The 141335-nt window shown below is 47.3% G+C and overlaps 3 protein-coding genes across 6 annotated transcripts; 2 read left to right on the top strand and 1 right to left on the bottom strand.

The window, feature by feature from the left end:
- The first annotated feature begins 25675 nt into the window (after nt 1-25675).
- On the top strand, nt 25676-52239 carry MRPL45 (mitochondrial ribosomal protein L45). 2 transcript variants are annotated; one of them, XM_030800006.1, is made up of 8 exons: nt 25710-25902; nt 27108-27285; nt 28019-28136; nt 35518-35616; nt 47739-47787; nt 49647-49796; nt 51149-51322; nt 51530-52239. In XM_030800006.1, exons 1-8 carry the CDS (start codon nt 25768-25770, stop codon nt 51614-51616), a joined length of 990 nt encoding a protein of 329 aa, XP_030655866.1. In that variant the 5' UTR covers nt 25710-25767; the 3' UTR covers nt 51617-52239. The 2 variants fall into 2 exon arrangements, with proteins under 2 accessions (XP_030655867.1, XP_030655866.1); XM_030800007.1 differs by lacking the exon at nt 49647-49796 and having other exon boundaries at nt 25676-25902.
- Nucleotides 52240-54230: 1991 nt separating this feature from the next.
- On the bottom strand, nt 54231-72234 carry GPR179 (G protein-coupled receptor 179). Its single transcript, XM_030800005.1, has 11 exons — nt 71273-72234; nt 69018-69126; nt 67247-67334; nt 66592-66827; nt 65690-65758; nt 65203-65312; nt 64645-64883; nt 64316-64454; nt 63550-63655; nt 62868-63014; nt 54231-61163 (listed from the first exon to the last, which is right to left on the bottom strand). The coding sequence occupies exons 1-11, from the start codon at nt 72064-72066 to the stop codon at nt 56115-56117; spliced, it is 7086 nt and encodes a 2361-aa protein (XP_030655865.1). The 5' UTR covers nt 72067-72234; the 3' UTR covers nt 54231-56114.
- A 7817-nt stretch (nt 72235-80051) lies between these two features.
- Nucleotides 80052-134291, top strand: SOCS7 (suppressor of cytokine signaling 7). 3 transcript variants are annotated; one of them, XM_030799829.1, is made up of 10 exons: nt 80052-81228; nt 90707-90771; nt 93751-93855; nt 94307-94408; nt 95286-95416; nt 96876-97044; nt 107737-107865; nt 123719-123854; nt 124262-124412; nt 128225-131464. In XM_030799829.1, exons 1-9 carry the CDS (start codon nt 80255-80257, stop codon nt 124380-124382), a joined length of 1932 nt encoding a protein of 643 aa, XP_030655689.1. In that variant the 5' UTR covers nt 80052-80254; the 3' UTR covers nt 124383-124412; nt 128225-131464. The 3 variants fall into 3 exon arrangements, with proteins under 3 accessions (XP_030655689.1, XP_030655690.1, XP_030655691.1); XM_030799830.1 differs by lacking the exon at nt 94307-94408 and having other exon boundaries at nt 80078-81228; nt 128225-134291; XM_030799831.1 differs by lacking the exons at nt 93751-93855; nt 94307-94408 and having other exon boundaries at nt 80078-81228; nt 128225-134291.
- The last annotated feature ends 7044 nt before the right edge of the window (nt 134292-141335 follow it).

Raw genomic sequence — 141335 nt, 5'->3', positions numbered from 1 at the left:
CAGCCTCCCAAAATGCTAGGATTACAGCTGTGAGCCACCATGCCCGGCCTTTCAGCTAATTTTTGTATTTTCTTTTTTTTAGAGACGGGACTTTGCCATGTTGGCCAGACTCATCTCAAACTCTGGGCTCAAATGATCTGCCTACCTCAGCCTCTCAAAGTGCTGGAATTACAAGTGTAAGCCACTGAGCCTGGCCCGAAATTCAAATGCAATTGGGCATGCTGTATTTTTATTTGCTAAATATAGTAACCCTACCAGTACTCTGCTTTCAGATTTTTTTTTTTTTTTTTTTTTTTTGAGATGGAGTTTTGCTCATTTCCCAGGCTGGATTGCAATGGCGTGATCTCGGCTCACTGCAACCTCCACCTCCTGGGTTCAAGTGACTCTCCTGCCTCAGCCTCCTGAGTAGCTGAGAGTACAGGCGCCCGCTACCACGCCCAGCTATATATATATTTTTTTTTTGTATTTTTCGTAGAGACGGGGTTTCACCATGTTGGCCAGACTGGTCGTGAACTCCTGACCTCAGGTGATCCACCCACCTCAGCCTCCCAAAGTGCTGAGATTACAGGCGTGAGCCACCTTCGCCCAGCCTGCTTTCAGGGTTTTTTTTTTTTTTTTTTTTTTTTTGAGACGGAGTCTTGCTCTGTCACCAGGCTGGAGTACAGTGGCACGATCTCGGCTCACTGCAAGCTCTGCCTCCCAGGTTCACGCCACTCTCCTGCCTCAGCCTCCTGAGTAGCTGGGATTACAGGCACGTGCCACCATACCTGGCTAGTTTTTTTTTTTTTTTTGAGATGGAGTCTCACTCTGTCGCCCAGGCAGGAGTGCAGTGGTGCAATCTTGGCTCACTGCAAGCTCCGCCTCCTGGGTTCACGCCATTCTCCTGCCTCAGCCTCCCCAGTAGTTGGGACTACAGGTACCGGCCACCACTTACGGCTAATTTTGTGGGGTTTTATTTTTTTTATTTTTACTAGAGATGGGGTTTCACTATGTTAGCCAGGATGGTCTCGATCTCCTGACCTCCTGATCCGCCCAGCTCGGCCTCCCAAAGTGCGGGGATTACAGGCATGAGCCACTGCACCAGGCCCATACCTGGCTAGTTTTTGTATTTTTAGTAGAGATGGGGTTTCACCATGTTGTCTAGGCTGGTCTCGAACTCCTAACCTCAGGTGATCCACCTGCCTTGGCCTCCCAAAGTGCTGGGATTACAGGCATGAGCCGTCATAACCGGGGTAAATAGGGATTTTAAAATAGCTTTGTGTGCTGGCAAATATCTTTTTCTGGAGAGTTGAATGACATTCTGTCATGTTTAATTTTTTAGGCTATGAGACTGCTAAAAGGGTTATCTAACTCTCTTCTCCTTTTCTTATTCCCTAGGGTATTCACTTTAGTGGAAAACAGCATAGGTTAACATCAACTGGCTCCATAAAAATCAACTTGTCCCTTTAAATATGTCAAATACTTTAAATACTTTTTCAAATATTAAATATCCATGTTCAGAATATGGTGGTGATTATGCCATATTTAATAAGAGAAATTACTTTGAGAGTGATGTTGGCAAGATTATGTCAAGTAGCAGCCAAGGGCTGATATACCACACTGTCAAACCAATGATTTTTTTTCTTTCTTTCTTTTGCCACTGTTACTATATTAATATACTTTAGTATTTCCACTCACCTGAAAATGATGCAGGCAGATATTATAAACCTGATTCTGCCACTCCTGCAAATATCAAAGCTTAAACATTTTAATGGGGAGGAAAAAAACACAGTGAAGAATAAATATTCATAGGATTTTAATCTAGAAGTATCCCAACAGGCGCAGTGGCTCATGCCTGTAATCCCAGCACTTTGGGAGGCCGAGGCGGGCAGTTCACCTGAGGTCAGGAGTTTGAGACCAGCCTGGCCAACATGGTGAAACCCCCGCCTCTACTAAAAATATAAAAATTAGCTGGGCGTTGGCTGGGCACAGTGGCTCATGCCTGTAATCCCAGCACTTTGGGAGGCCGAGGTGGGCAGATCACGAGGTCAGGAGATCGAGACCATTCTGGCTAACACGGTGAAACCCCGCCTCTACTAAAAATACAAAAATTAGTCAGGCGTGGTGGCGGGTGCCTGTAATCCCAGCTACTTGGGAGGCTGAAGCAAGAGAATGGCAAACCTGGGAGGTGGAGCTTGCAGTGAGCTGAGATCGTGCCACTGCACTCCAGCCTGGGCAACAGAGCAAGACACCATCTCAAAAAAAAAAAATTAGCTGGACGTGGTGGCAGGCGCCTATAATCTCAGCTACTGGGGAAGCTGAGGCAGGAGAATCGCTTGAACCCAGGAGGTGGAGGTTGCAGTGAGCCAAGATTGCGCCACAGCACTCTATCCTGGGTGACAGAGTGAAACTCTGTCTCAAAAAAAAAAAAAAAGTATCCCGCCAGGCGCAGTGGCTCGCGTTTGTAATCTTAGCACTTTGGGAGGCCAAGGCAGGCGGATCACGAGGTCAGGAGTTCAAGACCAGCCTGACCAACATGGTGAAACCCCGTCTCTACTAAAAATACAAAAATTAGTCGGGCGTGGTGGCGCGTGCCTATAATCCCAGCTATTCAGGAAGCTGAGGCTGAGGCAGGAGAATGGCTTGAAACTGCTAGGCAGAGGTTGCAGTGAGCCGAGATTGCACTGAGCCGAGATTGCACCATTGCACTACACTCCAGCCTGGGTGACAGATCAAGACTCTGTCTAAAAAAAAAAGTATCCCAACAGAGTTTCACATTTTACCATAACCCACAGGAGGGAAATCTTTTCCATAATCATTAATAATTTGGTTCTTTAGAAAAATCATTTCCTATTCATGTGATTTTTCTTGTTTTAGACGTGGTCTCATGATGTTGGCCAGGCTGGCCTCAAACTCCTGGGCTCAAGTGATCCTCCTACCTCAGCCTCCTGAGTAGTTGGGACTACAGGGATGTGCCATGATGCCCAGCCTTCACTTGTTTATCAAGCAATTATTGAGTACCTAGTGTGTGCCACTCAGTGGCTTGTAAGTGGCGGAGCCAGTGGCAGAAGGCAGGTTACCTTGACTCAGAACAGGCACTCTTTCCTAATAGTTGGTCTTCCCATGATCTCTTTCTGGAACCCCCAGGGCTGATGTAATATATTCCAAATAATAAACTGGAACAAGACAAAGAGAAATAAAGCTTGAGTTTCCATTTAGCTCTTCACTAACAGGTGGTACATAACTTAGCCCATTCAAGAGCAGATGAGTTTCCATCACCTGTTTTGTTTAAATATTAAGAATATTAAAATACATTATTTTCCCTTGATGGTTATCAGAATCTTCTGGCTTTCCAACAGTGCCACCCAAATCCTTTATCTGTCTAGAACCCCTTGGTGTTTCAGTTTCTTCATCTGTAAAATTAGGTAATGGATTAGATCATCTTCAAAGTTCTTTCTAGCTCTTAAATTATTTTATTCTACTAATTTTCTGTGGAAAAAAATTATTATGCTCAGATCCATCAGCTTTGTCTAATGAGGGCTGCACTCCACAGTTTGGAAGGTTTAGGAAATTCCCGGCCTGGTGTGGTGGCTCATGCTTGTAATCCCAGTACTTCCAGAGGCCAAGGCAGGCAGATTACTTTTGCCCTCAAGTTCGAGACCAGCCTGGGCAACGTGGCAAGACCCTGTTTCTAATAAAAAGGTAAAAATGGCATATCATCCATGGCCTTTTTACTTTTCCAACACAGCCTGGGAAATTATTAATAACAATAAAATCTCTACAGAGTACTCTTTCCTAATTACTTTGAATGTTTTCCTTTCTCACAATGTCATTGAGAGACAAGAATGTATTATTCATCCTCCAAAAATGAGAAACCGGACATACAGATAGGTCGTGCACTTTTTTTTTGAAATGGAGTCTTGCTCTGTCACCTAGGCAGCAGTACAATGGCGCGGATGTCCGCTCACTGCATCCTCCGCCTCCTGGGTTCAAGCGACTCTCCTGCCTCAGTCTCCTGAGTAGCTGGGACTACAGGTGCATGCCACCACACCCGGCTAATTTTTTGTATTTTTAGTAGAGACGGGGTTTCACAAGTTGGCCAGGCTGGTCTCAAACTCCTGACCTCGTGATCCGCCCACCTCGGCCTCCCAAAGTGCTGGGATTACAGGCGTGAGCCACCGCGCCCGGCCCTGTCCAGGATTTTTATCCACAATAAGCTTTCTGGTTAATGTAGAGAATGTGGAATGCTCACTAATTGCTCTTGGAAAATGAACCTGTCTCTTCCTCCCTTCCTACTTCAAAAAAACACACACAAAAAAACACAGAAAAACAATACCCTCATTTTACTAAATGAACAAGAGGAAAAAAAAATGAATCCGGCCAGGTGCGGTGGCTCATGCCTGTAATCCCAGTACTTTGGAGGCCAAGGCAGGCGGATCACTTGAGGTCAGGGGTTCAAGACAAGCCTGGCCAACTGGTGAAACTCTGTCTCTACTAAAAATGCAAAAATTAGCTGAGCGTGGTGGCACACACCTGTAATCCCAGGTATTCGGGAGGCTGAGGCAGGAGGATCACTTGAACCTGGGAGGCGGAGGCTGCAGTGAGCCGAGACTGCACCACTGCACTCCAGCCTGGGCAACAGAGCAAGACCCTGTTTCAAAAAAAAAAAAAAATCCACAGTAGGCGCCATCTGGAATGGCTCAGGTGATAGCCAGTCAGCTGGAGCAGAGAAAAAGCTGTGGTCACTAGTAATTTCAGTATTTCAGTGATTTTTCCCACCACCAGCTGTCATCACAATTTCCAGAAAAGCTGCCAAGAAAAAGCAGGAATTCGCATTTCACACAACCCTAAACACACACACAGACACACACACACACACACACACTGTGGATCTTGGAATGGAACGTTTCCTGACTGCTCTTTGCCCTCATATCTTCCTTCCCTCAAGCATTCCAGATAAACAGGTAAGGTACTTGACTCACCTGCAGCTGAATAACTCAGTACTCTTGAAGGCGCCTCCCTTCTGCCAGCAATCCTTACTCAGTTATTCTTTCCTTCCCTAATCTGGATTGTTTCCTTGAAACCAAAAACCCCAGTAATAGGCACCTTATCCCTACTTCCCCTTTTTCCTTTCTCCTCTTGCCATCCCTCATTCCAAACAATACACTCAGGTCTGTAGCGATCCAGGCTCTTATCACACTTAGGAGGTAACTGGCCATTGAAGAGCTTATCTTTACTTTTACAACATGTGACATGTTTATGTTCTATTCCAATCCAGCACAGTGTCTGCACCATTGTTGGGACTCAACAAATGTTTGTTGAATAGAACTTGCCTAAATTGGCCTCAGGCACCTCCTAAATTTCACAGTATGCTGAGCTCCAGGGAAAACTAGACCGACTAAGCCAACTGCTCCCTTCCTGTCTGGGAGGACCCACCCACAGAGCAGAAAGGGGAAGCTGCACCTCTGCAGACCGAGAGGGTTTGACTGATGTCCCTCCTCCGCCTGTGATCCCACCCCATTCTTTCTCCTCTGTCACAGGCTAAGGCAGTCCTGGAACGCCTCCCCCCACCCCAACCCCCCAGACTGATCCAGGCCATTTTAAGTGGCAGAGCTGCTAATAGAACAGGCTGTGTATTAGATAGGGTTCAGGGTAGCGATCAGAGCCTGAATTTTATCGTAGGGATCACTAAGAAAGTTAGATTAGTTTGTGCTTCTGTTTTGTTTTGTTTTGTTTTTTTTTGAGACGGAATCTCGCTCTGTCCCCAGGCTGGAGTGCAGTGGCGCGATCTCGGCTCACTGCAACCTCCACCTCCCAGGTTCAAGTGATTCTCCTGCCTCAGCCTCCCAAGTAGCTGAGACTACAGGTGTGTGCCACCACACCTGGCTAATTTTTGTATTTTTAGTAGAGGCGGGGTTTCACCATGTTGACCAGGCTGGTCTTGAACTCCTGACTTCAGGTGATCTGCCCACCTCAGCCTCCCAAAGTGTTGGGATTACAGGCATAAGCTACTGTGCCTGGCGTTAGATTAGAATTTGATATGAACCTAAGTAGACTAATCTGAGAGGTGTCTGTAGGGATTGAGAGTGTGAGTTCTAGAGACCTAATGTCTAGGTTCAAATAGTGTTGGTGCAACTTTTTAACCATTTGACCTTACACAAGTTACTTAACTGCCCTATACCTCAGTTTCTTCACTCGTGAAATAGGGATAATAGGCTGGACGTGGTGGCTCACACCTGTAATCCCAACACTTTGGGAGGCCAAGGTGGGTGGATCGCCTGAGGTCAGGAGTTCGAGACCAGCCTGGCCAACATGGTGAAACCCCATCTCTACTAAAAATACAAAAATTAGCTGGGCATGGTCAGGGTTGGGGGGCACCTGTAATCCCAGCTACTTGAGAGGCTGAGGCAGGAGAATAGCATGACCCCGGGAGGCGGAGGTTGCAATGAGCCAAGATCACGCCATTACACTCCAGCCTGGGCAACAGGAGCGAAACTCCGTCTCAAAAAAAAGAAAAAGAAATAGGGATAATAACAGTACCTGTATCACAAGGTTGTCCAAAGGATTAAATGAGTTAAAACATGTTAGTGCTAGGGCTGGGTATTGTGGCTCACGCCTACAATCCCAGCGATTTGGGATGCCGAGGGAGGAGGTTTCCTTGAGTCCAGGAGTTCCAGACCAGCCTGGGCAACATGGTGAGACTCTGTATCCACAAAAAATTTTTACAAAATTAACTGGTCATGGTGGCATGGGTCTGTAGTCCCAGCTACTCAGGGGGTTGAAGTGGGAGGATTGCTTGGGCCCAGGTGGTCAAGGCTGCAGTAAGCCATGATTGCACCACTGCACTCCAGCCTGGGTGACAAAGTAAGACTTTGTCGGCCAGGTGCAGTGGCTCACACCTGTAATGCCAGTACTTTGGGAGGCCAAGGAGGGCAGATCACAAGGTCAGGAGATCGAGACCATCCTGGCTAACATGGTGGAACCCTGTCTCTACTAAAAATACAAAAAATTAGCCGGGCGTGGTGGCGGGAGCTTGTAGTCCCAGATGCTTAGGAGGCTGAGGCAGGAGAATGGCGTGAACCCGGGAGGCAGAGCTTGCAGTGAGCTGAGATGGCGCCACTGCACTCCATCCTGGGCGACAGAGTGAGACTGCATCTCAACAACAACAACAACAACAACAACAAAAGACTGTCTCAAAAATAAAATAAAATACACTAAAAATAATTTAATTTAAAAATAAGGATAAAACCATGTTAGTGCTCAATATTATTACTGAGGAGAATGGCTCTTGAATTGCAAGAGCAAGTTTACTATGTTGAAGTTTGTATTTCTTTTTTTTTTTTTGAGACAGAGTCTCACTCTGTCGCCTAGGCTGGAGTGCAGTGGCGGGATCTCGGCTCACTGCAAACTCCGCCTCCCAGATTCAACTGATTCTCCTGCGTCAGCCTCCAAGTAGCTGGGATTACAGGCGCACGCCACCACGCCCAGCTAATTTGTTTGTATTTTTAGTAGAGATGGGGTTTCACCATGTTGACCAGGATGGTCTCTATCTCTTAACCTTGTGATCCACCCACCTCAGTGTCCCAAAGTGCTGAAATTACAGACATGAGCCACCGTGCCTGGCTCTTTTATTTTATTTTATTATTATTATTATTATTATTATTATTATTATTATTATTATTTTGAGATGGAGTCTTGCTCTGTTGCCAGGCTGGAGTGCAGTGGCACGATCTCGGCTCACTGCAACCTCCACCTCCTGGGTTCAAGCAATTCTCCTGCCTCAGCCTCCCAAGTAGCTGGGATTACAGGCTCCTCCCCCCACCATGCCCAGCTAATTTTTGTATTTTTAGTAGAGATGGGGTTTCACCATGTTGGCCGGGCTGGTCTCGAACTCCTGACCTAAGGTGATCCACCCACCTTGGCCTCCCAAAGTGCTGGGATTACAGGCATGAGCCACCGCGCCCAGCCCCTTATTTTATTTTTTGAGATGCAGTCTTGCTCTATTACCCAGGCTGGAGTGCAGTGGCGTGATCTTGGCTCACTGCAACCTCCGCCCCTCAGGTTCAAGCAATTCTCCTGCCTCTGCCTTCTGAGTAGCTGGGATTACAGGCGCACACCACCATGCCCAGCTACTTTTTTTGTATTTTTAGTAGAGATGGGGTTTCAGCATGTTGGCTAGGATGGTCTCTATCTATTGACCTTGGGATCAGCCCGCCTCGGTGTCCCAAAGTGCTGAAATTACAGACCTGAGCCACCGTGCCTGGCTCTTTTTTTTTTTTTTTTTTTTTTTTTTCCGAGATGGACTCCTGCTCTGTCGCCCAGGCTGAAGTGCAGTGGTGTGATCTTGGCTCACTGCAACCTCCACCTCTGGGGTTGAAGCGATTCTCCTGCCTCAGCCTTCCCGAGTAGCTGGGATTACAGGCGCCTGCCACCAGGCCTAGCTAATTTTTGTATTTTTTCAGTGGAGACAGGGTTTTGCCATGTTGGCCCGGCTGGTCTTGAACTCCTGACCTCAGGTGATCTGCCCACCTCGGCCTCCCAAAGTGGTGGGATTACAAGCGTGAACCACCACACCCGGCCTAATTTTTGTGTTTTTAGTAGAGGTGGGGTTTCCCCATGTTGGCCAGGCTGGTCTTGAACTCCTGACCTCAGGTGATGCACCTGCCTCGGCCTCTCAAAGTAGTGGGATTACAGACGTAAACCACTGTACCTGGCTGAGGTTTGTATTTCTTTTTCTTTTCTTTTCTTTTTCTTTGAGATGGAGTCTTGCTCTGTCGCCCAGGCTGGAATGCAGTGGCACAATCTCAGCTCACTGCAACCTCCACCTCCTGGGTTCAAGTGATTCTCCTGCCTCAGCCTCCTAAGTAGCTGGGATTACAGGCGGGCGCCACCACACCCAGATGCTTTTTGTATTTTTAGTAGAGACCAGGTTTCACCATGTTAGTCAGGCGGGTCTCAAACTCCCAACCTCAGGTGATCTGCCCACCTCGGCCTCCCAAAGTGCTGGGATTACAGGTGTGAGTCACTGTGCCCGGCGCAGTTGATTAAAAAAAAAAAAAACTAAATGGGCTGGGCATGGTGGCTCACCCCTGTAATCCCAGCACTTTGGGAGGCCGAGGTGGGCACACTTGAGGTCGGGAGTTCGAGACCAGCCTGACCAACATGGAGAGACCCCATCTCTACTAAAAAAAAAAAAAAAAAAATTAATTGCACAGGTAGGCGTAGGACTGGTTTGACAATATCTTGTGTGAAAAAGGTTCAGGTCTCACGAAACCCAATGCAGTCAGAGTTTCATGAAAAGACACACTGTCAGATCCAGAGAGACAATAGTCTCCCTGCATTTTAAACTGACTGGTTCTGACTGTCCCATATTAAGAAAGATATTGAGGGCTGGGTGCGGCCTATAATCCTAGCACTTTGAGAGGTTGAGGTGGGTGGATCACCTGAGGTCAGGAGTTTCAGACCAGCCTAGCCAACATGGCGAAACCCCATCTCTACTAAAACTACAAAATTTAGCCGGGTGTGGTGGCATACACCTGTAATCCGAGCTACTCGAGAGGCTGAGGCACAAGAATCACTTGAACCCAAAAAGCAGAGATTGCAGTGAGCCGCGATTGCGCCACTCCAGCCTTTGTGACATAATGAGGCACCATCTAAAAAAAAACAGGCCAGGCGTGGTGGCTCACATCTGTAATCCCAGCACTTTGGGAGATTAAGGCGGGTGGATCGCTTGGGGTCAGGAGTTCGAGACCAGCCTGACCAGCGTGCTGAAACCCCGTCTCTACTAAAAGTACAAAAATTAGCTGGGTCTGGTGGTGGGTGCCTATAATCCCAGCTATGCGAGAGGCTGAGGCAGGAGAATCACTTGAACCCAGGAGGCAGAGGTTGCAGTGAGCCGAGATTGCACCAGTGCACTCCAGCCTGGGCGACAGAGTGAGACTCCCCATCTGAAAACAAACAAACAAACAAAAATCAAACATAAAAAAAAAAGAAAGAAAAATATTGAGGAACCAGAATATGCCTAATGAGAGATCATATTTGAAAAAGACCTCATAACTTTACCAGGTGAGAAAGAATTTGATGGAGTTTGGAGATATTATTGATGGGGAAGAGAAGACTAATGTCCTCAAACAGGTATAATAAGGCTGACAATATAAAACTGTCAATGTTCAACTGTTTTGATCTATAAAAATAGCAATTTCATGCGGTTCAACCTAATAGAAGAGGATGTAGACTTTTAATGCTGCAGAGGGCAAACCAGAATCATCGGGTGAAAGAGGGAAGCAAATGTTACATCAATATAGGAAGGAATTTGTCACAATCGGATGCTCAGGAACAGAATTAAGTACTTTACAAAGATCTAGGTTCTTTGTCTGAGATAGCCCAGGCAGAGCTGGGTGACAATGTGTTGGGGATATTTAAAATATTCTGCATTCAGTGGGAGACTCTCCATGATCCAGCCTGCATTTGCACCCTGGCCAACTGGACCCCACAGTACAGGGACAACATACCAGACCACTTAGGGCACCCTGGCCATCCCGAGTTCCCAAGTTGTTTTACACTGCTGTGTCTTCATACCTGTCAATCCCTTTGCCTAGAATATTTATTTTTATATATTTTTTATTTTTTTTTTGAGACGGAATCTCGCTCTGTCGCTAGGCTGGAGTGCAGTGGCACGATCTTGGCTCCCTGCAACCTCTGCCTCCTGGGTTCAAGAGATTCTCCTGCCTGGCCGGGCGCGGTGGCTCACGCTTGTAATCCCAGCACTTTGGGAGGCCGAGGCGGGTGGATCACGAGGTCAGGAGATCGAGACCACGGTGAAACCCCGTCTCTACTAAAAACACACACACACAAAAAATTAGCCGGGCATGGTGGTGGGCGCCTGTAGTCCCAGCTACTCGGAGAGGCTCAGGCAGGAGAATGGCGTGAACCCGGGAGGCGGAGTTTGCAGTGAGCCGAGATTGCGCCACTGCACTCCAGCCTGGGTGACACGACAGAGCAAGACTCCGTCTCAATTAAAAAAAAAAAAAAAAGAGAGATTCTCCTGCCTTAGCCTCGTGAGTAGCTGAGACTACAGGTGCATGCCACCACACCCCACTAATTTTTGTATTTTTAGTAGAGACGATGTTTCACCATGTTGGCCAGGATGGTCTCGATCTCTTGACCTTGTGATCCGCCTGCCTTGGCCTCCCAAAGTGCTGGGATTACAGGAGTGAGCTATCGCACGTGGCCAAATTTTTATTTTTATTTATTTTATTTATTTATTTATTTTTGAGACAGAGTCTCGCCCTGTTGCCCAGGCTGGAGTGCAATGGCGCCATCTCTGCTCACTGCAACCTCCGCCTCCTGGGTTCAAGCGATTCTCCTGCCTCAGCCTCCCAAGTAGCTGGGATTACAGGCACGTGCCACCATGCCCTGCTAATTTTTCTATTTTTAGTAGAGATGGGGTTTCACATGTTGGCCAGGGTGGTCTCGATCTCTTGACCTCGTGATCCGCCCACCTCGGCCTCCCAAAGTGCTGGGATTACAGGTGTGAGCCACCGTGCCCAGCCAAATTTTTATCTTTATTTTTTGAGACAGGGTCTAGCTCTGTCACCCAGACTGGAGTGCAGTGGCATGATCTTGGCTCATTGCAACCTCTACCTCTCAAGCTCAAGCCATTCTTTCCCCTCAGCCTCCAGAGTAGCTGAGACTACAGGCATGTGCCACCATGCCTGGCTAATTTTTGTATTTTTTGTAGAGATGGGATTTTGCCATGCTGCCCAAGTTGGTCTTGAACTCCTGGACTCAAGTGACCCACCTGCCTCAGCCTCCCAAAGTGCTGGGATTACAGGCTCAAGCCACCATGCCCAGCCCCTTGGCTAGAATTTTATGTCTCCCTGCAAATTCCTGCTCATTTCAAGTGTGACTCAACTCCAGTGTGGCCCCACCTGAATTCTCAAAACGGTCTTTCATGCTCTCCTCTGCACCACCTTGTACCTTGTGCTTACTTCTGTAGTGGCTGTTATGGTTCTTTTGTTATTTTTGGTGTATTTTTCTCTTTCCTACCAAATATAAGCTGCTTGTGGACCAGAAACATTTCTTTCATTCCTATATTCCCCAGTGATTTCAGCAATATCTGCTGCATGGCAAATACTCAATTAAAAATTCATTAAATGAATGAGGTTCGATATTTTGATTTTATATATATGTAAAATCAAAAAGTTATAAATATGAATTTTGAATCAAATATTAGTTAATAAAAATGTCTTTACTATGTGTGATGCACAATGATATTTTCTATTCTACATTATTCATTTTTTTAAAATGTAAGTCATGACCTAGATTCCAAAATTAACTTGGGTTCCCAGCCTTATTCTGAAAAACACTGAACTGTATGGTCCACAGCAGGGATTTGAATGGAAGGTATGATCATGGAACGCTTTGAGAACCCAATGGAAGCTATGGGCCTTCTTGCCAGAAAGATGCATATGTGTACTAAAATTGACATTCAATTTCAGGGGCTCCTTGGACCCACCAAACTCCTTCTGAGAATCACAGGTTATGAGAAAGTTCCTTCTAACTCTATGATCCTGTTTTTCTGAGAAGTATTAAAAAGTAGTTGGGCCTGCCTGGACAACCTAGTGAGACCCTGCCTCTACAAAAAATAAAAGATTAGCCAGGCGTGGTGGCATGTGCCTGGGGTTCCAGCTACTTGGGAGGATGAGGCAGGAGAATTGCTTGAGCTCGAGGTCAAGGCTGCAGTGAGACAGTGTGCTATGATTGTGCCACTGCACTTCAGCTTGGGAAACAGAGCAAGATCCTGTCTCAAAAAAAAAAACAAAAAAAAATTAGGTAGCTGGGAGGTGGGCATGGTGGTGAGTACCCGTAGTTCCAGCTACTCGGGAGGCTGAGGTAGGAAGATCTTTTGAACCCCAGGAATATGAGACCAGCCTGGGCCATATAGCAAGACTTTGTCTCTAAAACAAAACAAAACAAAAAGTATTAAGAAGTAGTCTTGGGGCTGGGTGCGGCAGTTCACACCTGTAATCCCTGCACTTTGGGAGGCCAAGGTGGGTGGATCACTTGAGGTCAGGAGTTTGAGAGCAGCCTGACCAACATGCTGAAACCCCACCTCTACTAAAAATATACAATTACCGCTGTTAAAAATACAAAAATTAGCTGGGCGTGGTAACATGTCTGTAATCCCAGCTACTCGGGAGGCTGAAGCAGGAGAATTGCATGAACCCAGGAGGTGGAGGTTGCAGTGAGCCAAGATCACTCCACTGCACTCCAGCCTGGGCGACAGAGCGAAAGTCCATCTCAAAAAAACCCCAAAAAAGACCTAGTCTTGGAACCTCAAACCTCTATTAATCATCTATAGGGAGAGCACAAATTTGGAGGGGAGCTACATAAAGAACAAAGAATGGAAAGAAAATTTTGAGGTGAGACAGGTAGGATAGATAAGTACATGTGAAAAATCGAAGAGTGAAGAACAAAAGAAATCCCGACTAAGGGTTATGTAAAGGACAGAGGTGTGGCAATGCTGACCCAGGTTTTCAGGCCTGCTGTATCTGATTTTCTTTTCAGACTATTAGGCTTGGGATTGCAGCCCTGTAACTTTCTTCTTCCCTCCCTATGGCTTCCTCTCTCTTCCTCCCCTTTAGGCAGCCCTTATGGAAACTCTGAAACTCTTTCTCTTTTCTTCCAGATGGGGAGCTCTGGCAGAAAGAATGTTCTGGCCTGTGTGCAATGACTCTGTTTTCTCTGCCAAGGGATAAAGCTAAAATCTGCTTTCTTGGAAACCAGCTAATGTCTTTAGGAAGCATGACCCTAGTTAAGGAGAGACTGGGACCTTTTCTTTTTTTTTTTTTGAGATGGAGTCTCACTGTGTCGCCCAGGCTGGAGTGTAGTGGCGCGATCTCGGTTCACTGCAACCTCCGCCTCCCATGTTCAAGCAATTCTCCTGCCTCAGCCTCCCATGTAGCTGGGACTACAGGTGCCAGCCACCACACACGGCTAATTTTTGTACTTTTAGTAGAGACGGGGTTTCACCATGTTGGTCAGGCTGGTTTCGAACTCCCGACTTTAGGTGATCTGCCCGCCTCAGACTCCCAAAGTGCTGAGATCATAGGCGTGAGCCACCGTGCCCAGCTGAGACTGGGACCTTTGTTTTGAGACAGAGTCTCTATTACACAGAGTGCAGTGGCATGATCTCGGTTTACTGCAACCTCCAACTCCCAAATTCAAGTGATTCTCATGCTTCAGCTTCCTGAGTAGCTGGAATTACAGGCGTTTGACATCATGCCTGGCTAATTTTTGTATTGTTAGTAAAGACAGGGTTTCACCATGTTGGCCAGGCCAGTCTCGAACTCCTGGCCTCAAGCAATCCACCTGCCTTGGCCTCCCAAAGCCCTGGGATTACAGGTGCGAGCCACTACACCCAGCCCAGATGGGGACCTCCGAATAAAGGGAGGTTAAGAAAATAATTTTCGGCATCTACTGGTACAGTGACTCATAAAGATATGAGGATCTTGAACAGCAACAAATGATTTAAAAATGGAATATTCTGTCTCTGAGATCTAACCTTAGGATCACATACTACATTGGTCTTCTTTGAATCTAAGAATAACATCTAAAGTGTTTTTGGCGACCTGTCTAGGAGGCAACAAATATATATCTCACGTTTTCTACAGGACAAACTGTGAAAGAGATACATGTGAAGCCCAGAAGCATCACAGAATCGGTTTCCTATCCAACCCTCAGGAATTTGACAATTACAAGAACTTTGGTAAAGTCCAGAAAGCCCAGGACATTACTGTAGTCCATAAGTAACTAAACTAAGGGAAAGAATGGAATTTGGGGTGGGGTTAAGAAACCTGAGTTATGTCCCTAGATAGGCCCCTGATTCACTGTGTGATAATCACTAGTCACTTCCCTGCTCAGTGTTTCAGTCCCTTCCCCTGCCCAAGTAAAATAAAATAATGATTTTTTTTTTTTTTTGAGAAAGTTAAGCATGATTGTTTCTATAGAGAAATCTGGAAAGTAGCCAGTCTCTTAGTGTAGCTCTATGAGATGATTTTGGTCATTTTATAAGCAATGTAATCTGTAAACCTTCTGGTTGTTGTTGGGACCCTCAGAAGGGAATGAGATAAATAGGTAGTCCGCTTTCCTCCTGTGTCTTCTGTCTAGGATGATACTGTTGTGTTGCTAACAGAGGGCCGTGGAGAGAGATTTAGGAGATAACTGGGTAACACCCAACTAGGTCAGGGAATGAGTCAGGGCTCAAGGACTCGATACCAACCTCTCCCACTCCTGCCAGGAAACCTCTGGGTGAGACAGATGAGAGAGAAGCCGAGGGGCGGGCCTCACGGCTGCCTGCCCTGGGTCCTCTGGCTTGTGGTTTCACCCTGGTTTGCCCTGCAGCAGCTGTAACGTGTCTGCTGACACGCAAGCCCTGGACACGGCTGTCCCTCCCCCTTTCCCAAACTTCTGCTCAGTTTCAGAAACAGATGGCACATTCCACCCCAGAAGTGACTGTTGGAGAGATGAGAGGAAAGGGGCAGAGCAGAGCTAGGTGGAGATGTGACACTTCAGAAAGCACAGGGCAAAACACCATACATAAGACTTTCATCCAGGAGGCGAGTAGGAAGTAGAAACTAAACTCACCTCCAGAGAAATCAGGATGGGAAAAGGGCAGAACAACATGGCTGGGCTGCTGCAGATGATAGAACACAGCTGAAGGATAAGGCTGGGGCGTGCCCTGCAGCGCTAGCCTGGAAACCTTCAAGCCTTAAGAGCAAAATGACAAAAGGTCACGTCTCTTGTTTGGAGGTACTCAGTGCCTGCAAATCCATCTTTCTCTCCTCAACATCTCAATTCCCAGTTTATAATAGGCCAGTGCAAAAACGGTTTTAGGCACCTACAATCTACCGAGTTACATGTTTCCATATGTGATTTCACTTACGTTCACAACCCCTCTATGCGGTAAGTTCTCTGCATTTCAGTGTACCCATCTGTGAAATTATCTCCATTCCACAGATGGGTTTGCACTGAAATGCAGATGACTTAAGTAGTTGGCTAATAAAGTTTGGAAATAGTGGAGCAAGATCTACATCAGTTGCCAGAGCCCCCACGAATTTCATTATGCCGAGCTTTCTTTGATTTGAAGTAATCAAAATGAAGAAAGCAAAATGATGTCCAAATAGTAGAGACTTCTTAAAAGCTTTTCAAGGGGCTGGGTGAGGTGGCTCACGCCTGTAATCCCAGCACTTAGGGAGGCTGATGCGGGCGGATCACCTGAGGTCAGGAGTTCGAGACCAGCCTCAACATGGGGAAACCCCGTCTCTACTAAAAATACAAAATTAGCCGGGCGTAGTGGTGCATGCCTGTAATCTCAGCTACTCAGGAGGCTGAGGCAGGAGAATTGCTTGAGCCTGGGAGGCAGAGCTTGCAGTGAGCCGAGATCGAGCCATTGCACTCCAGCCTGGGCAACAAGAGCGAAACTCCATCTTAAAAAAAAAAAAAAAAAAAAAAGCCTTTTTTGAGACGATGTCTCGCTCTGTCGCCCAGGCTGGAGTGCAGTGGCGTGATCTCGGCTCACTGCAAGCTCCGCCTCCCAGGTTCACGCCATTCTCTCGCCTCAGCTTCCCAAGTAGCTGGGACTACAGGCGCCCACCTCCATGCCCGGCTAATTTTTTGTTTTTGTATTTTTAGTAGAGACGGGGATTCACCATATTAGCCAGGATGGTCTCTATCTCCTGACCTCGTGATCCTCCCGCCTTGGCCTCCTAAAGTGCTGGGATTACAGGCGTGAGCCACCGCACCTGGCTGAGCAATTTTTTTAAATTAATTTTTTTTATTTCAATAGCTTTTGGGGTACAAGTGGTTTTGGTTACATGGATGATTTGTACAGTGATAAAGTCTGTGATTTTAATACACCAGTCACTCAAGTAGTGTACATTGTACCCAATATATAGTTTTTATCTCTCGCCTACCTCCCACCGGTAGTGAGGAATTAATGGATATCCCTGAATCTCTCAACATAGGTATTTAAATATCCAGGAATTGTTGGGTTTACACAGGCCTCCCTGCAGTCTGAGATCCGGTGCAGCCTTGGTACCCTCTAGTGGAAGTTTCCTGCATTTGCACAGCTTCCCTGTTTCCAATCCCAAAGAGCTAAGAAGGAAGCCTTCACCCAGCCACAGGATAGCATCCCAAAAGAATGGTCAGCTGGAAGATAGACTTTTTTTTTTTTTTTTTGAGATGGAGTCTTGCTCTGTTGCCCAGGCTGTGCAGTGGCACGATCTTGGCTCACTGCAACCTCTGCCTCCCGGGTTCAAGCAATTCTCCTGCCTCAACCTTCCAAATAGCTGGGACTACAGACGCACGCCGCCATGCCTGGCTAATTTTTTGTATTTTAGTAGAGATACGGTTTCACCATGTTGCCCAGGCTGGTCTTGAACTCCTGAGCTCAGGCAATCCACCTGCCTCGGCCTCCCAAAGTGCTGGGATTACAGGCGTGAGCCACTGCGCCCGCCCGGAACGTAGATTTTTGTATAGCAGGGTCATGCAGGGTAGAGGAAGGAATACAGACTAGAGAAAATGTGTGCCAAGCACTTGGTTCACAAGGGACCCCCAAAATGAGTCACTGTCAGTATATAAATGAGCTTAGGCCTTTGTACATTATTAATAGGGGCTCAATATACATAACACAGGACTGTAGGCCTTTAGGGCTCTAGAGGGAGACTTTTTTTGAGACGGAGTATCACTCTGTCGCCCAGGTTGGAGTGCAGTGGCGTGATCTCGGCTCACTGCAACCTCCACCTCCCGGGTTCAAGTGATTCTCCTGCCTCAGCCTCCTGAGTAGCTGGGACTACAGGCACACGCCACCACGCCCAGCTGTATTTTTAGTAGAGACGGGGTTTCACCATCTTTGCCAGGCTGGTCTCAAACTCCTGACCTCGTGATCCGCCCGCCTTGGCCTCCCAAAGTGCTGGGATTACAGGCGTGAGCCACTGTGCCCTGCTAAGACTTTTTTTTTTTTTTTAATGGAGAAAATTAGTGATCAGAGAACAAAGTGACTTTGGGCAAAACGATTTGCCAAAGGCCAAAGGGCAAATCAGTGTCGGCAATGGTGGTACTAGAATCCATGTCTCCTGTCTCCCAATCCAGAGGTCTTTCCACTCTATCACCCTTCCTTATTTGTTGGTTGATTGATTTTAGCCATAAATTGGTGTGCATACAAGGACATAAAGGTTGTAGGTATAACCAGGAAATTATTTCTGCCTTCATCTGCCCACAATCCATACATTTTTCATTCTTTCATCCAATAGGCACATTTATAGAGTGCCTATTTTTGCCACACTAGGCATTGCTTTTCAAGTTTGTGGACCCTGTTACAGGGTACTCCAGCATATGAGAAGAAGTTCCCAGGCTACTGGAACCCCATGCCTACAGCCCTCTAAGGCACCCCTGGAGCTTCTTTCCCAAGTTTCTAGCACTAAATTGTTAGGTTTATTTCTGTCTCCCTCCCCCTGGAGAGGTAATCCCTGGGAATGGAAGTGGGTTAGAAACAGATTACTCTGATCCAGGGGCTTTGCTCTCTCCTCCCTAAACATGGTGTGGGAGGTGGTGGATGTGGGGAGTTGAAAATAGCCTGAAATTCCCTTTTAGGATTATTGCTTGATTTAGCCCTCTGGGGTGAAAGTGGAGCAAGAAGAGGTGAGGGATTAATTCTAGACCTAGCTTGAGCAATGGGATGCATGGGCTTCTTTTCTGGCTCAGCCAAGGTGAGTAAGCAACATCTCTTCTGAAACCTGTCTTTAGAATAAGGAATCTAGGGCAAGCAAGCACAAAGAGGTAAAGGAAAAGGATTCGTCCCCAGCAGCAGGGGTGAGTGGAAGGATAGATGGGAAAGAACAGCAGCTAAGAGAAGAAAGACCTTCAGCACAGGAATAAGGAATGACTTTTGGGCTTGGAAGCTACCTGCATTTCAGTGGTCTTAGCTTCAACAAAGGTGAGAACTGCTCACTAGGGGAAGAGAGCTAACGCTCAGGGCTTCCTGTGGACTTCTTGTTCATCCATCCAACAGGAACTCTCTTGCTTTAGGCACACTGCACTGGGGTGGACTCTGGGGGCAGGGATGTTATCTGTGTCCAGCACAAAGGGCAGTTACACTTACCAGGTTTCTGCTAGGCTCCTTATATCCCTTTCAGGGCTATGATGGGGCTCGGAAGCAGTAATTATAACTAACCAGAGTGGGACCATATATGAATTCACTTTATGAGTTAATAATGATTCTACTTAATAACCCCCTTCCTTTCTTACTTTTTTTTTCTTTGATACAGACTCTTGCTCGGTCGCCCAGACTAGAGCGCAATGGTGCAATCTCGGCTCACTGCAACCTCTGCCTCCTGGGTTCAAGGGATTCTCCTGCCTCAACCTCCCGAGTAGCTGGGACTACAGGCACACGCCACCACACCTGGCTAATTTTTGTATTCTTAGTAGAGATGGGATTTCACCATGTTGGCCAGGCTGTTCTTGAACTCTTGACCTTGTGACCCGCCCGCCTCAGCCTCCCAAAATGCTGGGATTACAGGAGTGAGCCACCGGCCCAGCACCCCCACCTTTTTTTTGAGTCGGAGGCTTGCTCTGTCGCCCAGGCTGGAGTGCAGTGGCGCGATCTCAGCTCACTGCAACCTCCAACTCCAGGTTCAAGCGATTCTCCTGCCTCAGCCTCCTGAGTAGCTGGGGCTACAAGCATGCACCACCACGCCCAGCTAATTTTTGTATTTTTAGTAGAGACAGGGTTTCACCATGTTGTCCAGGATAGTCTCAATCTCTTGACCTCGTGATCTGCCCACCTTGGACTCCCAAAGTGCTGGGATTACAGGCGTGAGCCACCGCGCCCGGGCAATAACCCCCTTTCTATAGGTGAGGAAAAAAGGTGAAGCTAAGATGTAAACTCAGGCACTATAGCATTCTTAACCACTTTCACTATGTGAAAGCCATATACAGTCAACTCGAGTGACAAACAAGCTCTACTAATATTGCTAGCTAAAGATCAGCTGAAGCCGAGTGTGGTGGCTCACGCCTGTAATCCCAACACTTTGGGATACTGAGAGGTGAGGATTGCTTGAGCCCAGGAGTTTAAGACCAGCCTGGGCAAAATGGCAAGACCTTGTCTCTACAAAAAAAAAAAAAAAAAAAAAAAAAAAAAAAAAAAAAAGCTGGATATGGTGGCATGCTCTTGTAGTCCCAGCTACTAGGGAGACTGAAGCAAGAGGATCCCTTGAGCCCAGGAATTTGAGGCAGCAGTGAGCTATGATGGTACCACTGCATCCCACTGCACCCCAGCCTGGGTGACAAAGCGAGACCCCATCTCTAACTAACTAATTAACTAAAGCTCAGTTGAGAATATTTCTTAGAAAGTCAGGATCCTTGTTTCTTCTACGGCACCTTATTTTGGACAATTCACTTATTTTGCTCTCCATAGTCTCACTTTAGGGAAGGGAAGTACAATATAAATACATGGCAAGCCTAGTACTTGCTTCAATTCTAGTATCATATTGTTTAGAATTGGATTCTTCCCAATTCTCCAGAAGAATTTTCCTGGTTCAAATCAGCTGTGCTTCTCCTAGAAAGTAGGTCACTATGCAGAATTTCAGAAGTTTCCATCTCTGATGTCATCTGCCACTGGGAGGGGAAAAAATGTAAGTGTGTGCTCCACTGCTTACATAGGAAGAGTCTCATTCTCTTTGGGCTCCATCTATTTTATTTATTTATTTTTTGAGACAGAGTCTCACTCTGTCACCCAGGCTGGAATGCAGGGGCACAATCTTGGCTCACTGCAGCCTCTGCCTCCCAGGTTCAAATTATTCTCATGCCTCTGCCTCCCAAGAAGCTGGGACTACAGGCTCATGCCACCACGCCTGGCTAATTTTTGTAATTTTACTAGAGATGGGGTTTCACCATGTTGGCTAGGCTGGTCTCGAACTCCTGGCCTCAAGCAATCCACCTGCCTGAGCCTCCAAAAATGCTGGGATTAGAGGCGTGAGCCACCACACCCAGCCCTCTTTGGACTCCATTTAGAAATTTCAGTAGGACAACAAGGGATTCCAGTAACCCACTTTACCAGGAAAAAGAGGAAATCAACTTTTCCTTCTGCCTCATCGCATTTCTGGGTTTTTTTTTTTTTTTTTTTTTTGAGATGGAGTCTCGCTTTGTCGCCCAGGCTGGAGTGCAGTGGCCGGATCTCCGCTCACTGCAAGCTCTGCCTCCTGGGTTCACGACATTCTCCTGCCTCAGCCTCCCGAGTAGCTGGGACTACAGGTGCCCACCACCGCGCCCGGCTAATTTTTTGTATTTTCAGTAGAGATGGGGTTTCACCGTGTTAGCCAAGATGGTCTCGATCTCCTGACCTTGTGATCCACCCACCTTGGCCTCCCAAAGTGCTGGGATTACAGGCGTGAGCCACCGTGCCCAGCCTGCCTCATCATATTTCAACTGGGATTCTTCACATCTACTTATTGTATAAATAAATATTGGAGTGTCTACTATGTGCAAGACTGTTCTTTGCAAGACTGAGCCCCTAACAATTGATTCCTTCCTCTACTTGTACAATGAGTTCTCTTCTCTTGCTCCCATCATCATGACAAGATCTTTTTATCTTGCTTTTTCTGAAATGTGAACTACTAAGATTGTAGGATTAAGAAATACCCTTTTTGGCTGGGCACAGTGGCTCACGCCTGTAATCCCAGCACTTTAGGAAGACGAGGCAGGTGGATCACCTGAGGTCAGGAGTTCGAGACCAGCCTGACCAACATGGTGAAACCCCATCTTTACTAAAAATAGAAAAAATTAGCCAGGCTTGGTGGCGGGCACCTGTAATCCCAGCTACTTTGGAGGCTGAGGTAGGAGAATCACTTGAACCTGGAGGCCGACGTGGCAGTGAGCCGAGATCGTCCCACTGTACGCCAGCCTGGGCAACAAAATGAAACTTCATCTCAAAAAAAAAAAAAAAGAAAAGAAAAAAGAAATATCCTTTTGGTGTTACTTCTCTAGCAGACAGCTCCCAATTTTCTTCTCTTTCTTGCTTTTTTTTTTTTTTTGAGACAGAGTTTTGCTCTTGTTGCCCAGGCTAGAGTGCAATGGCATGATCTCGGCTCACCGCAACCTCCACCTCCTGGGTTCAAGCAATTCTCTTGCCTCAGCCTCCCGAGGAGCTGGGACTACAGGCATCCACCACCACGCCCGGCTAATTTCTTGTATTTTTAGTAGAGACGGGGTTTCTCCATGTTGGTCAGGTTGGTCGTGAGCTCCTCACCTCAGGTGATCTGCCTGCCTCAGCCTCTCAAAGTGCTGGGGTTACACGCGTGAGCCACTGTGCCTGGCCAGCTCCCAATTTTCCATGAAGCTGATGAGGTAGGAAGATATGAATTTTCCAAAACAGTAGCTCATCAAACAACAACAAAACTCACTTATAGCTCATCTCTAAGCAATTAAATGATATTGACTCCCCTATCATTATTTCATCCAGACTGATATGGAACAAGTTTGTATTAACTGAGAAACTGATCAGAGGGTGGGCAGAGATGATCTGGCATGTGCTGGCTACCGTGTGAGGCTAACATAAAACTCAATGGTGGAGGAAGTAATCTAAGATAAATTATATTAATGTTCTGCATTAATCAATAATCTCGGCCAGGCGCGGTGGCTCATGCCTGTAATCCCAGAACTCTGGGAGGCCGAGGCGGATGGATCACCTGAGGTCAGGAATTAGAGATCAGCCTGGCGATGTGGTGAAACCCCATCTCTACTAAAAATACAAAAATTAGCCAGGCATAGTGGCAGGTACCTGTAATCCCAGCTACTCGGGAGACTGAGGCAGGAGAATCGCTTGAACCCAGGGGGCAGAGGTCGCAGTGAGCCAAGATCAAGCTATTGCACTCCAGCCTGGATGACAAGAGTGAAACTCCATCTAAAAAAAAAAAGAAAAAACAAAACAAAAAAAAAACCTCTCATCCATGGAGTAAGGTTTCCTCACTTTGGTTGGGAATACCAGTAAAAATAATTCATGTTTTGGCCGGGCACGGTGGCTCACCCCTGTAATCCCAGCAATTTAAGAGGCCAAGGCAGGCGGATCACCTGAGGTCAGGAGTTTGAGACCATCCAGGCCAACATGGTGAAACCCCATCTCTACTAAAAATACAAAAAATTAGCCAGGCATGGTGGCGGGCACCTGTAATCCCAGTTACTTGGGAGGCTGAGGCAGGAGAATTGCTTGAAGCCGAGAGGTGGAGGTTGCAGCAAGCCAAGATTGTGCTACTGCACTCCATCCTGGGCAATGAGTGAAACTGTGTCTCAAAAGAAAAAAAAAATTCATGTTTTATTTTCTAGGGATTAGAGTAGATGGACAGGAGTCTGTTAAATAATCAGACATAGCTTATTTAAATGCTTAATAATATATATTCTATTTTTTTCTTTTTTCTTGTTTCCCTATGCTTCTATAGGCACTGAATAGCTCTGTTGCCCAGGCTGGAGTGCAGTGGTGGGATCTTGGCTTACTGCAACCTCTGCCTCCTAGACTTAAGCCATCCTACCACCTCAGCCTCCCCAGTAGCTGGGGCCACCATGCCCAGCTATTTTTTTTTTGGTTTTTTTTTGAGACGGAGTCTTGCTCTGTCGCTCAGGCTGGAGTTGAGTGGCACGATCTCGGCTCACTGCAAGCTCTGCCTCCAGGGTTCACTCCATTCTCCTGTCTCAGCCTCCCGAGTAGCTGGGACTACAGGCGCCTGCCACCACGCCCGGCTAATTTTTTTTGTATTTTTAGTACAGACGGGGTTTCACCGTGTTAGCCAGGATGGTCTCAATCTCCTGACCTTGTGATTAGCCCGCCTCGGCCTCCCAAAGTACTGGGATTACAGGTGTGAGCCACCGCACCCGGCCTAATTTTTTTATTTTTTGTAGAGATGGGGTTTTGCCATGTTGGGCAGGCTGGTCTCGAACTCCTGGGCTCAAGGGATCTAACCCACTTCCGCCTCTCCAAGTGCTGGGATTACAAGTGTGAGCCACCCCACACGGCCCCACATACTCTTCAACACATACATACAGCACCTAATTTCATGTCACTATTAATGTGTTGTGCTATAGGTTCAATACTGTGGCTAGAACTTGTAGGGAAATTCTTACCATGGAAGAATGTACAACATAGCTGAGAAGTCAAGCTTTAAAAAACGCCTGTAATCCCTGCACTTTGGGAGGCCGAGGTGGGCGGATTGCCTGAGCTCAGGAGTTGGAGACCAGCCTGGGCAACCGGTGAAACCTCGTCTCTACTAAAATAGAAAAAATTAGCCGGGCATGGCAGCGTGCACCTGTAATCTCAGTTACTCTGGAGGCTGAGGCAGGAGAATCGCTTGAACCTGGGAGGCGGAGGTTGCAGTGAGCCGAGATTGTGCCACTGCACTCCAGCCTGGGTGACAGAGCGAGACTCCGTCTCCGAAAACAACAACAACAACACGTGACCTCCAAACCTAAAAGTAATCTTTCATTTCCTCTGATAGTCCCCAGCACTTTGCTTCGACCTTTGTAGCAATTCTACTTCAGCCTGAAATTTCTTGTATGTACAGCCTGTAGCTCCTAACTTATTGCAAAATATTGTAGATAAGAGCTCTGTAAGCTGTAATTGACAGAATAATAACCAACGGCTAAGTGTGGAAAGTGTCTGCCTTTCAGCAACGTTTCCACTACTGAATTTGCCAGGGTGATCCCAACATCACGAATCCTTTAACAACTTAACGTGAAGCAGCACGTAGCAGTTACCTGCATGGGTTCTGGAATTAGGCTGCTTAGATTCGAATCTCGGTTCTACCAGTTATTATCTATCTAACCTTAAGTAAATTACGTAATTGCTCTGTGACTCTTTTCCGAAATGACAAATCACAAATATTTTTGTCAATTCACGTGTCTTCTGCTTTAGTAAACATAGTAGAACATAGTAGTCAATCTCTTTTTTTTTGAGACAAAGTCTTTCTCTGAGACCCAGGCTGGAGTGCAGTGGCGGGATCTCAGATCACTGCAGCCTCCGCCTCCTGTGTTCGAAGGATTCTCCTGCCTTAGCCTCCCAAGTAGCTCAGACTACAGCCGCCTGCCACCAAGCCCGGCGCTCTCTTGCTGGCGCATGACAACCGTGCGTTCCACTCTACGCCCAATTTTTTTTTGTTTTTTAGAGGAGTCTAGCTCTGGCTGGAGTCAGTGGCGCGATCTCGGCTCACTGCAACCTCTACCTCCTGGGTTCAAGCGATTCTCCTGCCTCAGCAGCTGCGACTACAGGCAGCTGCGACTACAGGCGCGTGCCACCACGCCCGGCTAATTTTTGTATTTTTAGTAGAGACGGGGTTTCGTCATGTTGGCCAGGCTGGTCTCGAACTCCTGACTTCAGGTGATCCACCGGTCTCGGCCTCCCAAAGTGCTGGGATTACAGGCGTGAGCCACCGCGTACGGCCTACTTCTCCTTTTTTAACTAACGGAATAAACGGCAATGTGCCAAGCATACAGCAATGCCCATTCCCCGGCCTTCAGAAAGCCTCGCGCGCAGGCGCAGCTCGCGTTCAGGCGCTCTCGCTGGCGCGTGACAACAGTGCGTTCCACCCTACGCCAAACGTTGTCTCCCTGCGCACGCGCGGCCGTACGCCGCCCTCCCTACTCCACCCTCCCCCAGTCCCGCGAGCACGTGCGCGTCCTCGCTGCTCACATTTCGGCGGAGGGCGCGCTCCCTGGAAAATTCCACTCCTGTGCTAGCTCCACCCTATGCGGCTTTTCTCCAACCCGACGCTCTTCACTCTCAGCTCCCTTCCCGGCGGCCTTTGCGGGAACAAGATGGCAGCCCCCATGCCTCAAGTGTTGTCTCTTTTATCGAGGGTTTTGGGCTGGTGGTCTCGGCAGGTGGGTAGGGACGGGGCCGATAGGACCCTAGGGCCTAGAGGAGGAAGACAGAGTCGAGGGAAATACTCTCTGTGCAATTGTCCTTGGTGAGCTGGGACAATACGAGTCATACCTAGGCCGGGGAAGAGGCTTAGGTGGACAGGACCCAGCTACTGAGCTCAGTGGTCGAATGGGGATAGCCTAGACAGGGCCGTGAGAGCGAGTGAATTAGCGGGGATTACGTTTTTCTGAATTGGTTTGGGTCTGTCTGGCGAGGAGATATTAAAGGGGAGACAAGTAATGGGTTGGAAGGTGGACTCCCTAATCTTCGATTCTTATAAATGAACTACGTTGAAGAGTAGCCGAAAATGAGGGCGTCCCATACTGTCACTGCCCTTGTCTGAGCAAACTTCATGATCAGAGAGAAAAGGTTTCCTGGTCTTTCGAGAGTTTATTGGTCAGTTGGGTGCTAAAACGACAGAATAAAGTTTACAGCGAGACTCCGGATAGAATGAGCAAAATGTCACGAGTAAATATGGAGCAGATGCCTACAAGAGGACTTTGCTTATGCTTTAAGAATAGCATTCAGGGCCAGACGCGGTGGTTCACACTTGTAATCCCAGCACTTTGGAAGTCCGAGGCGGAAGGATGGCTTGAGCTCAGGAGTTCGAAATGAGCCTGGGCAACATGTAAGACCTGGTCTTTACAAAAAAAATTTAAAATTAGCCGGGTGTGATGGCGCACTCCTTAGTCCCAGCTACTTGGGAGGCTGCGGTGGGAGGATAGCTAGAGCCCAGGAGGTCAAGGCTGCAGTGAGCCGTGATCGTGCCACCGCACTCCAGGCTAGCGATCTGCCTCAAAAAATAAAATAATAAAGAATAGTATTCTGCCCATTTCAGTGTTGAGTTGGCGTTTCCCCATCACCATCAGTTTTTGAAACTTGCTTTAATCAACTCAGTATCCGTAGGAGTTAGCATAGTCCTGTACTGTGGAAAGTTCTAAAGGAAAGCCTTTAGTAAATGTGATGTTAATAAAGGTTGCTAACTGTCTTGTATTTAGAGACACCCGTAAGTATTAAGGTCCTAATGCATTTTTCCCTGTGATATTGTTTTATAATTGTTCCTGAAGCATTCTTTGGATATTCCCTCTCTATAGTGCTTTGCTTAGAGTTTGTAAAAGATAGTAGATCTTTTTTCTAGGTTCCTAACCTTTCCTCTACCTTCCAGCCAGTTCTGGTGACTCAGTCCGCAGCTATAGTTCCAGTAAGAACTAAAAAACGTTTCACACCTCCTATTTATCAACCTAAATTTAAAACAGAAAAGGAGTTTATGCAACATGCCCGGAAAGCAGGATTGGTTATTCCTCCAGAAAAACCGGACCGTTCCATACATCTGGCCTGTACAGGTGAGGTATTTCTGGGACCCCGACCTGGGATCCTTCTGTCAGAGATCTTTTGGAACTTGGGATGACTTAGACTATGATTGATAATATTTAATTAAGCACGAAGTCAGTTCAACCTCAATAATGATTAACCTTATACACACTGTATGTCATGAAGCTGTTCTTTGAACTTACTTTCACACTGTCCCTAGAAGGCAAGAGTGAAATTTCTCCATTTTGTGGAAGTAGAAACTGAGGCTCTGAGAGAAGACTTAAATCTTTCTGGCTTTTTTGGTTTTGTTTTTTGTTTTTTGGTTTTTTTTTTGAGACAGAGTCTCGTTCTGTCACCCAGTGGCATGATCTCGGTTCACTGCAACCTCTGCCTCCCTGGGTTCAAGCGATTCTCCTACCTCAGCATTCCAAGTAGCTGGGATTACAGGCACCTGCCACTGTGTCCAGCTAATTTTTGTATTTTTAGTAGAGATGGGGTTTCACCATCTTGGGCAGGCTGGTCTTGAATTCCTGACCTTGTGATCCGCCCGCCTCGGCCTCCCAAAGTGCTGGGATTACAGGCATGAGCCACCGTGCCCGGCCTTGTTCTGTTTTTTTCTAGTGTAACATAGTTCTCTCTACATGGAAGTCTGTTTCATTAGTCTACTTCATATCCACAATCCTTCCCAATTTTACATTACTTCAATTTTATGAGTTTTTCTCAGTTTTTCAACACTTTCTTAATTTTTTTCTTCCCTTATTGCAGCTGGTATATTTGATGCCTATGTTCCTCCTGAGGGTGATGCACGCATATCATCTCTTTCAAAGGAGGGACTGATAGAGAGAACTGAACGAATGAAGAAGACTATGGCATCACAAGTGTCGTAGGTGTCTGAGACAATTGGATGTTGGTATTAGAATAACAATTTCTTGTTGCTACTTTATCCCAAAGAGACCTTTTTGGGTTAATTGGGTTGGATATCATTCTCTTAATAACATGATGGTATTTTCTCCTTTCTACTAGAGTTTGTATTTAATGCAAAATAATGTGAGCTTTCTGATTCTCAGCATCCCTGCCTTTATTGGTAATTTTTGTCACATCAGTTAGGTAGTTGACTTTGGAGTGTATAGGATCCTTTTTTAATCATATATTTAATTTCTTTTTTTTTTTTTGAGATGGAGTTTCGCTCTTGTTGCCCAGACTAGAGTGCAATGGCGTGATCTTGGCTCACCGCAACCTCCGCCTCCCAGGTTCAAGTGATTCTCCTGCCTCAGCCTCCTGAGTAGCTAGGATTACAGGCATATGCCACCACGCCCGGCTAATTTTGTATTTTTAGTAGAGACACGGTTTCTCCATGTTGGTCAGGCTGGTCTTGAACTCCTGACCTCAGGAGGCTCGCCTCGGCCTCCCAAAGTGCTGGGATCACAGGCGAAAGCCACCACGCCTGGCCCCTTTTTTTTTTTTTTTTTTTTGAGACGGAGTTTCACTCTTGTTGCCCAGGTTGGAGAGCAGTGGCGTGATATCTTAGCTCACCACAACCTCTGCCTCCTGGGTTCAAGCAATTCTCCTGCCTCAGCCTCCCGAGTAGCTGGACTGCAGACGCATGCCACCACGCCCAGCTAATTTTTGTATTTTTAGTAGAGACGGGGTTTTGCCATGTTGGCCAAGATGGTCTCGATCTCTTGACCTCGTGATCCACCCACTTCGGCCTCCCAAAGTGCTGGGATTACAGGCGTGAGCCACTGCACCCAGCCGACCTGGCTAATTTTTAAAAGAAATTTTTTTTGTAGAGACGGGGGTCTCACTATGTTGCCCAGGCTGGTCTCGAACTCCTGGGCTCAAGCAGTCCTGCCACCTCAGCCTCCCAAAATTCTGGGATTACAGGTGTGACCCATCACACCCGGCCAGTCTAGCTCTGACTGTATTTATTCTTTTTTTAAAATTCGTACTGTTCATTGCAGAGCAGGGCCACCCCATAGGACAGTGTGCCCAGAGTAGCCGTTCTGACTATATCTAAATCATGTATAGGTTTACGTGCATAAGTATGTTGAGTCAGTATGAATTCTTCACATGGCCATGACTTATTTCTCTACATATAGATTTTATTGGCTGGGTACGGTGGCTCTCGCCTGTAATCTCAGCACTTTGGGAGGCTGAGGTGGGCAGATCACCTGAGGTCGGGAATTGAAAACCAGCCTGACCAACATGGAGAAACCTCGTCTCTACTAAAAATGCAAAATTAGCCGGGCGTGGTGGCACATGCCTGTAATCCCAGCTACTCAGGAGGCTGAGGCAGGAGAATCGCTTGAACCCGGGAGGCGGAGGTTGCGGTGAGCTGAGAGCGTGCCATTGCACTCCAGCCTGGGCAACAAGGGCGAAACTCTGTCTCAAAAAAAAATAATAGTAAAAAAGATTTTATCATATCACCTCCCTGCTTAGAACTCTTTTATGGCTTCCTGTTAACCAAAGAATAAAATCCAGATATCTTCAGTGGTATACAAAGCTTTTATAATCTGGTCCTTGCCTTTTTCTCCACCATCATTCTTTGTCCTTATTCCATTTTCCTCATCCTAAATTTTAGCATTTCCAAACTAATTGCCAGTTCCTTGCCAGTACTGTACCATTCCTCTTTGTCTTTGCACATCCTTTCCTTTGCCTTAAATGTCTTTTTCCCCTCCTACTTTTTTTTTTCTTCTTTTTTTGAGATGGAGTTTCACTCTTGTTGCCGAGGCTGGAGTGCAGTGGTGGATCTCGGCTCACCCCAACCTCTGCCTTCTGGGTTCAAGCAATTCTCCTGCCTCAGCTCCCGAGTAGCTGGGATTACAGGCATGTGCCACCACGTCCGGCTAATTTTGTATTTTTAATAGAGACGGGGTTTCTCCATGTTGGTCAGGCTGGTCTTGAACACCCGACATCAGGTGATCCACCAGCCTCAGGCCTCCCAAAGTGCTGGGATTACAGGCGTGAGCCACCACGCCTGGCTATCACGTTTGTTTCTAAGGCCTCCATGACTATTTTTGGTGCTGCCTTTGCTGTGATCATAATTGCACACTTGTATTTATTTCTCCTAATAACTCTGTACTGCAATGTTTCCTCTTACGTGTTTCTCTCCTGGACTGTGAGCAGGGTCCATGGTGATGATGAACAAAGCACATACGGTTTTACCATGCAGTTCTCTTCTAGGGGAGGAAAACAGTCATTAAATACTGATCGCACACAATTAAATAATTATAGGTGTAGTGAAGTAGGAGTGCCGTGGAGCATATGACAGGGAAAGATAATGGCCGGGCACGGTGGCTCATGCCTGTAATCCCAGCACTTTGGGATGCCGAGGCAGGTGGATCACGGGGTCAGGAGATAGAGACCATCGTGGCTAACAGGGAAACCCCGTTTCTACTAAAAATACAAAAAATTAGCCAGGCGTGGTGGCAGGCGCCTGTAGTCCCAGCTACTCAGGAGGCTGAGGCAGGAGAATGGCATGAACTCAGGAGGCAGAGCTTGCAGTGAGCCGAGATTGCGCCACTGCACTCCAGCCTGGGCGACAGAGCAAGACTCTGTCTCAAAAAAAAAAAAAGATAACTTGGTCTGGGAGATCAGAGAAGACTTGCCTGAGGAAATGATATTTAAAGTTGGGATTGTGGCTGGATGCGGTGGCTCACAACTGTAATCCTAGCACTTTGAGAAGCCAAGGCTGGCGGATCACCTGAGGTCGGGAGTTCGAGACCAGCCTGGCCAACATGGTGAGATCCCATCTCTACTAAAGATACAAAATTTAGCCAAGCATGGTGGCACATACCTGTAATCTCAGCTACTCAGAAGGCTGAGGCAGGAGAATCGCTTGAACCCAGGAGGTGGAGGTTGCAGTGAGCCCAGATTGCACCACTGTGCTCCAGCCTGGGCAACAGAGTGAGACTCTATCTCAAAAAAAAAAAAAAAAAAGTTGGTGTTTTTTTTAGAGTTAGCCAGATTGAGAAGTGTGGTGAGGAATAGCATTCTAGGGAAACAGAACAGTACAAGCAAGGCTTTGAGGTTAAAAGAGTATAAAGGGGTGTCAGATTTTGTCAAATGCTTTTTTGTGTCTATTGAGATGATCATGTGATATTTGTTCTTTATTCTGTTGATATGATGACATATTAGTTGATTTTCTTTTCTTTCTTTCTTTTTTTTTTTTTTTTTTTGAGATGGAGTCTTGCTCTGTTGCCCAGGCTGGAGTGCAGTGGCTCCATCTCAGCCCACTGCAGCCTCTGCAAGTGATTGTCCTGCCTCAGCCTCCTGAGTAGCTGAGACTACAGGTGCACGCCACCATGCCCCACTGATTTTTGTATTTTTAGTAGAGACAGGGTTTCACCATGTTAGGCAGCCTGGACTCCTGACCTCAGGTCATCCACCTCCCTGACCTCCCAAAGTGCTGGCATTACAGGCGTGAGGCACTGTGCCCAGCCTTATTAATTGATTTTCAAATATTAAACCAACCTCACATCCCTGGGATAAATTCCTTTAACACACTTAAATTAACACTTTGATTAAATCAAATTCTCTATTTATATTGTTATAACTTGGAAAATGCTGTTGACAGCTGAGTTATATAGTACATTATGAATACTTTTTCTTTCCTGCATAATATATTTTTTTTTCTGAAGTGAAGTGTCTTAATTTGCTCATTTGCTTATGGAACTATGGGTTATGTAATTTCCTCTCTGTGCATTCAAAACATTAATTTTTTTTTTTTTTTGAGACTGGAGTCTCGCTTTGTTGCCCAGGCTGGAGTGCAGTGGCGCAATCTCGGCTCACTGCAAGCTCCGCCTCCCAGGTTCACGCCATTCTCCTGCCTCAGCCTCTCCGAGTAGCTGGGACTACAGGCGCCCGCCACCACGCCCGGCTAATTTTTTGTATTTTTTTAGTAGAGATGGGGTTTCACCATGGTCTCGATCTCCTGACCTCGTGATCCGCCCGCCTCGGCCTCCCAAAGTGCTAGGATTACAAGCGTGAGCCACCGCGCCCGGCCAATTTTTTTTTTTTTTTTTTTTTGAGAGGGAGTCTCACTCTATTGCCCAGGCTGGAGTGCAATGGTGTGATCTTGGCTCACTGCAACCTCTGCCTCCCAGATTCAAGCAATTCTTCTGCGTTAGCCTCCCCAGTAGGTGGGACTACAGGTGTGCACCACCACACCTGGCTAATTGTTTTGTATTTTTAGTACAGACGGGGTTTCACCATATTGGCCAGGCTGGTCTCGAACTCCTGACCTCATTATCTACCCGCCTCAGCCTCCCAAAGTGCTGGGATTACAGGCGTGAGCCACCACGCCCTGCAACATTAAATATTTTATTTCATTTTTTTCAAGAAATCCCTCCTGGAGTCTTCTTACCTGTTTTAATCTGGACTAGTTTCTTAAGGCCAACTGTACCTCTTAGGATCTAATATTCCTCTTACCTCCCTCTTTTTTCTTTTCTTTTTTTTTTCGAGACTGAATCTCACTCTGTTGCCCAGGCTGGAGTGCAGTGGCGCGATCTCAGCTCACTGCAACCCCCGCCTCCCGGGTTCAAGTGATTCTCCTGCCTCAGCCTCCTGAGTAGCTGGGATTATAGGCGCGCGCCACCACACCCAGCTCATTTTTGTATTTTTAGTAGAAACGGGGTCTCACCATGTTGGTCAGACTGATTGCCTCCCTCTTACATTGTATTCCCTGTTGCTTGGATCCTATGTCTTTATGGTTTCATAGTTTATTTCATTACTTTGGTGGAGCACATTTTCTAGCAGCTTCCTGAGAAAGGCTGCATGGTGGATAAATAAGATCTTGCAAGTCTAAAAAGAAGTCTTTCTTTTTTTCTCCCACTTCATTTATAATTTGCACAGGTATTTAATTCTGCGATAGAAATAATTTTTTCCTCAATTAAAAGTACTGCTTGAAGTCTGGGTGTGGTGGGTCATGCCTGTAATCTCAACACTTTGGGAGGCTGAGGCAGGAGGATCACTTGAGCAGGAGTTGAATACCAGCTGGGCAACACAGTGAGACCTTGTCTCTACAAAAACTAAAAAAAAGTGAAAATTAGCCAAGCGTGGTAGTGCACACCTGTAGTTCCAGTTATTTGGGAGTCTGAAGTGGGAGGATTGCTTGAGTCCTAGAGGTCAAGGCTGCAGTGAGCCCTGATGGCATCACTGTACTCTAGCCTGGGTGACAGAGTGAGACCCTGTCTCAGTGAATGAATGAATGAATGAATGAATGAGTGAATGAATAATAAAAGCACTGCTCTGTTGTCTTTGTAATTTATTTTTATTTTTTATTTTTTTGAGATGGAGTCTCACTCTTTCGCCCAGGCTGGAGTGCAGTGGCGCAATCTTGACTCACTACAACCTCTGCCTCTTGGGTTCAAGCAATTCTCCTGCCTCAGTCTCCTGAGTAGCTGGGACTACAGGTGCTCGCCACCATGCCCGGCTAATTTTTGTATTTTTAGTAGAGACAGGGTTTCACCATATTGGCCAGGCTGGTCTCGAACTCCTGACCTTGTGATCTGCCCACCTTGGCCTCCCAAAGTGCTGGGATTACCGACCTGAGTCACCGTGCCCAGCCATAACTTCTTTTTTTTTTTTTTTTGAGACGAAGTCTCACTCTTTCTCCCAGGCTGGAGTGCAGTGGCTGGATCTCAGCTCACTGCAACCTCTGCCTCCTGGGTTCAAGCGATTCTTCTGCCTCAGTCTCCCGAGTAGCTGGAACTACAGGTGCATGCCATCACGCCTGGCTAATTTTTTGTATTTTAGTGGAGACGGGGTTTCACCATGTTGGCCAGGATGGTCTCGATCTCCTGACCTCATGATTTGCCTGCTTCGGCCTCCCAAAGTGCTGGGATTACAGGCGTGAGCCACCGCACCCAGCCTGTCTTTGTAACTTCTAATGTTGCTGTTAGGAAGCCCAGTGTTGCCAGGTGCCATGGCTCAGGCCTATAATCCCAGCACTTTGGGAGGCTGAGGCAGGTGGATCACAAGGTCAGGAGTTCGAGACCAGCCTGGTCAGCATGGTGAAACCCCATCTCTACTAAAAATACAAAAATTAGTGGGGCGGGGTGATGTGTGCCTGTGGTCCCAGCTACTCGGGGAGGATGAGGCAGGAGAATCGCTTGAACCCAGGAGGCGGAGGTTACAGTGAGCCGAGATTGTGCCACTGTACTCTAGCCTGTGCGACGGAGTGTGAGACTGTCTCAAAAAAAAAAAAAAAAAGAAGCCCAGTGTTATTCTGACTCTTTTTTTTGAGATGGAGTCTCTCTCTGTTGCCCAGGCTGGAGTGCAGTGGTGTGATCACTACAACCTCTGCCTCCTAAGTTCAAGTATTCTCCTGCCTCAGCCTCCTGAGTAGCTGGGATTACAGACAGCACCACCATGCCCAGCTAATTTTTTTTTTTTTTTTTTTTTTGAGATGGAGTCTCGCTCTGTGACCCAGACTGGAATGCAGTGGTGCGATCTCTGCTCACTGCAACCTCTGCCTCCTGGGTTCAAGTGATTCTTGTGCCTCAGCCTCCAAAGTAGCTGGGATTACAGGTGCACACCACCACGCCCAGCTTATTTTTGGATTTTTAGTAGAGATGGGGTTTCCCCGTGTTGGCTAGGCTGGTCTCAAACTCCTGACCTCAAGTCATCTACCTGCCTCGGCCTCCCAAAGTGCTGGGATTACAGGCATGAGCCACTGCGCCTGGCCTATTTTGACTCTTGAGCATTTGTATGAAACCCGTTTTTTCTGTTTTTAGTGCATGTGTTATCTTTGATTCTAGAATTCTGAAATTTCACTATGAGAAGTCTTAGTCTTTCTTTAGAGTGCTTAATTTAAGAGGGAGAAGGTTGAATTTCCAGGACTTGACACATTAAAAAATCAATTATTGGCTGGGCATGGTAGCTCATGCCTGTAATCCCAGGACTTTGGGAGGCTGAGGTGGGTGGATCCTGAGGTCAGGAGATCGAGACCATCCTGGCTAACACGGTGAAACCCCGTCTCTACTGAAAATACAAAAATTTAGCTGCGTGTGGTCGCTGGCGCCTGTAGTCCCAGCTACTCAGGAGGCTGAGGCAGAATGGCGTGAACCCAGGAGGCGGAGCTTGCAGTGAGCCGAGATCATGCCACTGCACTCCAGCCTGGGTGACAGAGCGAGACTCAAAAAAAGAAAAAAAAAAAAAGAAAAACAATTATTAAGTGGATGGACATGAATGGAGGTCAGTGTAGGCTGTGAATTATTGAATTGTAAGACCTTTAGAAGTAATACTCAGGCTTAATTTTACAGAATCCGGAGGATAAAAGACTATGATGCCAACTTTAAAATAAAGGACTTCCCTGAAAAAGCTAAGGATATCTTTATTGAAGCTCACCTTTGTCTAAACAAGTAAGTGAACTCACTATCTTTACCCATTCTGTTCTCAGCAGTTAGCTATTATTTTAGGCATAGTGTTTTTGTTTGTTTGTTTTTGCTTTGCACGAATTTGTTTTCTGCCTTCAGGTAAGAGATCTAGAGTGAGAGAACTTCCTATATTGGAAGTAATTAGTGACTGAAGCTGTCTTTCACTCCCCTCTCTGCTTCTGGGAATTTCTACCATTTGGTCTGTCTCAGTTCCACCTGCAAGTGTTGGGACCTTGTGCGAATAGCTGCCTTTTTCACCCCTGAATTCATCCTGATCTTTTTTGTGTGTTTGTCTTACGTATCTTCATTTCCCTTTCCTTGGTTATTTTGAATATATTTCTTGTGAAAATTTCCAGCTCTCCCTCCACTTTTATTTTTTTTTTTATTTTTTATTTTGAGATGGAGTCTCACTCTGTCGCCCAGGCTGGAGTGCAATGGCACAATCTTGGCTCTCTGCAACCTCCACCTCCCTGGTTCAAGCAACTCCCCTGCCTCAGCCTCCCAAGTAGCTGGGATTACAGGCACACGCCACCACATCCAGCTAATTTTTTTGTATTTTTAGTAGAGACGGGGTTTCATCATGTTAGCCAGACTGGTCCCGAACTCCTGACCTCAGGCAATCCGCCTGCCTCGGCCTCCCAAAGTGCTAGGATTACAGGCGTGAGCCACCACTCCCGGCCCCATTTGTTTTTTGAGATGGAGTCTCACTGTTGCACAGTCTGGAATGCAGTGGCATGATCATGGCTCACTGCAGCCTTGACCTCCTGGACTCAAGTGGTTCTCTCAAGGACTCTACTTAGTCCTTCAAGTAGAGCTGGGGCCACCAGCATCTGCCACCACACCGAGCTAATTAAAATAAACTTTTTTTTGTAGAGACAAGGTTTTGCTATGTTGCCTAGACTGGTCTCAAATTCCTGGGCTCAAGCAATCCTCCTGCCTTGGCCTCCCAAAGTGAAGAAATTATAGGCATGAGCCACCATACCTGGCCACCCAGCTTTTTCTTGATTCATCCAAGTTAGGGCTGCTAGGAAGATGAAGAATCAACATTAGGAGGCTAGAATATCTTAAGTACTAGCCGTGGACTGTTGCTGGCATTCTTTGATCTGTGGCTGCTATGGCTAGGCTTCAGGTGGGACCAAAAACCTGTAGTCTAAAATCCATTAATTATTTAATTTTACTTTTATTTCTTTAAAAAAAATTTATTTATTTTGAATAGAGATGGGATGTCGCGATGTTGCCCAGGCTGTTCTTGTTTTTGTTTTTTGTTTTGAGACGGTCTCGTTCTGTTGCCCAGGCTGGAGTGCAGTGGTGCAATCACAGCTCATCGCAGCCTCAGCTTCGGGGCTCAAGCGATCCTCCCATCTCAGCCCCTTGAGTAGCTGGAACTCTAGGGGTGTACTACCACACCCTGCTAGTTTTCATATTTTTGTAGAGATGGGATTTCACCATGTTGCCCAGGCTACGTAAGCCGGTCATTTTTTTTTTCCCCCTTTTTGAGATGGAGTCTAGCTCTGTCACCCAGGCTGGAGTGCAGTGGTGCAATCTTGGCTCACTGCAGCCTCTGCCTCCTGGGTTCAAGCAATTCTCCTGCCTTAGCCTCCCAAGTAACTGGGATTTCAGGCACATGACACCACACCCAGCTAATTTTTGTATGTTTAGTACAGATGGGGTTTTACCATGTTGGCCAGGTGGTCTGAAACTCCTGACCTCAGGTGATCTGATCTGCCTGCCTCGGCCTCCCAAAGTGCTGGGATTACAGATGTGAGCCACTATGCCCAGCCTTGTTTTATTTCTCAAAACATTGGTTTTTTTTTGTTGTTTGTTTTTTTTGAGATGGACTCTTGCTCTGTTGCCCAGGATGGAGTGCGGTGACGTGATCTTGGCTCACTGCAACCTCTGCCTCCCAGATTCAAGCAATTCTCCTGCCTTAACCTCCCAAGTAACTGGGATTACAGGCATGCACCACCACACCTGACTATTTTCTGTATTTTTAATAGAGACGGATTTCACCATGTTGGCCAGGCTGGTCTTGAACTCCTGACCTCAAGTGATCCGCCCACCTCGGCTTCCCAAAGTGCTGGGATTACAGGCGTGAGCCACCTAATTTTTGTATTTTTAGTAGAGACGGGGTTTTGCCATGTTGGCTAGGCTGGTCTCAAACTCCTGACCTCAGGTGATCCGCCCTCCTCAGCGTTACTGTTGTTTCTGTTGAAAAATTAACTTTTTTTTTCATTTTGTTAAAATTTATTTTTACTTTGTGTGCTTTTATTTATCTTTTTTTTTGAGACAGAGTCTCGCTCTGTCGCCCAGGCTGGACTGCAGTAGCACAATCTTGACTCACTGCAACCTCCACCTCCCAGTTTGAAACGATTCTTCTTCCTCAGCCTCTTGAGTGGCTGGAACTACAGGTGCCTGCCACCACACCCAGCTAATTTCTGTATTTTTAGTAGAGACAGGGTTTCGCCATATTGGCCAGACTGGTCTCGAACTCCTGACCTTGTGATCTGCCCACCTTGGCCTCCCAAAGTGCTGGGATTACAGGTGTGAGCCACCATGCCCAGCTGACTTTGTGTGCTTTGAAGATTTTCTCTCGGGTTGGGCGTGGTGGCTCTCGCCTGTAATCCCAGCGCTTTGAGAGGCCGAGCCCGGCGGATCACAAGGTCAGGAGTTCGAAACCAGCCTGGCCAATATGGTGAAACCCTGTCTCTACTAAAAATACAAAAAAAAAAATTAGCCAGGTGTGGTGGCGCATGCATGTAATCTCAGCTACTTGGGAGGGGCTGAAGCAGGAGACTCGCTTGAACCCGGGGGTGAGAAGTTGCTTTGAGCCGAGATCGTGCCGCTGCACTCCATCCTCAGCAACAGAGCAAAACGCCGTCTCAGAAAAAAAAAAAAAAAGATTTTTTTTCTTTCTCTTTAGTATTCAGTAATTTACTGTGATTTATCTATGGGTATCTCTGTCTTCTTAAATTTTTATTTATTTATTTATTTATTTTTGAGACGGAGTCTCGCTCTGTCACCCAAGCTGGAGTGCAGTGGCACAATTTCGGCTCACTGCAAGCTCTGCCTCCCGGGTTCATGCCATTCTCCTGCCTCAGCCTCCTGAGTAGCTGGGACTACAGGCGCCTGCCACCATGCCCGGCTAATTTTTTGTATTTTTAGTAGAGACAGGGTTTCACCATGTTAGCCAGGATGGTCTCGATCTCCTGACCTCATGATCCGCCCGCCTTGGCCTCCCAAAGTGCTGGGATTACAGGCGTGAGCCACCGCGCCCGGCCCTTTTAGTTTTTTTGTAGAGACAGGGTCTGGCCTTGTTGCTCAGGCTGGTCTTGAATCCCTGGCTTCAAGCGATCCTTCCACCTCAAACTCCCAAAATGCTGGGATTATAGGCATGTGCCGCCACACTGGGCCATGTGTGTGTCTTTTATCCTGCTCTGGGTTCATATTGCTTCTTAAATCTTTAGGTGCTTTTTTTGTCAGTGTTGGAAAATTCTCAGTCAGAACTCATCTCTTCAGATGTTGCTTCTGCTCCACTTTCTCGTCTCCTTGTGTAGTTCTGAATACACATATGTTAGATCTTTCACTGTGTGCCAAATGTGTCTTCAGCTCTTTTCTATATTTTTCCAACCTTTTTTTCCCCCTCCAGCTTTAGTATGGATATTCTCTGATCTATCTTCCTGTCCTCTTTTCAGTTGTAGCTAATCTGCTGTTAACCTACCTATCGAGTTCTTAATTTTATATTTATTTTATTTTCTGTTTTTCACTTTTAGAATTTTCTTTTTTTTTTTTTAGTGTGTCCAGATCTCTGGTAAAATTCTCCATTCTGTCATCTAATTTCTTGAACATACTAATCACAATTATTTTAAAACCTGTGTCTGATAACTTCAAAATCTATGTCTTCAATAGGTCCATTTTCTCTTGTCTTATTTGTTTCTTTTGGGTTTTGGTTAGTTCTTGTCATTTTTGTTTTCGTTTTTGTTTTTTTTTTTTTGAGATGGAGTCTTGCTCTGTCGCCTTGGCTGGAGTGCAGTGGTGCGATCTCCGCTCACTGCATCTTCCGCCTCCCGGGTTCAAGGAGTTCTCCCTTCTCAGCCCCCGGAGTAGCTGAGACTACAGGTGCATGCCATGATGTCCAGCTAATTTTTGTATTTTTAGTAGAGACGGCATTTCACCATATTGGTCAGGCTGGTCTTGAACTCCTGACTTCAGGTGATTCACCTGCCTCAGCCTCCCAGAGTGCTGGGATTACAGGCATGAGCCACTGCACCTGGCCTTGTTTTTGGTTTTTGAGACAGGCTCTTGTGCTGTCACTCAGGCTAGAGTACAGTGGCTCGATCACGGCTCACTGCTGCCCTGACCTCCCAGGCTCAAGTGATCCTCCCACTTCAGCCTCCCAAGTAGCTGGGACTTAGTACATGCCACCACACCTGGCTAATTTTTAAATTTTTTGTAGAGACAGGGTCTTGCTATGTTGCCCAGGCTGGTCTCAAACTCTGGCCTCAAGCAGTCCTCTCACCTCAGCCTCCCAAAGTGTTGGTACAGTTTTCTTGTCATTTTGTATTCCTGCATTTTTTTTAACAAATAGATATTTTAGAAAAATCTAAGACAATCATTTATCTTAAAAATTATAAGATTAATAATAGCTTTTATATATTTATGGTAAAATACACATAATATACAATTTACCGTTTTAATCATTTTGAAGTATATAATTCAGTGGCATTAAGTACATTCACAATGTTGTACAATTCTTACCACTATCCATTTCCAGATTTTGTTCATCCCAGACAGAAATTTTATACCCGTTAAGCAGTAATTCCCCATTGCCCTCTTCCCTTATCACCTGATAACCTCCATTCTACTTTATTTCTCTGTGAATTTACCCATCCTGATACTACGGTCTGAATGTTAGTGTCTCCTGAAAATTCATTTGTCGAAATCCTAACCCCCAAGGTGATGGTATAGGCTGTGGGGGGACCTCTGGGAGGTGATGAGGTCATGAGAGTGGAGCCCTCATGAATGGGAATAGTGCCCTTATAAAAGAGACCCGGGGGGTCCGGGTGTGGTGGTTCACGCCTATAATCCCAGCACTTTGGGAGGCTGAGGCAGGTGGATCACGAGGTCGAGAGATCAAGACCATCCTGGCGAACATGGTGAAACCCCGTCTCTACTAAAAATACAAAAATTAGCTGGGCATGGTGGCATGCACTTGTAGTCCCGGTTACTTGGGAGGCTGAGGCAAGAGAGTTGCTTGAACCCAGGAGGTGGAGGTTGCAGTGAGCTGAGATCGTGCCACTGCACTCCAGCCTGGCGACAGAGTGAGACTCCATCTCAAAAAAAAAAAAAAAAAAGAGACCTGAGGGAGCTTGTGCACCCCTTCCGCCCATTGAGGACACAGCAAGAAGTCAACATCTATGAGGAATGGGCTCTCACCAGACACCAAATTTGCCAGTGTCTTGATCTTGGACTTCCCAGCCTCTAGAACTGTGAGAAATAAATGTTGTTTATAAGCCACCTGGTTTATGGTATTTTCGTTATAGCATCCTGAACAGATGAAGGCATCTAGGTACCTCACATAAGTGGAATCTTACAGTTTTTGATCTTTTGTGATTGGCTTAGTTCACTTAGCATGATGTCTTCAATGTTCATATATATTGTAGCATGTGTCTTCTTATTTTTATTTTAATTTTTTTAATTTTTTTTTTTTTTTGAGATGGAGTTTCGCTCTTGTCACCCAGGCTGGAGTGTGATGGCTTGATCTCCAGTCACTGCAACCTCTGCCTCCTGGGTTCAAGTGATTCTCCAGCCTCAGCCTCCCAAGTAGCTGGGATTACAAACGCCCGCCATCACACCTGGTTAATTTTTGTATTTTTAGTGGAGACAGGGTTCACCATGTTGGCCAGGCTAGTCTCGAACTCCTGACCTCAGGTGATCTGCCTGCCTCAGCCTCCATAAGTGCAGGGATTACAGGTGTGAGCCACCGTGCCTGGCCACATATGTCTCCTTATTAAGGCTGAATAATACTTCATTGTATGTATATACACCACATTTTGTTTATCCATTCATCTAGTGACGGACATTCAGGTTGTTTCCACCTTTTATTGTGGCATAATGCTCCTGTGATTGTTGGTGTACGTGTATCTGTTTGAGTTCATGCTTTCAATTCATTTGGGTATATACTCAGAACTGAAGTTGTTGGATCACATGATAACTCTGTGTTTAACTTTTTGAGGGGCTGGGTGGTAGCTTATACCTGTAATCCAGCACTTTTGGAGGCCGAAGTGGGAGGATTGTTCTGGGCAACAGAGTGAGGCCTCATCTCTATAAAAAATTTAAAAAATCATCCAGGCATGGTGGTGCATGCCTGTAGTCCCAGCTGTTCAAGGTGCTAAGGCAGAAGGATTGCTTGAGCTCAGGGATTTTTGAGGCTGTGGTGAGCTATGATTGTGTCACTACACTCCAGCCTCAGTGACAGAGTGAGACTCTGTCTCCAAAAAAACCCCAAACTTTTTGAGGAACCACCATATGGTTTTCCTTAGCAGCTACACTGTTTTACATTCCTACGACCAATGCACAGGGATTCCAGTTTCTCTACATCCTCACTGATACCTATTGCTTTCCTTTATATATACATATATATATATATATATTTTTTTTTTTTTTTTTTTTTTTTTTGAGATGGAGTCTCGCTCTATTGCCCAGGCTGGAGTGCAGTGGCACGATCTTGGCTCACTGCAAGCTCTGCCTGCCGGGTTCAAGCCATTCTCCTGCCTCAGCCTCCCGGGTAGCTGGAACTACAGGCACCTGCCACCACGTCCGGCTAATTTTTTGTATTTTTAGTAGAGATGGGGTTTCATATGTTAGCCAGAATGGTCTCAATCTCCTGACCTCGTGATCCACCTGCCTTGGCCTCCCAAAGTGCTCGGATTACAGGCGTGAGCCATCACGCCCGGCCACTTTCCTTTTTATTTAAAAAAAAAATATATATATATATGTGTATATATATGTATATATATATGAGATGGGGTCTCACTGTATTGCCCAAGCTGGTCTCAAACTCCTGGGCTTAAGCAATTCTCTTGCCTTGGCCTCCCAAAATGCTAGGACTACAGGTGTGAGCCACCACGCCCAACCTTTTTCTTTTCATAATAGGCATCCTCATGGGTGTGAAGTGTGGTATCTCATGGTTTTGCTTTGTATTTCCCTAATAGCTAGTGACATTGAGCATCTTTTCATGTGCTATTGGCCTTTTGTACATCTTCTTTGAAGAAAGGTCTTTTTTTTTTTTTTTGAGATGAAGTCTTGCTCTGTCGCCCAGGCAGGACTGCAGTGGCACGATCTCAGCTCATAGCAACCTCCGCCTCCTGGGTTCAAGTGATTCTCCTGCCTCAGCCTCCCTAGTAGCTGGGATTACAGGCATGCACCACCATGCCCAGCTAATTTTTGTATTTTTAGTAGAGACGGGGTTTCACCATGTTGGCCAGGCTGGTCTCGAACTCCTGACCTCAGATGATCCACCCGCCTCAGCCTTCCAGAGTGCTGGGATTACAGGCATGAGCCACTGCACCCAGCCCAGAAAGGTCTATTTTTAAATTAGGCTGTTATTTTGTTGTTGAGTTATAGGAGTTCTTTATATATTTTGGATATTAATCCCTTATCAGATATATGCTGTGCTAATATTTCCCCCCATTTTATGGTTTGTCTTTTCACTCTTTTATTATTATTATTTTTTGAGATGGAGTTTTGCTCTTGAAGCCCAGGCTGGAGTGCAATGGCGTGATCTCGGCTCACTGCAACCTCTGCCTCCTGAGTTCAAGCAATTCTCCTGCCTCAGCCTCCTGAGTAGCTGGGATTACAGGCATGCGCCACCATGCCTGGCTAATTTTGTATTTTTAGTAGAGACAGGGTTTCACCATGTTGGCCAGGCTGGTCTTGAACTCCCAACCTTGGGTGATCCACCTGCCTTGGCCTCCCAAAGTGCTGGGATTACAGGCGTGAGCCACTGTGCCCGCTGTCTTTTCACTCTTGATAGTATCCTTTGATGCAAAAAAGTTTTAAATTTTGATGAAATCCAGTTTTTCAAGTTTTTTTCTTTTGTTACCACATCGGGTTTTCTTTTTTGGTGTCATATTCAAGAAATCATTGCCAAATCCAGTGTCATGAAGTATTTCCCCTTCCTTTTTCTCTAAGATTTTTATAGTTTTAACTCTCACATTTAGGTCTTTGCTCCATTTTGAGTTAGTTTTTGTATATAGTGAAAAATATGTGATGTTTTTGCTTTTTTTTGTATGAGAATATTCATTTTTCTAGCACCATTTATTGAAGAGATTGTCCTTTCCCATTAAGTGGCCAGGCTGGTCTCAAACTCCAGACCTCAGATGATCCACCCGCCTCGACCTCCCAAAGTGTTGGGATTACAGGCATGAGCCACCGCCCATCCTCAACAGTGGTTTTTGCAGAAATAGAGAAACACAGCCAGGTGCGGTGGCTAGTTCAACCTAGTTTGAATAATATCAACTTAGTTTCAATAATATGCAAACACTCTGCTCCTATATGTCTCTCTCTCCCACTTTATTATGTCTCTCCTGCTTCATTGTCACAGATTACAGTTTTATACTTTGGGTGCCCATTACATTAATTCATAATTATTGTTTTATGCATTTGCCTTTTAAATCATATAGGATGAAAAATGAGGAATTATAAACCAAAAGTACAGTAATACAGGCTTTTATATTTACCTATGTAGTTACTTTTACTAGAGTTTTTTGTTTTGTTCTTGTGGTTTTGAGTTACTTTCTGGTGTCCTTTCATTTTAGCCTGAAGGATCCCCTTTAGCCTGTGTTTCTTTCTTTCCTTCTTTCTTTCTTTCTTTCTTTTTTTTTTTTAAGAGTCAGGGTCTCACTTTTTCAGCCAGGCTGGAGTGAGCACAGTGGTGCAATGATAGCTGCACTGCAGCCTCAACCTGCTGGGCTCAAGTGATCTTCCCACCTCAGCCCCTGAGTAGCTGGGACTACAGGTGTGTGCCACAGCGCACCTGGCTAATTTTTTTTTTTTTTTTCTAATTTTTTGTAGAGACAGGGGTCTCGCTTTGTTGCCCAGGCTGGTCTCGAACTCCTGGCCTCAAGTGATCCTCTTGCCTCTGCCTCCCAATGTGTTGGGATTATAGGCATGAGCTGCTGTGCCCAGCCTGTTGCCACTTTCAAGATTCATTCTTTGGGTTTTGACACTTTGGTTTTTTGTTTTTTGTTTTTTGTTTTTTTTTTTGAGATGGAGTCTCGCTCTGTCACCCAGGCTGGAGTGCAGTGGCACGATCTCAGCTCACTGCAAGCTCCGCTTCCCGGGTTCACGCCATTCTCCTGCCTCAGCCTCTCTGAGTAGCTGGGACTACAGGTGCCTGCCACCACGCCCGGCTAATTTTTTTGTATTTTTAGTAGAGACGGGGTTTCACCGTGGTCTCGATCTCCTGACCTCGTGATCTGCCCGCCTCAGCCTCCCAAAGTGCTGGGATTACAAGCGTGAGCCACCGCGCCCGGCGACACTTTGGTTTTAATGTTTCTTGGTATGGATTTCTTTCAGTTTATCTTACTCTTGCTAGGAGGTTTTTGAGCTTCCTGAATGTACACATTAATGTCTTTCATCAGATTTGGGATGTCTGCAGCCATTATTTCTTTTTCTCTTTTTTTTTGCATGCTATTTTTATTTTATTTTATTTTTTGAGATGGAGCTTTACTCTTATTGCCCAGGCTGGAGTGCAGTGGCCCGATCTCGGCTCATTGCAGCCTCCGCCTCCCAGGTTCAAGTGATTCTCCTGCCTCAGTCTCCCAAGTAGCTGAGATTACAGGCACTTGCCACCACACCTGGCTAATTTTTGTATTTTTTAGTAGAGATAGGGTTTTACCCTGTTGGCCAGGCTGGTCTCGAACTCCTCACCTCAGGTGATTCACCCACCTTGGCCTCCCAAAGTGCTGGGATTACAGGTATGAGCCACTGTGCCTGGCCGCATTATTTCTTCAAATTTTTTTTCTATCCATTTCTTTCTTCTTTTTCTGGGACTCCTATGATGTGTATTTGGTATACCTGATGATATCCCACAGGTCCCTCAAGGTTCTGTTCATTTTTCTTCATTATTTTTTCTCTTTGCATTTTAGACTATGTAATTTTAATTACCTTATCCTCAAGTTCACTGATCCTTTGCCTGCTCAAATCTGCTGTGGAACCCCCCCTAGTGAATTTTAAAATTTATTGTACTTTTTAGCTCCAGAATTTCTGTTTGGTTCCCTTGTTTAATTTCTGTCTCTTTAGCGACATTCTCAATGTGTTCACACATTGTTTTTCTGATTTCATTACTTCTTTGTCCATGGTTTCCTTTGCTCATTGGGCATATTTAGGACAATTGATTTGTGTCTTTACTAATAATTACAATGTCTGGGTTTCCTTAGGGGTGGTTTCTGTCAAATTATTTTTTGGTCAGGTGTGGTGGCTCATGCCTATAATTCCAGTACTTTGGGAGGCCGAGGCGGGCAGATCAGTTGAGTCCAGGAGTTCGAGACCAGCCTGGCCAACATGGTGAAACTCCAACTCTACTAAAAATACAAAAATAAGCTGGGTATGGTGGCACACACCTGTAGTCCCAGAGTCTCACTCTGTAGCCCAGGCTGGAGGGCAGTGGTGCAGTCCAAAAAAAAGTGTATTTGTCTGTTTTACATTTTATCCAACGTTTCCTTTTTTTTTTTGAGACGGAATCTCGCTCTGTTGCCAGGCTGGAGTGCAGTGGCGCGATCTTGGCCCACTGCAACCTCCACCTCCCAGGTTCAAGCGATTCTCCTGCCTCAGCCTCCTGAATAGCTGAGACTACAGGCGCGTGCCACTGTACCCGGCTAATTTTTGTATTTTTAGTAGAGACAGGGTTTCACCATGTTGGCCAGGATGGTCTTGATCTCCTGACCTCATGATCCGCCCGCCTCAGCCTCCCAAAGTGCTGGGATTACAGGCATGAGCCACCGCACTAGGCCCATTTTATCCAACATTTCTAAATGTTTATAGTAGAAGTAGTTTTACATTAACTCAATCTGTTATCTTGCAGAAGCAGATGTCTACCTTTTCAGAGTAAATTCTCTTGCAAAATAGTAAGTGAACTCATGGAAAATGGAGTTTATTTCCACTGAAGACTTCTATGCCAGGATAGTGAGGAGGAAGAGTTCACTCAGAGGTGCCAGTGGTGGTCATCATGGTAGTTGTCACCACAGCTCAGTCTAGTCTGGTCTGTTCCTACAGTAGAGAAAATGACTTGGAATCTTTCCTATTAGGAATAGAGATGAAAGGGAAGCAGATAGACATGTTAGAACTAATCCCTTACCCATTCTGGGCTTAGAGAGCAAGATTTTTCAAAGGGGACAAAGAGTTAAACTGCTCATAGTAAACTGGAAAAGTCACTTGTGTATCTGAAAGAAGCTAATCTATGACCTTAGGTTTGAGACTCATCAGCTATCAACCCTCCTAAAATCTTGTATCTATAGGAGCTAGGGTTTGTTGTCTGTTTTGTGTTTTGTTTTGTTTTGTTTTTGAGACGGAGTCTCGCTCTGTCACCCAGGCTAGAGTGCAGTGGCGTGATCTCAGCTCACCGCAACCTCTGCCTCCCAGGTTCATGCCATTCTCCTGCCTCAGCCTCCCGAGTAGCTGGGACTACAGGCGCCCGCCACTATTCTCAGCTAATTTTTTTTGTATTTTTAGTAGCAATGGGGTTTCACCTTGTTAGCCATGATGGTCTCGATCTCCTGACCTCGTGATCCGCCCGCCTCAGCCTCCCAAAGTGCTGGGATTACAGGCATGAGCCACCACGCCCGGCTTAAACATAATTTTTTTAAAATTTATTTTTTATTTGTAATATAATTTTATTCTGCTACTAGATCTCAGGGTTTTCTGGTAAATCACGTTATTGTTCGTCTTTGTGCCCCTAGAATTTAGCATATTTTATACCTGGCTTATACTAGATGTGCCGAAAACATTTGTAAAAATGAATTGTTTTCCATTTTCAGGGCCATTTTCAATCTTCATACAGAGTATTATAAGAGCAGTAGTCAAATGATATTTATTGCTTTGTTTTCTAGCTCAGACCATGACCGACTTCATACCTTGGTAACTGAACACTGTTTTCCAGTAAGTTCTCATCCTCCTTAGAACTGTGGGGTGACTGAGTGGGCAGATTCTAGATGTCATCTCTGGTTTTTCTTTTCTTTTCTTTTCTTTCTTTCTTTCTTTCTTTTTTTTTTTTTTGAGACAGAGTTTCACTCTTGTTGCCCAGGCTGGAGTGCAATGGTGTGATCTTGGCTCACCGCAACCTCCACCTCTCAGGTTCAAGCAATTCTCCTGCCTGAGCCTCCCAAGTAGCTGGGATTACAGGCATGCACCACCGTGCCCGGCTAATTTTTTATTTATGTATTTATTTATTTATTTATTTTATATTTATTTATTTATTTTGAGATGGAGTCCAGTGGCGCTATCTCGGCTCACTGCAAGCTCCGCCTCCCGGGTTCACGCCATTCTCCTGCCTTAGCCTCTTGAGTAGCTGGGACTACAGGCACCCGCCAGCACACCCGGCTAATTTTTTGTATTTTTAGTAGAGACCGGGTTTCACAGTGTTAGCCAGGATGGTCTCGATCTTCTGACCTCGTGATCCGCCCACCTTGGCCTCCCAAAGTGCTGGGATTACAGGTGTGAGCTACCGCACCCGGCCTAATTTTGTATTTTTAGTAGAGATGGGTTTTCTCCCGTTGGTCAGGCTGGTCTCAAACTCCCGACATCAGGTGATCCACCTGCCTCGGCCTCCCAAAGTGCTGGGATTACAGGCATGAGCCCCACCGCACCCTGCCTGGTTTTTTCTTAAGAAGGATCAGTTTTAAGAGTGTAGGAAGTTTAAGGCACAGGCTGAAGGTTCATTGCTTGTAGCTGAATGATAATGTCTTCACACGGACTCTGGTAAGGGCCCTGGCAAATGAAACAAGTCCTTCAACAAGCAGTAATGACACGGCAGGAGCATAGGTCCTGAGGCTTGGATATGGGCCATACTAGGCCACATCTCCATATGCCTGCACTATCATGAGGGATTTAACAAGAGTTCATGAGGCTTATATTGAGTGGTTACAGGAGTGTGAGGCACTTGGAGGGACCCCCAAGGATAAGAACTTTGTGGTTCAGTTAGAGATCCAAGAATAAGAACTTAGAGCTGGGTGCGGTGGCTCACGCCTGTAATCCCAGCACTTTGGGAGGCCGAGGCGGGCGGATCACGAGGTCAGGAGATCAAGACCATCCTGGCTAACATGGTGAAACCCCGTCTCTACTGAAAATCCAGAAAAATTAGCCGGGCGTGGTGGCGGGCGCCTGTAGTCCCAGCTACTCGGGAGGCTGAGGCAAGAGAATGGCGTGAACCTGGGAGGCGGAGCTTGCAGTGAGCCGAGACTGCGCCACTGTGCTCTAGCCTGGGCAACAGAGCAAGATTCCCATCTCAAAAATAAAAATAAATAAAAAAAGAACTTGGGTTTCTATCAGTAGAACTTCAGTTTCTATCAGTCTTCCCAAGTCCTAGCAGTTTAGCCCTTATAGCCCTGTAAAATTCCCACTTTTCATTGTTAATAGGTGAGTGGGAAAAATATATATATGCATCAATACAAGTACATGCAATAATTGCCACATTATGAAAGTGTATGGGAGGGATGATGGTGTATTGGGCATGCTGGCAGTTTGGAATGTGGTTCTCATTGATTTGGAGAAGGGTCCTCGAAGAGGAAGGTGGGTCTGAAGTTGTGATTTAGATGAAGAGAGAGTTGTCAGGTGAGCTTGACCAATAGCTTAATCGAAACTTGGGAAGATGGTGAGAGAAAATAGGCACAAGAGAGCATGTGGTGGGAAACGTGCTGCCTGTTGGCTGTAGTCTTGCAGGAAGTGAGAGCAGTGTGGCAGCACCAGCTTCCTTAAAGGGAGGGAAAAATGCAGTTGAACTTGTTCTCCTCTGCCCTTAGGACATGACCTGGGACATCAAATATAAGACTGTCCGCTGGAGCTTCGTGGAATCTTTAGAGCCCTCCCATGTTGTTCAAGTTCGCTGTTCAAGTATGATGAACCAGGGCAACATGTATGGCCAGGTCACCGTACGCATGCACACCCGGCAGGTAGAGGCACTAGTCTGCCTTCCTCCCAGCTTTTTTTCACTCTGAGCTTGGGCACCTCCCTCTGGAGTGCTGGGTATGGTTGCCCAGGACTGTAGACAGTAACAAAAGGTACACTGTGATCTGTCTTCCTTGCTGTGCCGCTGTCCCCTTCCCACTGTTACATGTAGGCTCTACTAAGACATGTGTGAGGATATTCTCTCCCACTCTTCCTGATTTTTTTTCCCCCCAAGAAAGGGTTTCATTCTGTCACCCAGGCTGGAGTGCAGTGATGTGATTATGGCTCACTGCAGCCTCAACCACCTGGGCTCAAGCAATCCTCCCACCTCAGCCTCCACGTAGCTGGGACTACAGGGTCACGCAACCATGCCTGGCTAATTTTAGTATTTTTTGTAGAGACCGGTCTTGTCATTTTGCCCAAGCTGGTCTCAGACTCCTGGGCTCAAGTGATCTGCCCACCTCAGCCTCCCAAAGTGCTGGGACTATAGGCATGAGCCATTGTGCCCCACTCCTTGGTCTTGACTTCCCCCTCTCTCTGCCCCCTGTCAAAGAACTTGTAAGAATAAAGTGTCAGTAGTTGATCAGATAATCCGAGATTCAGAATTCTGAGATAATTTTTTTTCTACCCATTAAGATTTTTTCTGGCTGGGCACAATAACTCATGCCTGTAATCCCAGCACTTTGGGAGGCCACGGCGGGCAGATCACAAGGTCAGGAGTTTAAGACCAACCTGGCCAACATGGCAAAACACTGTGTATACTAAAAATAGAAAAATTGGCCGGGCATGATGGTGTGTGCCTGTAGTCCCACCTACTCAGGAGGCTGAGGCAGGAGAATCACTTGAACCTGGGAGGCAGAGGTTGCAGTGAGACGATACTGCACTCCAGCCTGGGCAACAGAGCAAGACTCTGTTTCCAAAAAAAAAAATTAAAAAAAAAAGATTTTTCTTATGGTGGTTTCAAAAATGGTTGTGTGGCAGGCTGGGCATGGTGGCTTATGCCTGTAATCCCAGCACTTTGAGAGGCCAAAGCGGGCGGATCACCTGAGGTCAGGAGTTGGAAACCAACCTGGTCAACATGGTGACACCTCGTCTCTACTAAAAAGTACAAAAAAAAATCATCCAGGAGTGGTGACACGTGCCTGTAATCCCAGCTACTTGGGAGGCTGAGGCAGGAGAATTGCTTGAACCCGGGAGGTGGAGGTTGCAGTGAGCTGAGATCATGCCACTGCACTCCAGCCAGGGCAACAGAGTGAAACTCTGTCTCAAAAAAAGAAGGTTGTGTGGCAATAAAACAAACAACTCACGCTCACACACCAAAAAATCTAAGAGGCCAGATTTGCTTTTATCCTTGCAGACTCTGGCCATCTATGACCGGTTTGGCCGGTTGATGTATGGACAGGAAGATGTACCCAAGGATGTCCTGGAGTATGTTGTATTTGAAAAGCAGTTGACAAACCCCTATGGAAGCTGGAGAATGCATACCAAGATCGTTCCCCCATGGGCACCCCCTAAGCAGCCCATCCTTAAGGTAAGGTGGCTTGCATGATTTAAGGGAGCTGAGGCACTCATGGTCTCCTAAGCCACTCTGTCGGGCTCCACCTAGTGGCGAGAGGGGGTGATGCACCACCCGGGAAGGGAAGGCTGGGTGGGTTGGGTGGGTGGGAGCAAGGCGTGAAGCTCTTCTGGGTTAGCCATGGCCTTGGTTGGTGGGTAACTTGGCATCCTACTCTTTCAGACGGTAATGATCCCTGGCCCTCAGCTGAAACCAGAAGAAGAATATGAAGAGGCACAAGGAGAGGCCCAGAAGCCTCAGCTAGCCTAATGACAAAAATGACTTCTAGGGTGAAGCCTGGGTGATGAGGCTGCTGGAAGCTTTGAAGTCTCCCATTCCCATCATGCTATAGAAAGAACTACTTTTGTTCTCTCCCATCCTGCTCAGGTCTTTTCAGCAGTCTCATCCTCAGCAACCACGACTGATGACTGGGCCCTAGCAGGTGGTAGGTATAACATGGCCATGGACACTCTTCTTTTTTAAATTTTATGTCTAGCTTCTGAGTCTAGATGAAAGACAGTATGTTTCAGAGAACATTGGATATCAGTTTTTCCCACAGCAGGGACTGTGAGAGACAACCAGCAACATCCTCTTTGTAATCACAAGGCAGGGATCAGAGTTTGAAATAAAATGCTGTCATTGTGTTGGAAAAATTTTGGTGAGTTCTGTACATTTCCCCTGGTTCAGGCTGGGCATAGACCAGCCTTCAGATGGCAGAAGTGGAAGATGAGCCTACTTGTGAGTGATGTGACTTTAAGGAAATCCAGACTGGGAAAGAATAATTAGTGTTTATAAGATATTTAAGGGACCCTTTTTCATATACTGACTCACTGATGAATCAGCATTTGCATTTTATGGAAAAATGTAAATCCAAAGAAATAATTTATCCCTTAGCCTTTGATTGTGTTCTTAATTATTGGCTGTATCAGGAACTGTTAGGGGAGGCAGGGGCCATGGAGAGGTTGTTACACTTGGAAAATTCATCTGCAGTACTTGGTTCCCTGATTTCTAGCACCACTTGGAGATGGGGACTGTTCTTTCCAGCCCAGTATTGAAGGTGAGTGTACAAAAGTATGAACCTATGCAGAGGAAAATAGGCCAGCCCCTCCTTGTTCCTTAGCTCCAGATGGGCTGTTAAAAGGTTGTGGGACCTCACATGCCCATGTATCCTAGTTCATCTGAGTGTGACAAGAGAAATCACTTTGTTTTTGTTTTATTTTGTTTTTTAGAGATGGAGTCTTGCTCTGTCGCCCAGGCTGGAATGCAGTGGCATGATCTCGGCTCACTGCAAGCTCCACCTCCCGGATTCAAGCTATTCTCCTGCCTCAGCTTCCCACGTAGCTGGGACTACAGGCATGCGCCACCATGCCTGGCTAATTTTTTAATTTTTTTTTTAGTAGAGATGAGGTTTCACTATGTGTTGGCCAGTCTGGTCTTGAACTCTTGACCTCAGGTGATCTGTCTGCCTCATCCTCCCAAAGTGCTGGGATTATAGGCATGAGCCACTATACCGCCCGACCAGATAAATTACTTTGTACCAGCAATAAACTTAGCTTATAGTACTGTTGCTTTTATCAGTCCAGTGTGGGCTCCTCTTGAAAAATAGGACCTAAATTCTCATACTTCTCTTTCTCAAGCTTAAAATTTTCTTTGAAGAAATCTGTCACTTAAAGTAAAGATTAATCTATACTGACCTTGTCCTGAGAGTAGAGTCCAAAGAAACTGGAATCTGGTCAAGGATAAATAACCTAACTCTCCAGTCTCTATAAAGCTACTACCTCAGCAAAGCAGCAAACCAGGCTTCACTAGGGAAGACTGATGTTTTTACAGCAGCTGTTAAGTGGTTTTTTTTTTGTTTTTTGTTTTTTTTTGAGACAGAGTTTTGCTCTTGTTGCCCAGGCTGGAGTGCAATGGTGCGATCTCAGCTCACTGCAGCCTCTGCCTCCCAGGTTCAAGCACTTCTCCTGCCTCAGCCTCCCAAGTAGCTGGGATTACAGGCAGCGCCATCACACCCAGCTAATTTTGTATTTTTAGTAGAGACGGGGTTTCACCTTGTTGGCCAGGGTAGTCACGAACTCCTGACCTCAGGTGATCCACCTGCCTTGGCCTCCCAAAGTGCTGGGATTACAGGTGTGAGTCACCATGCCCGGCCTGTTAAGTGTTAACTATGGAAACAAAGATATATATGCTTAGGGAAGAGACAGCCCTGGTGTCTCTCATCAACCACTCTCATCATGCTACTTAGTCCCAACCTTTTTGGCTTAAAGTGTACATCACTTTAATTACTGCCCAAGCGAGGTTTGGTCACATCCTATTTGCCTGAGCCGTGGATTAAGGCAAAATGAGAAGGGACGTGCTTTGAGCAGGACCCCGCTGCCAGGGACTATGGAGGAAGGGGAAATAATCCTTGCAGGGTAAGGAAGCAAAGAAATGAAAAAAAAAAAAAAACAAAAAAACACTTAGTGGGCAAATGATACATTGATTCCTTTGAATATGTAAAAATAGTGCTTCAAATAAGCTGTTTCATCCCACTCTCCTGGATGTGTCGGGTTTCTCTAGATAATCCTAAATAGGAGCTAAGCAGTAGCTGCCACCAGAGAGCCACAGGATGAGTGCAATTTCCATTTCCCTTTGGGATTAAATCCAGCTGAGCAAATGGCCTCCAGATGTGAGGGGCTGGCTAGAAGGACCAGGCAGAGACCATCTGCAGTGTCAGCACTGACCTGGGCACTAGCAGAGCATTAGCCAGATAACCCAAAGTCCCAAGACTGCAGTGCACTGTGAGCTTTGGAGCAGGCATTGTTCTTTCCTTATCTACTGTTACTGTTTAAAAATGCTAAAAAAGATAATCATCATTATGAATAAGCTAGAGCCAAATGCAGTGTCAAGAAAAAGCATTATTTATTTCCGTCCCCCCATGGTTTATTTCACAAGAGTGTGTTTGGTGGCAGCTTTGCTGTTTCCAGCTAGACCAGACCCAATGGGATTGTTTGGGGGTGCACAGCGAAATCCACTTTAGCTCAGAAGCTGTAAGGCTAACTAGCCAGAGCCCAGAACAACAACACACTTCAATTACTGCTCCAAAAGCCCAGAAGAAGGGCCCTAGGTAAGAGAATGAGGACATCTGGTCCTCAAAGGAGAGTGGATTACTCCATTCCATTGTTCTCTTATGGAAATGGAGTACTTTGTTACTTCTCTGTGAAGTCCCATAACCGCCCAGCATATTTACATGCAGACTAGATGTTAACAGCTCTTTTTCCCTTTGGGTATTTGGTCTCCCTGTTTCATCTTTTTCTCCCCATGAATGACGTCAATGTCTGTACTGTTGTACTGTTAGAAGGTGTGACTTACTGCCATCTTTAGTGCCCCTGTCCAGCTCTGCCTTCTCTAGCTGCCCCTTCCCCCCCTCTCCCACCTCCCTTTGCCAATCATGGAACTTCTTTGTATGTTTTTCTCCTTCTTCCTTTCCCTCTGGTATTATCATCTAATCCCAGCAATTTGTAATCTAGTACTGCTTAAGCAAGTGTAGCCTGAACTGATGAGAGAAGGGAGTCGAGCCAAGAAAGAGAGAGCTCCCTAAGAAAGAAGGCTTTGTCTTCACACAGTACCCTTTTCCCGGCCCTCAGCCTTCTAACCTGCCCCGTAGCACTCCTCTTTCAGAGGGCAGAAGAAGTAGAGTGCTGGCTGTGTACAGGACCGCCTTTCTTGAGCTCTGGAAGGAGATTGATGTGGCCTCTTGTTACTGAGCAAGTGATTCGCTGGCAGGGAGGGGTGGGGGACGGTGGGTGGGTCTTGCATCAGAACCAGAGATTCCCCTTGACTCCAGTTGCGTTGACAAAAGAGAGAGGTCCTGTTGATGGCAGCGTTGAAAAGCTAGGGGGAAGGAAATGAGCCAGTGAGACGAGCTCTGGAGACTGGTGAGAGCTAGGGCAGGAAGAGGGGGAGACCCCCTAAAAAACTAGCAAGAGGCACACAAGGATGTCTGGAAGGAAGAGCTCCCTTGACTGGGGAGGACCTGGGGAAATTGCTTTTCTTCTGTGTTCTCTCTCTCTCATGTTGCTTTGGATGCCAGATGCTAATAAGGGTGTCAGTGTGCCTGATTGTTTCTGCTTCAGCAGTCAAGCAGGGCAGGTATGAGAAGCAATAAAGCAGAAACAGGAGATTCAAAGTCAAAATGACAAGGTCCTTAAAGCATTTTCAGGCCCCTATTTTGAGTCATTTTAGCTTTTCCCCCAATTTATCTTTCAGCTTCAATTAAATGGCTCTTCAGCTTCCTATGGTGGCCTTTATAGCCTTCTACGGTCCACCATCCCTTGTTGCCAACACTTTGTATGGTTTAGTTTCTTCTCAAAAAATGCTCCATCGTAGACTTCAGAGAATTGGGTCTCCCTGTGAGAGAAGGTAGGCTGGGCACAACTGACTTTTTTCATCCCTAACACTGGCTTTGTGGGTGAGTGTCCAGACTTGGGTGGTTTGTGTTGTGAATACTGTAGGTGGATGGGAGGAGTCCTTAGAAGCAGAATGTCCAGTCTTTGTTTCCTCGAACAGGAAGAAAAGTTAGAAGTAAAGAGAGGGTGGGCCTTCCCACTGGGGTCCAAGCTGTACCCTTTTCATACAATTTGTCTTTGGGATGAGTTGACTTCTGGTCTTCTCAAGGAGGGGAAGTGGCCAAGCTGTCTTTGATCCAGCTCTTTGGGAACACTTGGACTTGGAAAGGGCCTTGGCTCCTGAAAGCTAGGTCTGTGTTTGACCTCACCTAATAAGGCTGTTACTCCCAATCCCAAGGATAGACAGTTGGAGGGGTGAATTCTTCATACTGAGCTTCAAAAGCCACTTGGCCTGAGTCTTCAGTTAAGGACGAAGACTGAGCCTCAGCTTCCTGGAGACTTGGCTCTGGGGCTAAGCTGGTCCTTGGCTCAAGCCCTGAAGGTCCTTGTAGTTCTCTGACACCTTCTAGAGTGAAAGTACTGGCTGGCCTGCTTACCTTGGGGCAGGGCATTTTGCTTTCTGGCAAGAAGTGATCCAGAGGCCCATGGACTAAAAGGCATAGTGGTTTTTCAGGAGCTGTGGGGAAAAATTCTCTCCGAGTTGCTGTTAAAGCCAGGAGGCCAGATTCCTCAGATGGGACTCCAGTTTCCTCTCCAGGACAGATGTCTGCCATGGTACCCTTTATTTTATTTCCTTCTGGATCTGTGATTTCCCATTGGCACAGCTCTGCCATCCTGCTCCCCATGCTGCCTGCTTCCTCGGGGCTGACTTTGAGTTCTGGGTCCAGGGCACCTGACTGGGGCAAGAGCCCTCCTGAGCCTGTGCCTTCCCCAGGGCAGACTGCCTCCTGCTCTCTGGGCTTTGCTGCTGCTTTTGAGAAGTGTTCTTCCATCCCTCCAGGTCCTGCCTTCTGAAGGAACATCTCTCCTTGCTGTTGTGATTCTCGTTCCAGTTCCCCTTCCTCTGCTGCTCCTCCACCCGCCTCCCAAGAGCAGATCTCTGCTTTCTTGGCAGAGGAAGCCTCTACCACTTCCCATGGACACACTTCCGCTACCCTGGTCTCCACACTGCCTGCTGCCTCAGAACTGCCTCTGCTTCTGTCAGAAGCATCTGGGGCTGGCTGTGGGGACAGACCCTTCCCATCTTGACTCTCCCAGGGACACACAGCCTCCTGCTGCCTGAAGTCTGCCATCTCTGGCTTTTTCTGAACTGGCACACCTTTGGGCTCTGATTTTTCTGGGGCTCTGCCTTTCTCTTCTTGAGAGTCCCCTTTTCCATCCTGCCTTGACACCCCTTTGACAGGGATTCTTTCAGTCACTTCCCAAGGACAGGTCTTGGCCTTGGCACTGCTGTCAGGTTTATACACACCTGCATCAGGAACATCCCAGGGGCACATGTCAGTGGCCTTGCCCCCAGTGCTGACCAGTCTCTGGGAGCTGGCTTTAGGTTGGTCAGGGCGCTGTCTGTCTAGGTGAGAGAAGGAACCTGCTGGGGCAGTGGTCTCCCATGGACAGACGGATTGTAGCTCATGGTTTGTTTTTTCCCCATCTTCAGTAGTAAATTCTTCTGTGTCTGCAGCTGGAGCTTTTTCTTGGGTTATGTGTTCTGGGAAGGAACCTGTCTTTGGGTCTTGCCTCAGGTCCCCCTTCTCTGTTGCTTCCAAGGAATGTCCCTCTGCCACTTCACTACTCATGCTGCTGGGCAAGTCTGAGATCTTCAGGACCTGAGCAGGGGATTCCCTCAAGTCCTTGTTCTTCCAAATACAAATAGCTTCCTGTTCTTGACACAGTTTTGCCATCCCTTTTGATACATCTTCTCCCAGGGAAGTGAGTCTCCCCTTTTCTAGAGCTTTCTCCCTCTGCTCTGCTGATTGACTCCCTGTCTCTTGGTCCAATCCCTTCCCAGTAGTTCCTTCATTTACCTCCCAGGGACAGATCTTGGCTTTTTCACTGGTAGCAGCTTCCTGTGCTTCCCAGGGACACACTTCACCTGGCCTGCACCCCATATGATCCAGTTCCTGGAACCCAGCTTTTGGTCCATCAGCATCTAGAGTACCTGAACGCTGAGAACAGGCCCCTGGACCCACACTCCCCCAGTGACAAGCCACCTCCCACTCTGGGGTTGGCTTCTCTGGAGCAGTAACAGCTGTCTCCCTGGGTCTAAGATCTGCAGAAGCCTTTCCTGTATCATTTGGAGATTTCCTAATGGCCTCAGCTCCCAAAGCCCTTTCCTCCCCTGCTCCAGCACCCACCTCCCAGGGACAGATTTCTGCCTTCCCAGCCGTCAGAGTTTCCTCCACATCCAAAGGGCAAATGTCGGCAGCTTTGCTTCCCACACTGCCTGACATCTGGAGAAGGGTTTGGGGTCTCTCTGTGTCTTGAGGACGTGGTTGTGGGGAGAAGCTGCCAGGGTCCACACTCTCCCAGGGGCCGACCACTTCTTGCTTTTGGATCTGCGCCTCACACTTTTCCCAAGCTGTGACATCTTTGATTTCTGATTTTCCAGGCATTTTCTCCTTGTCCTTTTGAGATTCTCCTCCTCTTGGCGCCTGTGCGGATGTCCATTCCTCTCTTGTTCTTTTATTTACCTCCCAGGGACAGATTTCTGTTTTGGCAGGTGTTGCTTCCTGTGCCTCCGGCCTGAGATCTTCCTGTGGACACACCTGCATTGCTCTGCTTCCTCCATTGCGTAGGAATTGGCCACCAGCTTTGGATGAGGAATTATCTAGACATGGGCTGGAGTGCCCAGGGACCGTGCTGTCCCTGGGACTAACTGACTCCTGCTGTTGACTTAATTTCTGCACTGCTTTCACAGTTTGTTCCCCCATCTCTCCAAAGCTTCCTTTTCTGGAGGCTTTTTCCTTTTCTTGAAGAGATTCTCCACCTGTCCGCAGACTCACCATTTCCTGCCCCATCATCTTATCATCCAGCTCCCAGGGACAGATCTCTGCTTTCTGGATAGCAGGAGCATCTCCTGCCTCCCACGGACACACTTCAGCAATGCCACTGCCCAAACTCCCTGAACACTCTGAGCTTCCTGGGGCCTGAATTGAGACTGCTGAGGGGCCCCGGAAATCTGTACTCTCCCATGGACAAGGAGACTCCAAGTCTCTTCCCGGTTTTTGTTCTTTCCAAAAGGTTGCTTTCCTGGTTTTCTGCTTTTCCTGAGGGAGATCCTTCACTACCTCTTGGGCTGGTTTCCCATCTTTGCCTCCTTCACTTGCCTCCCAGGGACACAGCTCTGCCTTGGTGATGTCAGGGGTATGAGCTTCTGGGCCAGCAGCTTCCCACCGAGGCTTCTCCACCTTCCTGGCCTCCACACTGCCCCCTGCCTCAGATTTGTCTCTGATTCTGCCAGGGTCCTGAGGAGCTGACCCAGGGGACAGACCTCCTCGATCGGCACTCTCCCAGGGACACACTGCTTCCTGCTCCCTCACTGGCTTTTTCCACATCGTGGGAACCACATCTGTGGGCTCCGATTTTCCCCGGGCCTTCCCCCTCTTTTCTTGGGAGTCACTTGGGTCTTGTCTTAGTGCCCTCGACTCAGGGGCTCCTTCACTCGTCTCCCAGGGGCAGATTTCGGCCTTGTTGCCACTGTCTGGCTGACGCATTTCTGATTCAGTGAACTCCCAGGGGCATACCTCTGCCACCCTGTGGTCAGCACTGCCCAGGGACTGGAGGCCAGCTTTGGGCAGTTCCTGCCACCCGACAGGGGCTTCTTTTGATTGCTCAATATTTTTGTCCCTGGAAGCTTGCCTCAGCGTGGCAAGCCCTGTTTTACCTGCTCTCTCAGCTTTCCGCTCCCCTAGACCCTGGGTCGTCCTCCTGCCTCTGTCTTCTTGTTCCCTGCTGCCCTCCCGTTGACAGACTTGGAGCATCCTGCTGGTGTGAGCATTCTGTTGGTTCTGGAGGGACTCCTCGTCATCGGAGGGGACAAGAGCGGCCTGCTTACTCACCACCTTGGGCCGGCCTAGCCTGGGCGATCGGGAGGGTGCCCCCACACTGTCTCCCGCGGTCCTGCTGTTCTGCCCCTCAGGACTCTCCTCCACACTCTCCTTCTCTCTGTAGGTGCTCCGAGAACGGGTCAGAGCTTTAATCGCCAGCCCCAGGCTGCGCATGGAACCCTGCTGAACAGGGGTCTTGAGGCTGTGGGATTTAGGGAAGATCTTGGGCCTGTCTTCGTCCACATTGTTAGCTTCCCTCTGGTGATGTGCATCCTCTGCGTCTATCTCATTCTCCCCAGCCCTGCTTTTCTCTACTGCAACAGAGAGGGCCCTCCAGAGCCTGGCTCGAGCTGGGGCAGGGGAGTAGTGGCCTTGCTCTGGCCCTGAGGGGCCTTCCTGGGGCACATTTTCTTGCTTGACTGGCAGTTCTGCGTTCTCCCAGGGACAGATGTAGGTGAGTAAGTTGGGGCTTTGGGGGGATACTGGGACTGGTGCCAGGGCAGGGGCTGGGGTTGGAGCTAGAGCTGGCAGCAGAGCTGGAGCCAAGGTGGAGGTGGGAGATAGCATCCTTGGGTCTCCCAGGCCCCCAGACAGGGCCAAGATGGGGGTAGAGACCTGGTGCCGGATGGGTGGATGAGGCAGCCTTCTCCCAGCCTCCTCATGAAGCCTCCCAGAGGTGTGAGAGCTGTCCATGCTGCTGCTCTTGGCAGGGGAAGGTGGAGCTGACAGGGGGGGCCCTCGAGGCCGCTCCAGCCTCCTGGCTGATGGCCTCCGCACCAGGCTGGCCATGGCCGCCTCGGCCTTCTTCCGCTCCTCCCGCTCCTTTGCTTGCCGGTAGGTCTCCTCCAGGTAGGCCTGGCTGGCCATGAGCAAGGCCTTTTCCCTGGAGCCGGCCACACTGAGCGACTTCTGCAGAGAGGTGGGCCGGGCTCTGGGTAGCCTCTCTCCCACCGTCAGGTTGTGGGCGCTGGCTGACCTGAAGCCCAGGGCAGGGGGCCCCTCCACCGACTCCCGGCTCTCTGTTCGAGAGGCCTTCTTGGCCAGCTTCCTCCTCAGCAGTGAGTCAAGAAGAGGCGGGTCCTGCTCCCTGCGCTGGTCATAGGTGCTGCGGGACTTGCGTAGAGCCGGTGTCCCCTCGGGTTCCTGGAGGCTGGAGCTGAGGAGCCGGCGGCGGGAGGAGCCGGGCAGGCTGCCGTGGCCCGGGGAGCCTGAGTCCCGGGAGTGCTGCCTGACCAGGGCCTCGGGGAATTCTGCCAGGTACCTCATGAAGGAGCGTCCCAGCCCCTGGCGTGAGCTGCCCCGCTTCTTGGGCAGGTGGGGGTTGTTCGCAGCCATTTCCTTGGTTTTGTGGACCTCTAGCTGGGCATAGAGCTTCTTCAGCTCGTCCTGTGGGGCAGCAGGAAGGAAAGCAGGGCTGCAGGTGAGCTCTCTCCATCCCCTGGCCGTCTGTTCCTCCACCCTTGCTTAGACCTTTTTCCCTTAGGGATCTCTTTCCATCAAGCTGTATCTCTTCCCTACTTCTAAAACTCTCAGAATTCACCTCTTTGTTCCTGTGAGACCAGTTGCCAACCTGAGTCCCAGCCAGATCCAGTCAGCTTGGAGGACTCAGGTGTACCCCCTTCTCTGGGGCATTGTGGTCTAGTGGGAAGTTAGTAGCTTGGGGACACTCAATGTGCTGTGTCCCTGGGGGCTGTTTTCATGACCCCTCCCTCTGAGCCTCTGGATCTTCTGTAAAGCAATGTTACCTGGGTGACCAGTGTTAACTTTCTTAAGAGCATTATATGAGATTGATGAGACTAGTGGATATGAAATGTGCAGTGTTCAGGTGTAAATGATCGAACGGGGCTTTAAAAGTCTTCTGTTCTGGGTTTCTCCCCAGACCCAGCATAGGGGCCGCAGATTGGCTTGTGTTCCAGAAAGTGGAGGGTCGGGGTGGAGCTGCCCCTCCATACTCCCTGGCCCTTCAGCTGGGTTAGGGTCTCAGGAGGCAGGGCAGGCAGAGCTCAGAGGGTGAGGACACAAGGGAGAAACAGGCAGAGGCAGTTGGGACAAGGAAGGACTCGGGAGATGCGGAGGACTCTGCTTTGTGAGACTGTAAACAAGTCAGGTGTGAAGAGGGCCCCAGTAGAGGTGGAGGGGGTGGACAGAATGGCTTCCCACGATGGTTCCTAGACTCTGGATTGTATGAAACAATGGTCTTAGATTATCAGCTCTCCTTGTATCTTACCCACTGAGCCTCTTGTTAGGGTTCTGGTGACTATAATGATACCCTTGAGCACAGAAATGAGAATAAGCATGCTCTTCCAGTATAGACCCAGGAAGAACTTCCTCTCTCTAAGACCTGCCAGGTCCAGGGAAAGGGGATCCTGGTGGCTACTCACTGCCTGAACTACCCAACCCCACAGCTGGCCCTAGGCACCAACCATCCTGCTTTGCTGGGGGCTGAGGTTTATTTTGTGTGTGTGTGACACAATCTTACTCTTTCACCCAGGCTGGAGTGCAGTGGTGCGATCTCAGCTCACTGCAACCTCAACTTACCAGGCTCCAGTGATCCTCCTCCCACCTCAGCCTCCTGAGTAGCTGGGACCACAGACATGTACCACCATGCCTGGCTAATTTTTGTATTTCTAGTAGAGGCGAGATTTCACCATTTGGCAAGGCTGGTCAAACTCCTGGCCTCAAGTAATCCGCCTGCCTCAGCCTCCCCAAATGCTGGGATTACAGGCATGAACCACTGTGCCCGGCCAGCTGAGGGGTTTCTTAGTCTGCCCCCGACCTGATGCCCCTGCTGAGTGAGAGTGGAGGATGCGAAAGAGTAGGGCTCCACTCTCGGCCCTGCCTCTAGCTTGCCACATGGCCTGAGCCTCCAGGATCTGGTTCTGGGGCTTCGGGGTCTTCCCACTTGGGTGTGTGTGGCCTCCTTTGAACAGAGTCAGGGGAATCAGTTTAGGCCAGTGGAGAAGGGAGAGGGCAGGTCTTGGAGGGAAGAGGACTTGCAGTGGCACATAGCCCAGGTGGCAGGGCCCAGTCCTCCCTCTGCCCAGTTCCTAAAAGCTAGCATTGAAAGGAGGCAGGGAGGGTGGCACATACCCGAATGTCTCCAGGGTCCAGGCTGTGCTCACTCCAGGCTGAGGCGATGCTGCTGCCAAGGTAGGAGCCTGAGTGCTGCAGGTCCAGCTCATCCTCACACACCTCATCCACCATCTCCTCCCGGGGAGGAGCCCCCAGCTTCCAGAACTGGCAGGGGCACATATGAGTGGGAAAAAGACTCGCCCTGGCTCCCTGTCCACTCCTGCACTCACCTGCCCTGTGGAATGCGTCCTTACTTTGTGACACTTCACCCCCTTCTCTGATTTGGAATTCTGGGGATCTTTAGAGTTTTACTCCCCTCATCCTCCCTGACCTTCTCTAGCTCAGAGAGCAGGGTGGTTCCAAGCCCCTGACCCTGCAATTCCTAGCCGGGTCCTTCAGCTCTCCCACCTCTCCCTGTATACCTGCTTCTGAGTAGATTTTCAGAGTGTGCCAACCTTCCAGCTGCAGGAGGGAGCCCCTCCAGCCCTGGCTTTTCTTTCCCTTGCCCAGGAACTGGAAGCAGAGAGTGTCCCCACTCAAGTCAGCTCCTAGCTTAGGGCCCCTGGCACTGTGCTCACTCACCCAGCACCTTCTGTCGTCCTCACCCTGGCCTGCAGAGGGCGCTGCGGGACAACAGCTCCACAGTGCCCCTGACAGAGGGGCTGGGGTCCACCTCACAGGCAGGAGGGGAGGGCCTCACCTTAGGGATGAAGATCAGAGCCAGCGTGGCGGTGACTGTGCTGTGGGTGTGGAAGAAGAAGAGGAGCAGGGTCCAGTCCGGGTGCAGGGAGGGAACCAGCACAAACCTGGGGCGGGATGGGGGCACAGGTCATTACTGCAGGCAGGAGTTGCCTCTTCTGCTTTGCCTTCTCACTAGCGTTTCACCGCAGCCCCAACCCTGATACCCTTAGGACGAGGGGGCATTCTGCCCTCTCCTGCCCTCCAGGATTTAGGTACCACTGCAATCCTGTTAATCCGGACCTCCAAGAAGCCCTCCCAGAGTACTCCAGCTCACTTTCTTTGGCTGTGTATAGCACAGACCTGTGCTCCAGACTCTTAGGCCCACTCTATGGGTTAACTCTGCCTCCACCACAGGGCCTGGTCCTTATGGACAAACAGCAGCCTGCTGCTCTTATGGCTGAGGAGTGAGGGGAGAAGGCAGGGAGGACTGAGCATGTGTGGAAAGGGGTATGTTGGGGTGCTGGAGAGGTGCTTTGGGAGGGGTGAGGAGTTAGGAGGAAGGTCCTCTTCCTCTTGTGTGTTGGGGGCCTCCTCACCTGGGCCAGGCATGGAGTACAGAAGGGGCATCTGGGGGGTAGGGAGAGAGCCAGAAGTGGGGGCCTTCCTCAATGTGCTGAGGCATAGCAGTGTTGCCAGGATGGCATGGGATGGGGGCACCTCACCTGGGAGAGGTGAGGAGTGGTGTTAGAGTGGAAGGGGGTATGGGTAGGTGAGTCCGTCCTCACCTGGCCGTGTGGAAGGCAGTGGAAAGCAGCAGCTCATTGTGCAGGGCGATGCCCATGTAGCGTGGCTCGTGGAAGGCCGAGAGCACAGCCCGCGTGGCGTAGCAGAGGAAGCTGCCCCAGCACAGCAGCAGCAGCTCAGCTGCGGGGAGGCGGGGAGGGAGAGAGCCGGCACCACCTCAGCAGCCGTCCCACCCCTTTCTCTGAAGGAGGTGCTGGGGGGAGCCTGGGCTAGGGGTCTGGGGACAAGACAGGAGAACCAGAACAAGAGGACCCCTGGAGGCACAGAGTCAGGGACCAGCATAAGGCTGGGCTCAGCAGAAGCAGCTCACCCACAACCATGATGTAGTCCCAGCGGTCGTGGTGACAGAGGTAGAAATGGTGGCCACTGGGAGTGTGGCCTCGGATCACCAGAGGTGCATGCTGGATGCCTCGCTCCAGGGCGCCCACGGTCCACACAGCCAGGAAGCCCAGCACAGGTAGCAGGAGCAGCCCCAGGTGCCGCAGCAGCCGCCTGCTGCTCAGAAGGGCGCTCCGCTGGGCCGTTCGAGACAGAAACAGCTGCAGCACTCTGCGAGAGTTAGAATACACAGGGTGGATGGCAGGGACCTGGGTGGATCACAAAGAGGGTGCCAGCGCCCTGGTCTCTGTCCATTGCTGCCCTCTCCTCCACCCAGGTACTTGTGCTTCCATCCTTTTTGTGATTTGCTGCCTCTTGCTACCCCCCCACAAAGTAACATGGAGGACAAGGCTATGGTGATGGGGGTTGGCCTTGGGGGTACAGGGGAGTGGGGCTGGCAAGGGTCTGGCTTTGAGAAACACCATTCCATGAGTGAGCTAGGGTGGTCTGGGATGAGCAGCATGAGAGCAAAGTCTGCCCCAGGCCGTACCTGTAAAGCTTGAGTATGATGGTGCCATAGACGATGGCAAAACCCAGCAGCCGCACCCAACGAAGAGCGATGCAGCGGAATACACTGGGCTTGAAGTATAGGATGAAGACCTGGTGGAAAGGGGCAAAAATCTCTGCTTTCCACTGTGCTTCTGCTGTGGGCCAGGCCTATGCTAAGCACACTGGATCCTCCCACAGCCCTGCAACAGAGCCATCACCACCTTCATTCTGCAGAGGAGCAGCTGAAGTGTCAAAGAGGTTAGGTAACTTGCTCTAAATCACACTGCAAGTCACAGAGCTCCTTTAAGCCTGGGGCTCCAGAGCTCACAGACCAGCTTGCCATTTGTGGGTAAGAGTAGGGGAAATCTGTGGTCTCTGAATCCCCTCCAGAGGGCAGAGAAGAAGAAAGGTTCTGGGGCTTGGAGGGTGCCAGGTTTTGGCTGTGGGGGATGCTGGAAGGTGGGGCCAGCCTCTGGCCACAGACTCACAGGAAAGTAAAGCAGCAGGAATCCAAAAAGGACAGTTTCCAGCAGGACCACCCCAGATGCCCAGATCCTCTGTGAAGCAAGGAGAGAGGCATGTGAGCAGAGTCTGGACGATGGTTCTAGAGGCTCTCAGGCCTATGTGAAGGGTCACTCAGTGACCCTGAGCTAAGGCTTCACCCTTTAACACTGGCTCTGCCCTCGCTGCCCGCAGCCATGCCCCCTGTTACCCCAGGCTTAATTCAACTGGCACTAAACATGGCTAAGGCCAAGGCTTCACATCATTCCCACACACACATCCCTGTGTTCCTCCCAGTCTCGCTCAGGGCCTTGCTGCAGACCTAGGCTCAAATCAGAGGCTGCTGGAGCTGGAAGGGATCTCATGCATTCCTCAAGCGTTGGGTCAGGCTGCTCCCTTGTCTAGAATAGGGTACCCCTTCTTGGCCCAGTAAGTGTCCAGTTAACCTTCAAGCCTGGCTCATGTCACATCCAGAAAATCTTTCCCATGCCATCTCAGGCAGGATGACTTTCTATAAGCTCCCACAGCACCTGACAGACACCTCCATCCTTGCCGCCATCTCACTGTGCTGTCATTTTATTTACATGTCTGCTTCCTCCATTAAACTGGGAGCTCCATGCAGGCCCAGATCACTTCCACTCAAGCCTAGGCAGTGTTTTGCTTAGAGTAGATACTCAACTAGCATTTATTGAATCAAGTTCAATGCCCTTATTTTACAGATGAGGAAGCAGGTCCAAGGCGGAGAAATCACTTGCATCATGCTACATAGTGAGTTAGATTTAGAATCAAGATTAGAACCAATTTCTCCTAAATTCTGGTCTTAGGTAGTCTCAGGCCTCCAGCTGAGATGGGTCGGACATGTGTGTAGGAGATGTGGGGCCTTCCTTGCCTTGTTCCGGCGGCAGCGGTAGGAGACCAGCATGCTCAGGAAGATGGCCAGCATGCAGCAGGCCTGGCAGGCCAGCACAGCGGTCCGCAGCGCCACGGCCTCTTCCACCAGGCACGGTGTGGCATCCATGCAGCTGGTGCAGCCCTCAGGACATGGCAGGCACTGCAGCAGTCTCCCAGATCTGCCTTCTGGGGACCCAAATTGCCCGGTAGTCTGGAAGTCACTCTCCTCTAACCCTATAAAGAACAAGATGGGTGCATGGAGAGGGGCCCAGCTAGAGCATCCTGACATCCCAGGCTTTTCCCTGATAGTCACCACAGCTCTCTCCCTGTTCTCCTGTGATCTGGGACTCCAGGGACAAGTGGGAATGGGTACTTCCTCGGGAGGGCAGAGTACCAGGAAGAGGTGACACCAGGCTAGGGCTCCTTGAGAGGCCAACTTGCATCATATTTACATGTTATAGGCTCATACTCAGAAGGTGTAGACACCCCCACACTGCAACCTGCTTGCCTCTCCTGCCTCTCTCAACCTTCTGCCCTTGCCCCACAAGTTCCCTCCCAGTGTCTCACCCCAATCTGGCTTTCTTCCCCAGATGTACCCTCCCAACCAGCCTCTCCTGTAAAACGCATGCCTGGCCCCCACCACACTTACATACCCCCAGAGGGGCTTGCCCCGTAGAATCCAGGTCGGCAGCGGCAGAGGTAGCGGCCAAGAACAAAGCCCTGACTCTCCAGGGGGACACACTATGGGGACGACAAACACAGTATGTGTTTATGTGGAGCTTTCTCTGGAAGAACTTCCCTCCTGGGAGAGATGGAGGGTCCATCTACCTCCCTATCCATGTGACTTGGGTCCACATTAGGGAATCCCTCCAGAAGCCCTCTCTAGTCCTTGGGAAGCCTTCCCTCTGTGGAAACCCTACCTGACCCCTGCTGTTGCCTCTCTTCCCAAAGAGACCCTAAGCAAAGAAATCACCCTTTAGTTCAGACTGGCAGTGACAGGAGCCTCATAGGACCCATTTCCTAGTGGCCAGCTCTTGCTAGGGCAAGGTACTGGGGGAGATGGAAGTAGGGAAAGTTCTGAGCCCAGCCATACCTTGTGTGCCTACATCCTACTTCAAAGGGTCCCCATCAGCTTCCATCTTTGACACACAAATGGACTGGAAAGGCCCCCCAGGGAGGAGCAGCTTCCTTCATCAGGGACCATCTGGCTTTGGCACAGGACTGTTTTTCCCAGCCTTAATGCCAGGCTAATGCCAGGCTGGTGGGATGCCAAGGCCAGCCTTTATTCCACCTCCTCCTATTGATATTTGCACGGCAGGGGACAGAGCAGACCTCAGAGCCAGGCAGGGAATATGAGCAAATGAGGTCAGATCTATTGTGGGGAGTGGCTGGGAACAGACATCAGTGATGCAAATGAAGGGGTTAACCTTGGAAGATTCTATATCGAGCCCCTGTCCTCACCTAGTAGGGTTAGTGTGTGGTGCTTGTGAAGCTGTGGCCCAACTTCCACTCTTGCTTGGGCCACTGGACTACACTCTGTTCCTGCCATAGTCTGCACAATTAGACAAACACGCACCCAGAGAAGTGAATGTGTCTGGGTTAAACAGTGACCTGGGTGGTGGGAGCCCTTTTCCATCCCTCCACCTCTAGCCCTGAAGAGCAGTAGGACCACCTGTGCACACAGAACAATATGCCCACCAGCCCCAGCAGGCCACAGGGCTCTCCCTGGCTTTGGCTCAGCTCGGGAACAAGCATGCAGTGATTGTAACCATGGAGCAGGTGAATTCACTGGCCTCCCAGTTTCCCAGTACTGGGTTTGCATGATTACCAGCCAGTGCTCTCCATCATTGTGAGTCACCTGCACCCGTAGCTTTGAATCTACCTGCATCTGGCCCAGGTTCCATCACATTCACTGGTCCCAGGCCTCTTCGAGCTCCTTGGTTGGTTAGATTCCTCCCATACCCCAATCAGCAATTCCATTTATTTCAGCAATATGGAATATCCTTTTGTAGATAGACCAGTGGAACATCCTTTGTGGGCCAAGAGGAGCCCAGAGCTGTGTTACATGAAGAATGTGTTCCCGGGGGAAGGAAAGGAGATAAGTAACTGAGGCTCAGGAAGTCGCCCTGGGGAGGGGTCCTGGAGCACTGAGTACCAGAAAGGAGAGCAGACAGGAAGAACACTAAACTTTCAAAAGAATGAGGGCAGGAGTAGTGGGAATAGCGGGTGGGAGGGCAGGCTGTAGGTGACCTGACTTTTTAAAAGCCTGGTATCTTACCTCTGCCAATCACTAGGAACTCCCCTGAAGCCCTGAGATGCTGGGGTAGCTTTGTCTGCTGCTCCTGGGAGGTGCGTGGTGGCAGTGATGGGAAAAGGGGAGGGAGGCAGGACTCTAGTAGCGCCCCCCATCCTCCTCATCCTTACCTGGGTGCTGTTGAGATCACACAGGTGTGTATTAGAGTACCAGCCTGGGCCACTTGCACACTGATTGATGTCCACACTCTGGAGATCTACGTCCATCTGCACCTGCCCCCTGCGGCAGTGAATTGGCAATTAGGGGCACAGTGATGGATGCCAAAGTGGACGTGTGTCCCTGGGCGTTCTTGGGGCCCAGAAAATGATGCTCCGAATTATGGCACTTTGGCATGCTGAGGACTTTGAACTAAAGGAGATTAAAAGGGCTCAGAAGTAAGGTCTCTCTGACCTTCTCCTTCTCTCTTGTCTCCTGCCCCTCTTCCCCCACGCTGAAGTGAGTTCTAGAAACCAGAATTCCCCTTCCCCAAAGCAGGTCATAGAAACTAGAATTCTCCTCCCCCAGAGCAAGATATAAAACCAAGAACTATTACTCTCATCTTCCCCTGCCTGTCTGTGTAGGAGCTGGTCATAAAGAAATTCTCTGACCTGCCTTGACTGATAGTAAGTAGGTCATATGATCCTCATTCCAGAGGGATCCTGCCCTGTACCTGGGAGGAAGGATGCTACATAGACAGGCCAAGAGGAAGCTGAACAGAGGCCTGGCTGAGTTTCCCTACTTGGTCTACTACCATTAGATCATAGCCTTTTTTGTCCAATCACAGTTCTACAGGGCTGACCATGCTTCATAGAATCTAAGCATAACAATGAACAGTTTTCCCTGAGTCTATTTTTTCTTTTTTTTTCTTAGACACACGGTCTTGCTCTGTTGCCCAGGCTGGAGTGCAGTGGCATGATCATAGCTCACTGCCACCTCCACCTCCTTGGCTCAAGTGATTCTCCCATCTCAGTCTCCCAAGTAGCTGGGACTACAAACATATGCCACCATGCCTGGCTAGTTTTTAAAAATTATTTTTAGTGGAGACGAGCTTTGATTATATTGTTCAGGCTGGTCTTGAACTCCTGGACTCAAGCCATCCTCCCACCTGGGCCTCCTAAAGTGCTGGGATTATATGTGTAAGCCACTGAGCCTCTGCCACTGGGTCTTCATTTCCGAAGGCTCCTGTGTCATGTAAAACTTTGGCTAAATAGGTGGGGTGCAGTGGCTCACGCCTGTAATCCCAGCACTTTGGGAGGCCGAGGTGGGCAGATCACTTAAGGTCAGGAGTTCGAGAGCAGCCTGGCCAACATGGTGAAACCATGTCTCTACTAAAAATACAAAAAGTAGCCAGGTGTGATGGTGCGCACCTGTAATCCCAGCTACTCAGGAGGCTGAGGCAGGAGAATCATCTGAACCTGGGAGGCTGCGGCTGCTGTGAGCCGAGGTTGCACCACTGTACTGTAGCCTGGGTGACAGAGCGAGACTCTGTCTCAAAAAAAAAAAAAAGTTTTCCTTCTCCTGGGAAGCCTCATTTTACAGCTCTCAATTGCTAGAGAGCAGCAGGCTGAACCCCTGGAGTGCCCACCCAGCTCTCCACTGACAAGCCTGGTGCATAGATTGTCACTGTCATCCACACCAAGACCTCTCCTGCCTCTTGTACTCCCTCCTCAGGCCTGGGGGCCAAGATCTCTGCCTGTCTATACTGACACATCTTTTTTTTTTTTTTTTTTTTTTTTTTTCAGACAGAGCTTTGCTCTTGTTGCCCAGGCTGGAGTGCAATGGCATGATCTCAGGTCACCACAACGTCTGCCTCTGGGGTTCAGGTTCAAGCGATTCTCCTGCCTCAGCCTCCTGAGTAGCTGGGTTTACAGGTACGTGCCACCACATCCAGCTAATTTTGTAGCTAATTTTGTAGAGACGGGGTTTCTCCATGTTGGTCAGTCTGGTCTCGAACTCCTGACCTCAGGTGATCCACCTGCCTCGGCCTCCCAAAGTGTTGGGATTACAGGCATAAGCCACCGCACCCGGCTATACTGACATATCTCTACACACGTGTATACCTGCATATAGATGTATGCTACGTATGTATACCTATTTGTATATGCACAGGCTCACAGACATTCCTGCATGTGCTCAAGCACATAAACCCAGATAAATATGGATTGATTTATACACATGTACACTCACACCTGTTATGTGTTAACAGATAGTTACAGATTCCCAGAGCCGACTGTGAGTACACACAGCTGAGTACAAATACCCACATCTGTGTGCCCCCCAGGCATGCACATGTTCATGCCAAATGGCCCAGGCACAGCTGAGGGGACCTGTACTTCCTTCCCCTACATCCCCACAAACGCATCAAATTCTGCACAAACCCACTTACCTGACTTCTGGGCTGAGGTCTGGCTTGAGTCCATAGAAGGTGGCAGAGAGTGTGATCAGCCATCCAGGTCGGAGCCGTCCCTCCTGGCATTCCAGGAAAGGAGGAGACAGCCTCACCTGCTGCGTGTCCCCCACATATCCATCTGCCTGTGGCCACTTGGGGCTGCCGAGGCTCCCTAGGTCATTGGTCAACACCCGCTTCTTCAGGGCAGGGGTGTCCAGGTCCCCAGGTGGGTTCTCCTCCTGCACCCAGTTCCCAGACAAGTCCTGAAGGATGGTTTCCTCCCCAATCCGTGTGGCCTGCAGGGCCAGCTGCAGGTGGCTGGCCCCTGGTGGAGGGTTAAAGGTCAGCAAAGCCCTGTACACTCTTGGGTCCCCCTCGGCCACACTGCGGACCAGTGCCTGGTACCATTCCACATCCTCCTCCACACTGGACTCACGGATGTCGTTGGCTTGCAGCAGCATGTTGAGAAAATTGGCGGCTTGGGCAAGGGTGCCCGCTGCCCCCTGTAGGCTTGAGGGGAGCCCTGGCATGGCTCCTGCCCCACGCACTTCATAGCGCTCACTGCAATTCACCTGCAATAGCTGCTGGGCATCTCCAGAGTAGAGATAAGCAAGGGCAGCCTCGGCCCCCTCTGGGAGCACCTGCATGGACACAGATCCTGGCTTGACTTGGGAAGACAGAGGGGGCAGAGAGCGGATGGGCCGCGGACCCCCCAGAGCCCAGCCACAGACAAAACAGCAGCCCAGCAGCCCCCACATAGGAGGGGGCATGACCGCTCCCCTGGTGCCCATCCTTGGGGGCAGCTCTCAGGACCCTGGGGTCCAGGCTCAGGAGAGCCCAGGCAGAGGCTGGCTGCAATCTGGGGGCTGTCTGTCTCCACGCCTCCTATGCTGGCGTTCCTTCTTCCTCTTTCCCTCTCCCTCTCATGCTGGTGCCAGCTCGCCTGCTTTTTTCTTTTCTCTAACGTCACCAGCTGGCTTCTGGATGTAGGTATGAGGGCCTTGCCCCCTCCTCTCTCAGTGCAGCCCCCTATCTCAAACCTCTTAATCCCGGCACCCCACTCTTTCCTCCCCTCCTATCCAGTATCCAGGCTCCCTCCATCCCCCACCCACATCTGCTCCCGAGAGAGACAGATGGGAGGGAAGGGGAGACGAAGGCACCAGTTGTGCTCTTTCTCCCTCCCTCCCTCTGCCTGCCCTTTGCTCCAATAGGAGAGATGGGCAAATCCAGGATGGGGCACCATAGCAACCGCAGATGAGCTTGTGCCCCTCTCTCCACCCCTCTGCTCCACTCAGGCTCCTGGCAGCAATTGCAGCAGGCACACTAAGGGGCCAAGCTGCATCTCCTGGCAGTCTACTCTGGCTGCGTGCACCCCCCTGACCCCGTGCTGCTGAGCTGGGATTTGAGAATGGGGATGTCGAGGGTAGGAAAGCCAGCCTAATAGTACCGTAATCGGTCTTTGTACAGACTGAGGCAGATTATAAAGTGATCTTCATGTGCCTTATCTGAATGAATCTTCCCCACAGCCATGTATAGTGAATGTTCTTATCCCCATTTCACAGATGCAGACACTGAGACTCACCCAAGGTCACAAAGCAGCTCACTCAGAGATTTACATCCAGAGCTCTGACTCCCCTACATTGCCCACCCAAACCACCACCATCACCGTTACTCAGCCTCAGGGACTATAACAAAGCCTCCTCGCAGAGGGGTCAAGGGACTTCCCTAGAACCACAGTGTTGTTTGTGACAGGTGTCCGTCCCCACCACCCAGGCCTCCTTCTGAACCACAAAGTCGACAAGCACAGCGGCAATGCTGGCGGGAGAGAGGTGGGCAAGGAGAAGACAGTGAACACAGTTTTGCCTCCACTTTTTACACCTTCATTTTGTCATCCTAAGTTCTATACCTTCTTTTTTTTTTTTTTGAGATAGATTCTTTCTTTGTCCACCCAGCTGGAGTGCAGCGGCGTGATCTCGGCTCACTGCAACCTCTGCCTTCTGGGTTCAAGCGATTCTCCTGCTTCAGCTTCCTGAGTAGCTGGGACTACAGGCGTGTGCCACCATGCTCAGCACTTTTTTTTTTTTTTTTTTTTGTATTTTTTAGTAGAGACGGGGGTTTCACCATGTTGGCCAGGCTGGTCTCGAACTCCTGACAAGTGGTCTACCTGCCTCAGCCTCCCAAAGTGCTGGGATTACAGGTGTGAGCCACCGCACCTGGCCCCTTCTCCTTTTCTTCATGAAAACTGTGGCTACTCTCTCTTGCTTTTCCCAGTTTTCTTACCCCTCACCTCCTTCCTGCTGCTAGGCACAGTAACTGGGGGGCCCTGAGTCAGTGCTGTCTGAGCCGGCCTCCTTGGATCTGGAAGGGCATGGATTCTTGGGGAAGCCACAGAACAAAGCTCCTGCCTGCCCACCCATCACTTTTCCCTCGATGATGGGCTTCCTGCTTCACCAGGCAATCTGGCCCTGCAAGCGCAGGCTGTCTTTTGGCTTCTTCCCTTCAAACCCCCTCCAAACCCCCAATGTCTGGAACCTTTGATGTCCAAGATCATTGAGTGTATGTAGGAAGGGATGGGTGGTGGTTGCTAAACATGTCCCTTGCTTTCCAGTTGACCTCTGCAAACAACAATTCTTTTTTTTTAGACAGAGTCTTGTTGCCCAGGCTGGAGTGCCGTGGCACAATCTCGGCTCACTGAAACCTCTGCCTCCCGGGTTCAAGTGATTCTCCTGCCTCAGCCTCCCAAGTAGCTGGGAGTACAGGCGTGTGCCACCATGCCTGGCTACTTTTTGTATTTTTGGTAGAGATGGTGTTTCACCATGTTGGCTAGGCTGATCTTGAAACCTTGACCTCAGGTGATCTGCCTGCCTTGACCTCCCAAAGTGCGGGGATTACAAGCGTGAGCCACCATGCCCGGCCTTGCAAAGAACAATTGTGCTGTGCAACCTAAGTGGGAGTGCCCAGGCTGTGGGGATAGGGGGGATAGAGGACAAGCCCCCAGGGGAATCTCTATGATGGCAAAACTAGCAGGGCCCATAGCCCAGACTTTTTTTTTTTTTTTTAACAAATTAGGAAACTAAAACACTGTAAGGAAAGTGACATTCACGAGGTCACCCAGCCAGTTAGTGGTACTGCTGGGAGCAGAAACCTGTATTGCACATCCATGGCTCTTTCCTTGGCCTTTCTGAGTGACTTATTCAATTTCTTGTTATTTATTACTGGTTACTGTTAGTTGAGGGTCAACAAAACACACTGGGTGAAGACAACAGTAACTTATTATCATGAAAAGCCTCTTGGGAAAAAATGTATTAACTAACATTTGTATAGCACTGTAGAATTTATTAAGTACCTTTACATGTAAGTTTTCATTTAATTCCCCACAATAGCCATGTCAAGGGGGGATTATTACTGACCCATTTTTACAAATGAAACACAGGTTCGGAGATGTTTAATTATTTGCATTTGCTCATATATTCAGAAAGTGGCATGATTAAGACTAACTAGATCAACCACAAAGTCCAGAGGGGCAGGGATTGTGTCTGTCTCATTTATCACTGCATCCCCAAACCTAGCCCATTGTTGAATGACCAAATGAATCTCAGAAATTCTTTAGATTCTTTAGCATTTTTTTGTTTTGAGGCAAGGTCTCGCTCTATTGCCAGGCTGGAGTGCAGTGGTGAGATCATGGCTTCCTACAGCCTCGGCCTCCCAGGCTCAAGTGAGCCTCCCACCTCAGCCTCCTGAGTAGCTGGGACTACAGGCATGTGCCACCATACCTGGCTAATTAAAAAAAAAAAAAAAAAAAAAAGCCGAGCATGGTGGCCCACGCCTATAATCCCAGCACTTTGGGAGGCCAAGGTGGGTGGATCACGAGGTCAGGAGTTCAACATCAGCCTGGCTGGCCAGGCGCAGTGGCTCACGCCTGTAATCCCAGCACTTTGGGAGGCCGAGGTGGGCGGATCACAAGGTCAGGAGATGGAGACCATCCTGGCTAACACGGTGAAATCCCATCTCTACTAAAAATACAAAAAAATTAGCCGAGTGTGTGGCAGGTGCCTGTAGTCCCAGCGACTCAGGAGGCTGAGGCAGGAGAATGGCGTGAACCTGGGAGGTGGAGCTTGCAGTGAGCGGAGATCGCGCCACTGCACTCCAGCCTGGATGACACAGCGAGACTCTGACTCAAAAAAAAAAAAAAAATCAGCCTGGCCAATATGGTGAAACCCGGCCTCTACTAAAATACAAAATAATTAGCCAGGCGTGTTGTTGGGCACCTGTAATCCCAGCTACTCGGGAGGCTGAGGCAGAGAACTGCTTGAACCCAGGAGGCGGAGGTTGCAGTGAGCCGAGATCGCGCCACTGCACTCCAGTCTGGGCAACAGAGAGAGACAACGTCCCCCGCAAAAAAAAAAATTGTGGAGATGAGGTCTCACTATGTTGTCTACGGTGGTCTCAAACTCCTGGGCTCAAGTGATCCTTCTACCTTGGTCTCCCAAAGTGCGAGGATTACAGGTGTGAGCCACTGTGCCAGACCTTAAATTCTTTAAGTCATCCTTCATAAAAGTTTTTAACTAGGACTCTATCTCTGTAGGGACCTTTTTTTTTTTTTTTTTTGAGACAGGGTCTCGCTCAGTCACCCAAGCTGGAGCGTCTATCGCCCAGACTAAAGTGCAGTGGCACAATCACGGCTCACTGCAGCCTCCGCCTCCAGGGCTTGCTTGATGGATCCTCCCACCTCAGCCTCCCAAGTAGCTGAGACTACAGGTGTGTGCCATCATGCCCAGGTAAATAAATAAATAAATATATATATATATATATATATATATAATTTTTTTTTTTTTTGGCGGTGGGTATAGAGATGGGGTTTTGCCTTACTGCCCTGGCTGGTCTCAAACTCCTGGGCTCAAGTGATCCACCCACTTCAACCTCCCAAAGTGTTGTGATTATAGGCGTGAGCCACTGTGCCCACCTTATTTTCTATTTTACTTTTTTGAGACAGAGTCTCTCACTCTGTCACCCAGGCAGGGGTGCAGTGGCATGAACACAGCTCACTCCACCTCTGCCTCCTGGGCTCAAGTGATTCTCCTGCCTTGGCCTCCCGAGTAGGTGGGATTACAGGTGCATGTCACCATGCCCAACTAATTTTTTTTATTTTTCGTAGAGATGAGGTCTCACAACATCCTCACAACATTGGGTCTCTTTGTTGCCCGACCTGGTCACAAACTCCCAGGCTCAAGTGATCCGCCTACCTTGGCCTCCCAAAGTGCTGGGATTATAGGCTTGAGCCACCACGCTCGGCTGAGGACCACTTTTATAGTGCTCAGTGAAAGAGGTGTATTTAGACATACAATCAGCTCAATAAACATAAATTTGGCAGGGCGCAGTGGCTCACGCCTGTAATCCCAACACTTTGGGAAGCTGAGGCAGGTGGATCACTTGAGGTCAGGAGTTTGAGACCAGCCTGGCCAACATGGCAGAACGCTGTTTCTACTAAAAACAAAAAAATTATCTGGGCCTGGTGGCATGCGCCTGGAATCTCAGCTACTCAGGAGGCTGAGGCAGGAGAATCGCTTGAACCCAGGAGGCAGAGGTTGCAGTGAGCCGAGATCATACCAATGCACTCTAGCCTGGGAAACAAGAATGAAACTCTAAGCCGGGCGTTGTGGCTCACGCCTGTAATCCCAGCACTTCGGGAGGCTGAGGCAGGCGGATCAATGAGGTTGGGAGTTCGAGATGAGCCTGACCAACATGGAGAAACCCTGTCTCTACTAAAAATACAAAATTAGCTAGGCGTGGTGGCGCATGCCTGTAATCCCAGCTACCCGGGAGGCTGAGGCAGGAGAATCGCTTGAACCCGGGAGGCAGAGGTTGCAGTGAGCCAAGATAGCGCCATTGCACTCCAGCCTGGGCAACAAGAGCAAAATTCTATCTAAAAAAAACAAAACAAAACAAAAACAAAAGAATGAAATGCTGTCTCAAAACAAACAAAAAACCCAACACAAATTCAAGTCATACAAATGCAAAGATACACCCTCTTTGCTTGGAATTTAACTTTCAATGTTTTTTCCAGGATCTGGGCTACGGAAATTGACAATTATGGAAACGGGAAAAGTCTACCCCATGGCTTGCCCTGCCTTAGAAAGAGCTCGCATGTGTTCCCCTGTACCTCTGTGCACTCCGTGCAAGTAGAGATACTCCAGATAATCGACACAGTCCTCTTCTCCCGTGGCCAGGAAAGCAGCTGGACAGCAGAGGGCGATGAAGAGCCAGGGACCTTGCCTGTAATTAGCTTGTAATGGGCTCTGAGGCCAGAGAATTTCTCAGAGAGAAAGCTAGGGATCTTGGGTAGTCGTCTTAGGCCTCAGGTGTTGTGTGATTCTATAGCAATTTCTCTTCTTTTATTCATTTATCTATATAGAGACAGGGTCTTGCTCTGTCACCCAGGCCAGAGTACAGTGGTGTGATCACAGCTCACTGCAGTCTCCACCTCCTGGGCTCAAGCAATCCTCCTGCCTCAGCCTCCTGAGTATCTGAGACCACATCTGGCCACACCACCATGCCTGGCTAATTTTAACATTTGTTGTAGAGACAGTGTTGCTATGTTGCCCTGGCTGGCCTTAAACTCCTGGCCTCAAGTGATCCAAGACCTGCCTTGGCCTCCCAAAGTGCTGGAATTACAGACGTGGGTAAACATGCCCCTCCCAATCGCTCTTCTTTTCTTCGGAAACCTGAGTGACACCTGAGAGGCAGCCAGGGGAAGAGAATGAACTATCTGGAGTCAGAGCTGGTTTTGATTTTCACTGCATCCTTTTGAATTGAGTGACTTTAGCTAAATAACTCACTGAGGTTTACTTTGTCTCTTTATGTGTGAGGAAAGACAATTAATTCTGTTGTGCAGAATTTGTCTCAGGAGACTCTTACAGGGCTTAAGGTTGAACAACAATTCCAGGCACTGTCCTTGGCACTGGAGAGTCCACAAGGGGCAAAAAGCAAACACAGCTTCTGCTCTCATAGAATTTACAGTTTAGTAGGGAGGACAGCTTTTAATCAACTGACCCCACAGACAGATTGCAAATTACACCTGCGCAAGTAAGTGCAACAAAGGAATGATCTCAGCCTGGGGAGGAGGAATGGCCCAGGCAGGGAGATTTCCCTAAGGTAGTGAGGAGTGAGTTCAATCTGAAGGATGAGTAGGAGTTTACTAGCAAAAAGAGAAAAGTCTTGCAAGCAAAGGGAATAGCTTTTCTTGCCCACATGTGTGGAAGCCTGCCGCAAGGCTGATGGGAATGCAGGGAACAGAGAACAAGGTGGAGCTTAGCGGGGGATGTGGCTAGAGAGGCAGGGGTTAGATCACACAGGGGTCAGATCACAAGATCATACGTTAGCCTAAGAACAATGGGAAACCATGAACAATTTTAATCACAGGCTATGAACACATTTCCATTCTGAAAAGGTCCCTCTGGTTGCAGGACTCAACCCTCCACCCTCTTCCCCTCAATGCACCCTCAGGTATTAGAAGTCACTGAGTTCTGCGGCTGATCCTTCCTCCTTTTCCCTTGCATCTCTCAATATCTCCCACTGGGACTATTTCAATGGGCTCCCTCCCTCCAGTTTCACCTCCTTCACACGAAAAGCTTGATCTTATTTGATCCTCACAACATGCCTGCAAGCAAGCAAAATTGCAATCCTTATCCCTATATAAAGATAAGAAGGCCAGGCGCAGTGGCTCACGCCTATAATCCTAGCATTTTGGGAGGCCAAGGCGGGTGGATCACCTGAGGTCAGGAGTTCAAAACTGGCCTGGCCAACATCGTGAAACCCTGTCTCTACTAAGAATACAAAAAATTTCCTGGAGCGAGGCAGGAGAATTGCCTGAACCCGGGAGGCAGAGGTTGCAGTGAGCCAAGATCGCGCCACTGCACTCCAGCCTGGGCAATAGAGCAAGACTCCATCTCAACAACAACAACAATAAAAACTTAATGTGTTGTCTGTAGCCGTTACATTATGAATAGCACAAAAATTGAGTAAATATTCTTCCAGTATTTTAAACCGTTTTCTGACTCAGCAAAGAAGTTGCTCCCATCATTGACAATCCAGTTAAGTTTTGTCTTTTTCACTTTTATCAACCAACATTCACGTTTACAATTACACTCCTTGGTCAACTGCAATCAGTTTGGCTACCCATATAAGAGTTTGGCAAAAATCAATGAAAGCATTCTGTGAGAAACAGTTATATGGAATTTGCCAATTTACTATTAATTGTAAATTGTGAACTACACATCCTTTATGTCAGTAAAACTTAACGACAAATTTATGTGCCTATGTAAGTTCATACATTCCCTTTCTCCCCCCAGAGAGCTGGTTGTTACACATTTATCAGTACAGCACTGGGTCTAGAACACGATTCATGTAGTGATTCTACAAACATTCACTGGGTGCCAGGAGGGAGATACAGATTAATGATGAAATGACTCAGCCAAGGTCACACATCGCAAGCGGCGCAGGTGGGAGAACCATATGTGCTCCCAAGGCCAGCGGCGCGCTCCCAGGACCAGACCATGGTTTCCAAGGCCTCTCCGCTCTACCGAATGGGATGGCCTGGGCCTGGGTGCCCAGGAAGTGAAAAGCAAGGACCGGGAAAGGAGACCAACGCTAGCCAACAGACAGCTCACCGCCAATAGCGGCCCCGGGCGCGCGCGACGTCACTCGCCGTGGAGGCCAGCGCGAGCACGCCCTGGGGAAAGTGGCGTGGCTAAGCCCTTCCGGAAGTGACGTCGGCTTGGGGGCGGTGCTCGGCGGTGGCGGAGCGCGGCCCGGGCTCGCGCTGGGCTCCGCGCGCCCCCCGCCCCCCTCTATGAGGCAGAGGCCGCGGCGGCCGTTAGCGCTGTCGCTCCGGGGGCCGCGGCGGGCGGGGCTCCGGCGGGGCCCAGCCTAGTCCCCACCCCAGCCCGGCTCCCAGCCGCCCGCCCTCCCTCCCTCTCCCCGATGCAGGGGGCCGAGCTCCGGGATGGCGAGGCGGCGGCGGCGGCCGCTTCGTACCGCGTCCTGAGCCGCCTCCTCGGCTATGGAGAGGCGGCCCCCGAGCCAGGCCCGCCGCCACCGCCCCCGGGCCATGGCACCCCGCCGCCACCCTTCCTCGCGCGGCCCGGCCCGCGGGGCTCCCGGCCGCCGCAGCTGATGGTGTTCCGCAACGTGGGTCGGCCGCCGGAGGAGGAGGACGTGGAGGCGGCCCCGGAGCCGGGACCCTCGGAACTGCTGTGTCCCCGGCACCGCTGTGCCCTGGACCCCAAGGCCCTGCCGCCGGGATTGGCGCTGGAGCGGACCTGGGGCCCGGCGGCTGGACTAGAAGCTCAGTTGGCGGCTCTGGGGCTCGGGCAGCCGGCAGGGCCGGGGGTCAAGACAGTCGGTGGGGGTTGCTGCCCGTGTCCGTGTCCCCCTCAGCCGCCCCCTCCGCAGCCCCAGCCGCCTGCTGCCGCCCCGCAGGCCGGGGAGGACCCCACGGAAACGAGCGACGCGCTGCTGGTCCTGGAGGGCTTGGAATCGGAGGCCGAGAGCCTGGAGACTAACAGCTGCTCGGAAGAGGAGCTCAGCAGCCCGGGTCGCGGAGGAGGAGGGGGCGGCCGGCTTCTGCTGCAGCCCCCAGGCCCTGAATTACCTCCGGTGCCCTTCCCGCTGCAGGACTTGGTCCCTCTGGGGCGCCTGAGTAGAGGGGAGCAGCAGCAGCAGCAGCAACCTCCCCCGCCCCCGCCTCCTCCCGGGCCCCTCCGGCCACTCGCGGGTCCTTCTCGGAAGGGCTCCTTCAAAATCCGCCTCAGTCGCCTCTTTCGCACCAAGAGCTGCAACGGTGGCTCCGGCGCTGGGGATGGGACCGGCAAGAGGCCTTCTGGAGAGCTGGCTGCTTCAGCTGCGAGCCTGACAGACATGGGAGGCCCTGCGGGCCGGGAGCTGGACGCGGGGAGGTGAGACCGGCCGGGGGCTGGCCGACAAACTTCCTTTTCTTGTTTGGTTTCCCTTTTTATCTATTGCTACCGCGATCCTGACAGTTCTTAAGATAGGGTCTTCAGGAGGAGGCAGAGACTTGGGACCAAAGGTGGTAACATTTCGCATAAGGTCAGCGCTAATTGTGGAAACAGCTTTCACTCTTAAAGAGTGCACACTCCGTGACACTTCTCAGCTGGTTTGCATCTCTCTTGTTGGAAGATGGTTTCAGACCATCCTCCCATCCCCACCCTGCCATGGCTTTTAAGTTTTTCCAAGGCGGCTGTGTGCCATTATCCCTGGAAGGGAGATTGCTGGAAATGTTTGGCCTTTGGGGCAAAAAGCTGGTATTGCATCTTGACCGCCATGCTTATTCTGTGTACCAGCACCGCACCTCCCTTCACACTCATGCATGCAAATGACAGGAGAATCTTCAAATGCAGTTGCAGGCCAGCAATCAATTGGACACCGCTATTCAAAGTTTTAATGTTTTCCTGGTTGTTCCCTTAGATGAACTTGGCATATCAAACTTAGGTGCTGACCACTGTCTCTGAGAATAGAAAATAGCAGACCGGGCACGGTGGCGCACACCTGTAATCCCAGCACTTTGGGAGGCCGAGGACGGCGGATCGCCTGAGCTCAGGAGTTTGAGACCAGCCTGGGCAACATGCGAAACCCCATCTCTACAAAACAAACAGACGAACAAAAAGTAGCCCCCATCTCTACAAAAAAAAAAAAAAAAAGCCGGGAGTGGTCCCAGCTACTCGGGAGGCTGAGGCAGGAGGATCACTTGAGCCCAGGAGGCAGAGGTTGCAGTGAATAGTGATCGTGCCACTGCACTCCAGCTTGCGTGACAGAGTGAGAGCCTGTCTCGAGAAAATAGCTTTGCGCTCTCTCAAAGCCATTTGAGAATTCTAAGTACCAGTAAGATATAGACAAGGTACAGACAGGTACATGAGTTCTAGGCCAATTGATGAAAATTCCAAACGTAGACGTTGAGTTTTTTTCCTGCATTTCTGAGGGGTGGACTGATCTTTGGCAACGAGTGTTACATCTGTAGCGTTGGTTTACAAAGCTGTCAACTTTGGTGTCAGTGAAATGAGTTACCTTGTGGTAACTGCCATTGTGGTTTGTACTTCTTTGAGCGGGTTCTCAGAAAGATTGGAATGGGTTTTGTTGTGGTTTACGTGATGGATTCTTGAGACATACTGGCAGCCATAAACCAAAGCTAAAGAACAGGTATAAATTGATAACCTTACTGTGAACTAAGATCACTTGGGGAGCTTTTTGAAAAGCCTAAAAGTTTGAATTTTTTAAAAGCTCCCCAGTTGATCCTGAACTGGGAACCAGTCATCCATAGACTTCTGTTTTCAAGGGAACTTGGGTACTCCAACAAGAAAATGTTGGGTGGATTTGGCTTTCTTGCCCTTTCTGAACAGCTGTGCCATGGGCTTATCTTGGGGATCAGGCCAAATCCAAACTTTCTAAAGAAATCAGTGTGTTGCCCCTTTAGGTAGGCCGGTGTTTCTGCTTTGCCTCCCAGTGAATTCATGCTGGGAGTTCAGATCTTGAAAAGTGGGTGGCTGCTGAAACAGCTTTTTTTGTGGTAGGCTCTGTATTCGATGCTCCACTTACCAGCACAGATGAAATTTTCATCAGATGCAGGGAAGGGCGGGATTAAAGCTATGGGTAATGACATGGGATAGATTGCTAATTTTCTTGTGGTTTGTCTTGCCTTTGTTCCATATTGACCAGGAGTTCGTCTGAGATTCCAGAGACGCCAAATACGAGGTGTGGCGTGAAATTAGCTGCTACGTCTAATAGATTAGGAAGAGGAAAAGGCATATAACATTATACGGTTTTTTGCCTTTGGAAGCAGAATTTAATGGTCATTGGCTGCTCTGTCACCAACCCTCACACTAAGCACAATACAGATTTCTGCTGCAGAGCAAATTGGGCTGTAGCTTTGCAAAGAAGCTTAGTTCAGGGCACTGGAGAATTACATTTTTTGGTCCAAGGGCTTTTTTTGATGAATTGGAGAAGAGCTAGTTATTTGTGTATAAACGTTTGGTTGACTGCTGTTTGGAGGCAGCATGCTGTATAGAGAATGTTAAAGTCTAGATTCCATGTAAATTCCAACATCAGCTGGGAGATGACCAAATTTGTCATCTTCGTGCTTCCCTTTTTCCCCATCTGTAAAATGGGTGAGCATTGACTGTCTTGTTCCTGTCCTTATAAGAGTAGATTTTCGAGAAGAGAAATCTAGATGGAATATTTTGTGCTTTTTAGAAGATAAGTAATAGGACTGAGCTGGTAAATTTTTTAATGCTTAGGATTTGGTGCTGCTTGTGAGCTTTTCAACAGCTTACTATGTGCCAGTCTTGCTGGCAGCCTCGCAGCTGTGAGAAACTTGGTGAGTCTGGCCAGGGTAGTTGTGATTTCTGTGGATCTGCACCTCCTAAGTCCGCAATAGTGGGAAGATGAGTTTGGATTTTTAGCTTGTTCTCTTGTTTTGATTGGTAGGACCTGGAAATGGTGAGAAATTTCAGTCTTTTGCCAAAGGGTATATGCCTTTGTCCTCATTGTTGATTGGAGTTAATTATGGGCTTCTGTAGTCTTTGCTGTATAATTTGGGGCATTTACAGTAACCTCTGGGCATAATTCCCTTTGCTATTCCCAACATCTGCCTTCCTACAATCATTTTAGAAGGTTTAACAATTCCCACATTTTAGCACTAAGCAAAACTTCCTTTTAGTTGCTTTTGAGTCTGGTAAGTGGACCTACCTGGATATATTGTCTTTAGTGTAGTATGAGTTAGCTTAGAGAACTCTTTTTGTTTTGTTTTTTGTTTTGAGGTGGAGTCTTGCTCTGTCGCCCAGGCTGGAGTGCAGTGGTGCGATCTTGGCTTACTGCAACCTCTGCTTCCCGGGTTCAAGCGATTCTCCTGTGCCCAGGCTGGAGTGCAGTGGTGCGGTCTTGGCTTACTGCAACCTCTGCTTCCTGGGTTCAAGCGATTCTACTGTGTCAGTCTCCCCAGTAACTGGGATTACAGGGGCCCACCACCACACCCGGCTCATTTTTTTTATTTTTTATTTTTAGTAGAGCTGGGGTTTTGCCATGTTGGCCAGGTTGGTCCTGAGCTCCTGACCTCAGGTGATCAGCCTGCCTTGGCCTCCCAAAGTGCTGGGATTACAGGCATGAGCCACCACGTCTGACGAACTTAGATAACTCCTTTTAATTGAGGTAAGAAATGGGTCCACCAGTTGGGTGTGGTAGCGCGCACCTGTAGTCCCAATACTCGGAAGGCAGAGGCAGGAGGATTACTTGAGCCCAGGAAGTTCAAGGGCACAGTAAGCTATGATGTGCCACTGCACTCCAGCCTGGGCAACAGAGCCAGACTCCATCTTTTTTTTGGGGGGTGGGCAGGGATGGAGTCACGCTCTGTTGCCCAGGCTGGAGTGCAGTGGCCCAATCTTGGCTCACTACAACCTCCGCCTCCCGGGTTCAAGCCATTCTCCTGCCTCATCCTCCCGAGTAGCTGGGACTGCAGGTACACGCCACCACGCCTGGCTAATTTTTTGTATTTTAGTAGAGATAGCGTTTCACTGTGTTGCCCAGGCTGGTCTCGAACTCCTGAGCTCAGGCAGTCCGCCCACCGCAGTCTCCCAAAGTGCTGGGATTACAGGCGTGAGCCACCACGCCCAGCTGACTCCATCTCTTTAAAAAGAAAGAGAGAGAGAGAGAGAGAGAGAAAGAGAGAAAGAAAGAAAAGAAAAGAAAAGAAAAGAAGGAAAGAAAGAAAGAAAGAAAGAAAGAAAGAAAGAAAGAAAGAAAGAAAGAAAGAAAGAAAGAAAGAAAGAAATGGGCCCAGCAACTAATCAGGTTTCTGTTCTGGGGAACTGGGCTAGGGCTTATAACACACATATGTTGGAATTCAAAGAGCTGGGCTTGATGCCTGTGGTCCTCAGTGTAATCTAGCATTGCTATTTCAGGAAAACCAGTGGAGTTCCCATGTCTGTTTCTCATATGTTGAGCTGATTGCCTTCCTTTGGATTTGGTGAGAGATCTAATTTGATCTGACCATTTTGAATCATCACGTAATACACACTTGGTTGGAAATAGGTACCTTGTTCACTTTTCAAGATTTGTTTTTTACCAAGTTAACAGATGAGGCTATTACTGGCTGTCTTCATGGTAGTGAGGTGGAGAAATGGAGGATGGTTCTGTAGTGGTTTCCTATCTATTTATTTGGGGGAAAAAAAACAAAATATAGAATTCTGGAAAGAGAGGCAGACTTCTTTGGCATCCATTTGGGGCCCTGCTGTCGTGGACAGACCTGGCCGATGTGGGAAATCTTTTTCACTGTATCCTTGGGTCTTCAGGTCTGAAGGGATCTTTTTGAGTAATAGCATGACATGCTGAGAGCAAAATGATTTTATGGTGTGATGAGGAAGTTCTGATTTTATGTTTGGGTTTTGGGTCCACACACTGTTGATCTTTTTAACTATTTTTTCCATGAAGTGGTTGTGGTTGGCAGCTCTCCTTTAGAACGAACTCCTGGGCTTAAAAAAAAAATCTCTGTCCATTTGAGTCCTGTGCCGTGCTTCTCACTCCTTAACATTCTGTCTGCCAACATCGTTTCTAAGGTTTTAGACCTTGAACCATGCCTCTTGGCTTTTTCCCTGGAAGTTCCCTCTGTAGGTTCTTTAGTTGGTTTATGATGGAGTTTTGGATCTGACCTTGCTGCACAGATGTCTGTGTATTGGAACTAAAAATGAACACATGGTTTTTGTGCCTGTAGCACATGAACAGACACTGGCTTATGACGTGTTGGAAATGGCACAGGCTGGCTGACTTGGCACTGTGTGCTTTAGCAGGGGCAGAGGTACATTGGAGCCATAAAATCTGGTGTTTGGACATCCTAGTTTGGAAGTTACTTTAGAAAAGGACATGTGTAAATCTTAGGGCATCAGTACAGGGGATTTATGGGCAAGATAGGTTATTATTATTTCATTGTTTTTATTTTAGGTTTCAAGGAATTTTAAAACCGGCCAATGGTTACATCTATATGTTGTTGTTCTGTCTAGTCTAATGCTTTTAACTCCTTTATCCCATAAATCTGTTGCAGTACAGTTAATAATTTGCAGGGTAAAAGTGGACAGAGGCATCCTGTTTTTTTGTTACCTACAGCATAGGCAGTAATTTAGCTGACACAAAGGACTGCTGGCTAAGGCCTTCTGCCCTGTCCTTTTCTGTCACCTGAAGCACAGCCCACCAAATGCTATTCTGTCCCACCCTACTCCTCCAGTCTTTGTTGCTGCTAAGATGAAAGTGGCCTACTGTCAAAGATAGAGGGGTATTATAACTTTGCACCCTAATGCTTGTTGAGGTGATCTGAGGAAGAATAAGTAACACGGGAATGTAGTATAGAGGGTTAGTTTAAAATGTTATCTGAAATTCCATTGTTCATATTGCTCTCCAAAATATAGTGTGTCAGCTTAGAATGGCCTTTTATCATTCCAAATGGTTCATGTATACAAAAGGGGATATATAAAGTGTATGTCTTTGAATAATAATAAAATACAAACATAGGTACCCATCACTAAACTTAACAAATAGAATGTTATCAGTACCTTTGAAGAGTGTTGCTTTCTAATTACATCTTACCCCTCCCCCAGGTAACCACCATCCTCAATTTTATGTTAATCAGTACCTTGCTTTGTTGTTGTTGTTGTTTTTTTATAGTCATCTAGGTTGGTTTTTTCATGAATGACTGCCATTAGAATGCTGTCAGGATCCTTGAGACAGATACTGCTTTGGGTTTGTAGTTAGGCTTGTCTCCCCAAAGAGAGAAAGAAGCATGCATATTTATTAGTAGCCTTTTGGCCTCCTAGACTTTAGACCTTTTACCTTTCCAAGCATCCAGCCATGAGGCCCCCTTATTTGCCAGGAAAAACCATTCTGGCACTCTCGAACAGCTCTCCCTGGATTCAGATGTTTTTCTTTTTCTAGATCCTAGAAACTATGATTTTTCTTCTTCAAAATGCCGGGGGTGGGGGAGAAGATGAGCTGAAGTGAGAAGGCCTCCGCAAGATGTGTGCATTTGGGTCCTGCCGTTCTTCAGTGCTTGGCACTGAAGAGACTCGTCCCCAGCATGGGCAGATGGCAGAGTAATGCAGCTTCCTTTGAAAAGAGGCAAACGGCCAAATGGCTGAGGTGTGAACCTTTTGAAAGGCCAGTGCTTTAGGTTTCTATTTGCTGGGTTTAATGTTGTACCCACAAGTTATCAAATAAAAATCAGCTTGGAAGCTCTTCAGCAGTCTTAAAGTTCATGTCCAGTGGAATTAACATTGCGTTTCAGTCCTCTGGATTTTTGGAACTAAGCTGCAGTCATGAGCCACTTTTATGAGCAGAGAAACTGTGTGGCCATATCTTATTTTTATGTAGCCACCTCTCCTGTGGGTGCTGTGGGTGGAATATTCATAGTGAGCATGATCATCAGACCCCTCAAGTATGGAAGAGGTTGCCAAGGGAATGTAAAGCTAGGTCAGGAGAAAGACAGACCAGGGTTTCAGCTCTTTCTGAATAAGATCTTCATGGTATGGTTTTAGAATTTTGTTTGAGGTGAATTCTGAGAAGCTCAGATATCAGTGTTAAAACATAAATACGGCCGGGCGCGGTGGCTCACGCTTGTAATCCCAGCACTTTGGGAGGCCGAGGCGGGCGGATCACAAGTTCAGGAGATCGAGACCACGGTGAAACCCCGACTCTAATAAAAATACAAAAAAATTAGCCGGGCGTGGTGGCGGGTGCCTGTAGTCCCAGCTACTCGGAGAGGCTGAGGCGGGAGAATGGCGTGAACCCGGGAGGCGGAGCTTGCAGTGAGCCAAGATCGCGCCACTGCACTCCAGCCTGGGCGACAGAGCGAGACTCCATCTCAAAAAAAAAAAAAAAAAAAAAAAAAAAAAACAAACATAAATGCATAAATATCTTCTGAAGTCAAATAATTTAAAATAGAATTTCATTTTGGATTTTCTTTGCTTTTGCCCCTCTCTATTGGTGCAGTTTATAGTTGAAAAGAGTTTAAGTTCTATTTAGACCTTTGGGTAAGAGTATTTTTGGAAGGAGAGCCAGCTACAATGCTAGGAGACAGGCACTCAATTCTGGGGTAGGATTTTAAGTCTGTTCTGTTATTTTATATATATATATTTTTTAATTTTTAATTTTTTAATTTTTTTTTTTGAGACAGTGTCTCACTCTGTCACCCAGGCTGGAATGCAGCGGCTCAATCATGGCTCACTGCAGCCTTGACCTTCCCAGGTTCAGGTGACCCTCCCACCTCACACTCCTGAGTAACTGGGACTAGAGGTGTGCACCACCACGCCCAGCTAATTTTTATATTTTTTGCAGAGACGAGGTTTCACCATGTTGCCCAGGCTGGTCATGAACTCCTGGGCTCAAGCAATCTGCCCACCTCAGTCTCTCAAAGTGTTGGGATTACAGGTGTGAGCCATTGCACCGGGCCTGAGGTATAATGTATATACCGCAAAATTTACCGTTTTAAGTGTCCAGCTCTATTAATTTTGACAAATTTATATATAGTCATCATAACCTCTACCATAATCAGCATATAACATATTTCTTTTTCTTTTTTCTTTCTTTTTTTTTTTTTTTTTGAGATGGAGTCTTACTCTGTCATCCAGGCTGGAGTGCAGTGATGTGATCTTGGTTCACTGCAACCTTCACCTCCCGGGCTCAGGCAATTCTCTTACCTCAGCCTCCTGAGTAGCTGGGATTACAGGTGCATGCCACCATGCCCAGCTAATTTTTGTATTTTTAGTAGAGATGGGGTTTCATCATGTTCGCCAGGCTGGTCTCGAGCTCCTGACCTTGTGATCCGCCCACCTCGGCCTCCCAAAGTGCTGGGATTACAGGAGTGAGCCACCTGCCCAGCCAGCATATGGCATATTTCCTTTTTTATTTTTATTTTATTTTACTTTATTTTGAGATGGAGTCTCACTCTGTCGCCCGGGCTGGAGTGCAATAGCATGATCTCGGCTCACTGCAAGCTCCGTCTCCTGGGTTCACGCCATTCTCCTGCCTTAGCCTCCCAAGTAGCTGGGACTACAGGTGCCCGCCACCACGCCCGGCTAATTTTTTGTATTTTTAGTAGAGACAGGGTTTCACTGTGTTAGCCAGGATGGTCTTGATCTCCTGACCTTGTGATCCGCCTGCCTTGGCCTCCCAAAGTGCTGGGATTACAGGCGTGTGCCACCGCACCCAGCCAGCATATAGCATTTTTCTATCACCTCGACAAGTTCAGTCATTCTGAGGTGAGTTTTTTTAGTTTAACACACTTCTGGCCATAATGTCTTTGTTGGAGTCTTTTGAGTTTCTTTCATTTCTTGCTGAAAAGCCACTTGAAAGTGTGGTAAGAAGTGAAGTTATCTAGGCCGGGCGCTGTGGCTCACGCTTGTAATCCCAGCACTTTGGGAGGCCAAGGTGGGCGGATCACAAGGTCAGGAGATCGAGACCACGGTGAAACCCCGTCTCTACTAAAAATACAAAAAATTAGCCGGGCATGGTGGCGGGCGCCTGTAGTCCCAGCTACTCGGAGAGGCTGAGGCAGGAGAATGGCGTGAACCCGGGAGGCGGAGCTTGCAGTGAGCCGAGATTGCGCCACTGCACTCCAGCCTGGGTGACAGCGCAAGACTCCGTTGCAAAAAAAAAAAGAAGTGAAGTTATCTTTGGTATATTAACCAAAAGATCTGGGTTTTCAGACTGGTTCCCTGAAACAGCATCAAGAAGTCATGGGGAGGGCTGTCTGAGTGGCAGCTCAGAGAGAGGAATGGGCCCTCTTGTATGCTAGGCAGAGCCCCTAATCTGAGGAGGCCCACTTAGTAGCTGATGGCTTTGACCCATGCCTTGGGGCAATTGTGCAGAAATCAGAGGTCTTCAAGGTTGAGGACTGCATGTGCATCCTGCAGTGCTATTCTCAGGTCAGAATCTGTTCCTTGGTTCACTTTGGGATGACCTATCCTATAGGCAAGCCCAGAGGGAAAATTTGCTCTGAGCTGGTGCCTGTTCAGGTCAGGAGCCCTTTTCTTGGCTCCCAGATGGAAATTAGCTCTGCATCAGACTTCCTTCCTCTTGAAATGGACTTGCTAATTACCACTCAAGGTGTTTTACTCTTTTAATGTACTGGGTATGGTGAGCTCCAAAGAGATTTCTCTCATTGCTTTGTAGGCTGGTGAATTCTTTAGCCAAATCTATTTAAGGAATTGCCTTAATTATTTTAAATTCTCCCCCTTTATTTTATGCTTTATTACAAGAGTGTTGCTGACAACGACTAGGGTTTGCTTTATTTTTCGGTGCATCTGGAACTGAGTGTTGTGGTGACTTAAATGCGTATGTGTTCATTTCTCCCCTCTATTCTCTCTCTCCTTTCTCACTCCCTAGGAAACCCAAGTTGACAAGAACTCAAAGTGCCTTTTCTCCGGTCTCCTTCAGCCCCCTGTTCACAGGTAAGGGTAATATCTTTCTCTCTTCTGACATCTGAAAACAGGGGCGTTCTGAGACCTGTTGGGAAACACAGATGCATCACAGGGAGCTGTAGGCATGTCTGCAGTTATTTCCTTCATTCCATGCTTAGTGGGTTTGGGATGAGGCTATTTTTATGGTATGGAATGTGTTCTTGACTTTGGATGCTTTATAGTTGGAGGTAAAGGCTGCTTGTTGGTAATTAGGTGGCCTGGGTGGCCCTAGCAGTTACGCAGTGCTTAGTTCAGGGTCATCACATATAAATTAAAACTAGAAATTACAAATTTATGGGCTCACAGTGCATAAAAGACTCTCTAGAAGTCATACAATTTCTGTCTCCGCTTCCAAGGGAGTTCATGGGTTATCTCATAAAAATGATCCATGATTATCTGGTCTATTTTTAAAGACTTTTTTGGGCAAAGGGGATTACTTGAGCTCTTGTCTTTTTAGGGGCTTGCAGTTCCTGCAGCTGTTAGAGTTCTTTATTGAATCTAATTTAAGTCTGCCCTCTTGCAGCAGGGAACACAGTTGCTAAACTAGGAAGGCTGTAGAGTCTCCTTTGGATGATGGGTAACTGCCTTCTCATTTTGTAGGGAGCTTTTTCAGAGAGGGAGACCTTCTGTTATACCAGTCACAGGTGAAGCTCCTGCATGAATAAGCTGTAGAAAAGTGGGGCTTTGCCCATGTCTCAGAAACTGAGTACTTCTCATTGGTTGTGACTAAGAAGCCTTTAAAAAAAATCCCAATCTCAAACTCCTTTGGATATCATGTCCCTCAAAAAGGTGATTGGAAGACTTATGATTTGGGAATGGATGCTTCCAGGAAAATGTTAAGCAGGCCAATGAGACTTGCAGCTGGGTAGATTGTGGTGAACTGTCAAAACAAGTGAATTGGTACCTGTATAGACATCTACTGTAGTGGAGAAGGAGGTTTCTGTTCTTATCCAAGCCCAGAATTAAAAAATCTTATTTTGTGATACCATGTCTTTCTAGTTAATAGTTGTTTCCTCATTAAAGTAAGGAACATGGCTGGTCACGGTCACGGTGGCTCATGCCTGTAATCCCAGCACTTTGGGAGGTCGAAGTGAGCAGATCATCTGAGGTCAGGTGTTTCAGACCAGCCTGGCTAACATGGTGTGAAACCCCGTCTCTACTAAAAATACAAAAAATTAGCGGGGGCATGGTGCCGCATGCCTGTAGTCCAGCTACTCGGGAGGCTGAGGCAGGAGAATTGCTTGAACCTGAGAGGCTGAGGTTGCAGTAAGCAGAGACTTTGCCACTGCACTCCAGCCTGAGTGACTGAGCCTCTGTCTCAAAAGAAAAAGGAACACCACCTACATTTGTAGTTTGAGGTTCAGGTCAGCCTCAGCCCGCTTGAATGACATCCTTTATGTTAAGTGCCCTACCAATAGCCTAGACTGCTCTGGCCTGTCAGAGCAAACACACTTGTCTGGCTCCATTGCATTGCTCTGGGCAGCCAGGCTCTCAGTTACCAAGCTATATGGTGAGTCTGGTACCAGCTTTCTAGAACTTCCACTGATGACTTTTGTTTGTTTATTTTTGACACAGGGCCTCACTTTGTCTCCCAGGCTGGAGTGCAATGGTGCAGCCTCAGCTTACTGCAGCCTCGACCTCCTAGGCCCAAATGATCCTCCCACCTCAGCCTCCAGAATAGCTGGGACTATAGGCATGCACCACCATACCTGACTAATTTTTTTTATTTTTGTAGAGACAGGGTCTTAACAGGTTGCCCAGGCTGGTCTTGAACTCCTGAGTGCAAGTGATTCGCCTATCTTGGCCTCCCAAAGTGTTGGAATTACAGGTGTGACCCACTGCACCTGGTCTCACTGATGACTTTTAGAAGAGCTTTTCTGTTTATCTTAATTAGTATTCAAGACCTTTATAAAAAAACTGTGTATTTAGGTTCTGAAAACCCAGTTCCCTTTTGTTAGATATTGGTCACCTCATTTTCTTAACAGGGAATCATTAAAATACTAGCTGAGGGGCTCATTCAGCCCTGAATAATAAAAAAAAGGTGTTGGAAGGAACACCCTAAGGGCTAAATTAGAGAAATCCTGAGTTCTGACCTGGGAATCAGGCCTGCCAAAATAACCCTATTCCTGGCTATCAGCTTGTGTTCATATTAATAAAATACCTTTCATCCTCTCGTGACTCAAGTGGAGAGGGAATAGACAGAGTTGGGTGGCAAGGAGTACTGTATATGGCAGGGAACAGAACTGCATGACATGCTGGGAAGAAGAGAGGCCATGTGCCGCCTCCCACCAAGTTCCTATGGAGAAGCTGCCTCTTAGATTACCTGACTTTTGTCTGACTGTGAAAGTAGTTAATTTTTAGGACTATAAATTGTACTTTCAGCCTTTGTGGCCTCAGCTATTAAGAACAGATATCATATTCAGGTGGATTCTCTTATGTGTGAATACTCTGGAAAATCAAGATACGGCATGCCCTCTAGGAAGAAGTTAGGACTAACATTGGGAACTTTTATCTGCATTCAGCTTACTGTACAGTTCTTAGGTTTTCTGGCCCTTGCTTTCCATGTCTGCTTGGGCATATAACAAGCCACTTGGCTTGCTTCCTAAGGCAGAAATTGATACACAATTCTGAAAAAATAAATGGTATGGGTTCCATTGGATAAAGAAGACCCCTTGTTTGAGGGTATGTTGTAAGTCAGTGGCAGAGCCAGAATTAGATGGTTTTTCCACTGTCAGTCCCATGGTTTTGTCCTAAAGAATCCTTGACCCTTAACAGGGCAAAGGAATGATAGAATTTAAAAATTGACTTCCTGGTGTTGGGGTGATTTCAGCCCTGGGGGCATTAGGTTTTGAGCTTTCTGAGAGCAGCAGACCCCCCAGCCTCGCCTGCTTGCCCTTTGCTTCCCTTTGCCTTCTGCATCAGCTTTGGGCAAGGCGCTTCTGTAACTTGCTTGCTCCATGAATCCCTCAGGTGAAACTGTGTCGCTTGTGGATGTGGACATTTCTCAGCGGGGCCTGACCTCTCCACACCCTCCAACTCCCCCTCCTCCTCCGAGAAGAAGCCTCAGCCTCCTAGGTATAGTTTCTTCCCCTCTCCGCCTTCTTGCCTAGTGGAAGGGTGAGCTCCAGGGACTTGTTCTTTGCTGGGGGCCGACCACGCTTCTGGGTTTCCGATGATGACTCAATTATTTCCCAGCTCTTTCTCAGCACCCCGTCATCTCCCTAAGCAATTAAATGGGTCTCACCCGCATGCTGTAATACTTACTATGCATATATTAATTCTATTTACATTTATCTTGCCTTGAACCCACTGCTGTTGGGCTGCATTAGGAATATCCTTACTACCCTGCTTTCCAAAAGCAAACCAGAGTAAGATGATTGTTGCCCTCTGTGCAAAAAGACTGGGTGAAGGTTGGGCCATCCTGCCCCAGAGGGCAGCCTGATAGTCCTTCTCCCTCTCCTCTGCCTTCAGCGTGCTCATTCTGTGCTCACATTTCTGAACCTCTTGCTTTTGTTCTCTCTTCTAGATGATATCAGTGGGACGCTGCCTACATCTGTCCTTGTGGCTCCGATGGGGTCTTCCTTGCAGTCTTTCCCCCTACCTCCGCCTCCTCCACCCCATGCCCCAGGTTAGCTTAGTTTAGAGGCAAAACTTGTAAGAGTTGGGAGTACAAAGTGATACTTTGTACCATAGAAGGATGGGAGAAATCTATTTATGGAAATAACAGCTTAGTAGAAAGTTTAAATCTTTTCCCCTTGGCTGGACCAGACTCCTTGGAAATGAGGCCAAGAACTGGTTTTCCTAACCCGTTTTCTTTATGGAGGTCAATCTGATTTTTGTTAGGGATAAAAGACTATTGAATTTTTCATCAGTCTTTGCTGCTGAGACTGTTTTGCAATCCTAGAGTAGATATCACTTAAGAAACTGCCTTAATTTCAGGATAGTGAGGTTTAATATGTTGGTGGTTTTCAACATTCTGTGGTTTTTCTAAGCTTTTAGTATTTACTGCAGCCTTGTAAATAAGTACCAAGCATTTAGCAGCCCATACTTGCTTTGCCAGCTTACAGTACCCAAGGAATAAAATGAATGAAATCAGCATTCTTTTCTACTTGCCTGGCAAAATCGTTACTCTTCCTGGGCAAGTAAGCGAGTCACTATTTCCAAGGCTGCCTTATCAGCACTTCACTTCGAGGTGGGAGAAGTTGGAATCGCTCTAGGCTGGTGAAGCCCCTAAAGTAGTCACCTTAGTCAGGTTAGTGAGCAGCTCCCCTCCCCCTTTCCTGGGGTTAAGTGCCCCCACCCATCCTTCACAGCTTACACAAGCCCACACAGCTTTTTGTTCCAGCCCATCCAGCTCTTTCCCACTGCTTTGGCTTCTACCCTTTCCAGCTTAGCTTCTAATGCCTTGCCCTCTTCAGTTAGCATCCTCTGTTTTTGGGGGAGGGTCTATTTGTGGTTGGGAGCAGTGAGGGTAAACAAGTGACCACCATTGTCTTGCCCTGCAGATGCATTTCCCCGGATTGCTCCCATCCGAGCAGCTGAATCCCTGCACAGCCAACCCCCACAGCACTTCCAGTGTCCCCTCTACCGGCCTGACTCGAGCAGCTTTGCAGCCAGCCTTCGAGAGTTGGAGAAGGTAGGTGGTACCTAAGGACTGGCAGGTCACTTCTCCCTCCTCCCGTTAGCTAAATTCTGTACTCGGACACACCTTTATTTATTTGTTTATTTATTTTTAGAGACAGGGTCTGGCTCTGTTGCCCAGGCTAGGGTGTGGTGGCGTAATCATAGCTCACTGTAGCCTCGAACTCCTGGGCCAAAGGATCCTTCTGCCTCAGCCTCCCAAGTAGCTAGGACTGCAGGCATGCGTGACCAAGCCCAGCTAAAATTTATTTATATTCTTTGTAGAGACTGATCTTGCTGTTTCCCAGGCTGGTCTTGAACTCCTGGGCTCAACGTGATCCTCTTGCCTCTGCCTCCCAAAGCTCTAGGATTATAGGCCTAAGCCACCACACCCAGCCCCTGTTTATTGTTTTTAGAGGAAGAATAGTTTACTTGCTTCCATATTTACAGTGACAAAAACAGTGTGCTCCTGCTATTAGTTCCATGAGATGTAATAAAATTGAATTTGGGGAAAAAATTTGGACATGATAAAGGTTGTTGGAGAAATATTTACGTAGTCCAAGCTGATTTTGATAGATTAACTGACCCAATTCCCTCTTCTTTTCTTGGTAGGGTCTTTGGTAACGGAATTGTAGAATTATTATTCTTTGTTTTTTGTTGTTGTTGTTGTCTTGTTTTGTTTTTGAGACTGAGTTTCACTCTTGTTGCCCAGGCTGGAGTGCAGTGGTGCAATCACAGCTTACTACAACCTCCACCTCCTGGGTTCAAGCAACTCTCCTGCCTCAGCCTCCCGAGTAGCTGGGATTACAGGCGCCCACCACCATGCCCAGCTAATTACTGTATTTTTAGTAGACATGGGGTTTCACCATGTTGGCCAGGCTGGTCTTGAACTCCTGACCTCACGTGAGCCACCTGCCTTGGCCTCCCAAAGTGCTGGGATTACAGGTGTGAACCACTGCGCCCAGCCATTTTTTTTGTTTGTTTGACACAGAGTCTCACTGTGTAACCCAGGCTGGAGTACAGTGGCGCAATACCAGCTCACTGCAACCTCCACCTCCCGGGTTCAAGTGATTCTTCTGCCTCAGCCTCCTGAATAGCTGGGATTTTACAGGCATGTGCCACCAAACCCAGCTAATTTTTGTATTTTTAGTAGAGATGGGTTTTCACCATGTTGGCCAGGCTGGTCTCGAACTCTTGAACTCAAGTGATCCTCCCGCCCCAGCCTCCCAAAGTGTTAGGATTATAGGCATGAGCCACAGCTCACGGCCAGAATTGTTATTCTGTTACTTTGGAGGGCTAAAAGTATAGTGAGCCTGATGTTCATTGCTAATGGTTGAGACACTTGTAAGTGGCTTTTACGTATTGAAATATTTTGGAGAGAATGCAGAGGGTTCTCCCATGTTAAGATAGATTGCGCTGAAAACTTGGCATTTCTCTGTCCTGATAACTGGTGGACTGCTTCTTGTCTTTGATAGTGTGGTTGGTATTGGGGGCCAATGAATTGGGAAGATGCAGAGATGAAGCTGAAAGGGAAACCAGATGGTTCTTTCCTGGTACGAGATAGTTCTGATCCTCGTTACATCCTGAGCCTCAGTTTCCGATCACAGGGTATCACCCACCACACTAGAATGGAGCACTACAGAGGTAAGAGATGCTGGTAAGAGAGCCTTCTTCCCCCCTTGACTTGCTGTACCTTTGCTGTCTGACTTTTTTGTGGAAGAGATTCATAGGAATGGAACCACAAATAGGGGAAAAATTATCTTAAACTCAGTTGAATATTGATATGAGCACTGATTTCCGTCACTAGAAGAAATGGAGAGGGTAGGGAAGGGAGAGTAAGGGTTCCATTTAAAAGTCTTGTCAGCAGCATCTTGTTTCCTAAATAGGAGGGCCTGAACAAAACTGTTGGAGCGGCTCCCAAGAATTGAGCCAGTAAAACTCTTTAGGTAAAAGGAAGAAAGAACCTAGGACCATTAGGCAAATTCTCACAAGCATTGTTTGTAATTAAACTTATCATCTAGAGATATTTTGTTAAATCACATATACAAAGAGGGTGAATTTAGTGTTGATCCTATAACTGTTCTGTTCTGAATTTTTCTTTTTTTTTTTTTTTTTTTTGAGGCAGAGTCTCGCTCTGTCGCCCAGGCTGGAGTGCAGTGGTGTAATCTCAGCTCACTGCCTCCTGGGTTGAAGTGATTCTTCTGCCTCAGCCTCCCATGTAGCTGGGATTACAGGCATGTGCCACCATGCCTGGCTAATTTTTGTATTTTTAGTAGAAACAGCGTTTTACTGTGTTGGCCAGGCTGGTCTCGAACTCCTGACCTCAGGTGATCCACCTGCCTCGGCCTCCCAAAGGGCTTGGATTACAGGTGTGTCTGAATTTCTTTGTCTGATAGTCACTTTCTCCCAGGCAGCATGGTGATAATTTCCTCTTTTTGTCAGTGTTGTAGTCTCTTAGGAAATAATTTATTAAAATGTTTAGAGTTTGTGGGATCAGCGTGCTTTAGACTATCTGCCATCCTCCTAGTGGTACCTCTTCCTTTGTAATCAGGTGGTACTTCATGTGCCAGTCATGCCTAGAAGCCGACTTGTTAAACACAGCTCTCTGGATTGACTGTGTATCGAGACATTCTGTATTTAACTTGGGCCAGAAACTTGTGATGGTCATTGGTTCTGAGGCTGGGTAATACATCCTTTGTCAAAATACCTGTGTATGCTACAAATTGAAAAAGCGTAGAGAACTTTGGTGTGTTTCAGGGACTTGCTTCCCATCCCTCACAGTCTTCCTATGGTGGTCAACCTTAAGTGAATGCTCTGAGACATTGCATCTGAGGTAAGAGCTTCTGTCCTGCCTCTTCCCAGGCCCCACAGCATCTTCCCCACTCAGCCCACACTGCATCGGGTTCTCTTGTGAGGCAGGAAGTAGCCGTTAAGGTCAGCATAGCTTTGTACATGGTTTCCTCTGTACTCACTTCTACCTTAGAGATAACACGAAGAGAAAGGAACTTCAATCCAATGATCTGGGAATGAATTAGATAACTAGGTGGGATAGGTGAGGGGGACTGCCTCCTGTTCTGCTGTTTGTGAAAATGAAAACACACAAGCAAAAAAACAAAATATGAAGCAGAGCATTTCAGAGTGAAGTATTTTGTTAAACCTATTCAAATGACTAGGCCCTGGGAATTATAAATAAATACTTGACTTTTAAGTTCTTGATAGATGAGATGCCAGGAATAAGAGGTCTTTCAAATAGTTTTCCGATTACTTTTTTTTTTTTTTTTTTTTTTTGAGATGGAGTCTAACTTTGTCACCCAGGTAGGAGTACAGTGGCGTAATCTCGGCTCATTGCAGCCTCCACTGCCTTGGTTCAAGCAATTCTTTTTTTGTTTTGTTTTGTTTTTTGAGACAGAGTCTCGCTCTGTCGCCAGGCTGGAGTGCAGTGGCGTGATCTCGGCTCACTGCAACCTCCGCCTCCTGGGTTCAAGCGATTCTCCTGCCTCAGCCTCCCACGTAGCTGGGATTACAGGTGCCCGCCACTATGCTCAGCTAATTTTTTGTATTTTTAGTAGGGACAGGGTTTCACCATGTTGGTCAGGCTGGTCTTGAACTCCTGACCTTGTGATTCGCCCGCCTTGGCCTCCCAAAGTGCTAGGATTACAGGCGTGAGCCACCATGCCTGGCCGGGTTCAAGCAATTCTTGTAACTCAACCTCCCAAGTAGCTGAGATTACAGGTGTGCACCACCACGCCCAGCTAATTTTTGTATTTTTAGTAGAGGCAGGGTTTCGCCACGTTGGGCAGGCTGGTCGCGAACTCCTAGCCTCACGTGATCTGCCTGCCTCGACTTCCCAAAGTGCTGAGATGACACACGTGAGCCACCTCACCTGGCCACCAGTTACTTTTTGTTAAAGGGACTTTGCTTCCTTGAATAAGTAGAATTTCTTTTTTTTGAGATGGGGTCTCACCCTGCTGCCCAGGTTGGAGTGTAGTGGTGAGATCACGCCTCATCGTAGCCTCAACCTCCCAGGCTCAAGCGATCCTCCTATCTCAGCCTTGCTAGTAGGTGGGACTAGTGTGCATCACCATGCCCAGCTAATTTAAAAAAATTTTTTTAGTAGAGACAGGGTCTCATTATGTTGCCCAGGCTGGTCTTGAACTCCTGGACAGGAGCAATTCTACTGCCTTGGCCTCCCAAAGTGCTGGGTTGATAGACATAAGCCACTGTGCCTCGCCTATAACTGGAATTTTTTTTTTTTTGAGATGGAGTCTTGCTCCATCGCCCAGGCTAGAGTGCAATGGCGCGATCTCAGCTCAGTGTCAACCTCTGCCTTCCAGGTTCAAGCAATTCTCCTGCCTCAGCCTCCCAAGTTGCTGGGACTACAGGCACCCACCACCATGCCCAGCTAATTTTTGTATTTTTAGTAGAGACGGGGTTTTACCATATTGGCCAGGCTTGTCTCGAACTCCTGACCTTGTGATCTGCCTGCCGCGGCCTCCCAAAGTGCTGGGATTACGGGCGTGAGCCACGGCGCCCAGCCTTATAGCTGGAATTTTTAATGGAAACCTTGCGGGCCTTTCAGTTACCAGTTTGCAGTGGAGCATTTGTCTTTGTCTTTTTTAAGTGATACTGTAAGAGGAGGTAGAGAGACTCAAATCTGCAGTTCTCTTGACTAGTTAGTATCCCTTTTTTGTGTTTTTTTGTTTGTTTGTATTGTTTTATTTTTTAAAGACAGGGTCTGCCTCTGTGCCCAGATTGGAGTGCAGTGCCACGATCTCAGCTCACTGCAGTCTCCACTTCCTGAGTTCAAGCGATTCTCCTGCCTCAGCCTCCTGAGTAGCTGGGATTACAGATGGGTGCCACCATGCCCAACTAATTATTTTTTTTCTTTTTGAGACGGAGTCTTGCTCTGTTGCCCAGGCTGGAGTGCATTGGCGCGATCTCAGCTCACTGCAAACTCCGCCTCCTGGGTTCAGGCGATTCTCCTGCCTCAGCCTCCTGAGTAGTTCCTGGGTGCGCGCCACCACGCCCGGCTAATTTTTGTATTTTTAGTAGAGATGGGGTTTCACCATGTTGGCCAGGCTGGCCTCGAACTCCTAACCTCAGGGGATCTGCCCACCTTAGCCTTCCAAAGTGTTGGGATTACTGGCGTGAACCACCATGCCTGGCCAGGACGGGGATTTTTCGGTGTTGTCTAGGTTGGTCTTGAACTCCTGAGCTCCAGTGATCTGCCCACTTTTGCCTCCCAAAGTGCTGAAATTACACGTATGAGCCACTGTGCCTGGCCCTTTTGTGTTTTTTTTTTGTGTGTGTGTGGGTGATTCCTTTGGAATCTGGTGCTTCAGTTTTTTGAGTTTTTTGTTGTTTTATTTTTTTAAGTCATAGGAGTTCACATTCCCTTTTCCATTTGGGATTTTAAAGTTCAAGGTGGGATCTTTGTAATATGTTGGCATGGGGTTTTAAAGTTAAAGAAGGAAAGACTTAGATTTCTATTTTTTGCACTCAACACACACATGAATGAATGAGACCCACGAAACTGCTGTTCCTGTCTTTCCTCGACTGTTCCATGTGGTCTCTAAGAAGTATATACAGTTGACCCTTGAACAACCTGGGTTTGAACTGCACAGATCTGCTTATACATGGATTTTAAAAAGTAAATATATTGGAATGACGAGTTAATGGGTGCAGGAAATCAACATGGCACATGGATACATATGTAACAAACCTGCACATTGTGCACATGTACCCTAAAACCTAAAGTATAATTAAAAAAAAATATATATATATATATAGGAAAATTTTTTGGAGATTTGTGACAATTTGTAAAATCTTACAGATAAACTGTAGCCTAGAAATATCAAAAAAGTTAAAAAGCTATGTTATGAATGAATAAAATATATGTGGATACTAGTCTATTTTAACATTTGCTACCATAAAATGTATACAAATCTATTATAAAAAGTTAAAACTTTATCAAAACTTATGCACACAAATCGCACATGGCACCATTCACTGTTGAGAGAAATGTAAACAAATATGAAGTTGCAGTATTAAATCATAACTGCATAAAATTAACTATTACATACTGGATGTACTACTGTAATATTTTATAGCCAACTCCCTGTTACTATTGTGGTGAGCTCAAGTGTTGCAGGTATCCGCTTAAAATGCTGTGTGACTGTAGTATCACCATGTGAGTGTTTATCTCTCCAGCTAATTGTGTATCACAGTAAAAATTGATCTCTCATGGTTCTTGTATAGTTTTCATTGTGTTTAGTGCAATACAGTAAACCTTGAATAATACTATGGGACCCACTAGTGCCACTAGTGTCGCTGGAAGTTCTCCTAAGAAGCAGAGAAAAGTTAGAACATTACAAGAAAAATTGCTCAGTTTGTACATAGTTTGAGGTCCACAGCTGCGGTTGTTCTCCATTTCAAGATAAGTGAATTCAGCATAAGGACTGTTGTAATAAAAGAAAAAAGGCTGGGTGCAGTGGCTCACACCTGTAATCCCAGCACTTTGGGAGGCCAAGGCAGGCGGATCACATGAGTTCGGGAGTTCGAGACCAGCCTGACCAACATGGAGAAACCCCATCTCTACCAAAAATACAAAATTAGCCATGTGTGGTGGCGCATGCCTATAATCCCAGCTACTCAGGAGGCTGAGGCAGGAGAATCAATTGAACCTGGGAGGCAGAGATTGTGGTGAGCCGAGATTGTGCCATTGCACTCCAGCCTGGGCAACAAGAGCAAAACTCTGTCTCAAAAAAAAAGAAAAGAAAAATTCATGAAGCCACTGTTGCAGCTTACATTTATTGTGAAATACTTTTTAATCTCATAGTGAAAATGCAGCTTTTATGTGGGTGCCAGATTGCTACTATAAGAAATGAATACCTTGGCCGGGTGCAGTGGCTCGTGCTTGTAATCCCAGCACTTTGGGAGGCTAAGTCAGGAGGATCACTTGAGGGCAGGAGTTCAAGACCAGCCTGGGCAACATAGATCTACAAAAATATTAAAAAATTAGCTGGGCATGGTGGTGCCTGTCTGTGGTCCTGGCTACTCACGGGGCTGAAGTGATAGGATTGCTTGAGCCTGGGAGGTCAAGGCTGCAGTGAGCCATAGTTGCTCCACTGCACTCCAGCCTGGGTGACAGAGCAAGATCCTGTCTCAAAAAAGAAAAGAGAAGGCCGGGCACGGTGGCTCACGCCTGTAATCCCAGCACTTTGGGAGGCTGAGGCGGGCGGATCACGAGGTCAGGAGATCGAGACCATCCTGGCTAACACGGTGAAACCCTGTCTCTACTAAAAAATAGAAAAAATTAGCCGGGCATGGTGGTGGGTATCTGTAGTCCCAGCTAGGGAGGCTGAGGCAGGAGAATGGCTTGAACCTGGGAGGCGGAGCTTGCAGTGAGCCAAGTTCGTGCCACTGCACTCCAGCCTGGGTGACAGAGCGAGACTCTGTCTCAAAAAAAAAAAAAAGCAAAGCATACCTATAGATAAATATGATTTAATAAAAAGTAAAGTCATTATATGACAACTTAAAGCAAGAGGAAAGTGAAGGAACTAGAGCTGGAGAAGTTAATGCCAGCAATGGATGGTTTGATAATTTTAGGACAGTTTGACTTGAAAAATGTCAAGATAACAGAAGACGTAGCTTCTACTGACCAAGAGGCAGCAGACAGGTTCCCAGACACCATGGGGAAAATCACTGAGGAGACAGGATATCTGCCTGAACAGGTTTTTAATGAAGATTAATTTTCTTTTTCCCATTCTGGGGAAAAGAAAATGCCACAAAGGATATTTATTAGTAAGGAAGAGAAGTAAGAACCAGAATTTAAGGCAGGAAGGGGTAGGCTGACTCTCTGGTTTTGTGCAAATGCAATTGGGTTAATAATTAGGACTACCTTTATCTATAAAGCTACGGTCTTTTGGTTGTACAGCAAGAAAGCATGCACAATGAGAACCTTTTTTTCTGGATTGGTTTCATTAGTGCTTTGTTTCTGAAGTGAGGAAGTACCTTGCCAGTAAGGGACTGCCTTTAAAGCTCTTTTGATATTGGTCAATGCCCCTGGCCACCCAGAACCCCATCGGTTCAACACTGAAGGTGTCAAAGTGGTCTACTTGCCCCCAGACGCAACGTCGCTGATTCAGCCTCTAGATCACGTGGGTCATAAGGACCTTTAACACTCATTGCATTTGGTACTCTATGCAAAGGATTTTAAGTGCTGTGGAAGAAGACACCGACAGAACATCATGAATGTCTGGAAAGATTCCTCCATTGAAGATGCCATAGTTGGCCGAGTGGAGTGGCTCACGCCTATAATCCCAGCACTTTGAGAAGCCAAGGTGGGTGGATCACCTGACGTCAGGAGTTTGAGGCCAGCCTGGCCAACATGGCGAAACCCTGTCTCTACTAAAAATAGAAAAATTAGCCAGGCCTGGTGGCATGCTCCTATAATCCCAGTTACTCAGGAGGCTAAGGGAGGAGAATTGCTCAAACTTGGGAGGTGGAGGTTACAGTGAGCCAAGATTGCTTCATTGCACTCCAGCCTGGGTGACAGAGTGAGACTCCATCTCAAAAAAAAAATGCCATAGTTACAGAAGTTGTGGGCCAGGTGCAGTGGGTCATGCCTGTAATCCCAGCACTTTGGGAGGCCAAGGCGGGCAGATCACTTGAACCTGGAAGTTAGAGACCAGCATGGGCAACGTGGTGAAACCACATTTCCACAAAAGATACAAAAATTAGCTGGGCATTTCATGCATACCTGTAGTCCCAGGTACTCGGGAGGGTCAAGGCTGCAGTGAGCCATGATCATGCCACTGCACTCCAGCCTGGGCAACAGAGTGAGACCCTGTCTCAAAAGAAAAGAAAAAGTTGTAAAAGCCATCAAGCCCAAAACAATAAATTCCTGCTGAAGAAAACTGTGTCCGGAAATTGTATGTGACTTCATAGTATCTGTGACAGAGCCAATCAAGGAAATCATGAAAGAGATATGGCAAAAAAGGTGAAGGGTGAAGGATTTCAAGATAGGGATCTTAGAGAAATTCAAGAACTCATAGATACCACATCAGAGGAATTAACTGAAGATGACTTGATGGAGGTGAGTTCTTCTGAGTCAGTGCCAGATGACGAGGAAGAAGACGTAGAAGAAACAGTGCCAGAAAACACTGATGTCTGGCAATCTGGCAGAAGGGTTCAGGTTATTTGAGACTGCTTTTGAGTTATTTTAGACTTGGACCCTTCTATGATATGGGCACTAAAACCAAAGCAAATGGTAGAAGAAGAATTGGTACCATATAGAAACATTTTTAGAGAAATGAAAAAGCAAGCCAGAGTGTGGAGGCTCATACCTGTAATCCCAGCATTTGGGAGGCCAAGGCAGGAGGATCACTTGAGGCCAGGAGTTCAAGACCAGCCTGGGCTGGTAGCTTCAGCTATGCAGGAGGCTAGGGCAGGAGGATCACTTAAACCCAGTAGTTCGAGGATGCAGTGAGCTGTGATCACGCCACTGCACTCTAGCCTGGGTGATAGAGTGAGACCCTGTTTCTAAAAATATAAAAAGCAAAAAAAGTCAGACAAATTATAACATTTCCGTAAATTTATACCACGTGTGCCTTCTTCTCCTGCCTCCCACCTTCTCTACCTCTTCTACCTCTGCCATCCCTGAGACACCCCGCTCTTCCTCTTCCTCTTCCTCCTCAGTCTATTTGGTTTGAAAACAATGAGGATGAAAACCTTTATGATGATCTACTTTATGATCACTTTATGATGATCCACTTCCATTTAATGAATAGTAAACATATTTTCTCTTATTTTTTAATAGTATTCCTTTTTCTAGCTTAATTGTAAGAATACAGTATATAATACATATCACATACAAAATATATGTTAATCAACTGTTTATATTATTGGTAAGGTTTTCAGTCAACAGTAAGTTGTTAGTAAGTTTTAGGGGAGTCAAATGGATTTTTATATGTGGATTTTTTATTTTGGTGGGGTTGAGGAGGATGTTGGGCCATTGGGATTGGGTTCATGCCCCCCCACATTATTCAAGGGTCAGAGTACATATGTAAGTTGGTCATTCCTCACTTAAAGGTCATTAATAGGTTCTTGGAAACTGACTTTAAGAAAAAGGACGTATAACAAAACCAATTTTTTTTTTTTTTTTTTTTTTTTGAGACGAAGTTTCGCTCTTATTGCCCAGGCTGGAGTGCAATGGTGCGATCTCGGCTTACCGCAACCTCTACCTCCTGGGTTCAAGCAATTCTCCTGCCTCAGCCTCCCGAGTAACTGGGATTACAGGCATGTACCACCACGCTTGGCTAATTTTGTATTTTTAATAGAGACGGGATTTCTCCATGTTGGTCAGGCTAGAATAAAGACCAAACTTCTAAATAAAGACCAAAACACTTCCAATATTAAACAGTGAAATATATGTAAACTATACACACATATAAGAAAGATTAATGAAAATAAGTTAGATAATCATTTACCCAAGTATTCCAGCTCAGGGTTACAAGTGGCCGGAGCCTATCCTGGCAGTTCATGATGCAAGGCAGAACAACCCTGGACAGAACACCATTCCATCGGGGTGCGTATACCCACACACCCACACTCAGACTGGCACAGCTTAGCATGCCATTTCACCTTACACGCACATCTCTGGGATATGGGAGGAAACGAGCATACCCAGAGAAAACCTGTGCATATGTGCAAACTCCACACAGACAGTGGTCCTGGCTGGAAATCAATTTTTTTTTCTTATCAACGCTACAAGGAAACAAGCATGGTGGCTCACATTTGTAATCCCAGCACTTAGGGAGGCCGAGGCGAGTGGATCACTTGAGGTCAAGAGTTCGAGGCCAGCCTGACCAACGTGGTGAAACCCTGTCTCTACTAAAAATACAAAAATTAGCCAGGCAGGCCGGGCACGGTGGCTCACACTTGTAATCCCAGCACTTTGGGAGGCCGAGGCAGGTGGATCACGAGGTCTGGAGATCGAGACCACAGTGAAACCCCATCTCTACTAAAAATACAAAAAAAATTAGCCGGCCGTGGTGGCAGGTGCCTGTAGTCCCAGCTACTCGGAGAGGCTGAGGCAGGAGAATGGCGTGAACCCGGGAGGCGGAGCTTGCAGTGAGCCGAGATTGCGCCACTGCACTCCAGCCTGGGTGACAGAGCCAGACTTCGTCTCAAAAAAAAAAAAAATTAGCCAGGCATGGTGGCAGGTGCCTGTAATCCCAGCTACTCAGGAGTCTGAGGTGGGAGAATCACTTGAACCCAGCAAGTGGAGGTTGCAGTGAGCCAAGATCACGCCACTGCACTCCAGCCTGGGTGCCAGAGCAAGACTCTGTCTCAAAAAAAAAAAAAAAAGTTGTAAGGTAACAACACTGAACAAAATGTTATTCAAAGACCTACTTATATGTATACACAGTTATACACTGTGTAGCAACATTTTGGTCAATGATAGACTACATAAATGACAGTTGTCCCATAAGATTATATTACTGTATTTTTACTGTACTTTTTCTATGTTTAAATATGTTTAGGTACATGAATACTTACCGTTGTTTTTAGAGTTGCCTCCAGTATTCAGCACAGTAACATGCTATACAGGTCTGTATCCTAGGAGCAATAGGCTGTACCACATAGCCTAGGTGTGTAGTAGGCTGCACCATCTAGGTTTGGATAAGTACACTCTAATGTTCGCCTAATGATGCATTTCTCTGAACATATTTCTGTCATTAAGTAATGCATGACTCTACCTATACTTAATATACATAATAAGTACTTATATAGAGAGAGAGGAAGTCTGTGATTTAAAGATTAATGTTCATTCTTGATGAAAAATTTTCTTTTTTTCTGATTTGAAATTATTAAAGGTTGAGTATCCCTAATCTGAAATCCGAAATGCTTAAAAATCTGAAACTTTTTGCACACTGACATGATGCTCAAAGGAAATGCTCATTGGAGCACTTTGGATTTCAGAGTTTTGGATTAGGAATGTTCAACTGGTAAGTATAATGTAAATATTCCAAAAATATGAAAAAATCCAAAATCTGAAATACTTCTGGTCTCAAACATTTCGGATAAGGAGTACTTAGCTTGTATTTACTTAACAAAAACCTTGTAAGACCTAATTTATGTCTTACAAAAGGCAACATCTTTTTACAGTTAACTGTGAGATAAGCAGGAACAGGTAGCTTCAGAGACCTTTCAGCCAGCTTGCCTCCAAACTGCCCTCCCCAAAGTGAGAATCATTGTTAAAATATTCAAACCAGCCTCTCATGTCTTCTAAAGTAAGTTTTAAAATTTTTACTTCTTAATTTTCCATGGCAGGAACCTTCAGCCTGTGGTGTCATCCCAAGTTTGAGGACCGCTGTCAATCTGTTGTAGAGTTTATTAAGAGAGCCATTATGCACTCCAAGAATGGAAAGTTTCTCTATTTCTTAAGATCCAGGGTTCCAGGTAAGGCTGTACTTCTGTTAATTATTTAACTTAAGTTGGGTATGATCCAGTTTAGTGTCAAAAAACACCATCCCCACAAAAGGCCACGGTTAAGCTTTTTTTCCCTGGCTGTTGTAGCCACCACTCCTCTTACAGAGTCCCATGGTTAATCCCCTGCCTTTGTACATTAATCTCTCAGCATACTGAGGAGGAATCTTTGCTTCTCTGACCACGTGAATGAGAAAACTGCTTCCACCTCTGATGTCCAGGCATCATGTGAACATTTGACATTTGGAGGTATCCCTGATCTAGGCATCTCAACATTTATAAGTGAAGCAGAAAGGTGAGAGCTCTGAGGTCCTACCCATAGGAACGGGGAAGGTAGGAGAATGTTTACCAGAAAGGCAGGGGCAAGTGTCAGTGGGGCTCAGTATGGCTAGGCGTGGTGGCTCGTGCCTGTAATCCCAGCACTTTGAGAGGCCGAGGTGGGAGGATTGCTTGAGCCCAGGAATTTGAGACCCCATCTCTTAAAAAAATAAAAAATTAGCAGGCATAGTGGTACATGCCTATAGTTCCAGCTAGTTGGGAGGCTGAGGTGGGAGGATCACTTGAGCCCAAGAGGTTGAGGCTGCAGTGAGCCGTGATCGTGCCACTGCACTCTAGTCTGGGTGATAGAGCAAAACCCTGTCTCCCCCAAAAAAGAAAAACTAAAGGCCAAATCCAGTTCCACATTGCACTCTGTTAGGAAGTATCTGCTGTGGGTTTGCCCATGTTGTACTAAACTTGCTGCCGAATAGTAAATACTTTGTTTTGTATCTTGCCATCCCTACCATTGATGAATACAAGACCTCTCTCCATTGGGAGCACTGGGCAGTTGCTATCCTTGCTAGTGTGATTGTATAGTCTTCCTGCCCACTAAGTTAGGGTGGTGTCTGTATAAACTGTGGAGGGCAAGAGGGGATTGTTTGGAGCAATCTGCCTTTATAGTGTCGAGTAAGACAAAATGAGAAGACATTAATATGAGGAACTTGTAAGATACAAACAACTTAAGCCAGGCATGATGGCTCACACTGTAATAATCCCAGTACTTTGAGAGGCTGAGACAGGCAGATTGCTCAAGTCCAGGAGTTCAAGACCAGGCAACATGGTGAAATCATGTCTCTACAAAATACACAAAAATTAGCTGGGTGTGATGCTGGGCGTCTGTAGTCCCAGCTACTTGGGAGGCTGAGGTGGGAGGATCACTTGAGCCTGGGAAACAGAGGCTGCAATAAGCCAAGATTACGCCACTGCACTCCAGCCTGGGTGACACAGCGAGACCCTGTCTTAAAAAAAAAAAAAGGCAGGGGGTGGTGGCTCACACCTGTAATTCCAGCACTTTGGGAGGTTGAGGCGGGCAGATCACCTGAGGTCAGGAGTTCAAGACAGCCTGGCCAACATAGTGAAACCCCGTCTGTACTAAAAATACAAAAATTAGCCAGGTGTGGTGGTAGGTGCCTGTAATCCCAGCTACTCAGGAGGCTAAGGCGGGAGAATTGCTTGAACCTGGGAAGCGGAGGTTGCAGTAAGCTGAGATTGCGTCATTGCACTCCAGCCTGGGCGACAGAGCCAGACTCTTTCAAAAAAACAAAAACAACAAAAAAGAAACAACTTAAAATGAGAACTTCATGCTTTCCCATTGAATCAAATTAAGATTCTAGAACAGAATGCCTAGAAATTGCTCTAAACTGTAGGAGCTCAGGGGAGCCTCAGGCAGAAGACTAGGAACAGGATTGAGCCAGGTGACAGGAATGTTTCTTGTAATCTTGGTGATTTAAATAAGGCATAACAGGGTGTGAACTGTATTAATTCTCACTTCATTTAGTTTTGCCTCAGTGTTGTCAACACAGTTGGGTCTTGTGCAGTTGACTTGCTTAAAGGGAAAAGTTAGATTCCTTTCTTATAGGAGTTGACTCTGCTTAGCAGTTTTTAACGTTTATGGCTTTTTGGGGGGTTTTTATTTAACAAACATTTATTTTGTAACTTAATTATCAAAAATAAGCTACATTTCTGCCTTCAGAGAAGTCATAGTCTCAAAGAGGGGACAGGAAGGAAAACAAAGGTAAGAACACATGGTCAAGTCAGTATAAAGCATGTGGCGGTGACCAGCAAGAGTAGGGTAGTCAGCTCTGCCTGTGGGCAAGCCCGGGAAATCTCAAAGAAGATTCTGGACTCTGGAACATCACTCTATTTGTAGAATATTGAGAAACTTCGTGGAATATTGGACTCCTCAGGTACAGCTTATTTCATTCTACAAATGTACCCTGTCTGCAGATATTTTAACCAAGATTCTTAGCATTCTTTTAAGGGCTAGAGTGTGTAGTGTTTGCCACTGTTAATATTGAGTGCCTGTTAGATGCCAGGTACTTGGCCAGGTTTTTTATTTAAATATATTGACATTTTTACAACAACCTCAAAGTTAGGTAATATAGATCAATCTATTAACATAATATGGCCGGGTGCAGTGGCTCACGCCTGTAATCCCAGCACTTTGGGAGGCCAAGGTGGGCGGATTGCCTGAGCTCAGGAGTTCAAGACCACCCTGGGCAATTGGTGAAACCCCATCTCTACTAAAATACAAAAAATTAGCTGGGCATGGTGGCACGCACCTGTAGTCCTAGCTACTTAGGAGGCTGAGGCATGAGAATTGCTTGAGCCCTGGAATTGGAGATTGCAGTGAGCCAAGTCATACCACTGCACTCCAGAGACTCTGTCTCAAAAAAAAAAAAAAAAAAAAACTAAAAAAACTAAACCCCTAACACCAGACAGCAGTGAGAGTGTGACTGATTTCACACAAAACCTCTGATCCTATTAGAGCCAGGCTAAAAGCAGACATACCCTTTTTAATTGAGAGAATCTTCATCTGTAAAGTTCATGAAGAAAAAAAAATCTTTAAAATATCATGCTTTGATCAGGCTTGGTGGCTCACATCTGTAATCCCAGCACTTTGGGAGGTAGAGGTGGAAGGATTGTTTGAGCCCAGGAGTTCTAGACTAGCCTGGATAATATAGAGAGACCTCATCTCTACAAAAACAAAACAAAACAAAGAAACCTAGCCACACTTGGTGGTGTGTGCCTTTGGTCCCAGCTGCTTGGGAGGCTGAGGTATGAGGATCTCTTAGGCCTGGTAGGTCAAGGCTGCAGTGAGCTGTGATTGCGCCACTGCACTCCAGCCTGAGTAATAGAGCGAGACCCTATCTCAAAAAAAAAAAAAATCATGCTTTGAATTGGACAGCTTATTTTTGTTTGTTTGTTTCAAGGTGGAGTCTCCCTCAGTCACCCAAGCTGGAGTGCAATGGCACGATCTCGGCTCACTGCAACCTCCTCTGCCTCCCAAGTTCAAACGATTCTCCTTCCTCAGACTCCCAAGTAGCTGGGATTACAGGCGCCCACCAGCACACCCAGCTAATTTTTGTATTTTTAGTAGAGATGGGGTTTCACCATGTTGACCAGGCTGCTCTTAAACTCTTGACCTCATGGTCCACCTGCCTCGACCTCCCAAAGTGCTGAGATTACAGGCGTGAGCCACTGTGCCCGGCCAAATTGGACAGCTCTTTAAGGAAATTGGTTACTTCCTCTTTTGTAACCCTTGTTAAGTTTATAATTACTTGTTCAGTGACATGTCTTCCTTGTTTACCAGGGTTTCTCAGCTCAGCATTATTGACATTTTAGGCTGGACAGTTTTTTGTTGTTGGGTCTGTCCCATGTATTGGAGGAAGCCCTAGCTTTTCCCCACTAGATACCAGGAGCACTCACCCCCACCCCAAGCTGTGACAATCACATTATGTCTCCATATGTCCCTGGGGGCCAAAATCATCCCCAGTTGGGAACCATTGTTATATACCATAGGGGTTAAAAAGTACAGGTTCTGGATCCAGAGCACCGAGTGCTACCCCAGGTCCTGCCAGTTACTAGCTCTGTGATCTTAGGCATGAACTGAACCTCTCTTGCCTCAGTTTCCTCAACAGTAAAATGGGGATGATTATAGTACCTCACTTATAGGGTTGTTTTGAGAAATGCAAGAGTTAACTCATGTAAAATATTTAAGACAATGCCTGACACAGAGTAAGCACTCAACAGATGTTACTTTTCTCAGTGCTCTCTAAGATGTAGGTGCATAGGAAGTGTTTAAGGTGGTATCTCTGGTGTTCTCCTGGCCCTATAAAGGTGGTACTCAAGATATATGTGTTGAATGATACTCTGGGTGGCCCCTCAGATATCCTTGTGATATCCTTTGAGATGCCCTTTGTCGTTATTTTATCTTACCTATCTGATTGCCAGGTCATCCAGAGCAAGAACTGTCTTTCCTTAGCTCTATATTATTTTGAGATGAAGTCTCGCTTTGTTACACCCAGGCTGGAGTGCAGTGGCGTAATCTCAGCTCACTGCAACCTCTGCCTCCTGGGTTCAAGCAATTCTCCTGAGTAGCTGGGATTACAGGCGCCCACCATCATGCCCAGCTAAATTTTTGTATTTTTTAGGGACGGGGTTTCACCATGTTGGTCAGACTGGTCTTGAACTCCTGGCCTCGGCCTCCCAAAGTGCTGGGATTACAGGGGTGAGCCACCGTGCCCAGCCTGCTCTATATTATTTTGTATATTAGAACACTCAAACATTTGCTGATGAGATATTAGACATACTCAGAAGAGATTATTTCACTTATGCTTGTAAAAGAAGCCAGGAGGCCTTTCCTGGGGATTTGTGACCAGTGTCTCTGAGCATCTCACCAGTAAGCGGATTGTCCATATTTTATAGGCACAGAGTCATGCCACTGATTGGGCTCCCCTCCTTGCTCTGGCTGCATGACCCCCTCTAGCAACACTGTAAGACTCCCTTGAGTATATTTGCAAACTAGACTTATTCCTGGCTTATTACCTTCTTTATGTTTATTTGTTTGGTGTGCAGAATGGTATAATAAACCCTGTGTATCCATCACCCAGCCCCAGCAACCATCAGCCCATGGCCACTCCTGCCCTGTTTGTATACCTGTCCACTTCTTCATTACATATTAGTGTTTTGTGTTTAAATATACTTTTGTTTTGAGACAGGGTCTCACTCTGTCACTCAGGCTGGAGTACAGTAGTGCAGTCATGCCTTGACCTCCCAGGCTCAAGTCCTGCCACCTCAGCCTCCCGAGTAGCTAGGACTACAGGCATGGGCCACCATGCTCGGCTAATTTTTCAATTTTTTTGTTGAGACAAGGTGTTTCTGTGTTGCGCAGGCTGGTCATGAACTCCTGGGCTCAAGTGATCTTCCCTTCTTAGCCTCCCAAAGTGTTGAGATTACAGGTGTGAACCACCATGCCCAGCTTCTTTTTTTTTTCTTTGAGATGGAGTCTCCCTCTGTCACTCAGGCTGGAGTGCAGTGGTGCGATCTCGGCTCACTGCCACCATCCACGTCCCAGGTTCAAGCGATTCTCCTGCCTCAGCCTCCTGAGTAGCTGGGATTACAGGCACACACCACCACACCCGGCTAATTTTTTTATTTTTAGTAGAGACAGGGTTTTACCATGTTGGTCAGGCTGGTCTTGAACTCCTGACTTCGTGATCCACCCGCCTCAGCCTCCCAAAGTGCTGGGATTACAGGCGTGAGCCACTGCACCCAGCTTTTTTTTTTTTTAGACGGAGTTTTGCTCTTATTGTCCAGGCTAGAGTGCAGTGGTGCAATCTCAGCTCACCGCAACCTCTGCCTTCCGGTTTTGAGCAATTCTCCTGCCTCAGCCTCCCAAGTCACTGGGATTGCAGGCACCCGCCACCACGCCCAGCTAATTTTTTTGTATTTCTAGTAGAGACGGGGTTTCATCATGTTGGTCAGGTTGGTCTTGAACTGCTGACCTCGTGATCCGCCCACCTCGGCCTCCCAAAGTACTGGGATTACAGGTGTGAGCCACCGTGCCCAGCAGCACTTCTTTTTTAATTTGTAGTTTTCTTCCTCCATTTCTTTCTTTTCTCCTTTTTTTCTTGCAATTTATATATTAAAAATATTGTTCTGTCTGGAGTTTACCTATTGCTTCTCCATGGCGTTGTTTAATATGTTCCTCTGTCCTTTGAATTTCCTGTAAAATGGTAATTGAATCCAAAGGCTTACCCAATTTGGATTCGTTGGGGAGGGGGAGCGGCATGACAGCACTACTTCATCTGAATTTCTTTTATTTCTTTTTTTTTTTTTTAATAAAATAGAAAACCACAAAAATCATATGCATGGTTTAATATTATTATAAGGTGAACACCACTCAGGCAAAGGAACCAAAACTTTTCCAGCCACTCCAGAAATCCTTCCATGTGCCCCATACTAATCTCTCCACCTGTCTTTATAATAATCACTTCCTTTCATTTTTCCATGAATGCTTTTATCACCCCTGTGTGTATCCCTGAGCACTATAGTTTGATATTGCTCATTTAAAAAAGAAGTCATATCTTAAATCTCTTAATCTGTGGATTTTTCTTTCATTTCCTTACAATTTACTTATTGAATAATTGGGCTGTTTGACCTGGAAATTTTCCTTGGATTTTACTAATTACATACTGTTGTTGGAGTTTAGCATGTTGTCCTGTCTTCTGTATTTCTTACAAATTAGCAGGAGTCTGATTCAAACTCAGGCTTGGCTGAACATATAATAGTAGCTCATGCCTAAAATCCCAGCACTTTGGGAGGTGAGACAGGAGGATCGCTTAAACCCAGGAGTTCAAGACCTGCCTGGGCAACATGGTAAGACCCTGTCTCTACCAAAAAAATAAATTAAAAACTAGCCGAGGCCAGGTGCAGTGGCTCAGGCCTGTAATCCCAGCACTTTGGGAGGCCGAGGCAGGTGGATCACCTGAGGTCAAGAGTTTGAGACCAGCCTGGCCAACATGGGGAAACCCTGTCTCTACTAAAAATATAAAAATTAGCCAGGCATGGTGGCCCAGACCTGTAATCCCAGCTACTTGGGAGGCTGAGGCAGGAGAATTGCCTGAACCCAGGAGGCAGAGGTTGCAATGAGCCAAGATAGCACCATTGCACTCCAGCCTGGGTGAAAGAGGGAGGCTGTGTCTCAAAAAAAAAAAAAAAAAAAAAAAAATAGCCAGGTGGCTGAGGCAGGGTAATTGCTTGAGTCTATGATGTCAAGGCCACAGTGAGCTGTGTTCATGACACTGCACTCCAGTGACAGCCTGGGTGACAGAGTGAGACTGTATCTCAAAAACAAACAAACAAACTGAGGCTTGATCCTTTTAGCAAGATTATGTAGGTAGTATTTGGCATGCCCATAGGAAACACATGATGTCTGGTTGTGTCTCTTTTTGTGATCTTAGCAGCTGTTCACTGGGAGTTGCAAAATGATGATACTCTAATTTTATCACTTTTTATTTATTAGATGGAATAGTTTTATAGAGACATTTCTCCTCATCTATTATTTACCAAATTCATATAGAAAAAGCAGAATAAATGCTTGATTCTTTTTATTTATTTACTAATTTTCAAGATAATGAATTGGTTCCCTATCATCCTTTGAAGGTGACCATTTAAAAAATATAATTAATGGCTGGGCGCAGTGGCTCACGCCTGTAATCCCAGCACTTTGGGAGGCCGAGCTGGACGGATCACGAGGTCAGGAGATTGAGACCATCCTGGCTAACACGGTGAAACCCCGTCTCTACTAAAAAATAGAAAAAATTAGCCGGGCGTGGTGGTGGGCACCTATAGTCCCAGCTACTGGGGCGGCTGAGGCAGGAGAATGGCGTGAATCTGGGAGGTGGAGCTTGCAGTGAGCTATCGTGCCACTGCACTTCAGCCTGGGTGACAGAGCGAGACTCCATCTCAAAAAAAAAAAAGAAAAAGAAAAAAATATATATGATTAATTCAGCCAGGTGCAGTGACTGACGCCTGTAATCCCAGCAGTTTGGAAGGCCGAGGCAGTTGGATCACCTGAGGTCAGGAGTTAAACACCAGCCTGGCCAACATGGCAAAACCCCATCTCTACTAAAAATACAAATAAGCCGGGCGTGGTGGCAGGCACCTGTAATCCCAGCTACTTGGGAGGCTGGGGCAGGAGAATCACTGGAACCCAGGAAGCGGAGCTTGCAGTGAGCCAAGATCGCCCCACTGCACTCCAGCCTGGGTGACAAAGACAGACTCTGTCTCAAAAAAAAAAAAAAAAAAAAAAAAAAATATATATATATATATATATGCTATATATAATATATACTATATATAGCATATATAATATATACTATATGCAATATATACTATATACAATATATACTATATATTACATATGTAACATGTACTATATAATACACACCATATATTTTATATATCCAATATATTGTATATATAATATTGAATATATAATGTATATATACTATATTGTATATATAATATGTATATAGTATATATAGTATATATAATATATATACTATATACATATTATATATATACTATATAGTATATATATATAAAATTCATGGAATTAAACATACTTAATGGCTTTTTTTTTTGAGACAGAGTCTCGCCCTGTCACCCAGGCTAGAGTGCAGTGGCGCGATCTTGGCTCACTGCAACCTCCGACTCCCAGGTTCAAGCGATTCTCCTGCCTCAGCCTCCCATGTAGCTGGGATTACAGGCACGTGCCACCACGCCCAGCTAATTTTTTTGTATTTTTAGTAGAGACGGGGTTTCGCCATGTTGGCCAGGCTGGTGTTTAACTCCTGACCTCAGGTGATCCAACTGCCTTGGCCTCCCAAAGTGCTAGGATTATAGGCATAGGCGTGAACCACCGTGCCTGGCCCACTTAATGGCTTTTAATTCATTACAGTTATAATTATTGAAGCTCGTATTGTCTCACCTTTGACCAGCAGAAGACTCTTCATGTTGGGATATTTCTTTTTCCCTCTCTCCCTCCCTTCCTTCCTTGCTTTTATCTAACAGCTTTATTGACATATAATTCACATAACATTAAATTCACCCATTTAAAATGTGTGATTCAAGGCCAAGGAAGGTAGATTGCTTGAGCCTAGGGGTTCAAGTCCAGCCTGGGCAACATGGCATGAAACCTCATCTTGATTAAAAAAAAAAAATACAAAAATTAGCTAGGAGCGATGGTGAGCACCTGTAGTCCCAGCTACTCAGGAGGCTGAGGCAGGAGAATTGCTTGAACCCAGGAGGCAGAGGTTGCAGTGAGCTGAGATCACGCCACTGTACTTCATCCTGGGTGACAGAACAAGACTGTGTCTCAAGAAAAAATACTGTGCAATTCAGTGGTTTTTAGTATATTCACAGAGTTGTACAACAATCACCACAATCAATTTTAGAATGTTTTCATCACACCAAAATGAAAACCTCAGGCTATTAGCAGTTGCTCCATGTTCCCTCTACCTCCTGGCCCCTACCAACCACTAATCTGTTTTCTATTTCTATGGATTTGACTATTTGGTACATTTCACATAAATGGAATCATACAATATTTTTATGTCTTATTTCTTTTACTTAGCATAGTGTTTTCAAAGTTCACCAGTGTTGCAGCATCTGTCAGCACTGCATTCCTTTTTTTGACTGAATAATATTCCACTCTGGATGTACCACATTTTGTTTCTCCATTCTTTAGGTTGTTTCCAGTTTTTGGCTATTATGAAATAAATAATGCTTCTTTGAACATTCATGTACAGCTGTTTATGTGAATATCTTTTCAATTCTCTTGGCTGTATTCCTAGGCGTGAAATTGCTGGGTCATATGGTAATCCCATGTTTAACCCCATGCCAGACTCCCAAAACAATTGCACCCAAGACTTTGTTATTGTCCATCTTTTTGAATATAGCCATCCTAGTGAGTATGAAGTGGTATCTCATTGTGGTTTTGATTTGTATTTCCCTAATGACTAATGATGTTAACATCTTTTCATCTGCTTATTGGCTATTGTATCTCTATTCACAACCTTTGCTCATTTTGTAATTGAGCTATTTGTCTTCTTATTGAGTTATGAGTTCTTTACAGGCTGGGCATGGTGTCTATAAGCCCAGTACTTAGGGAGGCCAGGGTAGGAGGATTGCTTGAGCCCAGGAGCTCAGGACCTGCCTGGGCAATACAGGGAGACACTGTCTCTACAGAAAATTTAAAAATTAGCCCAGTGTGGTGGTGTATGCCTGTAGTCCTAGCTACTTGGAAGACAGATGGGAGGACTGCTTGAGCCCAGGAGGTAGAGGTTGCAGTGAACCGAGATCATGCCACTGCACTCCAGCTTTTATTTTATCTCAAAAAATAAAGTTCTTTATATATTCTGGATACAAGTCCCTTGTCAGATATAATTTACAAATATTTTCTCCCATTCTGTGGGTTGTCTTTTTACTTTCTTGATGGTATTCTTTGAAGCATGAAGGATTTTGATGAGTTCCTATTCCTACTTTTTTTTTTTTTTTTTGCTTGTTATATTTAGAAAAGTTTGCCTAACCAAAGGTGATGGAGCTTAATGCCTATATTTTCTTCTAGGAGACTTAAACTTTTAGCTTTTACATTAGGTCTACTATCCATTTTGAGTTAATTTTTGTTTTTTAATTTTTTTGCTTGGTGTATATATATATAGAGAGAGAGAGAGAGAAAGACAGAGTCTCTCTCTGTCACCCAGGCTGGAGTGCAGTGGCACGATCTTGGCTCACCGCAACCTCTGCCTCCTGGCCTCAAATGATCCTCCCACGTCAGCCTCTCAAAGTGCTGGGATTACAGGTGTGAGCCACCACTGTACCCAGCCTTGAATTTTTGTGTATGGCATGAGAAAGGAGTCCAACTTTATTCTTTTTCATGTGAATATTCAGTTGTTCTAGCACCATTTGTTGAAAAGATACTCTTTCCCCATTGAATTGTCTTGGCATCCTTGTTGAAATCAGTTGATTGTAACTGTGAAGGTTAATTTCCGGACTCAGTTCTATTCCGTTGAGTTGTGTGTCCATCCTTATGCCATTACTGTCTTGATTCCTATAGTTTTGTAGTACGTTTTGAGATGAAAAAGTGTGAGTCTTCAACTTTGTTGTTTTTCAAGCTGGTTTTGACTATTTTGGGTCTCTTGCATTTCCATATGAATTTTAGGATCAGATTGTCAATTTCTGCAAAGAAGCCTACTGAGATTTTAATACCCCGGTGTTGACAGGAGTGTGGAGTTGAGTCTGTACATCAATTTGGGGCGTATTGGCATGTCAACAATATTAAGTCTTCTGATCCATGGACATAGGCTGTCTTTCTGCTTATTTAGGTCTTTTTAAAAACTCTGAACAATGTTTTATATTTTTTCTTTTGTTTGTTTTCCTTCCTTCCTTCCTTCTCTTTCTGTCTTTCTTTTTTTTGTGTGTGTGTCCCACTGTCACCCAGTCTGGAGTGCAGTGGTGCCATCATGGCTCACTAACTACAACCTCCACCTCCCTGGCCCAATGTGTCCTCCACTTCAGCCTCCTGTGTAGCTGGGACTATAGGCACACACAACCATGCCCAGCTGATCTTTATATTTTTAGTAGAGATAGGGTCTCACCACATTGCCCAGGCTGGTCTCTAACCCTTTGGCTCAAGCCATCCACCTTGCCTCAGCCTCCCAAAGTGCTGAGATTATAGGTATGAGCCACTGTGCCTGGCCCGTATTTTTTCATAATATAAGTTTTGTATTTCTTTTGTTAAATTTATTTTTTAGTATTTGTTTTTGATCCTATTGTAAATTGAATTGCTTTCTTAATTTTAATTATTTTTGGATTATTTATAGCTAGAGTATAGAAATTTAATTGCTTTTTGCATATTCCTCTTATATCTTGTAACCTTGCATAACTCATTTATTAGTTCTAATATGTATTTCTTTTTAAATTGTGAAATAACATGTATGTTGTAAAAAGGTCAAATAGTGCCCAAGGGAATATAAGGAAAAGTGAATCTTCTGCCCTCTCACCCCTGCTCCCACTAAACTAAACTATTGTTTAGTTTTTCTTAAGCTGTTTCAAACTGAAGAAAGGAGTGGGATATTAAAAAACAGTACTTCACTGTTAGCTGAATATCTTTTTTTTTTAGACAGGGTCTTACTCCATCACTCAGGCTGGAGTGCAGTGGTAAATCATAGCTCACCACAGCCTCAGCCTACTGGGCTTAAGCAGTCCTCCCACTTAAGCCTCCTGAGTAGCTGGGACCACTGTTGTGCACCACAATGCCTGGCTAATTTTTTTAATTTTAATTTTTGTAAAGGTAAGGTCTCCCTATGTTGCCCAGGCCAATCTTGAACTCCTGGGCTCAAGCAATCCTCCCACCTCAGCCTCCCAGGGTGCTGGGATTACAGGCGTGAGCCACCACACTGGGCCTTCTTTTACTTTTGACCTTGTGCTTGTTTTTTTCTTCTTGGAGGATTACATACACATCAACTAGACTCCCTAGTTTATTCTCTTTTTACTTACACTGTTAAGAAAATGAGACCTGGAATGTGAAACAGATGTGATTCCTGATCTGATTCTGTCTTCAGGGGTCAGAAAAACCTTTGGTGTGGCAGAAAGACATGGGTGTTTGGGTGTTTATACCTGGAAGAGATTTCTTACCTCTAACATGATCTCTGTTGGGAGAAACGAAAAATAGTGCATGGCTAGAAACTAGATTTGTGCCCAGGACCTCTGGCATGAGGACTGGAAGAAAGTTACTGACAATTAATGTTCGACTTCACCCTTACTCTTTTAGCCCCATTTGGGTCTTATCCTGGATTCTTTACATTTTTAACTGCTTCTGTTAGCATGCTCTAAATGTGAGAGTTCTAATTGTTTGTTGCGTTTGTGGGCAAACAGTAAATGGTCAGATTAACACCAGAGAATATCAGAAAATTAACAGGTTTCAAATTGCTATTTGTAAACCTAAAGGCTAAAAGTAATACAATTAAATAGGCAAGTATATGTGGTCATTAAAATTCCAGTAGGCAAACAATCAGTTAATTGTATGTTGCATATTATCCCGACCTGTTTAAGCACAGTGTTATCTTTGGGAATAAATTATTAGATGTATAAATTACTTTTATCTCTGAAACATCATGTTGAGTTTACCAGTATTACAGCCAACCCCCCAAAGCTTTCTGTTTGCCATAGTTTAATTTACTAAAGAATATATAAATACCAGTGAGGGACAGGGCAAATTCAAAGAGGTATTTGAACCCAAAATTATTTCTTAAAACCACTTGAGTTAAATATATTCAAGTGAGAAATTCACGTGTGAGTTCTTTTTATTTTCTTTTAATGGAGAGGACCAACCATGTGCGTGGAGGAGAGAAGTAGGGCTTAGTTTCGAAGGGGTGGGAGTGCCAGGGAGGGGACTAGGAGAGGCTGGTCATGAACCAGAGTGCTGTGACTGTCCTGGACAACCTCCTTGTTAGATGGGCAGAGGTGCAGGCACTCCAGAGACCCTCCTGGAGAACCCTGCTGAGAGGTTCCTCAGCTATGGCAGAGCCACCGATAATTCTTCCGTAGGGCAGGTGTTCAAGGCACGCCGGCTTTATTGGCTCCATGCTACAGCAAGTTCTCTAAGCTCAGTGGGCCTCAGTTTCTTTATATGTGAAATGGGGATGGTGGTGTTTGCCTCAAAGTATAGTTTTAAAGACTAAATAAGTTATCATTATTATTATTATTATTTTTAGAGACAGGGTCATGCTTTGTCACCTAGGCTGGAGTGCAGCGGCACAATCTTGGCTCACTGTAGCCTCGAGTTCCTGGCCTCAAGTGATCTTTCCTCCTTGGTCTCCCAGAGTACTAGGATTATAGGCGTGTGCCACTGCACCCAGCCTGAGTTAAATGTTTTTAAGATGACCTTAACTTGTTCAGTATAAAATAATGTATTTTGATTTTTTTTTTTCCCCTGGAAAGTCTGTTGTCAGTGATCATGAAAAGGCTTTGGGATGCAGTGCACATGCTTTCGTTTGTTTTGTTTTCATGCCTTCAAACAAAATTTTAAAACTATCTGGGCCGGGCACGGTGGCTCACGCCTATAATCCCAGCACTTTGGGAGGCTGAGGCAGGTGGATCACCTGAGGTCACGAGTTCGAAACCAGCCTAGCCAACATGGTGAAACCCCGTCTCTACTAAAAATACAAATATTAGCCGGATGTGGTGGCGGGCGCCTGTAATTCCAGCTACTCGGGAGGCTAAGGCAGGAGAATCGCTTGAGCCTAGGAGTTGGAGCTTGCAGTGAGTTGAAATCGCGCCACTGCACTCCAGCCTGGGTGACAAGAGCAAGACTCTGTCTTAAAAAAACAAACACTTTGAGAGGCTGAGGTGGGCGGATCACAAGGTCAGGAGTGGCTAACACAGTGAAACCTGGCTAACACAGTGAAACCCCGTCTCTACTAAAAATAAAAAAAATTAGCCCGGCATGGTGGTGGGTGCCTGTAGTCCCAGGTACTCGGGAGGCTGAGGCAGGAGAATGACATGAACCCGGGAGGCAGAGCTTGTGGTGAGACGAGATCACGCCACTGCACTCCAGCCTGGGTGACAGAGCAAGACTCCACCTCAAAAAACAAACAAACAAAAAACTATTTGAACTTAAACCCCAATAATAGTAGATAGTTTATTTTCCAATCAGTTGTGTCTATAGAATGTCTTTTGACAGGTTTTGCAACTCAGATTTTCTCAAAGAATCTTGTTTAACTTCCATAGCCCCTTTGTTTATTGAAAGCAAAATATTCTTAGTTCCCTTGAACCCCAGTGTTCCTGCCATTCTGGATGTCTCCATGCCTGTGGCGTGGGGCCCTTTTTGGGGTGGGATTCCCCAGCACAGAGCCTGCTAATACATAAGGGTATGGTACTCCCATTGAGTCTATTTGGCATCAATCAGCAGGCAGGTTTGCACTGAGTAGTAGTAATCCTAGCTTGCCCAAGCTATTGTAGTTGTTGTTCTTTTAAAGCATCATCTTTTTTTGGTCTCCTGGCCTAAAATTTCAGAAGCAGGAACTGGGGGTTATGGGGGTTGGGTAAAAAGGTAGCTAAACCTGACTGTCCTGGCTTGAAGTAATGGCAGGAATAATAGGCTTGTCAAATTTGATCCCAGCTGTTACCTTCTACTTACCAGCCTCTCTGCTGAACCAATTGGAATTTGGTGGGTACTCCTCTGAATGGCTTTTCTGGGTCCTCACCTTCAGGATACTGCTAGATGTGCCCAATGAGTATCTCCCATTCCCAGCAGGGATCCTTTTGATTCTTGGCCTTCCCGAGAGCCTCAGGCCTGGGATTGGCCACTTGGGTCCAAGCAGTGTCTCTAGTTTGGCATCATTGGGCTACTCCGAGGAGCAGGACTCTCAGCTGTTACGAGTGATGCTAGGAGCCAGGCACAGTGGCTCACGCCTGTAATCCTAGCACTTTGGGAGGCCGAGGCGAGTGGATTGCTTGAGCCCAGGAGTTCGAGACTAGCCTGGGCAACATGGGGAAACCCTGTCTCTACTAAAAATACAAAAATTATCTGGGTACGGTGGCATGCACCTGTGGTCCCAGCTACTCAGGAGGCTGAGGCAGGAGGATTGCTTGAGTCTGGGAGGTCAAGAGCTGAGATTGGGCCACTGCACTCCAGCCTGGGTGACAGAACGAGACCCTGTCTCAAAAAACAAAACAAAACAAAAACAAACACACACACACACACAAAGGTGATGCTAGGGAGGCCGTTGGCAGAGAATAGATTTCCTTAATTGTGACTATGGTGGTGGTGCTTCTGGAAATGGAAATCAACAGCCCTTTGTGGAGGGGCTTTTGCACAGAATACATATATGAACCATAAAGAAGTCCCATTTCCCCTCCCTGGGTTCTCTTCATACAAGAAATGGTAGTTAGCTCCATTGTTTCCTCTGAATATTTTCCTTTGTTTTCTTTCTTGAAGGACTGCCACCAACTCCTGTCCAGCTGCTCTATCCAGTGTCCCGATTCAGCAATGTCAAATCCCTCCAGCACCTTTGCAGATTCCGGATACGACAGCTCGTCAGGATAGATCACATCCCAGATCTCCCACTGCCTAAGTACAATGGGGTTGTCAGGTTTGGGACAGGAATGAGTAAGGGGGTTGTGGGGAGGTAACAAATGTCAGTGAGGCCTGCAAGCTACCTTCACAGGCAGAGTCTGGCATAAAATATTTGCAGATATCATTCTTTCACATTTCCTATGTCTTAGCACCTAACTCTAGAACTGTCATATTGCAGCCAGAGGGAGGAAGGTGTGTGTGTCAGCCTCCCTTCTGCAGTCTCTATGAAGAATAGAGTAGAAGTGGTAAGAGTAAGGAAGACAGAACTATGATAACTCAGTAGAAAATGAGAATTGTGTTAGGTCTCAACCATGTAGGGAGTGAAGAAGAGTTGAACAAAGGAGTTACTTCTTTTATATTTTGTATAAAAACCTTTTGTGTATATCCCTCATTTGTTCTTCACAGACCTCTGATCTCTTATATCCGAAAGTTCTACTACTATGATCCTCAGGAAGAGGTATACCTGTCTCTAAAGGAAGCGCAGCTCATTTCCAAACAGAAGCAAGAGGTGGAACCCTCCACGTAGCGAGGGGCTCCCTGCTGGTCACCACCAAGGGTATGAGCTCTCAGCCTCACTGCCCAGGCACATTTCTTCCTGGGCAGTCATTATCATGCATTGAGCCTTGGGCCCCCTCCCCACAACTCCCAACATGGATAGCCCCTATCCAGGCATTTGCCCATAGAATGACAAGATCTCACCATGTAGTCCTCAAGGGGCACACACCCCATTTGGGAGAAAAGCAGACAGACAAAAAAGACATGAAAGTAGATTGCCGCCGGGCGCGGTGGCTCACGCTTGTAATCCCAGCACTTTGGGAGGCCGAGGCGGGCGGATCACGAGGTCAGGAGATCGAGACCACGGTGAAACCCCGTCTCTACTAAAAAAATACAAAAAAATTAGCCAGGCGTGGTGGCGGGCGCCTGTAGTCCCAGCTACTCGGAGAGGCTGAGGCAGGAGAATGACGTGAACCCGGGAGACAGAGCTTGCAGTGAGCCGAGATTGCGCCACTGCACTCCAGCCTGGGCCATAGAGCAAGACTCCGTCTCAAAAAAAAAAAAAAAAAAAAGTAGATTGCCAGGAAACGTGCAAGCTAATCGCTGAATGTGAGTAAGGAGGGGGACACCCAAGTGTAGCTAAGAGTGCGGCCTCTGGCAAGGAGAGGGTAATTGAAAAAAATAAAAAGAAGAGTGCAGCCTCCTCTCATACAGACTTGGGTGGATCTCCCTGATAGCACACAAATGGCATATAAAGCAGGAAGCTAAAGGGAAAGGAAACTTCATCAAAGAGAACGCAAACATGCCTTTAATTGCAGTAGGCATGCACTTCAGTGAGACTCCACCATGTCCCACAGCTTGGAATATGGGGATGAGGAAAAACAGCCCACTCTTCTATTTAGCGTTCCATTTGGGCCATTACAAAGTAAAGTGTTGAAGAGAATAAATGAATTAACTAAGGAATTCATTTATCTACGAGGCTCTTCTCCCATCATTACACAGTTCTACTCATTTTCCCATAAAATATCTTTCAATACTGGTTTGTGCAGATGAATTCCAATTAGTCTTTTAAATTGCACTAAAGTAAACATTGTGGGGCCAAGTTCCTGAGTAGGGAACACAATTGTCAGGGAGCCATGACTTTGGTGGTGGTGGTGACAAGCAAGATTGACTGCCAGTGTGCAGTGACTGCTTTCTTCTGGTGTGGATCCTGGAGTAGATGTACAGTCTCATCATTTCTTCAATTATATGCAAATCGTATGCCTTTGGAAGTGACTAAACATCTAATGTCTTGTGTCTAGGTGGATTTCTCTGCATGATGGCTTTGCAGTTGAGATTAAGGTGAGAGGTAGAGAGAGCACTAGGGATGTCCACCTACCTGACTACCCTTGAAGAGTAATTAGGCCATTCAGTTAGAGGACCACGTCTGTGGGTGCAGTGCTGTAGAAGAACCCACATAAACAGGGAGCATGTTCAGAGAAAGGCCTTGTGGCATTGGAGAGCTCAAACTTCATCATATGGGAATAAATGGCCTAGAAAGAAATGTGATTAACCCAGAGCACAGAGGTTTTAGGGAGGGATAGCTGAAAGATGCGTTTGATGGGTTTTCCTAAGGAAGAGAGTGATTAACCTCCTCTTTGTGGTTCCAGTGGGGAGCAAGTTCAGCATTACGCTTATTCTTTGCCACAGGCAACAATCCTGATGTCACAGCAAAAAGAGATCCTGAGAGTTCAGTTCAAACCTTTGCCAGTGCATGACTGCTCCCAACACTCAAGACAAGTGGCTCCCCGCCAGCCTGTTCCTATCATGCCACACCCTTTCCAGCTGAGGCAGGGCCTTTATACCTCTAGTTCCCTTTGCCCAGAATGATATGCTCCAAGGCCCTCCCATGTCACAGCAAAAAGAGACATGGACAAGGACCAAAATGAATGTAAGTTACAAGGAACTAGATTTCAGTCCAACTTTACAAGAACCGTTTTAACAGAGAGGTCCAGAACTGGGATGGTTTTCCTCAAGAGCTTCCATTCAGCAGAGAGCTGGATATTTGTGTTTATTCGCACCCAGTATGAATTGAGAATAGAGTGCTGAGCAAAGCAAAGGCCCTGTTCTACTCAGCTTCCCTTCTCCTAAGGAAAGACAGGCAGCAAACATGAACATAAATGAATGAGCTAATTTCAGGTGACTGTAGAGTGTTGTGAGGAAAGTAAAACTGGGTAAAGTTTAGTGATTAGTGGTGGGATACTCCTCAAGTTTAGATGGTCAAGGAGAGACTTGTGAGGAGGTGCCATTTCAGCTGATACCCAAATATCAAGGAGCCAGCCATGGGAGGGCCTCGGAGCACAGCATTCTGGGCAAGAGGACCTAGAGGTATAAAGGCCCTGCCTCAGCTGGGAAGGACGTGACATGATAGGAACAGGCCAGTGGGTAGCCATTTGTCTTGAGTGTTGGGGGCAGTCATATATTGGCGAAGGTTTGAACTGAACTCCCAGGATCCCTTTTTGCTGTGACATCAGTATTGATGCCTGTGGCAAAGAATAAGCGTAATGCTGAACTTGCTCCTGGCATAGACCCTAGGAGCCCTGGAAAGGGAGGAAGTAACAATTCCCAAGGGAAAGGTCTTTTTTTTTTTTTTTTTTGAGATGGAGTTTCGCTCTTGTTGCCCGGGCTGGAGTGCAGTGGTGTAATCTTGGCTCACTGCAACCTCCATCTCCCGGGTTCAAGCAATTCTCCCACCTCAGCCTCCCAAGTAGCTGGGATTACAGGTGTGCATCACCACGCCCAGCTAATTTTGTATTTTTAGTAGACTAGGTTTCACCACGTTCATCAGATGGGTCTCAAACTCCTGACCTCACTCAAGTGATCCACCCACCTTGGCCTCCCAAAATTCTGGGATTACAGGCATGAGCCACTGTGCCCCATCGGGAAAGGTCTTTAGGGTATGAAATTTGGCCTTTATGACTTCTTGTTGTTCAGGCTGATTTTAATTTGGAAGTTCTGAATGGCCTGCTTGGTCTATGTATGCTGTTACCTGGGGAATTTCATGCCAGGGGGTTTGGAGTCAGGCTACAGAGTAATGGCTAGAACAGTGCCTGTCTCAAGTCAGAAGGTGGAAGCAACAGTGGCCTTTGTGTTTCTGTGTCAACCCTGTCCAGTTGACAGAAGCTGCAGAAATACAGAGTTCTCCGGCCAGGTGTGGTGCCTCACGTCTGTAATCCCAGCAGTTTGGGAGGCCGAGGCGGGCTGATCACAAGGTCAGGAGTTTGAGGCCAGCCTGGCCAACATGGTGAAACCCTGTCTCTACTAAAAATACAAAAATTAGCCAGGCATGGTGGTGCACGCCTGTAATCCCAGCTACTTGGGAGGCTGAGGCAGGAGAATCGCTTGAACCCGGGAAGTGGAGATTGCAGTGAGCCGAGATCATGCCATTGCACTCCAGCCTGGGTGACAGAGCGAGACTCCGTCTCAAAAAAGAAAGAAAGAAAGAAATGTAGAGCTCTTTCTTGGCCAGTTCAAAAGGGGTTATTCCAGGGGCTCACTTCCCTTTTCAGTCCCTAGAGCAATTGAGCCTCAGGGAAAAAGTGGGTAGGAAATGAAGGGGTAAGGGAAAGAGAATTTATGCAATGTGGTAGGATATATTTATTAGTTATTTCAGGACCTTGTTTTGTCATCCAAGTCATAGGCTGCTCAGGTCCCCCTGACAAAGGCCACTGCTGCATCCCTAGTCACATGTGGCCCTGATGGAAGCGTTCAGCTCTCCAGGCTCCGTTCTCCTTTTGAGGTGTGCTGCTCCACCTCCAGTGGCTGGCTGTTCTTTCAGTCCATTTTGGTTCTATTCTGTTGAACTGTTTTAATTTTTTTTCCTTTTTTGCCTAGGCATTTTGTTGCCAAGCTCCAGCTTTGAAGAACCAAATTAAGCTACCATGAAAAGAAGATGAAAAATGAGGGAACGGGAAGGTTGGGATTCTCTGTGCAGAGACTTTGGTTCCCCACGCAGCCCTGGGGCTTGGAAGAAGCACATGACCATACTCTGCGTGGGGCTCCAGCTCACACCCACCCCTGGGCATCTTAGGACTGGAGGGGCTCCTTGGAAAACTGGAAGAAGTCTCAACACTGTTTCTTTTTCAGAAGTTTTGTTTTTGATATTTGTATTACTTGGTATGGAAAACTTACCTTGAAGGCAGTTGGGGTTTGTGCCCGTTGGATTGAAAGTGGTGCGAAGGGTGAGCAGGTCCAAAGAAGGGGTGGGAGAACAGGGGATGGCCATTCAGCTGGTGCCAAAGGCAGAGTTAAGAGTCTGTGTCGTGGGCCTGGAAGATGGGAGGAGGGGCCTGAGGTTTGCAAAGGACTGAGAGCTCCTGAGGAAGGGGGAATCTGCCTCTTGATGCCATGGGCAGCTGTTGTAGGAGCAGGGGAGAAAGGAGGGTGGGTGGTCTTGAAAAGAATATTGGGCAAAACCTAGCAATTGGCCTTAGCTGGGAGAAGTAGTGACTCCTGCATCCTTTTTTAAGGTTTAGGAACCTGAGTTCAGAAACACCTATCATGGAAGCTGTACTAGTTGTGATTTACTTAATTCCTTAAGTTCCATGACCTGAAGTTAACCCCGTTCTTCCTCTGCTCTCAACCCATTCCCCCTTGAGATAACTGTACATGTCACTCTGATCATGGTAACAGCATCCCTATTGCTTCTGCCAGCTGTCACGGCAATCGTGTTTCTCATCACCTGGGCGGTTCAGAGCCAATCATGGGCTGCTAAATTTAATGGAGCATGCTTCCAGGTTCTTCATGGCAAACTGTACTCATGACTTAGGAGTGAGTGTTACTTCCATGTGCCTGTCAGCTTGTGAGGGGGAATGTGGAGGAAGGTGAGAAATGCACCTCCCACAGTTGTGCTCTTCCTAGAGGAAGCTCTCAGAACGCAGCCTTCACGGGATTTCCTTAGGTCAGAGGAGAGCATCACATCTCACATTTTTAGGTTTATCACTGCTGTCCCACTTCTGGGATGGGAGGTAGCAAGGGCTTCTATATTTTCCTGTGTTCATTCTAGCAACCCAGACATTTCCAGATCAGATCCTGCTGATCTCCACTCACTGGAAAGTCTGCCAGATGCTGATTTGAGAGCTGCCTGTCTTCCGGCTCTCAGGAAGAGCAGGAAGAAAAACTCCAATGGTCTTTAATGGTTTCTGCAGCTGGCCATGGCCAATTCATATGACATTGTGAGTTTGCTTTCTTGTAGAGCTGCTCTGGGGAGAGGTTTGCTATCGAGATGTTAACAGTGGAGCTGTTGGGTCTTCATGACTCCTTTGCATGTGTTCCGTGAGACACTCTTTCTGGGTTCCCCGTGCTTATAGCTGCCTCGTCTCACAAGACAGATACTAATGTCAGGTTTGTGGCTTCCTGATGGTTTGAGTGGGGCCTTAGTGTCTTGGTAATTTATAGGACTGCCTCATCTGGGAGCATTGCCTTCTTCCTTAGTCCCGCATGGAGTGACCAGTCTTCCTCGTAGCTGGACAGGGAGGAAACTTGCACCATTACCTGACTGGAAGGGTGGCCCACAAGATGAGCTGTGCACCATAAACACAGCCCACCTCTGATTTGTCATGTGGTACCTCTTCTTTCCTTGGCTTCCATGGTAGTATTACCAACTAAGCAAGATTATGATCCAAGAAATTGGCTTAGCATGTGAGTGTTGCCTCGTGAGAGTACAAGTAATATAACTCGCCATCTTGCAGGAAGTGCCACCCCAATTTAGAGCCTGAAGTTGGAATCCATTGAGATCCTTGGGTGGCTGATATGCAGCCTGGGATCTTTCTTTTTTTTGTTCCTTTTCAACCACCCGTAATTTTAAGATTATTTTTTAGTGTGTGTGCCTGGCTTTGCGCTAGATATTGTAGAAAACAAAAAAGGTAAAAGACGTAATCTGTGGCCTAAGGGAGCTTTTAGGTGACTGCTGCACATCAAGCAGAAAATCAAGGACTATCTAAAGACGTTTATAGTAGATAAGATCAGGGTAGACCAGATGGTCTGGGAAAGTTCTGTGCCTCTGAGGCTTTGGGTTGTAGTCAATGGCAGGACAGACAGTGAGATGAAAAACACATGAACAAAAGCAAGGAAGCAGAAATCTGCATGGCATGTACTGAACAGTGCACAGTCCTGTTAGAGCAACATGGTTAAAGAATCCTTTCCTGTGCGGTTGTCTAGATGGAAGCTTCCCAGCCACCAGGCAGACCTGAGTGCTGAGGGGTTATGATGGTGAGGTGGAGCCCAAAGCCCAAAGGAGTCAGGAAGGTTCCTGCCCATTGCCAGGACCTCACTATGGTCAGCTCAGGCCGTGTGAGGAAGGCAGAGCTTCCGCACCCCCTGTGTTACTGGGGTTTCTTCTGGAGAACTCATACACTCAGGTACAAAACAAACCAACTGAGGAGGTGTGACCCAACCTCACCACCCACCTTTCTCCTGGGGAGTGTCATGTTGAACTGTGTCTGTGATCTGTCAGTGCACTGGTCCAAGCCCTGGCTGCAGCCTAGTCCTTTCTGTGGAGTGGGCTGCAAAACAGCAGTGCAAGAGGAGACAGTCTTCATCAGGTGTGGGTGTTTGGTGCCTGCAATGGGTGGCCTTGCACACAGCAGTTAGGGGAAGATGAGGGGGAGGCATGGGGCTGGGCCAGCTCTCTGGGATGCAGTCTGGTCAGAGAGTAAATGGAGCAGAGGAACAGGCACGGCAGCACCTGCCCTTCACCTCCCCGACAAGGCCTGCCCCTCCTTCGCCAGTGCTGTGCAGAGCTCATTTAAATGTATTCCTTTCTAGGTCTGGGTGCGGTGGCTCACGCCTGTAATCCCAGCACTTTGGGAGGGTGAGGTGGGTGGATCATGAGGTTGGGAGTTCAAGACCAGCTTGGCCAAACAGTGAAACCCCATCTCTACTAAAATACAAAAATTAGCTGGGCATGGTGGCGTGCACCTGTAGTCCCAGCTACTCGGGAGGCTGAGACAGGAGAATTGCTTGAACCCAGGAGGTGGAGGTTGCACTGAGCCGAGATTGTGCCACTGCCCTCCAGCCTGGATGACAGAGTGAGACTCCATCTCAAAAAAAATAAATAATTCCTTTCTGGTTGTATTTTCAAGTCACAAATTGTAAAAGGCTTACATCTAGGGACCCACTATTGATTTCTAAGTTGTGGGTGGGTGATACCAGTGGCCTCAGTTCCTGTATAACCCTCACCTGTTTATGACTGATCTACTGTAACCTTCCTCAGGTTGAGAGTGAGCCACTGTGAGCCAGTGACAACTACTGCTACAACTTGCTGTTACTTGAAATCCGTGTGCTATGTTGGTAGCACAGAAGTAGGCGGGCGGGGGTTTTGGTGTGGGCACTAGATAAGTGGGTGGCAGCTGGCTTTTTGGGACCACTGTGCTGACCTTGGCCTGGTCACCTGCCTGTGTCTAGGCAAAGTGAATGTTACATCTTGGAACCTGAGCCATGGAGGTGGCGCCACCTCCCTGAGGAGAAAGGTGTGGCCAAGGGAAGCTCCCACATGGCTCCTGCTCCTTCCCCTTCCCTACATTTCACTTGGGCTAATGATGTAAGCCCCCCTTGAGGTTGGGGATGGTGTGGAGATAGCTGCAGACACCCCTGTAACAGATATCCAGGAAGAATTGGGGAGTGGGGGTAATTATAATTCCCAGGCCTAGGGGTGAGAGGTGGGAGTAGAACCAGAAGTGCCCTGGAATCCAGCCGTGTCAGCCCTCGCCCCAGGGCCCCCAGGAAAGCATGGCCTGCTTGAAGCCCTCTGCTTCCTGCAGAAACTGGGGAGAGGAGGAGCTTTTTCCTTCAGTTAGATCTTTCCCTTCCCTGCTGCCTCTCTCCCTTAGCTTTAGAGCCCTAAAGTTAGTGGACAAGACACTGGGATAAAGCTCTATGGCTGCTGGAAGGAGGTCAGAGTCTGTGTGTGTGCGTATGCATGCGTGTGTGTGTGTGTGTGTGTGTGTCATTTGCAGAAGTCTTGCTACCAGTTGGGGTGTTAAGAGCATCTCCACTGGGCGGAGACCTGGCATTTGTTTTCCACTGTTAAGAGAATGACACGCCCCCTGTCATGTAAGGGAGGAGCTATTGAGTTAGACATTTTCCCTATGGGAATCCTCGGTTTGGTTTGTGGGAAAGGAGGGAATGGATAAGTGATTTTTATCTCTAATCGTCAACACAGCTGTTCTTCCACTGAATTTGTGCTATTGCATACATGTAGCCATCTTTCTTTTCACTGCAGCAGTGTTTATCAGTAGTTCAAAATGATTTATTTGCTCCTGGGGAGTAAAACCTTTTTTATTAAAAAAAGAAAAAGAAAAAAAAAGAAAAGTGTGCCCCCCTCCTACGCCGTGATAGCTATAAAATGATTGGGCCACAAAGGTCAAGTCTGCACGTCCCTGTGGTAGACCCTGCTTTCACATTGGAGCCTTCACACTCAGCACAAAATGATCGGAGGCCTTGATAAAATGGAGAGCATAGTCTTGGGAGCAGTGAAATGGGGGTTGGATCATAGAGACAGGTGCTGGGGACTCGGGTACCGCAGTTAGGAAAGTAGTGTTATGAGTTGTACTGAAAATGTTGATTCTCTAATCTGCCAGAAAAGGACCTGTCTTTTCATGCAGATTTCATATTGTCTTTGTCCTTTTCATTGCTTCTTGACCTTGCTGGTAGGTGTCGCTCAGTTTCTTCCTGTTTCCCTTCCTGTCCTCTCCACACCTGCTATCCCGTCCCAGTCCCATCTACCTCCTGGGAAGCCAGCCCTGCATGCTGAGTTTGTGACCTGCTTCACTCCCATTTCATTTCTAGAGGGTTTAGAGGGGACCTGGAACCGTTCCCTTTCCCTCTCCTACCCCCTCCTCCGCAACACCAAGAGGCCTGGAGGGGCAGACAGAAAGCAACCAGCCACGGCGGGAAGACATGCGTGTTTGGTTGCAGCTGGACTGCAATCGTAGTTCCTCCTGGAGACCGAGTGTGAGGAACTTAGGACATTCTTCCTCAGACTCTGGGATCATCACATACCACACTGCCCCGCTCAGAGCTTCATCCTGAGTTCCCTAACCAGCTCAGGTGGAGCAGAAGCCTGGTCTCACTCCTCCATCTCTGGTGCTCCCTTGGGCGGGGACCTGTCCCTCACTCTTAGGCCCAGAACCTTGTCCAAGGGACAGGTAGGGTCCAGGTGCCACTTTGGGTAGCTGGCTGTTGGAATGCCCACACTGGTGCTGCCTGTGGCATAGCCACTGCTGTACGTTTTTGGTTGTTTTTAAGAAACTCGATGAAGAGGGGTGTCATTCTGGGCTCGGGGTGGTTGCCAATTTTTCACCAGAAAGGGAGCCACCCCTTGCAACCACTTCTGTCTCCATTAGCCCCCCCTCTGCCCTCCTCCAAGCCAAAGCGTGGCCTGGCTTTTGTCCTCCCATTTAGTTTTCCTCTTTTACCCTTCCTTTTGTGCTTAATTTATTAAAATAGTTGCTGTATAATTTATTTTCATAAACTATAAAAAAAACTAAATGGTTAAAATAGACTTGCAGGCCAATCTTAAATGGGGTGGGAGGGTCTGAGGGTGGGATGGGGAAAGGGAAAGAGGTTTTGATATAAACAAAACAAATGCACTTTGGGTGTGTTTTGGTATTTTTCTGGGGTTAGAGGGGGTGGGGTTAGGGACGTCCCTGTAGATTAGTTCCAGAATGGGGTGTCTGTATATACTGTATTAATAGGCATGTTTGACTCTCGTAAACGGACATTAGTAGCTGCTGCAGGTCCTGTTTGGAAACTCCATGTACAATTCCCAGTTTTTTGTAAGTGTCAGTGCGAGAGACATTTGACTCTTGTGTTTGTATCTCCTTTTTATGATTGCTGTACCTACCCATGTCTTTTTGGGGAGGGGTGAAAAGAGATTTGAAATAAAAATGTTCAGAAATTATTTCATGTTCTTTGGTTTGGTGTTTTTCACTCCCTCTCCCATCTCATGTGACTCCTGACATGCCCCAGTAGGATCTGATGACCCAGCCCTGGGGAATGGGTGATCCCTGTGATGTCAGCCAAGCAGAGTGCACCCAGCACTAGGCTTGTCAGAATTAGAGGTGCTGAAAAATCCCTGAGGCTGATGGCCACTGCTCAGAGCTACCTTCTCCTTCTCTAGGAAGTGCAGGAGTATTCCCGAGAGCTTTCTGGGGCTGAGTGCCTGTGGCCTTTTTGTCTTGGTGAGCATTGGCGTGGGGCTCTACCTAGGGAGAGTTCATATTTACCATAGCAGTCATTCCTAGTATTCCCTGTGGCGGGCACCAAGGTTTTTCCTGAGTTTAACCCATAGCCCTCCTGCTGCCTTTCTAGCCTACTATTGCTTAAGCTGTGCTCTTCGGAGAGAAAGGGACCAGGTTGTTCCTCTGGTTGACAACGTGTGTATCGGCATACCCCGGGGATTTTGTGGGTTCCATTCCAGACAACTGCGATAAAGTGAACATCACAATAAAGCAAGTTGCACAAATTTTTTGGTTTCCCAGTACATATAAAAGTTATGTTTACACTATGCTGTTATAAGTGTGTAATCTTAAAAAAAAGTGCATAATTTAAAAATACTTTATTGCTAAAAAATACGATCATCTGGGCCTTCAGCAAATTGTAATCTTTTCACTTATGAAGCGTCTTACCACGATGTTGATGGCTGCTGATGGATTAGAGTGGCAGTTGCTGAAGGTTGGGGTGGTTGTGGCAATTTCTTGTTCTTTTTTCTTTTTTTGAGACGGAGTCTTGCTCTGTCGCTCAGGCTGGAGTGCAGTGGTGCGATCTCGGCTCACTGCAAGCTCCGCCTCCCAGGTTCACGCCATTCTCCTGCCTCAGCCTCCCGAGTAGCTGGGACTACAGGCGCCCGCCACCACGCCCAGCTAATTTTTTGTATTTTTAGTAGAGATGGGGTTTCACTGTGTTAGCCAGGATGGTCTCAATCTCCTGACCTCGTGATCTGCCTGCCTCGGCCTCCCAAAGTGCTGGGATTACAGGTGTGAGCCACCGCACCCGGCCTACTGTGGCAATTTCTTAAGACACCAATAAGGTTTGCTGCATTTATTTGACTCTTATTTTCAAAAAAGATTTCTCAGGCCGGGCGGGGTGGCTCACGCATGTAATCCCAGCACTTTGGGAGGCCGAGGCGGGCGGATCACGAGGTCAGGAGAGTGAGACCACGGTGAAACCCCGTCTCTGCTAAAAATACAAAAAAAATTAGCCGGGCGTGGTGGCAGGCGGGCGCCTGTAGTCCCAGCTACTCAGAGAGGCTGAGGCAGGAGAATGGCGTGAACCCGGGAGGCGGAGCTTGCAGTGAGCCCAGATCGCGCCACTGCACTCCAGCCTGGGCGGCAGAGCAAGACTCCGTCTCAAAAAAAAAAAAAGATTTCTCTGTAGCATGTGATGCTGTTTGATAGCATTTCCACACAGTAGAACTCCTTTCGAAATTGGAGTCAGCCCTCTCAAATCCTGCTACTGCTTTATCAACTAGGTTTATGAAACATTCTCATTTCTTTGTTGTCATTTCAACAAAGTTCACAGCATCTTCACCAGGAGTAGATTCTATCTTAAGAGACTACTTTCTTTGTTCATCCATAAGCAGTAACTCTAGACAGGTGTGATGGTACGCACCTGTAGCCCCAGCAACTCAGGAGGCCAAGGTAGGAGGATCCCCTGAGCCTAGAAGTTTAAGGCCAGCCTGGGCAGCAAAGCAAGACCCAGTCTTGTCCCTTAAAAAAAAGCAACTCCCATCTGTTTAAGTTTTATCATAAAATTGTAGCAATTCAGTCACATCTTCAAGGCTCCACTTCTAATTCTAGTTATGCTATTACCACCACATCTGCAGTTACTTCCTCCACTGAAGTCTTGAACCCCTCATTGTAATCCATGTGGGTTGGAATTAATTTCTTTCAAACTCCTGTTCATGTTGATACTGTGACCTCCTCCCATGAATCATGAATGATCTTTTTTTTTTTGGAAATGTAGTCTCGCTCTGTCACCCAGGCTGGAGTGCAATGGCGCGATCTCAGCTCACTGCAACCTCCGCCTCCTGGGTTCAAGCGATTCTCCTGCCTCAGCCTCCCGAGTAGCTGAGATTTCAGGTGTGCGCCACCATGCCCGGCTAATTTTTGTATCTTTAGTACAGACGGGGCTTCACCATGTTGGCCAGGCTGGTCTTGAACTCCTGGAACTCCGGACCTCAGGCGATCCACCTGCCTTGGCCTCCCAAAATGCTGGGATTACAATTGTGAGCCACTGCGCCTAACATGAATATTCTTAATGGCATCTAAAATGGCGAGTCCTTTCCAAAAGGTTTCTAATTTGCATTGCCCAGATCCATCAGAGGAATCACTATGGCAGCTACAGCCTTATGAATGTATTTCCTCTTTTTTTTTTTTTTTTTTTTTTTGAGACACAGCGAGACTCTGTCGCCCAGGCTGGAGTGCAGTGGTGTGATCTCGGTTTACTGCAACCTCCACCTCCTGGGTTCAAGCGATTCTGCTGCCTCAACCTCCTGAGTAGCTGGGACTACAGGAGCCTGCCACCACGCCTGGGTAATTTTTTGTATTTTTAGTAGAGACGGGGTTTCACCGTGTTAGCCAGGATGGTCTCGATCTCCTGACCTCGTGATCTGCCCACCTTGGCCTCCCAAAGTGTTGGGATTACAGGCATGAGCCTCCGTGCCTGGCATGAATGTATTTCTTAAATAGTAAAACTTGAGGGCCAGGCGGAGTGTCTCATGCCTGTGATCCCAGCACTTTGGGAGGCCAAGGTGGGCGGGTCACCTGAGGTCAAGAGTTCAAGACCAGCCTGGGCAACATGGTGAAACCCCGTCTCTACTAAAAATGCAAAAATTATCTGGGTGTGGTGGCACACAACTGTAATCCCAGCTACTCGGAGAGGCTGAGGCAGGAGAATTGCTTGAACCCGGGAGGCGAAGCTTGCAGTGAGCCGAGATTGAGCCACTGCACTCCAGCCTGGGCGACAGAGAGAGACTCCGTCTCAAAAAAAAAAAAAAAAAAAAAAAGCTGGGGCTGGGCGCGGTGGCTCATGCCTGTAATCCCAGCACTTTGGGAGGCCGAGGTGGGTGGATCACCTGAGGTCAGGAGTTCAAGGCCACCCTGGGCAACATGATGAAACCCCATCTGTACTAAAAATACAAAAATTAGCCAGGTGTGGTGATGCATGCCGGTAATTCCAGCTACTTGGGAGGCTGAAGCATGAGAATTGCTTGAACCCAGGAGGCGGAGGTTGCAGGGAGCCGAGATCACGCCACTGCACTCCAGCCTGGGCAACAGAGAGAGACTCCATCTCAGAAAAATAAATAAACAAGACTTGAAAGTCGAAATTACTCCTTGATCCATCAGCTGCAGAATGGATGTTGTGTTAGCAGGCACAAAAACAACACTCATCTCCTTGCGCAGCTCCATCAGAGCTCTTGGGTGACCAGCTGCATTGACTTCCTGCCTCAGCTGCCTGAGTAGGTGGGACTGCATGTGCCACTACGTCTGGCTAACTTAAAAACTTTTTTTTAAATTTTGGTAGAGAAAGAGTCTCGCTACGATGCCCAGGCTGAAGGGCAGTGTCACGATCATAGCTCACTCCAGCCTTGAATTCCTGGCCTCAGGCAATTTTCCCTCCTTGGCCTCTCAAAGCACTGAGATTATAGGCATGAGACACTGTGCCCAGCCTAGCATTCTTTTGGAAACAATGGGCCCCAAATAAAACCCCTTCCCAACTGTCTTCACCTCCAAACCTGAAACTACCTGCTTCATCTCCTCATCACAAAGGCTGTTCCATCAAACGTCTGCAATGGAGTCTTCTCACGCACATACTTGAATTCAATGATAAGCACTTGGCAAGTAACAGTGCTGGAAATTCCTCATTCATTCCATTGTGTGTCCCCCCGATTGAAGGTGAGATGGGAACAGTAAGTTTTATGTCTCTTGGTTCCCTCCAGCCTCTCATAGTGTGAGCACCTCACATATAAGGATTCTAGTGCATATTTGTACCACGTGGATTCTGAAGACCGTTTTCACTGGTGCTCAGCCAAAGGCACAAGAGTTGACTCCAGCTCAGGAGAGGCACTAGCTGATCCCTAATGGAGCCCCTCCCCAAGGGGTTTTTGAGAGGAATTTTGCAGCTTCCTCTGCTGCACAGATCCCCATTGAAGCTATGATTTCATCATCCATCTGTCTATTGCCATGTCCTCATGAGGCATTCTCCTTTGTGAACCTGGACAATTTCAACTGGTCTTCCTGCTTCCTGTTTCTCCTCTCTAGTCCTTCAAAATGTCCTTCTATAAGGTCTCACTGTGTTGCCCAGGTTGGAGTACAGTGGCTCAATCTCGGCTCACTGCAGCCTTAACCTCCCAGGTTCAAGCAATCCTCCCACCTCAGGCTTCTGAGTAGCTGGGACTAAGATACAAGCCAACATGCCTGGCTAATTAATCTTTTTGTAGAGACAGTGTCTCACTATGTTGCCCAGGCTGGTCTGGAACTCCTGGGCTCAAGCGTCCTCCACCTTGGCCTCTAAAGTGCTAAGATTTCAGGCATGAGCCACCATGCCCAACGGTGTCATTTCTTTAGTTTACAGTCTTTGATGTCTTTCAACCAAGAGAAATCCCCATTGAAATCTTGACCCTCAACCTGCCTTCCAATGCTGTTTCTCCTTCCCTGACACGTAGGCTTCAGTCTGGCCACACGTGTGACCTGAAGTCTGTAATCATGGCATCCCTCCTGCCACTCTGCCTTCCCTCATGGTTCACCCTGTGCCTGGAGGACCCTTACCTGTCACCCTCTCTACCTGCTGAACTCATTCTTCAGGGCCCTGCCCCAGGGTCACTCTGTGGAATTGGAATTGTCACTAGCCACAAACAAATGGCTCTTTCCTCTCTTATGACATTTCTTCATCTATCTCTGCCTGCTTGTTCTGACTGTGACCTCTGCGAGGGACAGTGTCCTATTCATCTCTCTCCCCACTTCCAGGGCCTGGCACAGTTAAATGGCTGTGCCAAGGTGGTGGTAAGTTGAGGAGATGAGATCAGCCCCCTTCCCAGGAATGTTGCTAATATTCCCTGGTCTCTAGTCAGCCAGTCCTTAAACCTGGATCTCCACCTTTCACACTGGACAACTGGATTGTTTAGAGGTGGGGATTTTTAGTCATCAAATGCCAGTCTTTTTCTTCTTGTTTTTTTTGTTTTTGTTTTTTTGAGATGGAGTCTCACTTTACCACCCAGGCTGGAGTGCAGTGGTGCGATCTCAGTTTACTACAACCTCCGCCTCCCAGGTTCAAGTGATTTTCATGCCTCAGCCTCCAAAGTAGCTGGGATTACAGGCATGCGCCACCACACTTGGCTAATTTTTGTATTTTTTAGTAGAGACTGGGTTTTGTCATGTTGGCCAGGCTGGTCTCTAACTCCTGGCCTCAAGTGATCCACCTGCCTCGGCCTCTCAAAGTGCTGTGATTACAGCCATGAGCCACAGTGCCCGGCCCCAAATGTCAGTCTTCTGCAAAACTTTCTCAAGAGACTGAAATTTTCATGGTTGGAGTAGGAGTGTGAAAGATGTGATGCAAGGTGGACACGGTGGCTCACGCCTGTAATCCCAGCATTTTGGGAGGCCGAGGTGGGTGGATCACCTGAGGTCAGGAGTTTGAGACCGGCCTGGTCAACATGGTGAAACCCCGTCTTTACTAAAAAATACAAAAAATTAGACGGACGTCGTGGCGCATGCCTGTGTGTGGAGGATGAGGCAAGAGGATCGCTTGAACCCGGGAGGCGGAGGTTGCAGTGAGCTGAGATCGTGACCCTGCACTCCAGCCTGGGCGACAGAGTGAGACTCTGACCAAAAAAAAAAGAAAAGTAAAAAGAGAGAGAGGAGAGAGAGAGGAAGGGAGGGAGGGAGGGAGGGAGGTAGGGAGGGAAAGAAAAAAGAGAAAGAAAGAAGAATACAGCGGTAACCCAAGATGTTCCAGAGGTGGGATGTGGATTGCTTCCTCTTGGCATCATAGAGGATGACAGAGCTGTCGCTGCTCTTGGATGGAAGATGCTACTGACCTCGGGTCAGCCAGCTTGGTCCAGTGGCCAGAGATTGCACTGAGCCACCTGCTACTCCCTGCTGAGTTATCACTTAACAGAAACCCTGCATTTAAGGAGAGCTCAACCCAGGCCCCCTTCTCACATCCTAGGCTTACATCCTGGGTTTTTCATCTCATCAGGGTCAGGGTGGAGGGTGGGTGTCAAGGCCTGGCTTCCCGGCCCCTGCACTGCTGAGAAACTTGATTTTATTTCTGAGCCCTTATTCTGCAGATCCAGGGATGATGGGAGAACGGGAGAGGCTAGCTAGGTTTATACTGGGAGAGAAAAGTAAGAGGGAATGGTAATGGCTGAGCTTGGGGGACATTGAGAAGGTTTGGAAATGGGTAGCTGTTGTCTTTGGCAACAGCTGTCCTGTGTGTGAGACCGATAAAGTCACGATGTTTCACTATGCGGTGGGTGTCATCTCTTGGTGCATCTTCTCCCCCATGCCCTGGTATTGAAAAACCTGAGATATGGGCCTGGTGCGGTAGCCCATGCCTATACTCCCAGCACTTTAAGAGTCAGGAGTATGGGGAAGGCATGGTGGCTCATGCCTGTAATCCCAGCTCTTTGGGAGCGGAGGCAGGTGGATCACCTGAGGTCAGGAGTTTGAGACCAGCCTGGCCAACATGGTGAAACCCCATCTCTACTAAAAATATAAAAATTAGCTGGGCGTGGTGGTGGGCACCTGTAATCCCAGCTACTCGGGAGGCTGAGGCAGAAGAATCACTTGAATCTGGGAGGCGGAGGTTGCAGTGAGCCGAGATTGTGCCACTGCACTCCAGCCTGGGTAACAGAGGGAGACTCGGTCTCAAAAAAAAAAAAAAAAAAAAAAAGAGAGTCAGGAGCATTGCTTGAGCCCAGAAGCTCAAGACCAGACTAGGCAAT

The sequence above is a fragment of the Nomascus leucogenys genome, chromosome 19 (assembly GCF_006542625.1).
Source record: "Nomascus leucogenys isolate Asia chromosome 19, Asia_NLE_v1, whole genome shotgun sequence".
Classification (NCBI taxonomy): Eukaryota; Metazoa; Chordata; class Mammalia; order Primates; family Hylobatidae; genus Nomascus; species Nomascus leucogenys.
The sequence above is the reverse complement of the archived record's forward strand: the minus strand, read 5'-3'. Positions and strand labels throughout refer to the sequence as shown.

Excerpts from the sequence above, each read along its gene's own strand:
- GPR179 (XM_030800005.1), bottom strand. The coding sequence starts at position 72,066 with ATGGGCACCAGGGGAGCGGTCATGCCCCCTCCTATGTGGGGGCTGCTG. Across the intron at positions 65,313-65,689 it reads TCCTGCTGCTTTACTTTCCT|GTCTTCATCCTATACTTCAA; the intron begins GTGAGTCTGTGG and ends CCTTTCCACCAG. Across the intron at positions 64,884-65,202 it reads ATCATACTCAAGCTTTACAG|AGTGCTGCAGCTGTTTCTGT; the intron begins GTACGGCCTGGG and ends TAACTCTCGCAG.
- SOCS7 (XM_030799829.1), top strand. The coding sequence starts at position 80,255 with ATGCAGGGGGCCGAGCTCCGGGATGGCGAGGCGGCGGCGGCGGCCGCT. Across the intron at positions 81,229-90,706 it reads CGGGAGCTGGACGCGGGGAG|GAAACCCAAGTTGACAAGAA; the intron begins GTGAGACCGGCC and ends CTCACTCCCTAG. Across the intron at positions 94,409-95,285 it reads TCCTCCACCCCATGCCCCAG|ATGCATTTCCCCGGATTGCT; the intron begins GTTAGCTTAGTT and ends CTTGCCCTGCAG.
- MRPL45 (XM_030800006.1), top strand. The coding sequence starts at position 25,768 with ATGCGGCTTTTCTCCAACCCGACGCTCTTCACTCTCAGCTCCCTTCCC. Across the intron at positions 28,137-35,517 it reads ACTATGGCATCACAAGTGTC|AATCCGGAGGATAAAAGACT; the intron begins GTAGGTGTCTGA and ends TTAATTTTACAG. Across the intron at positions 47,788-49,646 it reads TAACTGAACACTGTTTTCCA|GACATGACCTGGGACATCAA; the intron begins GTAAGTTCTCAT and ends CTCTGCCCTTAG.